The 144,179-nt window shown below is 42.8% G+C and overlaps 1 protein-coding gene across 1 annotated transcript; it reads right to left on the reverse strand.

The window, feature by feature from the left end:
• Positions 1-14,926: 14,926 nt before the first annotated feature.
• LOC126456589 (uncharacterized) lies at positions 14,927-99,899 on the reverse strand. The gene is made up of 3 exons (XM_050092334.1): positions 99,771-99,899; positions 99,111-99,325; positions 14,927-15,221 (listed from the first exon to the last, which is right to left on the reverse strand). The coding sequence occupies exons 1-3, from the start codon at positions 99,897-99,899 to the stop codon at positions 14,927-14,929; spliced, it is 639 nt and encodes a 212-aa protein (XP_049948291.1).
• Positions 99,900-144,179: the final 44,280 nt, after the last annotated feature.

Here is a 144,179-nt window from a genome sequence, read left to right on the forward strand (position 1 = left end):
ATGAGCAATACTCAAGAATCGGACGAACAAGCGTTTTGTAAGCTACTTCTTTCGTCGATGAGTCACATTTTCTTAGAATTCTTCCTATGAATCTCAACCTGGCGCCTGCTTTTCCCACTATTTGTTTTATGTGATCATTCCACTTCAGATCGCTCCGGATAGTAACTCCTAAGTATTTTACGGTCGTTACCGCTTCCAATGATTTACCACCTATGGCATAATCGTACTGGAATGGATTTCTGCCCCTATGTATGCGCATTATATTACATTTATCTACGTTTAGGGAAAGCTGCCAGCTGTCGCACCATGCATTAATCCTCTGCAGGTCCTCCTGGAGTACGTACGAGTCTTCTGATGTTGCTACTTTCTTGTAGACAACCGTGTCATCTGCAAATAGCCTCACGGAGCTACCGATGTTGTCAACTAAGTCATTTATGTATATTGTAAACAATAAAGGTCCTATCACGCTTCCCTTCGCAAGGTTGTGACCATTCCCTTTCTATCATTCTTTCCTTTACATAATACGGTAACCTACTAATTAGGACTCGTATTAGATGACTTTCAATAATTGGTTCTTCAATTAATTTAGCACGGTTTAAAAGCCATTCGAAATAATTCCTATAACCTTCCCACAGTTTAGAATAAGGAGGAGGGTCTAACAACTCTAAAGTTAAGTGTTGTTGTTTTCCTCTTGACCAATAATTTCGTTTAAATTGCTTATCAAAATCATTCCAGTCCCTAAATTCAGTTCTATGCAGTACTGCCCATTCCGCAGCTTCTGCTTCTAAATGTCCTATTACAAACTGAATCCGTTTTTCATTTCTCCATTTTGGAGATAATGAAGTTTCAAAAGCTTTTATAAAGATTATAGGGTGAAGTTCGCCTCCTGGTTTGAATACAGGAAATCGACTTGCTACATTTGAATTTGTCGTTACATCATCCCAACATTCTGCGAGAGACATAGCTGGATTTTGTTTAGATTGCAGAGATGGAGTTACGTCGGATTTGCATGCCGTGATTTCTTTATTTATATTGTTGTCATCCGAGCTAGCAAACACGATGCGACTGTTGTCTCTGATTACGTTATTACTTCTACTACTTGTAAAGTTTTCATTATTATCTGAGTCAGATAACCGTTTAGTAATTTCCTGTATTCGCACTTCTGTACTGGATACACGGTTAGCTAATATCGATTCTTCACTGTGTTCACGATGTGAACGCCCTGTACCTTCGTCAATATTATTATCTTTCGAAGTCTTAAGGTTACTGCATATTTCAGAAATTAAAAATTTCATGTTTTCTATTTCAGTATGATCTTTTTCTCCTCGATGAGTTAATGTCTCTAATTCTACACTATCTATTGAAGAAATCTCTACAGGTTTGGTAGAAACCTCTTTAATAGATTCTAATAATTCTCTACGAATAGTTTCTGTTTGCATAGAAAATTGATCTCGTAACTTACCGTTATTTTTCTCTGTTTCATTTACAACTAAGACATTGACATTATCTAGTCTCTTGGTCAAGTCAGCAATATCATTTTGCATGCGAGCATTTTCTTCACGCGATTCCTGGATATGTTCTTCTAACCTTTTACAATTATCAGCAATCTTATTACTAAGTCCTACTAGTTTTTCTTGCCTTTCAACTTTAGAAGCCTCTATTTTATCACTTAATTCTTGACTGGTTTCATATTGATGTTCCTGTAACCTGTCTAGATTTTGTTAGCTCCCCTTTAAGTTCCTCTTTTAATTTAGCCATAGATTCTTCGTTAGATTGTTTTAATTCCTGTTTTAGTTCCTCTTTTACTCTAGCAGTAGATTCTTTGTTAGATTGTTTTTATTCCTGTTTTAGTTCCTCTTTTAATCTAGCAGTAGATTCTTCGTTAGATTGTTTTAATTCAGCTAAAAAATCCCCGTTAGATTTTTTTAATTTAGCGATCGCCCTAAAAAGGGATCTCATGCTCCTATCGGACACAGATTGCTCTTCGTCTGACATTCCACTTCCCGACGTTATTGTAAGATGTTAACTAGTTACACATGCAGACTTGTAATCAACAATCCTATTAAAAGCACACTCCCTACGTACAACACTCCACTTCCAACTTAAAACAGACTCACCGGACACTAATATTGTATTCTGTAGTTCTCAGTGATCAGTGTGCTGCTATGGGTTGCAGAAGTAACAGCCGTCGATGCAGCCGCTGAGATGCTGCGACCCCGCTTCCGCAACCGGCAGGACGCTGAGTCGAACACCGGAGACGTCACTGGCTGCAACCACGCCCGGCGGCACCGTAGACAGGCGAAGCCCTCCGCAACGCCTCTAATACCAGCCGGAGGAACGCCTCCCAGCTGACGTACTGAGCCTGTTAGTTTAGGGAGAAAAAGGTTGTCGGGGTTTGCAGCGTTCAGGTGCTGCCCAACAGATGCGCCTTCTCGTGGAATAACTGCGTGACCGTACTGCTTGGCTGCGCTCTGTCAGATGCCCACACCTGCGGAGTCGCCCGCTCGCTGGTGAAGGCTCCACGAAGACTCGCGTTGACTTCCGAAGGACTCTTGACGTTTTAATTGTTTCGTACCTGTGTGCCTTAGTTGCACACAAGTCCTGTTTATAAGGTCGCCACGGTGTAGTGTAACGACTTTAACAAATAAAAAAATATAAATAAAATATAATAATAATATAGAATAATAATAATATATAATAATAATTATTGTTATTGTTTGGATAGATAATTGAGAGATTAAAATTTACGCCGTTAATTCATCGAGCTTCGCACGTCCGAGGATGTACGGAACGTAGCCAGGGCTCATTATATATTTTTTGTAGACAAAGTCTGATATCTGAGCAATGGGAAGACTAAAACTACTGAAACAGAGAAAAGCATACGATTAAATAAAACATATATTCATTTTAACATATACGTTACGATATAAATAACACTTATGTAAAATTCTAAGTAAATAATGGCAGATAATTCACAAATGAGAACGACTTATTAATTCTGCGCCTCTTTTCTGCAAATAAATATCAATATGGCTAACTGTGGAGCCGCACAAAATATTACGTCCTTTCTAGGACAACGAATGACATAAGAGTGTTGATGCCTACTGGTTGTGACAAGAGAGCGGTGTTAATTCCTTTATTTTGCATTCTCTTGTCTTAAAAAACCGATACATATAATCTAAGTTAACTAAATTAAATATTGTCTGTGCTCGAGTGCAAATGGTTCCTTAAACGACGTACGTTTTGTATAAATGATTTTCTTTTGACGCATGACCATGTGCAGACTTCGTCACCTACGTCAGTTGCAAAACACTTCAAAATTATTTAAATTCTTTTTAAAGTTGTCCCTGAATAGTTCTTGAACGAAACTGTAATTAAAACATCATCATTTGAATCGTACGCGCGGAATTACGTCACTCAGTCCAATTGGTTTGCGCAAACTTTTTTCAATTTAGATGTCGTTTGTTTCTTCTCAGAAATTATACTAATGCAAGTTATCTTCTTTAATAAATACTAAAACCACACTGAATAAACTTTTAAGACTCAAACTCGCGATGAACGTTGTCAAAAACTAATAATATTGTCAAATAAATCAGTAATACTTCTTCCTTAATATAATTCTTCATAAATAAATTCTCGGAACACGTATTTAAACTTTTGTAGTATACACTAGCTTATTATCTTCATATATACTACATATAGACGTGAACATGAGCGTTGACAAGATAGGACTGAACACTTACAACATGATTAAACTTTCTATGATGTCATTCTTGTAGAAACATTACAAATTCTTATTTTTTCAGTTTTTAGAAGCACGACGCAACAACTCGGTTTCAGCATCTTCTGTTGCTCTTTGGCTGTCGACCCGCGACGTATAGTGGCCAGCAATTTTCTCTCTGGTCCCGGCAGTGAAGATGCTGTCTCCGTCCGTTGCGCCGCCCTGTCCGTACATGAAACATAAAAATAAATACAAAACTTTAGATAATTCACAAACATTACAAATATTACAAAATACATAAACAAAACACTAAATTAAACTTATATTCACCTGCAAACTGGGCTGACACTGGAGGATGGGTGACGCTTCAATTTCGCGTCCCACTACACGGTCTGATGAACTGCTTCAATAATGTCGAAAATTTCTTCGACACATAAGTAGTATTTCACCGGCTCTTGTCTTGTCGCTAACTTCCTTGTCCCACTAATATTACTAACCTTGAATCGATTTAATCTACTGTACTGCTTCTGTGTCTTTTTATCAGCTGATTGTGCTCCTTCAATTTCGTCCAATAATTTATCGTAAGATTCTTTTGTCATACCACTGTAGTGTTTTTCTCTTTGGTCGTGTTCTTCAATCTGTAACATCCTTCTCACAAATTGTTCTTTCCATCGCCTTTCTTGATTTAGATCTGCCATGATAAATACGTTCAAGCTGATCTGCATGTGCTTAACCCCTCGACCGTGTTGTTTGTTGTGGCGAGAAGCGCCCAGTGGCGGGCTATTGTTGGGCGCTGCAGCGCTGCCCAGGCGGGGAGTTTTGGCACCTAGAACTGTTGCCGCGCGTGTAATTCTTTCCGCGCCTTAGTGTAGCCGCGCGTATTTGACACGCTTATGTGCGATTGTTGTGGGGGCAAGTCATTATCTAACAACTGAATACCTAACAATTCGAAGGTTTTCACAGTATTAGCGCTGTTGCAGAATTAAAAATTATTTATTATTAATTTTTATGTAATGAGGAAGGGTTTTAGTGGTAGATCTAAAGGAAACAGTTTCTTGATGAATATTTATTAGAAATGACACTTTGTATGGTATAGTTCAAAGCATGGTATTGCACACAATCCAACATCGCACTCTTCACAATACACACACGTTTCGCTTCTTATGTTTTTCCCGTTATCATCCAGTTTGCAGCAACACTCGAAATTTTCGTGTCGGCGCCTTCTTGTTTTCACTATCTGAAATGTGTTTGGGTGTATGATCAATATTCCAATAAATATTGCGTTGCACAATAGAAAAATGCTGTTTTTTATTTCTATCAACACATAGTTGCTCTTAATTTTAATATTTGCCCCTAAATAAATTGAGGGAAAACTAGTTTTGTCTAGTTTAGTTAGATCGCGTTCTTACTTGTTGAACCTCGTTGACTGATAACCTTAGTTACAACTAGAATTCACTGCTGGTGAAAAGCGAAAGTCAGTAAAAACTAGTTTTAACTAGTAAGAAGGCGTTCTAACTAAAAACGTGTTTTGACTGTAATAACAAATTTTCCACCTGTAAAAATCACTGTACACCTGGAAAGCTGTAGGAATTTAAAACTATGATTAGACATTAAATTTTAAGTTTAATTAAAACTGTAAATGCAGAGTGTGTTATAAATAAATGACCTTAGTAAATTCAAACCCTTTTTGCAGAGAACCAAAGGGAGTTACGTATGTGTGTTGAAGGTAAAAAAGAAACAACTTCAATTGATTTACTTACATCACTATCAAACTGCAGCATTGCGCGTATGTGGGTGAGCTAATGGGCCGACTAGATTTGGTACAAGGTAACGTGAATTTGTCTGTGAAACTGTGCAGCCCCAGTGCCCATAGAACATTGCTGCCGGGTGGGCCACTGCAGCTGCTTCAGGCGAGTCAGGTGCATCAGGAAAAGACTGGATGTGGGTGACTCCCAGCAGGGGGAATTTTGGCGACGTACGGTCGAGTAGGAGGACAGACAACACTCCAAGAAATGGCGGAGTGTCAGACAATCTAAAAGATAGCTAAATTACAGCTCTCTGAACTTAGACAATAAATCACAGTTAAACAATAAAACGAATCTGAATACATTTGCGAGCTCAGAAAAAAGAGGCACTTCCAGAGGCACAACACTATTTCGATATCTTTAAAATTACGGAAATTAAGATATCCAGTGAATAAACATTTTCACAATGATCCTCTGAATTAATAATTTTTAAACGATTCATGCTACTTCAGCGTGCGATACCTCAGATGATAGCACTGCGCTATAGCTACCATCTGTATAGACTTTATTTCTTGATTTATTACGATTTTTATATCTTTCCATTATGTAAATTTTTATGAGAACATTGTATTGTCCACAATTACACAGCAAATGAATACTGCATGAATACCTCACATTTTGTCGTACTTGTGCAATTATTCAATGAACAGTTTACTATTCTGCCAAAAATTTTCTTCAAGTGTTGATTGCAAGTGCTATTAAAAAACTGTGCTAATTTAACAGTGGCCAGTGCATGTGTTAGCGGACACTACAACTGAAGACAGAAAAAAGACACTTCTTTTAAAGAGGCATAAATAATTGTTTTAACCATATTTAAGGACAGTCTGTTGTCATTTATTGTGAGCATACTGAAACGTCCCCTTTGAAAAATTATGAATGACTGTGATGGTAAACTTCTACGTTATTTGATTTTCAAATAGTTGAGCAAAACTGAATGTACTCAAGACAGTTCTCTCTTTACTTATTCTGATCATCACTAAACTGACACACAATATTTTAGCGCAGTGCAATCTGACTTTCAACAATCCCTACAAAAGAATGGCCCTGACTAACAATAACCTATACCTCTCATGGATCACTTACCTCACAAAAATCTTCTTACTCGAACTACTGAAATATAGCGAGCGCCAATACTGCCATGTAAGTAAAAGATTCCAACTACTGAAGGCACTAACTGCTGATAGGCATAGGTAGCAAATGAAAGATTTTGATAGAGAACAAACAATGTATTTACCTTAATAATGTTCAAAAGTCATGACATCCATCTTTACAAATTTCCTTTTTCTGGCGGACATATGTCCAGATGGTCCGCTTATAACAACCTCCCAAAACTCTAGCATATCCCTCTCCACATCCACCACTGCTGGCACGCTACGCGCTGTTCACATCCAACTGCCCAACACTACAAAAGCGAATATTTCAACAATGAGTCCAACCAGCCACAGACTGCACACAGCACTATCAGTGATTTTCAGACAGAGCACTACGTGGCGTTACCAACGTAAAAACCTAAACAGCCTACTTACAATACTTGCACAAGAAATGCTGGCTTATTTATTTATGATCCAAATATTACTTATATTTAATGTAAATGATCTGAGTGTAACCAAATATTTATGACACTTACTTATTTAAATGTTATTGTAATATGTTAGTTTAGGACAAGAAGCGGTCAGAGCTGAGTCAAATGATGTGTAGGATTTAAGAACAATGTGTTTTTGGTGGAGAGAGCCTTCAGCCAATCAAAAAGCAGACAGTAGCTGAACACTACGAGAGTTAAGTGGAGACTGGGACTTTTCAAGTGAAGAGGTCAAAGGAGCGGTTCAGGACGCTTTACCATTTGTGCTGGAAGAAGACAGATCTGCCTGTGGTAACGAGCATGATTCGGACGTATATGTGATAGCTTCTAGGTAGTGAACGGCCTCTATGAGAGGACACTTTTCTGTTAGATCTTGAAGGAAACTTGGATGTTCGTTCTAGAAGAAGGTAGACCTTCCTGCGGTATCGCGTGGTTTTTGGTGGAGTAAGTGACAGATTCTGAGTAGTGGACGGTCGCTAACATATATTAATTTCACAATGGACTTTACATTTCAAGAGTTTACAGTCTAACTTGCTCCGCTTGTATTACAGAACTGAGTATAGACAGAGTATGAGTTGAAACTTCCTGGCAGATTAAAACTGTGTGCCGGACCGAGACTCGAACTCGGGACCATTGCCTTTCGCGGGCAAGTGCTCTGCCATCTGAGCTACCCAAGCACGACTCACGCCCCGCCAGTACCTCGTCTCCTACTTTCCTAACTTCACAGAAGCTCTCCTGCGAACCTTGCAGAACTAGGACTCCTGGAAGAAAGAATTTTGCGGACACATGGCTTAGCCACAGCCTGGGGGATATTTCCACAATGTTCTCATTCTGGAGAGTATGAGTTACTATTCTTTGAGTCGCATGTGTCAATTTATGAATCGTCATGTTGAACTCTGAACTGTTCTGATCTGATGAATATTTCACGTATTTGGATTACGAAATGGCCTGTTTTCATGTACCTACGATTACAATTTAATTTGAGAAATTTGCTACCATTCTCATAATGCACTCAACGAAACTTCACTGCATTTGATAACAGTATTTTCTGTCTGTATTTTAACTTAATATTGTAGGATAACTTCCCGTTTATTTGAGATGTTTTTTCTTGAATAAACATTATTCAACATAATTTTGTGTCGTATACATCTATTACAGATGTTAGAATAGAACCATTGTTATTAAATTATTCATTTAACTTTTATTTGATAGTTCTGTGCATGTTATTAACTCGCAATTCTAACCGACTGCAGGATGACAACTACAGGTTATTATTTGCAGCGAATTAGCTATGGGGCATGAGAGCAGACGTGCGGGGTTCGACCCTTTGACTGCATCGAGATATCGTTTAACTAAACAGAGCCATGCATAGCCCAACTATTTATGGTACGAGCAATATCAAGCAAGGTCGCGCCCGCTTTCCTCGTGTGGACAGCTGATTAGAAGAGCACCTACTCAGCATTAACCACTGGATAATGTGGCAAAACAAGACATTTCTTTCACAGACACCATCTGTGTTACGACACTTCTTATGTCAAGCTATCAGATATGTCTTTATCTATACACATAAATGAAAACAAGCTTGAAGTATTCTAGACGAGCAACAAAACAGATAAATTTCTAAGATTGTAGCCTTTATATTTAAATATAGGAACAAGCATCACAAAGAAACTATTGATACATAGTTCTTACGTAAACTAAGTCCCTTTAGAAAGAAGAAAAAATTATCGTTGTAAGGTGTTGACTAATTGTGTCTTGCTGATATTAATTTTGAGATATTATGAAATTTTATAAGATTGTGACTGTGGTGTCACCGCCAGACACCACACTTGCTAGGTGGTAGCTTAAATCGGCCGCGGTCCATTTAGTACATGTCGGACCCGCGTGTCGCCACTGTGTGATCGCAGACCGAGCGCCACCACAAGGCAGGTCTCGAGATACGGAATAGCACTCGCCCCAGTTGTACGACGACTTTGCTAGCGACTACACTGACGAAGCCTTTCTCTCATTTGCCGAGAGACAGTTAGAATAGCCTTCAGCTAAGTCCATGGCTACGACCTAGCAAGGCGCCATTAGCCTTACATAGCAAGTGATAGTTTGATAGTTATCGTATGAAATGTCTCATCCGGAATGCTGTATTCACAACAAGGATAAATAAAAGTTAAGTATTCGAGGAGCTGCATACTTTTCTTATTAGCATTCAATACTTATCCTGTTCCAGAATTCACGCCCGTCTGCGTTAGATAGCTTCCTTTTCGGCCTCCTCTATCTACAAGGTGTTGGCACATTTACCAACACATCAGTGACAATTTTTATTAATACGAAATTCCTATTATTTATGTATGTAACGATCTGGAAATATAATGTCAATTTTTTTCAAACAGCCGCCTTAAACCATTTATACAGGAAATAATTAGCTTCAAAAGCTAAACACTTGTCAGCAAATGTCACTTGTTGTGAGATCTGAAAACGTGATTTTTTTTTGTAAGAACGAGTAATGTCTAAAATAAATGATCTAATTGTAGAAATTTTGAGACATTTTACATCAGGTTTCCACGTTTATTCAGGCGTGTGACCTGCTCCCAAATTCATCTTTCTAATGAATGAGATCCTGATTTTTGACAGTAAATAAGGTTATATATAACTGGCTACTGAAATACGAACATTAATAAATTTTCTTTTCTGCAAAACGTACGGTCTTTCACCGTTTTTCGAAAACACTAGGTTACACTGGTAGCACATATTTTAGTGCATATAAGACATGAACCCAAGATAGCGCCTGCTGTGGGATCTAAATAGTTACCATCATTTGCTGTCTGGTGAGAAAACTGAGAACTCCTTGAAAACGGGAAGAAAACAGTCCAAGGCATTTCACGGGACAGAGACTAAACAAAAGAACTTAGCAACTGTTCCATCACTTCCAGTTGCGTGTTTTCTGTCACGCCTGGACTCAACAAGACATAAAATAAAATGGGCGTCTCATGGGTGGCATTGTGCTCTTCTCTGCAATTATATTACATTTTGGAAAGAACATTTCTGTCGAGATGGAAACCACAGTCGCTGATTGGTTTTAAAATAATTTAATTATACTGTACAATCACATCCGTTTCAAAATAAATCTAGTTTAAAGTATTAATAGAGGATACCTAGGTTACGTCAAAATAAAAATGCAATAAAATACATATAATAACACTGTGATGTAAATATTCCCTACTGTTCTTGCAAGATAACGCATAGAGAGAATTGTAGGGGCAGAGCACCTCCAACTTGTCGCAACATAATAAATAACTTTCCAGTCAATTTACCATCCAGGTTAACAGTCAACCCAATTGTGTACGGATGCCCTAATGAGTGATGTTACTTGGTTTTGATACAACACTCGTGGTACCTCGAATTTCCATGATTCCCCTCATAAGCATTTCCTCTAAAAATATTGGTCGGAATTGACAACAAATTTCCTACAGAACTGTGGGATAGCTTTGTTTATCCCATCTGCAAATTTTCGGGCCGGTTTCGCAGTTTTCTGTGCATCATCAAGCGACACTGTTTGAGGTTATGCTGCCATCCACTGCTTCCCTTGATATCACTGTAATCTATGTCGCATGTTATCTGATGTGGATGATGTGGTATGCCACTATCATGCGCATCCTGTAAATTGTATCGACCATCCTTGAAACCGCGCAAACACTAATTTTTGTAACAAGTGTGCATTGTCCTCCATTGAATATACGTAGTTTATCTTATGTTCTACACGGTCCTACTGAAGCGGACTTATTGAAAATCTGTTCAAAACTGTTATTTTACTGAGCTGCGGATGATCTTGAATGTAGATAATTAAGATTAGTACCCGCTCCTTGGGCCACGACAGTCCTTTACCAAGTTTCACTGCAGACGGGATTTGTGGCTCCCTGTCCGACAAGAATGATAAACAACAAGACTCTACACCTATTTCAGTATCACTTTCATTTGCTAAGCATCTATCACCTTTGTACTCATCCTGAATATTGTCCTCATAGGCGATCGTGTACGGACCACTCGTTCCACTGACTCATCTTACAGAAACGCTAGTATTTTATCTACTTCTTTCTGACTTTGCAAAATTCCTTGGGTTCCTTTATGACAAAATGTCAACTTCGGCGACTGTGTTTATAGATATGATGCAATGTTTGCTTTGTTTATCGTTGCCACTGCTCTGTTTGTATCAACATCGCTAGTACTGTACACTACTGTGAGTTACTTATTGACTAAGTAGTTCAACTACCATTGGGTACCTGCAGTCCCGTCCCTTGCTGCCATTTGCAGCCAATATTGTGGTTGCACGGTAGACAATATATGGAGCGTCGAATGCCGTAAACATCATTGGCCTTTTGCGACCGCGCACTCAACTGGTTCCTTGTCACTGTCAATAGTAAATGAATAGTTAGTGATTAGTCCACCAAACCATTTGCTTTTATGTACAGAACCACCCTCATGCATACCACACAACATGATTTCCGCAGTGACGGGACTGAACCACAGCCTATTTTATATAGTGTGACGTCACTTTATTTTATGTGCTTTAATTTTAATTTTGACCTAAGCTGCGTAACTTATCTTTTCAATTCTTAAACTTGATTTATTTTGTAGATCTGCGAATTGTCGATGTCGAACAAAACCGGCAATTTCGTTACAAGTAAATACGATTGTACCAATCTTTGTATTCCCAGGTCCATCTAGCACCATGGAATTTATTACATGATGTCTTAATATATGTCCTACGATCTTGTCCAGCTTTATCCATTTTCTCCTTTACTCGACGATTCTGCGTAGCATCTCCGCATACCTTATCAATCCACCTAATTCTCAACATCCTTCTTTAGAAGCACATCGCAAACGCTTCAATGCTTTGCGTTTCCTCGCCGTGCATCATTCACTTCCCTACAACGCTGTCCTCCATATTTGGACTCTCAGATATTTCTTCCTGAAGGTCAATGTTTGGTATTAGTGGACTTCAGATCAGCCTCTCTGGTGCCTTTACCTTTACTAAAGCGAAACTGATCGTTATCTGAAACATCCTCACTTTCTTTTCCATTCCTCGGTAGGTTATTCTTGTAAGCAGGTTGGATGTATAAGTAGCTAAGCCGATTGTGCCTTGGATGTGTGAGTGGTTAAGCTGATTGTGCTATAGTTATCCTGTTTGTTTGCAATTGGGATATTCGAAATTGTGTGGAAGATATTTTCCGAAAGTCTGATTGCACGTGTCGGTCTCATAGATACTACAGCCTAACTTGAGTAGTGGCGTAGTTGCTGCTTCCCCTAATGGCCTTATAAGTTACAAAGGAATGTAATCTATCCCATCTGCCTTAATTGACTGAGGTCTTTCAAAGCTCTGTGAAACTCTGACTGTAACAGTGGATCACATATGCCTTGCAGCTCAACTGACAATTCTTGTGTTTCGTCAGCAGACAGTTTTGCTCCCCGTAGAGGCCTTCATCGTATTCTCTCCACCTATCCGCTCTCACCTTTACAATTAACAATTCGTCTAGCACTCTTAATGGTGACACTTTTCCTTTCAATTTCACTAAAGGTTGTTTTGGTTTTCGTATATACTGAATCTGTTCTTCCGACGATCATTTATTTTACAATTTCTTCACATTTCTCCTCCAAGCATTTCTTTTCGGCTTCTCTACATCTCCTGATTAAACTGCCGAAAAATATCAACACTAAAAATTAATTAACGTAGAGAATGAAACTTTTTATAGGTAATATATTTAAGTGGTTGGCATTGCAAAATCACAGGTTAATGTAAGCACGTGATAAGCCATTGCAAATGTGAAATGCTGGTACATTAATTAGAGGTGTAACAACCAGAATGTTGAGTGCAAGCACGCAAACGTGCAGGCACTGTGGTGTGCAGGTGCCGGATGTCAGTTTGTGGGATGGAGCTCCATGCATGTTGCACTCGGTCGGTCAGTACAGGGACGGTTAATGGCGTTTGTAGATGACGCAGGAGTTGTCGTCTGATGATGCCCCATATGTGCTCGATTGGAGACAGATCTGGTGGACGAGTTGGCCGAGGCAACATGTCAGCACTCTGTAGAGCATACTGGGTTACAACAGCGCTTGTGGGCTAGTGTCATCCTGTTGGAACCTCCTGGAATACTTTCTATGAATGGCAGCACTACAGATCGAACCACGAGTCTGACGTAGGAATTTGCGATGAGGGTGCACCTGTTGTCATATGAGATCGCCCCCCTGATCTCAGGTGTAGGTTAAGTGTATTGTATCTAGCAGCCAGACAAGTTGGTTGCAGGCCCTCAACTGGCGTTTTCGTAACCAACACTCGCCCATAAGTGGCACCGAGGCAGAATCAGCTTTCTTCAGAAAACTCAACAGACCTCCACACTGCCCTCCAATGAGCTCTCAGTGGCATCACTGAAGTCACAAAGCGATATAGTTTGGGATCAGGGGAAAGCACTCTACGAGGCCTCTGTCTGGGGGAGGGGGGGGGGGGGATGGCTGTCCTTGAAGTAACCGGTTTATAACAGTTCATAGCACCACTGAGATGCCAACTGCTGCTCAAATTGCTGCGGCAGTTGCAGTAAGATACGCCACAGCCATACGACCAACACGTTGGTCTTCCCTCTAAGTAGCACCACGTGGCCGTTTGGAGCCCGGGATTCTTGCGACCACCGCTGCCAGCAGTCAAGTACAATTGCTACATTCCTGCCAAGTCTTTCTACATTGCCACAGAAGGAACATTCAGCTTCTCGTAGCCCTATTACAGGATCTCGTTCAAACTCAGTGAGGTGTTTATAATGGCGTCTTTGCCGCCTTAATGCCATTCTTGACTAACATCAATTCGCCATGTCCTCCCCGATAGCTGAGTGCTCGGCACGGTAGCACAACGTGTTTGGTCAGAGGGTTAGCTGCCCTCTGTAATTAAAAAAACTGAGTTAATCGAGCAACAACGAACATAAACGGGTGTCTCGCGACGTCAGTACCGAGCAAATACAACGAACGAAAACGAAGAAAATGAGATCTTTTTTAAAAAAAAAAAAAAAAAAAAAAAAAAAGAGCCGGCACGGTAGCTCAGCGTGTTCGGTCAGAGGGTTTAGCTACCCTCTGTTCAAAATGGTTCGGATGCCTCTGAGCAATGTGGGACTTAACTTCTGAGGTCATGAGTCCCCTAGAACTTAGAACTACTTAAACCTAACTAACCTATGGACATCACACACACCCATGACCGAGGCAGGATTCGAACCTGCGACCGTAGCGTACCCTCTGTAACAAACAAACTGAGTGAACGAATCAACGATTAACCTTAACAGGCGTCATCGGACGTCCGCTACGAACAAATTCAACGAACAATCTAGAACAAAAAAAAAAAAAGAGTGGTCATCGTGACGGATTGCCGTCCTACGGGCCCGGGTTCGATTCCCGGCTTGGTCGGGGATTTTCTCCACTCAGGGACTGGATGTTGTGTTGTCTTCACCATCATTTCATCCCCATCCGGCGCACAGGTTGCCTAATGTGACGTCGAATGTAATAAGACCTGCACCAAGGCGGCCGGACCTGCCCCGCAAGGGGCCTCCTGGCCAATGACGCCAAACGCTCATTTCCATTTCAAATTCCCCATGTCCAGTCTCAAAGAAAAGTAACTCTCTAAACCGTTACATAGTGTACTTAAATCAAGCCTGATTTGCGTCCTGATTTGCCACTCTTACGCGACTAGCACGAAATTTGAAAAGACATCACCTTCTAGACGTAGAAACACGCCTACCAACTCCTCCTTGGTGTTGCAACATTTTTTCCTGAGCGACCTGCATTCCTGCCTTTTCCTCAATGATTCTGTATTCTACGAGGCACTCCAAACCGTCTGGTAGTACACGGATTCTGGTCAGCACGTAACTGAGAGCTGGCGGCCTCATCTATCGACCGAGGTGGTGGCGGCCAGAGGCGGCCAAGACGCGCGCGCGGCGCTCCAAAGGAAATCAATCGGGCCAGCCGCCTGTGCCGCCGCCGCCGCTCCGCCTCCGGTGGCCTCATTAGGGGAAGGCGCGCGGCCACCGCCTCCGCCTCCGCCACCGCCCCCGCCTCGTCGCCTCCCGGGCCGCGCCGTGCGTTATTACCGGCCCTGCCCAGGCGGGCTATTAATCTCCGTCACGTTGGCAACGCCAGCCGGTGGCTGCCTGCCGACATCCTTGCCGGGCCTCCCTCATCTTGCCGTCCCCCGCCCCCTGCCCTCTGCTGCTCCTCTTCCGCCTCCTCACACCTCATCTCCTTCCTGTCTGGATAATCAGACGAGACGACAGCGAAAGTGAGGAACAATAAATAATTGCAGACCCTTCGAACACTGTATTAAATTCGATAGTTTTCAAAATTTTTCTACTCCGTATCTTATGCAATTGTAAATCCTTCTTTATCTTTCTGTTTTTCAAATATGGTTCAAATGGCTCTGAGCATTATGGGACTTAACTTCTGAGGTCATCAGTCCCCTAGAACTTAGAACTACTTAAACCTAACTAATCTAAGGACATCACACACATCCATGCCCGAGGCAGGATTCGAACCTGCGACCGTACCGGTCAGGCGGTTCCAGACTGAAGCGCCTAGAACCGCTCGGCCACAGCGGCCGGCTTCTTTTTTCCTAGCACTTATCCCGTATAGTGCAGATCTCCTGAATGGAAGGAACAGTCTACTGAATACAGAACATGGGCTGAGAGTAAATCGAGGAAAGACAAAAACAGCGAGAAATTAATCTCATGGATCTGATGGATATCAAAAGCGGTATAGTACTGACGAAAAGGGCGTTCCTGGCCAAGAAATGTCTACTAGTATCAAACAAAGACCTTAATTTGAGGAAGAAATTCATGAGAATGTACGTATGGAGCACAGCATTGTATGGTAGTGAATTACGGAGTGTAGGAACACCGGAACAGAAGAGAATCGATGCATTGTGGTGCTACAGACGAATGTTGAAAATTAGGTTGTGTTGTTGTGGTCTTCAGTCCTGAGACTGGTTTGATTCAGCTCTCCATGCTACTCTATCCTGTGCAAGCTTCTTCATCTCCCAGTACCTACTGCAACATACATCCTTCTGAATCTGTTTAGTGTATTCATCTCTTGGTCTCCCTCTACGATTTTTACCCTCAACGCTGCCCTCCAATACTAAATTGGTGATCCCTTGATGCCTCAGAATATGTCCTACCAACCTATCCCTTCTTCTACTCAAGTTGTGCCACAAACTTCTCTTCTCTCCAATCCTATTCAATACTTCCTCATTAGTTATGTGATCTACCCATCTAATCTTCAGCATTCTTCTGTAGCACCACATTTCGAAAGCTTCTATTCTCTTCTTGTCCAAACTATTTATCGTCCATGTTTCACTTCCATACATGGCTACACTCCATACAAATACTTTCAGAAACGACTTCCTGACACTTAAATCTATACTCGATGTTAACAAATTTCTCTTCCTCAGAAATGCTTTGCTTGTCATTGCCAGTCTACATTTTATATCCTCTCTACTTCGACCATCATCAGTTATTTTGCTCCCCAAATAGCAATAGGTAGAGAGTGACAAAGTAAGAAATGAGGAGGTTCCGCGCAGAATCGGAGAGGAAAATACATGGAAGACGCTGAGAAGAAGAAGTGACAGGATGCTAGAAACATCTGTTAGGACATCAGGCAATAACTTCCATGGTACAAGAGGGAGCTGTAGATGTTAAAAACTGCAGAGGAGGAAAGAGGTTGGGATAAATACAGCAAATAATTGAGGACGTAGGTTTCAAATGGTACTCTGAGAGAAAAAGTTTGGCACAGGAAAGAAATTCGTGACGGACCACATGAAACTAGTCAGCAAGACGACGAAAAAAAAAAAAAAAAGCGGTGTTCACTTTTCCCGGATTTTGTATTTTTTTCGGGTTTAATTTTGTTGCCGATGGCACTCCTGTACCATAGGAGGGAAAATACGTACACTATCTATCTGTGAATCGTGTTAACTTTGTTCCGTGCGTCGCAACATTTCAAACATTTGCATACCGTATCCGGTGAGGAGGGACTTGCTTAAAGGATGTACAATGGGACTCCTTAATTGTCCATCTACATTACGACAATATAACCACTGTTAGTATTTGCCATTTTTTTTGCTGGACGCCAACACTGTCTACGGTTATGTATTCCTACTAATTCAAACAATTTCCCACAGTGATTTGTATTCCTGGCAAATAAATCTGACGATTCGTGGGTACTAAAGCGAAACCGGTAGCTGCAAAGAAAGCACCTACATAGAGTTACGCGGCTTGCGGAAACAACTCGCCATTTTTACTTGTTATACTTTTTCATGGTGATTTAAATGTTTATTGAGTGTTGAGTGTTTTTATTGTTATTAATAATTTCTCTGAGCTGTGGCAGCCCTCCCCAGAATGTTGTTTGTAGCAGTTGTTTTTGTTTTAGAGCGGTGCTTTCACACCTTTTAACCACCAATTTTTTATATTATAAATTGTGTGTCGTTCATATTAGATTTTTATGTACTGTGTCGACAAGCAGCAGTAGTAAGTAGCAACAAACTTCATCAACTTCTTCTATTAGCTTATTTAATTGCATCTAGTTTCGGTGATTGCAGAGGGGCCTGAAGATGGTCGTTTGTCTCATCAAACCGGACTGCAATTATGTAACATTAATACATAGCTAGTGGTGTTATTCAACCAAGGGAATGTAATCGATTTAAATCAGGCGAAGCTCACGAAAGCAGATTACAAAGTAGTACGTTAAGAGAAGTAGCTGAACTTTGCTATTTGGGCACAAAGATACAATCCAGACTGCCTATATTACGAAATGCATTTCGGAAAAATATTGGAATCTGTTAATATCTGACGTACACTTAAATGTTAGAAAGTCTTTTCTGAAGGTATTTGTCTGGTGGTGTAACCTTGTACAGACTATAAAACGCACAGAAAATCAGAGACTAGAAGATTTTGAAATTTGGTCCTACAGAAGAATGCTGAAGCCGTCACATGTAGGTCGGGTAACTAATGAAGATGTTCTAAAAAGAACTGTGACAAATAAAATTTATGGAATAACTACACGAAAAGAAGGAACTGGATTATAGGATATACCCTGAGACAATATGTAGTCATCAATTTTTATAATGGAGGACAGTGTGGAGAGTGAAAACTGTAGTGGCAGACCAAGACTTGACTATAGTAAGCAAGTTCAAATGGATGAATGTTGCAGTTGTTAGACACACCTGAAGAGGCTTGCACAGGATAGACGGGCATGGATAGCTGTATCCTATGTCTTCGGGCTGAAGACTACCATAACAACAACAGTTAAAACAAACCCTAGTTGGTCCGTCCCTCTCCCTCACTCATCTGTGCTGTTCCAGTTACGTCATTTTACCAAAAACTACATCCTTAAATAGTGTGACAATTTTGAAATAATCTTGATTCCTTATTGGATATTAAATAGTTCTCACCTGTCGCTGTGGTATAGTGAACAACTTTATATTTAATACAGAATCTTATTTATATGTTACATCATTAATATCGTAATTAGTCATTTAATTTCTTAGTCGTGTATTGTCAGATAAATAAGTGCTAAGAGCCATTACTGCTCGATTGCATTATTGGTGTTAGGTCATCGTAAAGAGTAAGCAATGTAAAATACCTACAACCCACCGCCCAGAGAGATTTACTGTTCAAATTCCGAACGTGTTGATTCCAACGTCATGTAGCGTACAAAGTAATTCCTTGATGATGTAACAAATATTCAGGGATGATGGATAAATGTATCATTTTGAGGTAAGGGATCCGGAAACGACGGAGTGGAAAGACATAAGCGAAAATCTATTCAAGTTCTGTGTTTACCTAGCACAGTGCTCAAACTAAGGGGTCCAACTTCCGAATCATGATCGTGACTTACAGAATTCCCATTGAATACTCAATACCTGAGCCGCGCGCGGCTCGTGTTCATGCTGTTTATTGCTTGGCATCTTGTCATTGCGGCTATGACATCTCGCTTCTTGTTCGATTTACTGACGCCACTAAGTTTCTGTCTTGCCTATCCGTGAGTGGCAGCAGCAGCGCTTAGCGATACGAGTGTTGTGGTTCTATCTTTGGAGCGACCGCTAGTATTTCCGGGTCGCGTTGTGTGGAGTGGGCAGTTGCGAAAGGGACATCAGGTCGGTTTGGGACGCAGCAGCGAGTAGGTCCGTGCAGCGCCGGGGCAAGCTGGGGCCACTGGCGGCGTGCTGCCACTGCCGGATCGAGGCGGGGTAGCTGCGAGAGCGACGACTTCGTTGCTCACCGTATCCTGGACGTTAAGTTGAGTGAAGAGATAACCGCTAATGCAACCTCGAGTATTCTGAGATCTCGCCTTTGGTCGGCGGGTTGTTGCTCCCAGGGCCGCTGAGCCTGGTGGCAACGAGTGCCGTCTTTGTCTATTTATTATTCATGATGATTGAATTTAGTATTATTCTTATTAGTGAACTGCAACCAGCGGCATTTTCTGCCTTGTGGCCGCTAACGCCCCAGTTACCTGCCCTGGAGGTTAGAGTACTTTTCCGGGAGTGTACCTTTCGTCACCGTGTTGATGCTGTCCGACACGGCGTGTAGTTCGACAGCCTCTTGTATTGTACTGTGCATATTTTTTCTCTGTCTCTTTTTTTTGAGGGGGAGGGCTACCTTGGTTCTAATGTTTCCTTCGGCCTTGGGTGTTTTCTGAAGACGTAATGCTATCTGTCTCTTCGCCCTTGCCTAAAAATATTCCATCGTTGTACCGGTGATCGGACGTTAGATGGATTGGTTAGTCGGTCGGTCGGCGCTTAAGCTGCCCCTAGTTTGAGTTGCCATCCTGTTACGTGAGTAAAACTCTTGGCTGCCTGTATAACCTTACCTTATGCTGGAGTTACCTTCCCAGGCCGACCCTTGGAACACTTGCTGTGAACCGCTTGTCCTGATTCCTTAGATTGTGATGTTTGTTTTAAGGATATTTGTAATTTTCTAATTATTGTTTGTGGCCTGTGGAAGCATGCTGGGCCCATAACCCAGAGCTCTGTGGATCGTAACCACGCTCTGCTACCAGTTCAGAGCTGGTTTCTCAACTGGTGGCAGAATGTGGTTACGATTGTGAAATTCCCATCTCAGTTACTCTCGGTACAATTGTAGTTCTGTCAGTGTTACTGAATATTTTTTTAGGTATTTTGTTGTGCAGCCGGGAGTAACTGATTACGGCCCCATCCAAAATCGTAGCCTTATCCTGCCCCATCCTGAGAAACCAGCTCTCAATACTCTCAATAATTTCCCCTTTTTTACGGACTAGTATCGCCGTATTTAGCTTAATGTCAGAGAAGCCGAAAGTCCTACGGTAAAGTAATAATGCATTCCATTTACGTTCACAAGTTTCACGAGCTGCTACATTACCATAGTTATTCAAAATGGCGTTCCCCAGGATCACTGCAGGCATGGCATCGTCGGAAAAAATTCTGTCTTACCAGTTTTAGCATACCCAGTGTCGTCTGAACAGTGTCGCAGGCGGCAAGGATTCATGCCAGGAGATCGACTGGACTTGTCGACGGTAGTACTTCAACTTGTAAACACAGACTGACGTCCACTACAGTACGGACATTGTACACCAGGATTACTCACGCCAGTACACAGTACGCCATCTGCACCTACAACTAAGCGCTCGTCGGTACTGCCTACCCGACATTCTTAACAACAACAGTAACGTTACACGTACTGTATTCCACTGCCAGATGTATCAGAACGATTTTCGCTTATAAACATTCGACATGATCGTTTCCGGACCAGGGTTGCTTATCTGAAATTGGTAAATTTACCCTTCTCCATCACCCATGGAAGTTTGTAACATCATCATAGACTCACCCTGTACGTTGTTAAATTAAAGCTTACCAACAATTCTCCGCATTTTCTACTAGTGAATGGAGCAGGGAAGAGGAGAACATGACAGTGATACCAGATGAAGAGGGTTTGTCGTTAAGAACGCAACAATTCAACGCTCAATAACATACGCATTTACTGATGAAATTAATTTACATATCACTGCAGTACATGCTACCTGTGTTTATGTTTTAAATTAGATACTACTCAGATGATCTCCACGACTCTGCAGGCGCAGTCTTGTTCATTCGATGTCATTTTGCGCACACATGGAATTGCAAATCGCCATGTCATCATTGCGAGGCACCACCCTGCTAGGAAACGTCTTTCGTAACATATATCGTTTACGACACACGAAAAACTAGACGCACCACGAAGAAATTACCTGAATCCGGGAAACAGGTACAAGTGATGCACATGCGAAGTCAAACAAATGATTAGAATTTCAGAAAAATTTATTCAGGAGAAAGGGCTTCACAAACTGAGCATGTCAATAACGCGCTGATTCATACCTGGCCCTTTTGGTTTGGCATTGATTGATAGAGTTACTCGAGGTTCTGCTGAGGGATATCGCGTAAAAGTCTGTCCAATTAGTGCGTTAGGTCGTGAAAATCCTAATCGGGCAGGAGGGCCCTGCTCATAACGCTCCAAACGTTCTCAGTTGGGGTGAGATGTGGCGATCTTTGTGGCCAAGGTAAGGTTTGACGACCATACTGGCAGGAAATGGAAACTCGCCATGTGCTGGTGGGCATTATCTTGTTGAAATGTAAGCCAGGGTGGTTTGCCACGTAGGGCAACGAAACGTGGCTAGTATATCGTCGACGTACTGCTATGCTATACGGGTGGCACAGATGACAACCAAAGGGGGCCTTCTACGAAATGAAATGGCCCCTCAGACCACCAGTCCTGGCTGTCGGTCCATATGGCAGTCAGACAATCAGCCTGGTGACCCAGCGTTGTCCGGGACATCTCCAGCTGCGGAACTCATCACTGAAGTCAATTCTGCGCCATTCAATTAGATCCCAAACCGAAGACGTATCTGGAGATACCCCCAGGTGCGGTACGGACCTGTCGTTCACCATACTGATCGACAGCCAGGAGTGATGGTCTGCGTGCAACTTCCTTTCATAGCAGAAGCCTTTTTTGTTGTCATCCGCAGCACCCTTACAGTACATTGGTACCTTGACGATATTGTGCGTCTCGTTTTTTTGTCCTTCAGTACGAGCCATCCTTAGCTTACATTTCAGCAAGATAATGACCACCCACACACGGCGAGAGTTTCTGCAGCTTGTCTTCGTGCCTGTCACGCCCAATTTTGGTCAGCAAGGTCGCCAGATGTCTCCTTAGTTAAGAACGTTTTGAGCAGTATGAACAAGGCCCTCCAAACATCTCCAGATCCTGACGATCTGTTAGCACCACTTGGTCAGAATTTGGCACGATATCCCTCAGGGGGACATCCAAGCCGAATAACTGTTTGCATAAGTGCTTTATGTGAGACAGTGCTTTATCGCCTTGCTCAATTTATGAAGCTATTTGTCTTGTATAAATCGTCAGATTTTTCTGAAATTACAATCATTTATTTGTCTGAACATGCGCATCACATCTACCGCTTTCCGTCTCATTCAGATAATTCCTTCGTGATGCACCCTGTTGTTTTGGCTTAGAGTGTACATTTTTCAATCGATGTGGTACACGTTGCGGCATCTTATTGAAAGCAAACCTCTTCAGTATTCACAGGATCCAGTTCACACCACAAGAACTCGTAACATATTGCGACAGCGTACGCGGTCCAGCACCATTTTCGAAGTAGGGCCCAATTAGCCCCTCAGCCGAAATGCTACACCCCACAGTCACTCTCGTGAATGTAATGGCTGCTTCATAAGTACTATCGGGTTTCCTGTGTCCAAAATCCTGCATTTCTGTTTGTTAATGAAGCCATTCAACAGAAAGTGCGCTTCATCAGTCAACATTATTCACTTGATTGAGTTTTTGTCCACTTTTTAATCATAAGCAGCCATTTGGTTGCTGTTTTCGTTTTCTTGTGACAATTGGGTTTTATGGACTAAAGATGCAGATCTTCTTTCAGAATTCGTTGCATGGTGGTTCTGGGAATACCTTCCGATGTGAACGTCGGCAAATAGCTTTAACCGAACTTACAGAAACATTATCACTCACGCGACGCAATGTTTTCCACAGAGCAACTAACGCGAGTCAGCCCGAGAGTTTAGTGCGCACAACCGAAACGATTTTGGCAAATATAGCAATCATTCTCGTCGAAGTCGACTTATTCGGATAGTATGTTGACTAAACATTCCACGGAATTCGTGTACAGCCACTGCACAAAGGTCACTACATTTGTAATACGTTTTAACTATGAGAACACGCTGATTCGTCGTGAAGTGCTCCGTTACTAACTACAAAGAAAATAGATGAAAATCGTGCAGCTTTCACTACTGCAATGTGGCCAACTGACTCGAACAAAAATACCAGGAATTTCATAATTTACTTTCTGTATGTGACCCTTTACCATCCAACTCATTGTGAACTGGTTCTGGATTGTTGATGTGATGTATTTTGAATTGTCATATAATTTGTTTTGGGGATTGTAGATAATTTTCAAAGGACAAATTAAAACAATTATCTGCATTAGTTACTGTTATTCTCTTCCTCGACGCGTTCCGAGGTATTGGATCAGTGGAATACATTAGAAATTCTTGTCATAGATCTGGCCAGCTGTGGCTGTCTTAATGTTGACCTGTTTAAGTATTTTTTGTTGCGTTGTGTGACTTTCATCGATACAAATGTGTATTTATAACGACCCACAGTGTTCGTCTTGCTGTTGTATCTTCGAAATGAAGATTAAAGACAAGTGGCTACAGTCAGGAAACCTAAACAAGATGGTGCGAAAAATTGATGAGGTGGAAGAACATGTTTGTTTTGTATGATCAACTGTTGCAGTATTCTAATCTCGGTCCAAAATTATCGACATAACGTGTATATGAAACGTCCTGGCAGATTGAAACTGTGCGTCGGATTGGGATTCGAAACTGCAGACTTTATCTTCTGCGAACAAGTGCTCTATCGACTGAGCCATCCAAACACTACATCACTCAGTAGAGCAGCTGCCCGTGAAAAGCAAAGGTCTGAGATTCGAGTCCCGATACGGCGCATTATTTTAATGTGCCAGGAAGTTTCAAATCAGAACAAACTCCTCAGCGGAGTGAAAATTCATCCTGGCAACAATCCCCTAGGCTGTGGATAAACCATGTCTCCCTAATATCCTTTCTTCCAGGGGTGCCAGTTCCACAAGGCATGGAGAAGAAGTTCTGCGCAGTTTGGAAGGAAAAATAAGATATAACAGCGGAGGTAAAGCTGCGAGAGCACGTTGTGGTTCACTCTTGGATGCTCAGTCGGTCCCAGTTGCTATTTTTGGTCCGCTACACGTTTTCAGTCTGCCAGGAAATTTCAAATCAGGTCGTACTGTACTACGAGGTGAACATTCCTTTTAGGAATCTATAGATGGTTCGTTTCACAGCATACCAGAAAACATGAATATATTCTTCAAATAGTGGCATGGTCTTAGGCCATTTAAAATACAAAATTATGAAATAAAGGCATATGAGGCGTGATAAAAAATACGGTGAATGAAATTGTTTTAACAGCAACTACTGACGCCAAAACCATATAAAGTCGTTTTGCCGATAGTCTGATCTCTTGAGACAGGCAGTGTCAAGTTGGAACACGTTCTGAATTGTCAGTCAGCTAGAGTGAGGTTGCATTTAGCGCGTCCATCGCGCGTGATGTATTTCTGACAACATTAAGATCTGTTCCAAGTAGTTAAAAAGTGTTAAAGAAACTCATAAAATGTTGAAATTGGTGTACAGTAATAATTCTATAACTCTGAAGACTGTTTAGAAGTGGTATGAGCGACTTAAAAGCGGAAATGAGTCGGTAGAAGAAGACTAAGATTTAGGACGTCCATTAACTTCAAAAACAGAGAAAACTTGTAAAAAGTTGCAAATATTGTTCTTTCAAACAGGTGATTAGCCATTCGAGAGCGTACCGAAGAATTCAGCATCTCGTGCGGTTTCGTCCAAGCATTTTAACCGATAATTTGCCAATGAGACGACCGAGTGGAAAATTTGTTCCCCAGCTTTTGAGGGATGAACTGAACGAAAATGTGTGTCAGTTTTCACGCAGCTGAAGTATCGTTTTCATTCAGATGCAGACTTCCTGTCCAAAACTGTAACTGGAGATGAAACATGGGTCTATGAGTATCACCCTCAGTCGAAAATTCAGAGTTTCCAATGAGAAATCAGTGAATCTCCTAGCCCTAAAAAGGCTATTCAAAATTCAAGTCATGCTTATTGTTTTTTTTTCGATATTGAGGGCACAGTGCGATTAGAGAACGCTCCAAGGGGAACAACTGTAAACGCTGAATTTTTCAAAAGCATACTGGAACATTTGCCAAACGATGTGCGAAGAAAGAGACAAGAAAATGGTCAATGGCTTCCTTCTTACTCACACGACTTAGCACCATGCGACCTCAGAATCTACCCAGAAGTTAAAATTGGGGTTAAAGAAACACGTTTTGATACTAAGTGGGCCACGACAGAGCATCTGGACACCCTTCCAAATGAAGCTTTTCGGAAATGCTTCCTGTCGTTGATTCAACACTGGGATAAGCCTGTTGCTAGCGAATGACAATACTTTGAAGGAGATTAAATCAGATTCCATGTAAGCTTATTATGTTGTTTCTAATAAAATTATACTCTGTATTTTTTATCGCACCTCGTAAAAATCTATTTCGTTGTGTAATAACAACAATAATTATGGTAACACGAAGAACTGATGTATTACAAGTGTCATTTGGAAGTGTTACTGTCATTTTACGCGTGAATGCGTTGAGCAGGAGAGATGTGAACATAGGTACTAGAGGCGTACGACACGTTCATTCATCAAGGCAGCAGAGTGGGAAAGTGCGTGCGGGGGACGAGAATTGAGGCTGTTCCGACGTAGCCGGGCCGTACTCTACAACCCACCCCCTCCAGTCCTTGTCGCCGGCGTCCGCCGTGAGTTCCGCGACTATTTCCATTCTGCCCTCGTGTCGGAATTATGCCCCCCAATTCCCGCGGCGTGGCGAAATCGCGGAGCCGGCTACACTACCATTACGGGCCATCACGCCGAAAAATATGGAGCTGCACGACCACATTTAAAACGGGGGCTGAGCTGCAGGACATTTGACTTTCAGAACACGACGATTCCCTGGCCGGAGGAATATGGCTTATGGTCCGCGCGGCTTATAGAAGTGAGGTGGAGGAGGGGCTGGTGGGGGGGGGGGGGGGGGGCGTAATATTCCCCACGACCCTAAGGCGGAGTGGGGCTGGCTGGCTGCCGGCGTGCTTTACGAGGCGGTAGCGCGGGATTGCATAACACCCGGGGGCATATTTCCAAGGCGTCCCCTGCAGGCCGCGGACGGGACGCCGTGGCCACGGCGCCCGCCGGGCTCTGTCGGCGGTGGCGTCGTCGCCGCTACCACCGCGGGACTCGTAAACCGCCGCCGCCCTCCGTCTGCACTGATTAAGCCACCTGCTCCGGCCTCATACGCTCCTGAGGGGGAAAAAAAGATATCCGTTCTTGTGACAAGCTGCTACTTCTCCTCGCGTGGTGACGACTAGGAAGACGATGACAAAGTCGTTAGACCCGGAAAGCAAGTTTAGACTGTGGAGTGATGGAGAAAGGCATCCGCTGCCTGCTTTTCAAATGAAAGAACCACTGCGGTTTTTGCCCTAGGTGATTTTGGGAAAGCGCAGAAAACACAAATCAGCGTGATGGGACAGGATATCCGCTTTGGTCCCCCCGAAAGCGAGTTCAGTGTCTCAACAGTTCACTTGATAAGATGAAACGCTATACAACATGTCGGAGACAGCAACTTATAAATTGTGAAGGAACATCCAGAAACGTACGAGATTTCCAATTTATTGCTAGCTTTAAACTTGTTGTTCATATCAACATAAGACGGTGTGTTTTTAGCATTTTTTGAACTTGACGTGATCCACTTGATTAAAAATTTGTTATTTCAATATAGCAATAATTACTGCATAATATTAAAGTACTATTACACTACTACTAATAAGGATTAAGTAATGGTAAAAAATTATGTCTGTCATTAGTAATATTAATTGAGAGAATATATGAACGACTATTAACTCAAAGTTAAGGGGAGATTTATGTCAAATTAGATGAAATTTGACATTTTCTGTTTAGCATTTTTTCTGTTTTCTATTACATAATGTACGTTAGACTCTCCTTAACATTTTGGTGTACCATACTCAAACAACAGATACATAATTTTAAGACATTCAAATAGTATTTTTAAATTTGACATCCGAAAACAATTTTTGGCACCTCGTATACACTCCCAGAATTGAACAATCATATATTGGGAACCACACAGCCTAGAAGGCAGTGAATTTCCTTGTTTTGATACCAATGTTAGATCTCAGCATCTGTCATTACAAATCAACAAATCAGCCCTTTTTGTTAGTTTGTACGAAAACAGTATGATAGCCAGTGATTTGATATAGTGCTGTTTTATACGCATATAAAAAGCGTAAAAGTATGTTTAAGAAATGCAAATTTGCGGATAACAAACGTGTTTTATCCGAATTTGTGTCTGAAGTTACAGAAAACACATATGTAAACAGTGAAAGAAGTGTAAATAACGTGTCTGAAGTGATCAAGCACCCTAGTACTTGATGTAAGTATAGGCGAAATGAATTTTCTGGTAACTCTTTGCATTAATAGTGGCAATCAAATCTATACTCAAATATCTTAAAAACCCAAGCTTACTAAAGAAATGTTTTCGTTGAAAGACCCAGAATGTGAATGAATCCTTGAATAATGTTTTGTGGTTCTCTGATGAGACCTGTAACAGTTTCCAACCTGGCAATACTGATACTCATGTGTAGAGGCAATGAGGACAACGTTTACACCCCAACTGTACTGTAGATCGCCACCTTTATCAAGGTTCGGCCATAGAACACCTCTTGTGTTAATAAATGGGAATATGACTGGTGTGAAGTATCGGGACGATATCCTTGCACACTCTGGCGAACATATTGGGGTGGGGTTCACGGTGATGGGCAGCAGTGCACGCTCGCACCGTGACAATCTTGCAAACACCTTCGTGTTGGGGCATACAAACAGTCGGATGGAATGGGTTCCATATTCTCCAGCTGTCATCTGCATTGAAAATGTATGGACAATGCCAAAATGAGCTGTTGGCTATCGGCCTATCCCAGGACATAGAGGCCACACTGGTGAAATGGAGCAGTACGCCACAGGCTTATCTGGAAAATTTGGTAATGAGTATGCCTAACAGCATTCAAAAGTTTCTCCAGTTACGAGGGTGGTCAATTGGTTCATGAGCCATGCTGCGGCTCGCGCTGGTGCTGTTTGTAGGTTTCCGTCCTGTATTGGAGGCCAGATCGTATCGTTTAGTTGAAATGGTTGCGGTTGTTTGTCTTCTTCTCGTGTTAACTGACGCCACTTCGTTTCGCAAGCGTTGTCTGTCCGCTAGTGGCAGCAGCGGCGGTTATGTAGTAACTGTGGCCCTATCTTTGGGGGGACGTCGTTTTTCTTCCTGGTCGTGTCAGTGTGCAGTTCGGCTGGGAACTCAGGAGGAGCGAGGTCCGCGCACTGCAAGAACACGCCACGACCGCTGGCGGCGCTCATGGACTGCTGGATCGAAGGCCGCACGAGGGTGCACGACCTCGTCGTAAACTGGATCCTGCAAGCTTTAAGTTGAGTGCTTTTGGATTCAAGTAGAGAAACCTCCACCACTGTGATATCTCTCCATTCTCCAGTTACTTGGGTTCGTGTTGCTGCTCGTAGTGTTGCCGAGGCGAAGAGCAGCGAGTGGAGTGCATGGGGAAGGCAGATCTGATTAGATTTCCTGGACTTCTAATTACTACTTATTGCGTTCAGTTTGTTACTATTTGTTAAGTTCAACCAGCGGTGTTTTTCCTGCCTCGTGGCCGCTAACGCCCCAGTTACCTGCCATGGGGTCAGTGTATGTAACGGCAGTGACCGTTTTCTCGTCATGCCGCTGCTGTCCGGTGAGGCGTGTAGTTTTGACAGCTTTCTTCATTGTAGGTTGGTTGGCGATTCTTCCTCTCTGGTGATAGGGATTCCTTTCTCGCTCTGGGCGCTCTATCTCATCGTTCGCTAAAGTTTTTTTGCCGGACCTACTCAGAGGTCGATTCCTGGTGCACTGTCTGTGACTGGCCCTTGTGTTCTATTATTGTATTTGCTGTTTTAATGTATGTTTTTAAATTTTTTATATAACTGCCATTCTTGGCGTTACTGCAGTTTTAAATGGTTGTGCTACTAAGTTTATCATCATTTTATCTCACCCGTTTGGCGATCAGTTGCCTGTCTTTTTAAATTAACCTTTGCTATTGCATTGCTGTTTTACAGTATGTTTGTTAAAAATTTTTATGATTGCGGTTCTTGGTGTTAAAGGCCTTCAGTCGTGCCTGGTTACTTGCCTTAAAATTCCAATTGGGATCACATTGGCTTGTTTTTAAAACATTATTTGCTGTGTCTGTATTTTATGTTCATTTGGTAAATTGTAACGCACTGAAAGCACTTTTAATTACACAGTTGTTTATTCCTTCATTAACAACGTGTGATATCTTATTTATTGCTAAGTCTTGAATTACTGTTTGAAAGTAAATGTGTGTAATTGCAAAAGGGAACCAATAGTAACTGATTACGGCCCCGTCCTTAATCGTAACCGAATCCTGCCTTCCATGACTTCCACGTTTCAGTTCATAAACAAGGTGTTATGCAAGATGAGACTGAGAAGAAACTGTAGTGAAATCCTCTGTAAGTTTTTCTTTATTTAAGTTTATCAAATGGAACAGGGTCATCTTCTTTATTGTCGTATTGTTCTGACTGTATCTGTCACAAAAAACTAGTTTTGTTTCCTATAATGTCCAGTATTGACAATAAAGGAATATGCAATATTTAGCTTGACCACTGTATTTGTCGAAAGACATTTGTAAATCACGAAAAAGAAGAGAGTCAAATGGCGTTGTTGTCTGGAAGTCCCGAGCGATAGGTTCAAGTGCACAGTTTGAAATGAGCAGAATGAACTCCTCCGTAACGACGTGTCAGAACTTCGTCTCAAGTGTATCATAGGATATGTAACGGATGTGTGTTTAGTGTGACTGTGTATTTGCCTTGTGTGGCGATGAGAGAAGGAAGAGGCTGAAACCTTTTGGTGACTCATGGACTATCTCCCATTTGGGAGGACGGTGTTTCTAATGGATCGATATGGGGAAAGACATTATAGCGGTAAAATGCTACTGTGTTTGGACGTTCCTGCCAGATTCTCGCCATTGAAGTTGATCTATTAGTTGGTATATTACCGTGGGCTGCTCAACGTGTCTGCAAGTGGTGTTTTCCAATCGCAGACGTGTAATATGGCGTAAGGCCGGTGGTCGTAAAAATACGCGGATCGCAGACGAATATCACACCTTGTCAGTGACTGTCAGGTACAAAACCGAGAGAACTTGGTGTTATCCTTGAATGCATCCCATCTCCGCCAGTTTCCGAACAAGAACACAGCGTCACGATAGTTTTGGACCTTCTGGCAACAATAAACATGTTGTGTTCTCCGAGAAACAAAATGATCTAAACCCGCCGTCGCGACCAAGAGGTTACCACCTACGACAGAGTCACAGCACTGAGGCATGAAACAACTACATAGTCCACATCGTCACACTTACCGACATGCGTCAAAATCACTGCCTACGCGGCTGTACTTGGTTAGATGTTGTTAACTCGACATGGGAGAAAGAAAAAAACAAACAAAAAAAGCTTATTATGCCACAGAGACGAAGCTACAGTTCGACGCAGGTCCGACCACTTGGTGTTTTCTGTCTAAAAAGTGGCTCTCCACTGTTACCACTAACTTTTCTGGACCGCAGTGATCTCCTACGAAACACTTTATGAATGTGAAAACTTTTCATAATATAATGTCCTAACTCGATTGTTCCACTGTCGGTATTCAACTGCTTAGTGCAACTGTTTCCCCTACCTCCTGATTCTGACAATATGTAACTTTATGATGGACTAATTTTTCCTTTACGTGCTGCACTGCCTTAGACTGTTCTACCTGGTTGTAGCTGACGGTCTGTCCATCCCGGTAAACTGCGCTGTATTTTTCCCCTGCTAGTATTCTTAACACAGCCCGCCAAACTGCCCATCGCCTTCTCACCTACGGCAGGACAGCGGCTTCTTGAGAATGCTGCCAACCTCATTATTACGCTCAATCAACATTCAAATATCTCGTGTTCCCTAGCTCAGATACTGATGCACTTTTCACCACTTTCATTCACAACAATATATGTAGGTTTCCATCTGCTTCCTTATCTTAACTGTTATTGTAATACGAAAACTTAGTAATTCTGAAATGAGCATGCGCAGTGACACAAGTGTCACGTCTCAGGGAAACACTTAATTCTCCGATAATGTTGAACCTAAGTTCCTGTTAAATGTTAATGATACCCTGAATGAGTGAACCCAACTCACAGTACGAAAAGTATCCCCAAAACATCGCAGGACAACCTCTGCGCAGAACTACAGCTACTGTCTAGTTTCTGTGTTGTTTGGTCCACTGAAGATATGTAATTGTAAGCAATGGAACTGCGAAGAGAACAGCTTGCAGTGGACATTTGGAGTCGATTGACTGGGGAAAGGCCATTGCTCACATCATACCACGTAGTTCCCACATGGGCGGATGTGAGAAGGCCTTTTCCGAGACACTCGACTCCAAACGTCCATTGCATGCAGTACCCTTGGCAATGGCGGAAGTTCCGACTGCGGCGATGGGCAGTTTGGAGGGCTGTGTTAAGAATACTAGCAGGGGAAAAATACAGCGCAGTTTACCGGGATGGACAGACCGTCAGCTACAACCAGGTAGAACAGTCTAAGGCAGTGCAGCACGTAAAGGAAAAATTAGTCCATCATAAAATTACATATTGTCAGAATCAGGAGGTAGGGGAAACAGTTACACTAAGCAGTTGAATACCGACAGTGGAACAATCGAGTTAGGCCATTATATTATGAAAAGTTTTCATATTCATAAAGTGTTTCGTAGGAGATCACTGCAGTCCAGAAAAGTTAGTGGTAACGGTGGAGAGCCACTTTTTAAACAGAAAATACCAAGTGGTCGGACCTGCGTCGAACTGTAGCTTCGTCTCTGTGGCATAATAAGCTTTTTTAGTTTTTTTTTCTTTCTCCCATGTCGAGTTAACAACATCTAATCAAGTACAGTCGCGTAGGCAGTGATTTTGACGCATATCGGTAAGTGTGACGATGTGGACTATGTAGTTGTTTCATGCCTCAGAGCTGTGACTGTGGGACGTGGTAACCTATTGGTCGTGATGGCGGGTATAGATCGTTTTGTGTCTCGGAGAACACAACATGTTAATTATTACCAGCAGGTCCAAACCTATCGTGACGCTGTGGCTCCCAGATCATAAATATCATGCCACACAATACAGCAGTGTTATGGCAGCTTAGAACTGTAAATTCATACAAGAGTAATTGTTTCGTTTGTGGCGGTAGTGCTATGTTGGTGCGAAATAGTTGAGGGAAGTAGTTTCGATTGCTGAGCTTCGTGAATTCTGATAAACGCAGTTGTAGCTTTGCGTAATTGCAGTAACAAATGCACACCAACCAAACTGGAGGGCGCTGGGCCCTAAAAATATAATAATATTTAACCAGATTGTTTTTTCAGTTGCTGGCGTATGAACCTTACCCAAAGTGTCCTTTTCGATGTTACCTAACGATTTCCCTGCTGAGTAGTTGCTCTCTAACCAGCGGTCCACACGAGCAAATTCGTTGCGGCGTTACCTGATGTTGCTCGCACCTTAGCTAAATGGGCTGTGCACGGCTCTGCTTAAAAGAAGTAGTTCGATGTAGTGATGGGGTCGAGCTTCGCACGTCTATTTTCATGCCCAGCAGCTGACTCGCTGCAAATAATAATCTATAGCTGTGATCCTGCAGTCAGTCTATGCAGTGGCTAGAATTTCGAATTAATAAATACACAGAAATAGAAAATAAAAGATAAATGAATAACTTAATAAAACGGGTTCTACTCTAACATCTATAATTGATCCAGACGACAGAGAATTATGCTGAATAATGTTCATTCAAGAACGTACATCTCAACTAAACCTTCAATGTACAATTAAAATACAAGCAGAAAATAACCTTATTACATGCTGTAAAGCTGTGTTGAGAGCATTATGTGAATGGTAGCTGAATCCCCAACCTAGTCAACGAAGATACGCGAAAACTAAGTCCATTTCGTGGTCGCAATACAAGAAGTATTCACCAGGCCAAAGTAGTTCAGAGTTCAACATGGTGATTTACAAATTAATACAAGAGAGACAACGAGTAGAAACCCATTCTCAGTCAATTCTTAGTTCCTTAATGCAATCAGAAAAAGAGTGTTATAGCGGCCACTCACCGCCCAGAATCAGTCGCCTATGTGACTGAATCACGCATGTTAGCTAAGGTAGTACTGTCTTCTTCCACTACAAATGTAAGAGTTTCTTCTTCAACATCTAACCGAAAAGTGTCTAGGCTCCCTCCGTCGAGGGCACTATTCGAAATAATTCTGTCTCCACTTTATTCCAACGGTGTTCCGCCATTACCCGCTTTTCCATTGCCTGAAGGCCATCCCACCAAAAATACATCGTTCTTAATTTCTACAGACATGGCTTGACTCAACTTGAACACTTCTTGGACTTAAGTAATATATTACAACAATATTTAAATAAAGAAATGTTATAAGCATTCTCGCACTCAGACCATGCGCAATAAATGCAAACAAACGTCTGTTCATAAATAGATAGGTCCGTATTCTTGCACAAGTGCGCTCGCAGTAAATGACAACAGATTGTAGTTAAATATTGTTTAAACAATTCTATAGGCCTGCTTGACAGAAGAGTCTTTTAGCCTTTTTTTCAAAGGTGCCGTCATCTACCACATGTGATTGACCACTTTTTAAATTACTATGATTTTGTATTAGCAACTGCAGTCAATAGTTAAATAAATATCTGAGAAAAGTAAAGCATTCATTCAATAAATACACAAGTATGACGAGATATGACGTACGAGGGCTGTTCGGAAAGTAAGGTCCGAACGATCGCGAATTGAAAACGACAGTGAAAAATCAGTAAATTTTTATTCGCAACAGTTAGCCACACCTCATAGCTATCTCTCTAAATAGTCGACGTTCCGACTCAGACATTTGTAGTGGCGTTGTACGAGGGTCACTCCAAAAGAAATGCACACTATTTTTGTAAAAATATAGTTTTCATTCTACATGTGTGAAAGTTTTACAGTGTGTAGATACATCCTCCCCGCTTGTTTTCAGACTTAGTTCAACCTGTTCCCGTGAGTGGAGCCGTCACAGCATGTCTTCAAGATGGCTGGTACACTTGACGTTCGTCAGAAGCAACGTGCTGTCATAGAATTCCTGTGCTGTGAAAACGAGACAGTGGAAAACATCTACATGAGGTTGAAAAAGGTGTATGGAGATGCTGCTGTCGATCGCAGATGTAGACAGTTAGTCGGTGGGCAAGCAGGTTACGTGATGAGAGCGGGCACGGCGATATTGAGGATTATCCTCGCAGCGGCAGGCTTCGTACTGCACACACTCCAGACAATGTGCAGAGAGTTAACGAATTGGTGACTGCTGACAGACGCTTCACAGTGAACGAATTGTCAGGCTGCGTTGGGTTAGGGGAAGGAAGAGTTTGTAAATGCTGGAAATGTTGGCGCAAGAAAAACGATATGCGGCGGACTTTTGGAACCGTACGAGAATGGTGGAGATGAATTTCTTGGAAGAGTTGTGACAGGTGATGAAACATGGCTCCATCACTTTTCACCAGAGACGAAGAGGCAATCAATGGAGTGGCATCATACAAATTCACCCAAGAAAAGAAATTCAAAGCTACACCTTCTGCTGGAAAAGTTATGGCTACGGTGTTTTTCGATTCCGAAGGACTCTTGCTTGTGGACATCATGCCAAGTGGCACCACCATAAATTCTGATGCATATGTGCCGACAATGAAGAAACTTCAAGCTCGACTGAGTCATGTTCGACCACATCGGTAAAAGCAGGATGTTTTGCTGTTGCACGACAATACACGGCCACATGTCAGTCAAAACACCATGGAAGCGATCACAAAACTCGGATGTACAACACTGAAACTCCCGCCTCACAGTCCTGACCTGGCTCCGTGTGACTAACATCTCTTTGGGAAACTGAAAGACTCTCTTTGTGGAACAAGGTTTGAAGATGATGACTCCCTTGTGCACGCTACCAAACAGTGGCTCCAACAGGTTGGTCCAGAATTTTACCTTGCGGGTATACAGGCGCTGGTTCCAAGATGGCGTAAGACAATTGAGAGGGATGGAAATTACGTGGAGAAATGAAAATATTGTTCCTAAAGGATGTATCTACACACTGTAAAACTTTCAAACATGTAGAATAAAAGATGGATTTTAAAAAAAATAGTGTGCATTTCTTTTGTAATGACCCTCGTACAAACTTTCCAGTACCCTCGTCACAGAAAGCAGCCGACTGTGCTTTCCTCCAATTCTCTACACTGGTCTGCCTTTCGTTGTTTGTGCCAAAATGTTGTCTTAGTAGCCAGTAGTTCATGCGAGCAGAGATGAACAACGCAGTGAGCCAATTAAGGGCTGCAGGAGCTTCTTCACTGCCGCTGCAGAATGCGGCTGAAAATTGTCTTGAAGAAAGAAATTCATGGCATTTGTGTTATGTGGGCTGTATAGCTCCAGGCGAAATCTCTCACCAGATCCACATGCATGGCGGGGGACACTGTTGTATTAAGCATTTCTGCGTGATCACTTTGCTCTCTGAACTGAAAAGAGCGACATGGAGCTATCGACTGGCACACTAAAGACACTGCCCAACACATTTGTGCAAAGTTCCATCGGATTTTTACAGTGGTTTCCATTTCGCGCCTAATCGGACTTACCTTCCGAATACGCCTGATATTTATACTACATCATTTGCTGTGTTATTGTGGGGATTACGATGTTCTGACATCACTCGTACATCATGGCGACATCAGAGACGAGTGATATTAGTGCGCCTTCGAGAGCTTCTTTTGTGCCTGATCCCTCTCCACAGGACGAGGCGGGACAGGGAGAGGAGGACTTTTCAGTAATGCAGAGGCATTCCAAAATTACGTTGCTCCTGGAACAAAGCATCAAAAACGGGAAAATAAGCCAGGCAGCAATCTTACAGATAAAAAACGAATTGGCTGCATGGGCAATTGCTCATGCTAAATTGGAAGGAAGAGTAGAGGTGCTAGAGAAAGAAAACACCCGGATGAGACAACAGCAACAACAACCAAGCAAGACCTGGGCGGCGGTGGCTGCACAAGCCCCCACCAGACAAAATAATGCAAAAGACGCAATAGACAGGGTGACAAAGAAAATGAAGACGGCAGTATTAAACTAAGATTTAAGACGGGTCCTCGGGACCGTGATGTCGTACATCACGTCGCCGAGGTCTCCGCAACAATGTGGAGAAAATAACAGTACTGGGCAGACTATACGTGGGATTCCACGCCATAAATACTAAAGATTACATCGTGGTACCTCGTTGCCATAAATGCGGCGACTTGGACCACATCCTGAGGCACTGCACCAGGGGGTCGGCCTGCTCAAAATGCGGTGATAACGGACACACCCGGAAAGACTGTAAGGCCACAGGTGTCTGCATCCCGTGCAAGAGTCGTGGTAAGAAGTCCTGTGGAGCCACAGGACGAAATTGCCCTACCTACAGGATGCTCGAACAAAGACTTATATCTCGAATCGACTATGGCTGAAAACGGCATACCATGCAGGATGCCAAAGCATAAATCCCCGAGCGAAAGGAGGAGGGATGCTATGAGAGCAAGTAGATTCAGGAATTTCCTGAAGTCGCTTATCAGTGCCGACGTACCAACAGTCGACAAATCCATACAAACTGAGTCCCCCACCAGGGACATTGGCATTCAAACTGAGCTCCCCTCAGAGGTTATAGCACCCTCCTCCCAATGCCGGGACACGCTGCCGATTAAAAATCTACAACGGCAAGAGCATCCTGTGGTAGTGACAGATATAGCTGCAAAACCCGTCCAGGAAAGCACGATAACGACCTCCACCGCCAACTCCAACACCAAAGATAGCCCGGTGGTTAGGTTGCCTCCCGTGGACCCGGTGAGGGTGTACCCAAACCTTGAGTACACCATGCAATTAGCTAGACTAGAGCAGCCGACTACCCTGACCACTGCCTTACGTCATGTGGTCCGAGTAGGACATGAGTACGGACGAAGGGTAACCTTCTCGGTGATGGAGGCTGTGGACAGAATACAATTAAAGTCGGTGAACCTCCCCACTGACTTCGGAGCACTGCGGGACCTACTCAAAAAAGTGTTTGAAAGACGAGGAGAGAAATTTGACCTGGATGACATTTATCATCAATCAGTGATAGCACACGGACGACTAGCATATGACTGGAATAAAACCTGGCCACATGACCATATACATACCTACTTTCCATGACGACCAGAATAAAAATCGGACAACTCAACACTCATAACAGTCGACTAGTGATGCAGGAGCTCCGAAAGGAAGTGGTGGAAAAGAGACTGGACATACTCTGTTTACAGGAGCCGTACTCTCTGGCTGGAAAAGTTGCGTTCACTGCCGCAACATGGCAAACTGTTAGCAGTGGGGACATCAGCAGAGCGGCCATCCTGATAACTAACGCTGCACTGCGTGCAACACCCTTGTCACAGTTCTCCAACAGTCACTGCAACGTCGTGGAGATACAATCTCCTGCTGGGATTGTTATCATTATTAACATGTACTTTCAGTACGGTGATAGAATCGAACACCACATAGCTCATCTAGTGAGTGTGGTGACGGCGTTGCGGGGGCGCAAAATCATTATAACTGCTGACATTAACGCCAAATCCCCCCTATGGTACAGTGGCACAAGGGATGAAAATGGTGCAAAAGCAGAAGAAATGATAATGGCTCTTCAAGTAGTGGTGGCAAAGAGACCAGGCAATCCCCCAACCTACGTAGCTGGAGGAGGACAGGGCACCAACATTGACGTGACTTTGCTCACGCCAAACGCAGTGAACATACTCCAAGAGTGGAGAGTGGAAGACAATGCCACCACTAGCGACCACAATCTAATCACCTTTATTGTTGGAGACAGAGAGTGCCGCTGGGCCATGGGGTGGGAGAAAAACAGATTGGGAACGCCTAGCCAGAGAGTGCGACATTCCTCCATTACCAGAAGGAGACGAACGACAGGACTTCAACGTGGACGACAGAGCCGAAGGGCTGGTACATGCAATAACAAGGGCAATTAAGGCGGCCGTACCAATCAGGAGGAGAGCCGTGGCGGCCACACCGGCACCATGTTCAGCCGAACTACAAGAACTACGACAGTCTGTCAGGAGACTGAGGAAGCACTACCAGCGCAGTGTCGTCTGGTGGGAAAAGCAAAGATGGCTGCAGTTATAGCGGGAGGCAAAAGACAACTTCCAAAAAGTATTACAAAAGGCCAGAATAACTAGTTGGGAAAATTTTGTAACCAATCAGCTGGCCCTTGATCCTTGGGGCGTCCCATATAGATTGGTAAGGGAGAAGATCCGCTCCCCAACAATGATATCATCGCTCAGGCACGGGGACGGGATGACGGAATCCTGGCAGGAAACTGCTGAGGTCCTCCTCCGGTCGCTGTTGCCTGACGATGATAGAAATGACGACACCGAAGAGCAGCGCCAACTACGAGATGAAGACCTTCATAGGTATGCAAATGACGTGGCGGTCCTCCCCTTCTCTGAGGAGGAAGTTGCTGCTCATATCAAGACTTTAAAGAAAGGAAAAGCCCCCGGGCCAGACGGCATTGTAGCGGAGGTGGTGCAGTTCTTAGCCCCACAGCTAGTTGCACCACTTACACATATTTTCAACGCATGCCTCAGGCAAGGCAAATTTCCAAAAATATGGAAAGCTGCAAACGTGGTGATTATCAAGAAAGGCCCCGAGAAGGACCCTGCAGAGGCCAAATCCTACAGGCCCATCTGCCTTCTGGACGGCTTTGGCAAAATTCTGGAAAAGTTATTAGCGGATAGACCGACTGCTCACCGCATGCTGCACGGGATGAGCGACAGGCAATTCGGTTTTAGGTCGGGGCGATCGGCATCTGATGCAATCGCCCTGGCGGCCGAGGTCTGTGGCTCAGCCCCGTGCAAGTATGTTGTTGGCATCATGGTGGCTATCAGTGGCGCCTTTGACAACCTGTGGTGGCCTTCGCTCTTCTCCTGCCTTCGGGAGAAGGAGTGCCCAGGGCTGCTATATGGGTGCTTGAGGAGCTACTGTGAAGATCGGGAGGTACAGCTATCATCCCCTAGCGGATATGTCCGGAAAACTATCACCAAGGGTTGCCCCCAGGGCTCCGTGTTGGGTCCCCTATTTTGGGACATTCACATGGAGCCTCTTCTGGACAGCCTGCAACAGAGCGAAGATGTGCTAGAGGTGATAGCCTACGCTGACGACCTCCTCCTGCTGGTCGGCGGCCGAAGTCGCTAGGACATAGAACCGAAAATAGAGAGAGCAATAAACAAATTACAATTATGGTGCCGAAAGACCAAAATGACTATCTCACCATCCAAGTCGACCTACCTACTACTTAAAGGACAGTTAATAAGAAACCCGACTGTGAGAATTGACGGTACGCCCGTTCTTCGGAGACGAGAAACACGCTACTTGGGAATTATCATCGATGAAAGGTGGAATTTTGCAGAGCACATAGAAACCGTAACCCAGAAAGCACTACAATTACTAAACAATCTAATTTCCATAGGACATAAGAGATTCCACCTCCCGCCTCATTTAATCAAACTCTACCATAACAGCATACTGACGTCAATAGTGGGTTACGGCTCGGGAGTCTGGGCTCACAGGCTCACGAGGGTGGTGCCTGCTGTGACGGTGAGAAGAGTACAAAGGAACATGATATTAAGGTCCGTGGGAGCATGCAGAACATCTCCAGGGGGAGCCCTGTTAATCATAATGGGGCTCTGTCCCCTAGATATAAAGATTAGGGAACAGGCTGCGTGGTACTGGGCCAAAAAGGGTGTTATCACCAAGGTAGAGGAAATTATGGGGGCACCAGTCAGGGAAAAAGGGGAGATTAGGGAAAGAGGGGTAGATCTGTGGCAGGAAATTTGGGAGTTGGATGAAACTGGTAGAAGAACCTTTCAGTTCCTACCAGATGTAAAGGACAGACTGAAAATGAAGTACTTCGAGCCAACTCGGGGATTGTTCCACTTTCTCACCGGTCATGGCCCCTATCCGACTTATCTTTGTCGGTTTGGGAAAAGGGCGACGCCTGCGTGCGACTGTGGCGCACCGGAGGGTACTCCCGACCATGTGGTTTACGAGTGCCCCCTTTTCGATGATGTAGCCGGGACATTGAGACGACAACTACCAAGCACAAACACCTATGACCTTTTAAGACGGGAAGAGACATTTCAGACACGGAATACGTTAGCAAACGAGGTATCACGAAAAGTATTGACAACTTTTCTGAGAGACCTTCATGCTTAAATAAGTAGACAACACCGAACGTGACCACTGCCCCAATCCCGTACCGCCTGTTCGTGGATAGGTCGACTTTACAGTTGGAATCCGCCACGACCGGGACCAGGGGGACTGGGGAGATCCCGAATGAAGAAAACGCACCGATTATGACATAGAATAAGAATTAGATTTAGTTAATTAGAATAGGATAGTAAGTTAGGAACCTGCAGCGATAAATTAACCCTTGCCTGCCCTGTGCCAGGGGCTTGCTCATAGGGATTAGCTCTATGATCAAGGCATCTAAGTAGGTTTATATTATCAAAACTGGCACACTTGTAACGCTGCAGGCAGTTAGTATTAATCAATCGTAGTAACTAGAAATTATGCTAGCTAGTAAACTAGAAATAGTCTGCCTAGTAGAGATCGTAGAACTGCCTGTAGTTATGAAAAATATTGAAGCTGCTATTGTAAATTAGAAATATAGGACCCACTAACCACTAAGGTGGTGGGTCATTATTGTATAATTATTATGATATGAAATAAAGAATTAAAAAAAAACATTTACATAATGAAAAAGATCTAGCAAACGTAGTAAGTCAATAAATAAAATAGATGCAGAGACATAGCTTTGAGGGATGATAGCTATAGTGCAGTGTTATCATCTGAGACATCATTTGTTAAAATCGTATAAAGCATTTAAAATCTGCCGATTCTAATGTTCTTTGTGAAAATATTTAGCCGCTGTGGCATATCAACATCTGCAGATTTAAAGATACCGGTACTGAAAATGTTGTTGCGTCATTGGATCGCCCCATTTTTCTGAGATTACAGATGCATTCAGATTTGCTTTGTTGTGTAACTGATCTGTTGTTGAATTTCTAGGCGCTGTAAGAACCCATGTTTCAGTTGCCTGGCACTCCACACTCTGGTGTTTTCCACGATGTGCTACGCGAGTGATCACTGTTCGGCTCCTCCTTTTGGGATTTTCCCATTCCTGGCCACACTGCTCATCTGGCCAGTTGCTTAGCTGGACCAGCAACGGCATGCCCTCGGCCCTGTGGCCGTACTGATTCACAAACAAATTGACAACATCTAGTACAAATTCTAGGCACCCGGTTAGCTCGCCTACATACCTGTAACGTTACATGTTTTATTAGAAAAATTCGTCATCGGAGTTGATACGATGAAGTACAGCAGATTAACAACTGCACTACAGCTCAGGGGAAATGAAGTTTAGGTCGAGTATTTGTGGATGGATCTCGAGGAAACAGTATCATCAGATATGGAACTTACTCACACACACCTGTTAGGCTGCCGCTTCCTGGTACAGGCAGATGGTTCCATAGTATTTTGCTAGTTAGAGTTTGGCATTTATTTTCTCTATATGTAAACCAATGCATTTTGTCTTGAGTAGCTCCAAAAGAAGCTTAATCCAATTAATTTCTAACACTAGACGATTGACCTAGTAGATAGTGTCGGAAGTTCCATGCGGCTTTTCGTGGATGATGCTGTAGTATACAGAGACGTTGCGGCATTAGAAAATTGTAGCGAAATGCAGCAAGATTTGCAGCGGATAGGCACTTGGTGCAGGGAGTGGCAACTGACCCTTAACATAGACAAATGTAATGTTTTGCGAATACATAGAAAGAAGGATCCTTTATTGTATGATTATATGATAGCGGAACAAACACTGGTAGCAGTTACCTCTGTAAAATATCTGGGAGTATGCGTGCGGAACGACTTGAAGTAGGGTACCAGGTTGAGATTCATTGGGATAGTCCTTAGAAAATGTAGTCCATCAACAAAGGAGGTGGCTTACAAAACACTCGTTCGACCTATACTTGAGTATTGCTCATCAGTGTGGGATCTGTACCAGATCGGGTTGACGGAGGAGATAGAGAAGATCTAAAGAAGAGCGGCGCGTTTCGTCACAGGGTTATTTGGTAAGCGTGATAGCGTTACGGACTCAAGTGTCAGACTCTGCAAAAGAGGCGCTCTGCATCGCGGTGTAGCTTGCTGTCCAGGGTTCGAGAGGGTGCGTTTCTAGATGAGGTATCGAATATATTGCTTCCCCCTACTTATACCTCCAGAGGAGATCACGAATGTAAAATCAGGGAGATTCGAGCGCGCACGGAGGCTTCCCGGCAGACGTTCTTCCCGCGAACCATACGCGACTGGAACAGAAAAAGAGGTAATGACAGTGGCACGTAAAGTGCCCTCCGCCACACACCGTTGGGTGGCTTTCTGAGTATGAATGTAGATAAATGTAGATGTAGATGTACTTAGACGATTACTTTTAGATGTTAGGATGGCCATGCTCTGTTCAAAGTGCTACGTACGTACTGTCCTTGTTTGATAAACACTCATAGACTCTAGTTTTAACTGTACTTCGTCCTGCCGATGGACTACGATTCGCAGTAATTAGGTGTGCATCTGAATATGGTCTGTGAAAAAGGTCGAAACTGGTTATCCTAATATTAATGAAAGTGACCCGTCTTTCTCCAACATATTAAAAGTGATCACGGGACCCTCATACGTCATCTCTTCAATTATGTCTCAAGTACAAAAATGGTTCAAATGGCTTTGAGCACTACGAGACTTAACTTCTGAGGTCATCAGTCCCCTAGAACTTAGAACTACTTAAACTTAAGTAACCTAAGGACACTTTTTTTTTTTTTCACTTGCCGCCCTGATTTTACGACCCACCACCTAAGTGCTTAAGGTGGGTTTATTTTGACCACTTGGCCGCTACGACCGGTGTGCGGACACTGATGTAGTTGATGAAACTCACACCAGTTCCCGCATCCGGTCGCACCGTTGCCCGTGTCCCGCCACGTGGAGGCGGGTCTGTGCTTTTTTTTTTTTTTTTTTCTTATTTCTTTCTTTACTTTGGCAGCTTTCCCAAAACCGATTTAACAAAATTTTTACAAAAATTAATTTTGAATTGGAAGAAGGAAATACAAGGAATAGTTTAGTCTGAAGAGGAGAAAAGACGATAGGAAAGGAAGAGATGATAGTCCCACCACCGTAGGGGACTGAGGATGAGCGCCTTGGGATTTATCTTCAAGCCTCTGATCCTCAGTCCCCTAGCCTTAGCCTAGGAAGTTCTATTCTATTCTATTTATGGCGTTTGATATCTCTATTTATGTTCTATCTGGTTACTTGTATACAGGTTTAGAGTGCCGTGGTAGCTGATGGCAATTGCGACGGTGCGCCGACACTGTTTATGTCTAATTTTATACATTAATCTATTGTCAGTTTTAGGTCTACTTATGTAAGTCTATTGCATGTCAGTTGTTTTATATTGAGACTTAGTTTAGTTCTTCCACACTATGGTGTCTGTCTGGGTGCTGCATATAGGTTTATTGTCTGTGTGGTCTTCTGTTCCTGTACTCTTTGTGGCATTCGTCAGAAATTTTGTCTGTTAATGCGTTCAGTATGTCCCAATGTTCAGGTGTTCTGATCGCATCGTATATGTGTTCCTCTGTCTGTAAGTGTTGTATCCCAGGTGTGTTCCTGTGCTGTCTGTATTTCCCGCAGAATAGGATTGTGTGTTCGGGGGTTCCCATACCTCCACACGTACACGTTGATGTGTCTCTAAGACTCACGCGATTTAAGTGCGTGGGATAAGGTCCGTGGCCAGTCAAGAAATGCACCATGCCGCGGCTAGGATCGGCATGTTTCATTCTTAATCTTTCCGTTATGTTCGGAAAAAATGTATAGACTCTCCGTCCCTTATCACTTGTGCCCCATTCCTGTTGCCATGTGTCGATTTTCCATTTTTTGAGGTCCCGCTTATTGTTCAGCGGGGAACCAGTCAATATGTTGACCTGGTCCAGTCTACCCATCTTTAACCAGTACAGAGCGGCCCGATATTTGATTGTGATATCTATCGGGAAGATTCCTAGCACGACACACAGTGCTTCAACTGATGTAGTGCCGAAGGCTCCCGATAGTCGCAGAAGGACGCTTCTCTGCCCTCGCCTAACCGCTGTTCTGTTTGTGGCGAGGTTGAGTCTGTGCGCCCATGTACTGGCCGCAAAGCTTAGCACTGATTCGAAGAGTGCGCAGTGGTAAGTTCGTGTGACTGACAGAGGAAGTCTGTATTGTCCTGAATTAATCCTTGCCAGTTTATGTAGTAATTTTTCTGCCTTGTTTGTTGTTATTCTGATATGTTCATGGAAGTTCAGCTTCTCATCTATGTATACGCCCAAGTAGCGGGTTACCGTCATTCTCTTTATGTTGTTGTTCTCTATTTTAATAGATGGATTGCGTCTGAGTTGCCCTTTGAGCAGTGTGTATGTTGTTTTGTTGCCCGCTATCTTGAGCTTGTTTGTGTTGCACCATTGTGTTATTGTTTGCAGTGTGCCACTCGCCTTCTCCTCTAGCTGGGCTCTGGTATTTGCTGAGATAACCACCAGTAGGTCATCTGCATAGGCGACAGCACCGTCTGTCCTCATATCCTCCTCCAGCAGTTGCAGGAGAAGTTCAAAAATTATGTCCCAGAAGATGGGTCCACAGATCGATCCCTGCGGACACCCCTTGGTAATTTTCCTTATTACCTTCCGGTTGCCCACGCGCCATTCCACTATTCTGTCTCTGCAGTAGTCTAAAAGACTGTTGTATAGGGCTGCGGGTACTTCCATCTGGCGTAACCTCAGAAACAGTGCTGGCCACCACAGGTTGTCAAATGCTCCTGCGATGTCTATCATGATTGCCAAAGAGTATGTTTTATCTGTGTTTTGTGTAATTTCTAAAGCTCTGTTTATTGCATCATCGATGCTTTTCCCTTTCGGAAATCCAAACTGGTGGGGATTCATTCCAAGTAGGGTTCTGTGAGCCTGCAAGCGGTCACACAGTAGCCTCTCTTGGATTTTTGCCATGGTGTTTATGAGGCATATTGGTCTGTAGGATTTCGGATCTGATTGGTCTCTGTCTGATGATTTTCGTATGATGACTGCATTTGAGGTTTTCCAGACTGTCGGTACACGGCCTAGCCTTAAGGCGTCGTTTAGTAGTTCTGTTAAGTATGGGGTGATCTGTGGTGCTAGCCTCTTAAGCACTTCTGCATGGATCCTGTCGGGTCCAGGTGCTTTTTTATTCTTTAGCTCTCTTATCGCTACCGTAACTTCCTCGTGCGCAAAGGGACAGGTGACGGCGTCGGTGTTATACTGTTAATGAAGTTCTTGTCTGAGTGTGATCTGTTCCTGTGGCATCTTCCGGGAGGAGTTTGTTCAGCAGATATTGTGCTGTGTTTCTCCATCCCACTGTCATTGTGCCGTCATCCTGCCGTAGCGTGCTTAATGCCAATGGGGTCTTTATTTTTTCTGTCAGTATCTTGTATTGTTCCCCCCAGATATTCTGTTGTGTGTGTGTGGTCAAGTAGCTCTCCCAATGTTGTTTCCTGGTCTGAAATAATGTCTTTTTGAAGAGTTCTTTGGCTTCCCTATATGCAGCTAGTCTTAGTAGTTTGTCTCTTTGTATCCATGTCCTCTGGTATAGTTTTCGTTTCCTTGTCATGTCACGTTTGAGTCTGGTTAATTCGTCTGACCATGGTGTTTCCCGTTGTTTGCTGTGTGTGTGCGTAGGTATTGCTGTTTCTTGTGCTGTTTGGATGATTTGTGTCAGTTTGTGTGCTCTGTAGTCCACGCTTCCCTGTATGTTATATATATTCTCATTTTGAACAATTTGTTGTAGTCTGTCCCAATTCGCTCTTTTAAAGTTGAAGTGTGTTGTATTGTGTGTGGTGCGATAATTGTTTGTTGTGAGACTTATTTCAATTATGTTGTGATCACTTGTGGTCAGAGAGTCATGTATGGTCCATCTTTGCAGTCGTCCTAATGTTCTGTCATTCGCCAGAGTAATATCGATTTTGGTGGCAGATCCGCCTGCACCTCTGTATGTAGGTGTAGGTCCGTCTTCATTTATAATATGTAGTTATGTCTCCTGTATGACGTCGTTGACTTTCCGTCCTCTGTCGTCCGTTCTGTCCGAGTGCCATAGTGTGGATTTAGCGTTGATATCTGCACATATAATTAGGTTCTTAGTTCTAGAGTACTCAGCAATGTCTTGTATCATATGTAGGTATGGCTCTATGTCGTCACTGTACTGTGCGTATAGTGATGAGACCACCCATGTGTCTCGACCCTTAGTTATTTCTGCCGTGGCCAGATGACTGTTACATAGCTGCGTAATCTTAGTGATATTTAAAGTTTTGTTGAGGACAACTATGGCAGCCTTGTAGTTTCGTCTGTCTGAGATTGTGACAGCGTCCCAGGGTAGGTTAGTTAAGTTTCCCTGGGTTGTCACATAAGGTTCTTGCAGGCAGAGAATATCCGCCTGCAAGTCCAGAGATACTCGCGGCAGTTCTGCACTAACGAGTGTGCTTCTATTAGCATTAAGTTGTATTATTTTCATGGGTGCTTCACATGAAGGTAGAATTTGTGTCCTGTTTGCGAGTAGTCAAAGTCAGTTCTGCCATGTGCCCTCACTTGGTCCTTGTACACTTGGTGTGGGTTATATGTTTCCCCCCTCCGACTACACGCTAATATGACTAATTTTTCTAGCTCTGCTGGGTCTGTAGGTATGTTTGCGGTCTTTAAAGTCATTCTGTCAGATTGTTCAGTGGTCGGGAAGCATACATAGCTGCCTAGTGGGTGAAGTAGTCTGGTTAGTAGTCTTTGTGCTGTGATGAAAGTATCCTTATATTCTAGCCTACTTAGTCTTAAGTTTAGTTCTACATTGTTGTAGTCAGCATGCCATGGTGTTTGGCCGACTTTTCCCTTCTGCTCTTTTTCTACATATGGGATGATTCCGCTATATTTATCTCGAAGTGCAGATGTCACCGGTGTGGTGTCTTGTTCCGTCTTCAATGGTGGTGAGGCTGATGAACTGCTACCTGCGGCTCTTCTTCTTTCACCTTTACTTTTTCTTATGTTTACACTACCTATTGCACTGTCGTCACCTTTCAACCTAAGGACATCACACACATCACCGAGCGGGGTGGCGCAGTGGTTAGACACTGGACTCGCATTCGGGAGGACGACGGTTCAATCCCGCGTCCGGCCATCCTGATTTAGGTTTTCCGTGATTTCCCTAAATCACTCCAGGCAAATGCTGGGATGGTTCCTCTGAAAGGGCACGGCCGACTTCCTTCCCAATCCTTACCTAATCCGATGAGACCGATGACCACGCTGTCTGGTCTCCTTCCCCAAACCAACCAACCATCACACACATCCATGCCCGAGGCAGGATTCGAACCTGCTACCGTAGCGGTCATGTGGTTCCGGACTAGAACCGCTCGACCACAACGGCCGGCGATGAAGGGATTGAAGAAGTGTACGGGAGATAAAAGAAATTATTCAGATAGTTAAGGGAGACGAAACCTTAATTGTAATGCGGAACTGGACATTGATAGTAAAAGAAAAAAGAAGAAAAGGAAAAGTAGTAGGTGAATATGGACTGGGAAAAAGGAATGAAAGAGGAAGTCGTCTGGTAGAATTTTGCACAGAGCATAATTTAATCATAGCTAACACTTGGTTTAAGAATCATGAGAGAAGTTTGTATACGTGGAAGACGCCTGGAAACATCGAAAGGTTTCAGACTGACTATATAACAATAAGATAGAGATTAAATTGTAAGACATTTACAGGGGCAGACGTGGACTCTGACCACATTGCACGGATTATGAACTGTAGATTAAAGCTGAAGAAATTGCAAAAAGTCAGGAAATTAAGGAGATGTGATCTGGAGAAGCTGAAAGAACGAATGGTCGTTGAAATTTTCAGAGGAAACATTAGGCAACAGATGGACAAAACAGGGGAAAGGAACGCAGCAGAAGACGAATTAGTAGCTTTAAGAGACGACACAGTGAAAGCAGCAGAGGATCAAATACGTAAAAAGACCAGGTTGTGTACGTGGAAGAGGCCTAGAGACATTGGAAGGTTTCAGATTGATTATACAGGGTGAACACAAAGTCTTGCCCTGATTATAACAGTTCATTACAGAATAACCGTTTAACATAATAATTTACATTTGATGCCGTTACATAGGTTAGTGTTACTAGTACTTTTTATTCATTTTAAAGACCACTTACGTTAGTTAGTTGGTTGGTTGGTTGTTTTTGGGGAAGGAGACCAGACAGCGTGTTCATCGGTCTCATCGGATTAGGGAAGGATGGGGAAGGAAGTAGGCCGTGCCCTTTCAGAGGAACCATCCCGGCATTTGCCTGGAGTGATTTAGGGAAATCACGGAAAACCTAAATCAGGATGGCCGGACGCGGGATTGAACCGTCGTCCTCCCGAATGCGAGTCCAGTGTCTAACCACTGCGCCACCTCGCTCGGTTGCTTACGTTAGTTAACCTCAACGTGTGCTCCCTTGGTAGCTCGGAGAATGTCCAGACTGTAGCGCCTAGAACCGCTCGGCCACACCAGCCGGCTCCTCAAGCACAAAATAGCGCAACGTTTAACCCGCCAAATCACACGATGTTAGTGTTGTAGAAAATATGTGAGACTGTAATTGCGTATTCAGCTTAGCAGTCAATATCTGCTCGTTTTGTTGTGATATTCGATTTAACATCAGTGAGTGGCTCAGGCTGAACGCAGCGTAAGAGAAAAAAGTTTTAGACTTGTTGTGTGCGTAGTTCCGCGTAGTCAGCGCGTACACAACTTTCCCACTAGAGCGCGCCCTGCTAAGCACAACAGCGCAGGCGCGGCGCTCGTCCGTCTCCGCACTACGAGATGGCGCTGTCTTACAGACGGACCAAATTTTGCTTCCGCCGATCCGCGTATTAATATGTAACGCAGCCAATGAGATTGCTGCTAATGTAGGATCTTTTCTCCTCGCGGATCACACTCGCGCAGTGATACCTGAACGCGTGAGGTATTATAACGATTGGTCAGTCTGCATTTGTCTGCACCAGTCTGCATTAGTCTGTAGTCAAGTTTCAGTCTGCGCCTAATAAGATTATCATACTCCTGCACATAGCCATGAAGATAAATGTATAGACACTTTGTCAAGTATCAGAGATGTGTGAGAATACGATTAACGTACCTAGACCAAAGTAACTTCAGATTGTCAATTGTAAATAGCATCCAGAACCAAGTTAAGTTATTTTTATGCTTGTTATTATTTTAATAAATGTGTGTGAAAATTAATCAAGTTCTGTTTAAAGTTGGTCACCGTCAATCTGCTACTCTAAGCGTGCAAGTGGCATTTCTATCGTCTGACCTAATGGCCCCTCGTGGTCTCGCGGTAGCGTTCTCGCTTCCTGAGCACGGGGTCCCGGGTTCGATTCCCGGCGGGGTCAGGAATTTTTCCTGGGTGTTATTGTGTCGTCTTCATCATTATCATTCATCCCCATTACGGTCGGAGGAAGGCAATGGCAAACCACCTCCACTAGGACCTTGCCTAGTAAGGCGGCGCGGTTCTCCCGCGTCGCTCCCCTACGCTCTGTAAAGAAGTATGGGACTCATCATCATCATCATCATCGACCTAATGGCAGAAGATAAACACGCCACGATAAGACAACGAGACATATTGCTGACACTCGCCTACTTCGCTAGAGCGGCAAGTCAAATAATCTGATGGTGTGTGTACCGAAGGTCTTACAGTACGCACACCACAAGACTCCTCTCTTGGACGGACTGAAGCCGTTGTCAAGGCTAGAGATGCCGTTTGTGCCATTAGTATATCTCGTGAGGCTCGTATTTTCTTTGTGGCTTACGTCAGAATTTGTTTCCATGCATATACCCTAATTACATACTTATGAGAAATGAACTAATCGCCTTAGTTTGTATTCAGATGATATAAATTTATAGCGCTGACAAATCTCCATTCCTCTTTCAGTTATCACTCGTAGTAGAAAAAGTAACTGCTTGTTTTCGTGTATCATTTTAAAGCCGCGATTAAACAAGGATTAGAGGAACTGAAATCGCAACACGGTGAAAAATACGCAGTTCCCTCTCGGAGCTCGCCAGTTGCTTCCAACAGGCTACTTACCGGCCTCCCCAACCAACCAGCCTTTCACTGGCAATTTTACAGGGGCCATAAAAAAGAGGCACGGCACAAGTGTAATGTCGCGAGGGGCCGCGCCGCGCCGCGGCGAGAGCGTTCGCGGAAAGGCGGGATTGTGGATGGCGGGGAGGCCGTTCGGGGCACAAAAGCGGCAGTTTAGTAAAGCAAATCTGCAGAGGCGCCCGCGCCATGTCAGACAGCGGCAGGGAGGGGAGGGGGAAGGGGGAGCGAGCATATGGCGCCACCCCTCCCCCTTCCTCTCCCACCCGCCAGTCTCCGTGTCCCACGGGTGTGTGCTCGATCGCCACGCACACCGCGTCTTCAAACGAGTCGCCGGCGAACAGAGTAAGAGATAAAAATATGTGTCATAGGGGATATTTTATGAACGTATAATTCCAGTTTAAGTATCAAATACACTACTGGCCATTAAAATTGCTACACCACGAAGATGACGTTCTACAGACGCGAAATTTAACCGACAGGAAGAAGATGCTGTGATATGCAAATGATTAGCTTTTCAGAGCATTCACACAAGGTTGGCGCCGGTGGCGACACCTACAACGTGCTGACACGAGGAAAGTTTCCAACCGATTTCTCATACACAAACAACAGTTGACCGGCGTTCCCTGGTGAAACGTTGTTGTGATGCCTCGTGTATGGGCCGGTCGATGTGGCCGAGCGGTTCTAGGCGCTTCAGTTTGGAACCGCACGACCGCTACGGTCGCAGTTTCGAATCCTGCCTCGGGCTTGGATGTGTGTGATATCCTTAGGTGAGCTAGGATTAAGTAGTTCTTAGTTTAGGGGACTGATGACCCCAGATGTTAAGTCCCGTAGCGCTCAGATCCATTTGAACCATTTGAACTTCGTGTAAGGAGGAGAAATGTGTACCATCACGTTTCCGACTTTGATAAAGGTCGGATTGTGGCCTATCGCTATTGCGGGTTATCGTATCGCGACATTGCTGCTCGCATTGGTATAGATCCAATGACTGTTAGAAGAATACGGAATCGGTGGGTTCAGGAGGGTAATACGGAACGCCGTGCTGGATCCCAACGGCCTCGTATCACTAGCAGTCGAGATTACAGGCATCTTATCCTCATGGCTGTAACGGATCTTGCAGCCACCCTTGAGTCAACAGATGGGGACGTTTGCAAGACAACAACCATCTGCACGAACAGTTCGACGACGTTTGCAGCAACATGGACTATCAGCTCGGAAACAATGGCTGCGGTTATCCTTGACGCTGCATCACAGACAGGAGCGCCTGCGATGGTGTACTCGACGACGAACCTGGGTGCACGAATGGCACAACGTCATTTTTTCGGATGAATCCAGGTTCTGTTTATAGCATCATGATGGTCGCATCCGTGTTTGGCGACATCGCGATGAACGCACATTGGAAGCGTGCATTTGTTATCACCATACTGGCGTATCACCAGGCGTGATGGTATGGGGTGCCATTGGTTACACGTCTCGGTCACCTCTTATTCGCATTGACAGCACTTTGAACAGTGGACGTTACATTTCAGATGTGTTACGACCCGTGGCTCTACCCTTCATTCGATCCCTGCGAAACCCTACATTTCAGCGGGATAATGCACGACCGCATGTTGCAGGTCTTGTACTGGCCTTTCTGGATACAGAAAATGTTCGACTGCTGCCCTGGCCAGCACATTCTCCAGATCTATCACCAACTGAAAACGTCTGGTCAACGGTGGCCGAGCAACTGGCTCGTCACAATACGCCAGTCACTACTCTTGATGAACTGTGGTATCGTGTTGAAGCTGCATGGGCAGCTGTACCTGTACACGCCATCCAAGCTGTGTTTGACTCAATGCCCCGGCGTATCAAGGCCGTTATTACTGCCAGAGGTCGTTGTTCTGGGTACTGATTTCTCAGGATCTATGCACCAAATTTGCGTGAAAATGTAATCACATGTCAGTTCCAGAATAATATATTTGTCCAATGAATACCCGTTTATCATCTGCATTTCTTCTTGGTGTAGCAATTTTAATGGCCAGTAGTGTAGCTTCAAAGATAACTGAGGACCACTTAGATGACGATCATTTTGGATTTAGGAAAGGTAAAGGCGCCAGAGAGGCAGTCCTGGTGGTGCACTTGGTAAGGAGATGAGATAGTTGCCTAGAATTTGCCGATACAGGAAAGCGTTCGCCAATGCAAAATGGTACAAAATGTTCGAAATTCTGATAAAAACAGGAAGAAGTGGCAGGGTAAATGGGTAATATGCAGTATATACAACAACCAAGAGGGAACAAGAAGACTGGAGGATGAAGAACGAAGTGCTCGAATTAAAAAGCGGGTAAGAAGGGATGAAGTCTCCCGCCCTCCCCTTCAATCTATACTCCAAAGAATTTATGATGAAAATAAAATGATTCAAGAGCGTGATTAAAATTCACTATGAAAGGATATAGCTGATGATGTGGCTGTCCTCCGTGAAAATTGACAAAAATTAGTGAACATTTTGAATGGAATGAACAGTCTAATGAGTCCAGAATATCGACTGAGAGTAAATAGAAGAAAGACGAAAGTAATGAAAAGTAGCAGAAATGATAAGTGTTAAACTTAACAAACAAATTTGGGACCACGAAGTAAACCAAAAGAAGAAATTCTGCTACACTGGAAGCAAAATTACGTTTGATACACAAAGCAAAGAGCAAGTAAAAAAAAGTATAGCACAGGCGAAGAGAGTATTCCGGGCCAACAGAAGTCTACTGGCCTCAAACATCGGTCTTAATCTGAGGAAGAAATTTCTGACATTGCACGTTTGGAGCACAGCACTGTATATGGCTCTGAGCACTATGCGACTTAACTTCTGAGGTCATCAGTCGCCTAGAACTTAGAACTACTTAAATCTAACTAACCTAAGGACATCACACACATCCATGCCCGAGGCAGGATTCGAACCTGCGACCGTAGCGGTCGCTCGGCTCCAGACTGTAGCGCCTAGAACCGCACGGCCACTCCGGCCGGCCAGCACTGTATACTAGTGAAACATAGCCTGTGAGAATACAGGAAAAGAGGAGACTCGAAGCGTTTGAAATGTGGTGCTGTAGAAGGATGTTGAGAATTAGGTGGACTGATAAGGCATGAGGAGTTCTCCTCACAGTCGGCGAAGAAAGAAACATATAGTAAACACTGACAAAAAGAAGGGGCGTAATATGATTCGACATGTGCTTAAGACATCAGGAATAAATTCCATGGTAATGCTGGGAGTAGTAGAGAATAAAAACTGTAGGGGAAGGCTGAAATTTGAACACATCCAACAAATAATCGAGACACACTGAGATGGAGGAATTCATGGCGGACAACATCAAACCAATCAGTAGTCTGATGACAAAAGAAACCAATCAAGAAGCAGCTACGTGTACGCAGATCAGTCACGAATAGTACAATACGAAGACAGCTATATTTTAAAGCCACTATTAGCTTAGGCATAAACGACTGATCGAAGCTATAGTCTAGACTTCGTAGTTCACCCTGCGTACGAATCGAGTCTTGGGCAGTCAGATAATTATGTGTGGGCAAAGGACAATTGACAGATTTCCTTGTCAATTACAAAGACTTGAAAACTACAGTACACCTGCTGTTCAGGTGATCTTCCACAGGCCGATGCCTAGTGTCACAAGACCTCGAGATAATAATGTACGGCAAGTTCTCGCCTCTGTCCATCCCTCACCCAACCCCACCCTGCACCCCCACCTGACACCAGTATACTCACCGTGGGCCAGGGAAGAGCTGGCAGTCGACTGGCCACAATGTACTGACATAGGTGTGTGTGTGTGTGTGTGTGTGTGTGTGTGTGTGTGTGTGTGTGTGTGTATGTGTGTGTGTGCATGTTTCTCCTACAGCTTGAGAAAGGAATTCTATTCCGAAAGCTAGCAAAGCAAAGGTCTGTATGTTTTGTTTGTGTATCTGTCGGCGACGCAGCGTTTCTGCATTTCGGTATGATCTTAAGATAACGAGACAATATATGAAACAATGTGATGAGAAAAGTAAAAGACAAGAAACGAACCACAGTTTCGAAAGAAAGTTCATAGTTACTTTTGGTTTTGCGTCCATGCCTGAGCGTGGTTGTCTGCATAGCTGACGCAGCAGGTTCGATGTCTAGCATAATCAAGAATTAGTTCTTTTTAGGAATACTGAAATGGAGTCCTTTTGGCAATGTGTGAACAAATGTGAAAGAAGAGTGATTCCTGTTTCTAACAAAGGAAACATTTATTCCAATCTAAGTGGTGGTTTATTTCTTAAGCATATTTTATTTCTTCTTCTAGGCTGTCGGTTTGACTTTCGGTGTATTGTGACGTTCAGGGTTTTACAGGCACATTCCAGCGTGCTGTGAGCGGGACAGTTGTTGTTCTTGTGGTCTTCAGTCCCGAGACTGGTTTGATGCAGCTCTCCATGCCGCTCTATCCTGTGCAAGCTTCTTCATCTCCCAGTACCTACTGCAACCTACATCCTTCTGAATCTGCTTGGTGTATTCATCTCTTGGTCTCCCTCTACGATTTTTACCCTCCACGCTGCCCTCCAATGCTAAATTGGTGATCCCTTGATGCCTCAGAACATGTCCTACCAACCGAGCCCTTCTTCTAGTCAAGTTGTGCCACAAACTTCTCTTCTCCCCAGTGCTATTCAATACTTCCTCATCAGTTATGTGATCTATCCATCTAATCTTCAGCATTCTTCTGTAGCACCACATTTCGAAAGCTTCTATTCTCTTCTTGTCCAAACTATTTATCGTCCATGTTTCACTTCCATACATGGCTACAGTCCATACAAATACTTTCAGGAACGACTTCCTGACACTTAAATCTGTACTCGATGTTAACAAATTTCTTTTCTTCAGAAATGCTTTCCTTGCCATTGCCAGTCTACATTTTATATCCTCTCTACTTCGTCCATCATCAGTTATTTTGCCCCCCAAATAGCAAAACTCCTTTATTACTTTAAGTGTCTCATTTCCTAATCTAATTCCCTCAGCATCACCCGACTTAATTCGACTACATTCCAGATGAGGGTTCGGAATTTTGTATTTTTTTCATACGTTTCTTTATGTACCCTGAAGGTAGAAAGGCTTTTTGAAATCCGATCCTCTGAAGAGTCCAGATCCTTTCAGTCAGGTGCCTGGCGAGTTGGTGGTGATTCAGAGGGAGTATCGAATGACACTATTTGGGAGCGAGTTCCCTAATATTTGTCTTACAAACAAGAAAATCTGTTGTATTCATGAAAACAAGGCTGATGGCCAACATCAAAAATAGTAGGAAGCAAATCTCCTACTACAGAAAATTTTTTGTTCCATTGAGTAGCTGCCTTGCACGCTAGCAAGGGAATTGATCACAGGATGTTATATCCAAAACAAGTAGTATGGTCAACACAAAACGAAACAAGTAATAAACATTTATTAAAAGAATTTATACAAAATTCTCAACTTTTAGTGATTGATTATGAGTAGCGCTGTAGTTAAAGTCCTACACGCTACTCTTACCTGACACATTGCCAAAGGACTATCTAATCTAAAGAAGGTAGTTCTAGACTGCTGCATCTGAAGGTGTATAAGTCTAGCACGCTTAGTCTAGGAGTTGCTGGCAAGGTAGCTCAACGTGTTCGGTCAGAGGGGTTGTTGCCCTCTGCAAGAAGAAGAAAAAAAAAGAAAAACCCTGAGTGAAGGAATCAACGATGAACTTGAAAGGCTAACATGTGAAGTCCACCCAGATCAAATACGAATCATTGACTAGTAATCGAAACGTCCTCGATCCCGTCTTCGAACCCCACCACTGCTCAAATTTTAAATAAAGGCGGAGGTGCGGAGAGAAGTTCAGGGCACTCTCTTGCCCTTGGGATGGGAAACTGCCCCTCAAAGACGGAAGAATCAGCACTGATCAACGACATGAGGATGCAGAAGACAATGGAAAACAATTAATGAAATATAAATAATGTCTATCCACAGGACATTGTGGCCTGTAACTGACACGTGGCAAAAGACTAGTCCTCCATTCGGATCTCCGGGAGGGGACTGACAAGGGGGAGGTGACTATGAGAACAAGATCGAATAACCAGCAAAGCGATAACATTCGACGAGTCTGGGGTGGAATCTCAGAAATTTGGACGTTGTAGAAAGGCTAGAAAACCTGAAAAGGGATATGCAAAGACCAAATCTAGATATAGTGGGGGTCTGCGAAGTGAACTGGAAAGGATGAGAGTTCGGTAATATCGACATCAGCAGGAAATAGTATAGCGGGAGTATGATTCATTATGAATAAGAAGGCGAGACAGAGAATGTGTTACTGTGAACAGTTCAGTGGTAGGGTTTTTCTCATCAGAATCCACAGCAAGATAACCTCGACAACAACAGTTCAGGCCTACATGCCGACGACGCAAGAAAGAGGTGAAGAGACAGAGATAGTGTATGGGGATATTGAATCGATAATTCAGTACGTAAAGGAAGATGAAAACCTTTTATAGTCGGGGGGACTGCAATGCGGGTGTAGGGGAAGGAGTGGAAGGAAAGGTTATGCAGGAGTATGGATTTGGTACACGGAGTGAGAGAGGAGAAAGACTAATTGTGTTCTGCAGTAAATATCAGTTAGTAATAGCGAATACTCTGTTCAAGAATAACAAAAAGAGGAGGTATACTTGCAAAAGACCTGAGATACAGGGAAATTTCTATTGGATTACAGCTTGGTCAGGCAGAGATTCTGAAATCAGATATTGGATTGTAAGGGGTAACCAGGAGCGGGTATAGACTCAAATCACGATTTAGTAACGTTGAAGAGTAGGTAGAAGTTTAAGAGACTTGGCAGGAAGAAGCAATGTGCAAAGAAGATGAACATGGAAAAACTAAGGAATAAAGAGATACATTTAAAGTTTCTGAGGGTGTAGATACTGCGATAATGAATAACTCAGTGAGAATTTCAGTTGAAGAGGAATGGCCATATTTAAAAACGGCAGCGTCTCAAGTTGGAAAGAAAAATATAGGTACAAGGAAGGTAACTGCGAGGAACCATGGGTAACGGAAGAATTACTACAGTTGATCGATGAAAGAATGAGGTACAAAGCTGTTCAGTAAAATTCAGGAATAAAGAGATGCAAGACACTTAGGAATCAAATTAACAGGAAGTGCAGGGAAGCTAAGGCGAAGTAGCTACATGACCAATGTAAAGAAATAATTGATTGTCGGAAGGACTAACTCAGCAAATAAAAAAGTCCAAACAACCTTCGGAGAAATTAAAAGCAAAGGCGTAACACCAAGAGTGCAATGGAATTTCAAGTGTTAAATGTATAGAAGAGAGCGGATAGGTGGAAAGAGTACATTAAATGCCTCTATGTGCGCGAGGATATGATAGAAGAAGAATCAGGAGTCGACAGTGAAAAGATAGGGGCTCCAGTGTTAGAGCCAAAATTTAAAAGAGCTGTGAAGGACTTCAGATCAGATAAGGCAGAAGGAATAGATAACATTCCATTGAAATTTCTGAAATCACTCGGAGAAGTGGCAAGAAAAAGAATATTCACGTTGACGTGTAGAATGTTTCAGGCTGGCTATATACCATCAGACTTTTATGAAAACATCACGGCACAATTCAGAAGATAGCAAGAATCAGCAAGTGCGAGAATTATCGCACAATCGAGTTATTAGCTCATGCATCCACGTTGCCGACAAGAACAATATACAGAAGGATGGAAAAGAAAATTGAAGATCTGTTAGATGACGATCGGTTTGGCTTTAGGAAAGATAAAGACACCAGAGAAGCTGTTCTGACGTTGCAGTTGATAACGGAAGGAAGACTGAAGAAAAATCAAGACACGTTCATGGGATTTGTCGAACTGGAAAAAGCGTTCGACAATGTAAAATGGTGCAAGATGTTTGAAATTCGAAGAAAAGCTATCGGGAAAGACAGGTAATCTATAATATGTACACGAACCATGAGGGAACAACAGGGCTGGGAGACCAAGACGAAGTGCTCGGATTAAAAAGGGTGTGAGACATAGATGTGGTCTTTCGACCCTACTGTTCAATCTACACCTCGGAGAAACAATGACGGAAATAAAAGAAAGATTCAAGTGCAGGATTAAAATTCAGGATGGAAGGATAGCAATGATAAGATTCGCTGATGACAGTGCTATCCTCAGTAAAAGTGAGGAAGAATTACAGGATCTGTCGAACAGAATGAATAGTCCACAGGGTAGGTTGCAACTGTAACTCGTAAATGAAAAAATTGGCACAGGTGTGGAATTTGTGACGGTCGACATTTACTTTCCGACGATCACGCGTTAATAGAGGCTATCTATAACCGCAGCAACTGATGCTCTGCCTTGGCTGGCGACAACTCAAGGCTGGAACTGTCGGCAACCTTAACTGATCAACCGCAGCTGCCAGAATGTGTGCAATGCGTCTCGACATATAATCGTCTGGCCGAGTGATGTCCATTTTGCGTAAGAGGAAAGTAGTTTCTGGTATTAGGGCCCTCTGTTGTAGCTGACCTTACTGCAGGCGATCGGAGCTCACTATTTGAAAATCTTGTGGCGGAAGCATAAACAGGTTCCAGTTTACCAGTGCCATTTGTGTGGCTACTGATCGGAACTTTGAGGCACCTGGCTTAAGAGTGCCTACATCATGGCGCTCTTGGGTGATATTACTGCGCACCAGATGACTACGAACACAGAACCTTCATAAACCTTGGATTGGGGGTATTTTTTTTCCTGGAGTAAAAATCTATGTGAAATCATGGTGCGTATTTGAATGTTCATCCACATGTGTATGAGACTGAAGTGTATGCTTTGCCCGACATGAGCAGTCTACGTAGCGTGTCCGAGTTCCATTAGGACTACTTGTGTGAAATTTCAGACTGCAATGTTATCTTACGGCGAGTTGCGACCTAACTACCCTTGGAGTTTCAAAAACAGCTGTGTAGAGAGTCAAAACGCTAACATGGCTGCAGCAGGCATCCTAGCCACGAATGTAACAGTGCGTGTCTGACACTCATCGGAAACTGGCTGCGCAGCAGTGAGGCAACATCAGTCTTTGAGTCTTCCAGTATTCGCGGGCGAGAACTCGTGGAATCCGACCCCTATACCGAGAGGCAGGTTCCTAGTCGTTGCCCCCCCCCCCCTCCCCCGCCATCCCACCCAGCCCACAAAGCGAAGACTGTGCATGCGTTTTTCGACCCGTGGAATTCTCCGGATTTAGCCCCAGTCGAATTCTGGTTGTTCCCTAGTTTGAAGTTGACATTGAAAGGACGCAATTATGACACAGTTAAGGGCATCCAAGGAAATTGTACTGCAGTACTAAAAGCAACTCCAAAAAAGGACTACAGTGCCTGTTTCAAAACAGTTTTGAAAGGATTTCGTCTGTGTTTTGATTCATGGGCAGACTATTCTGAATAACTGCAGTGATTTTATGAACATAATCTTGACTTATTTTTCATTGCTACATTCCTAACGAAACCGGGACACATTGCGTATCTACCCCTTTAAGTGGAGTTTCGATTTTTTTGCCTACTTTTCACTCTTTTTAACAGAGGCTGTTTGAAGTCGGACTCATTCTGCGGCACACATAATTCAATTAATTCCAGGCGATATTGTAATTCAGCAGAAGAGATTCTCACGTGGAATATCTAAGGGTGGGTTCCGACATCTGGTTTGCATTAGAACGAGGGGAAACTTCCCAGAAACGTTTGTAGGGATGGCTGACTGAAGCTATTTTTAATTTATTTTTTGGCAAATACACTCTTGCTCATAAATTAAGGATAACTGCAGATCGTGGTGCCATACAGCGTGGCACTACACAAAACTGGCTCTAATAGCATAGGCACATAGGGAACACACACGACACACATCTGTAAATCCATGGTATTGGTGATAAGTTGAGAAAACCGTCCCGAAACACATGTGCTACAAAACGCCACTGTTTCCTACGCATGTACCCCGACATCAATATGAGATATGATGACCATGCACACGTACACAGGCCGCACAACGGGTTGGCTCACTCTGTTTCAGGTGGTCGAGCAGCTGCTGGGGTATAGCCTCCCATTCTTGCACCTGTGTCTGTCGGAGCTCCTGAAGTGTCCTAGGGGTTTGAAGAGGTGCTCGATGGGGTTTAGTTTTGGAGAACAGGCAGGCCACTCCATTCGCCTGATAGCTTAAGTTTCAAGGTACTCCTCCACGATGGCAGCTCGGTGGGGCCGTGCGTTACCATCCAACAGGAGGATGGTGGGACCCACTGCACCCCTGAAAAGGCGAACATACTAGAGCAAAATGACGTCCCGATACACCTGACCTGTTAAAGTTCCTCTGTCAAAGACATGCAGGGGTATACGGGCACCAATCATAATCCCACCCCACACCATCAAACCACGACCTCCATACAGGTCCCTTTGAAGGATATTAAGGGGTAGGTATCTGGTTCCTGATTCACGCCAGACGAAAACCCGGCGAAAATCACTGTTCAAACTATACCTGGACTCGTCCGTGAACATAACTTGGGACCACTGTTCCAATGACCACGTACTGTGTTCTTGACACCAGGCTTTACGGGCTCTCCTGTGACCAGGGGTCAGTGGAATGCACCTTGCAGGTTTCTGGGCGAATAAACCATGTCTGTTCAGTCGTCTGTAGACTGTGTGTCTGGAGACAACTGCTCCAGTGGCTGCGGTAAAGTCCCGAGCAAGGCCACCTGCAGTACTCCGTGGTCGTCTACGGGCACTGATAGGGAGATATCGGTCTTCTTGTGGTGTTGTACACTGTGGATTTCCGTACTATAGCGCCTGGTCACGTTTACTGTTTGCTGGAATCGTTGCCATAATCTTGAGATCACACTTTGTGGCACACGGAGGGCCCGTGCTACGACCTGCTGTGTTTGACCAGCCTCCAGTCGCTCTAGTATTCTACCCCTCATAACGTCATCAATATGTGTTCTTTGAGCCATTTTCAACACACAATCACCATTAGCACGTCTGAAAACTTCTGCACACTTACTCGCTGCACCGTACTCTGACATGCACCAACACACCTCTGCGTATGTGGACTGCTGCCAGCGCCACCGTGCGACGACCGCAGGTCAGATGCACCGCATGGTCATACCCCGAGGTGATTTAAACCAGCAAACCGCCCACCAGAGCGTTGTTTCACCATGTATCAGCATTATCTTTAATTTATGAGCATGAGTGTATATCGCTAACATACCAGGGGGGGGGGGGGAGGGGGGGTTAACAGAAATATGGAAATACCAAAAGCACAACACATTACCACGCCTATTATGGTGTAGAAAAACCGCTGGCTTTCGAAAAGGTTTCCAGTCGTCTCAGAATGGATAACAGACAGACCCAGTATGGTTCTTCAAGGGAACCTTATACAGTTGTTCCCGAAAAAAGTGACAAGTTCAGATAATGATGATGGATGTGTACAGTGCTCACGCACCCTTTTCTCAAAAGAAGACCACGAAAGCTCAATAGTATTGAGATCTGGTGACTGTAGTGGCTAGGAGAGAGGCGGTAATTCATGCTCCTGCTCACGGAAGTCAGACTCCAGGTCACGTGGGACTTACAGCTGAAGCGACATGTTGCAGTAGTTTACCTGAGAGCCTAAGGACTCAGAATTTTTGGAAAGACTGCCGGTTTTGTCGAGCAGTTTACAAGTATGTTGCTAGCTAGTCACGATAGTTAGATATAACGGAATTACGATTTTTAACTTGCAGTTATTACTGCTTCGACGCTTCTGGACCAGAGACACCATTATGCCGTCTGCCATGCGCCATCATTAGACAATCTCTCTTGCTCACCCGGAATTTCATGTCTGATATCCACACTCATCTACGTTCTATGATTTCTCCTGTTGCTTCTTATTCTATTTGACCGACCGCTGTCTGATAATTCCATCATCAGCGTTTCTCTACAGTAACAATACTTCCGCCACTCATTTCAGCGCTTTATGTTTTATTAAATACGTTAGCTCTCTTCTACATGCTTGCAGGGCCTCTACGAAGTGACATTCCTGTTTAACTGAGTCCATATTGAACTCTGTTTAACAAGAAAATGTTGTGCTGTCTCTTCCTGTCTTTAATTACAATAATGCTTGGTCACTGTCCTAGTGATTGCGAGGAGAAGGCGAATTAATTATACAGTGGGAAAGAAATAGATGAAAACAAGGATCATGACAGAGAACTGTAATAGTAGGGATGATCGTTTTAACGCCAGCCGCGTTCTCGCAAATGGCCTAAGAAGCCGAAACACACTTTACGAGAAATAACAAACTCATCTTGTGGTCGAAGCTCACTTTTTATCAGCGTTTGCTTTCAAATACACTCTAAGACAAAAGAGAAAAAACGACGTACCACGAAGGAATTATGTGAATGGTACGGAAATCAGTAGGAGCTATACACATGTACAGACAAACAAATGATTACAATTTCAGAAAAATTGGATGGTTTATTTAAGAGAAGCAGCTTAGAAAATTTAGGAAGTCAATATGGCACTGGTCCAATTCTGGCCATTATGCAAGCAGTTATTCGGTTTGCCACTGGTTGTCAGAGTTGTTGGATGTCGTCCTGAGGGATATCGTGCCAAATTCTGTCCAAGTGGCGTGTCATATCGGCAGAAGTCCGAGCTGGTTGGAGGGCTCTACCCATAATTATCCAAACGTTCTCAATTGGGGAGACATCCTGGGACTTTGTTGACCGAGATAGGTTTTGGCAAGCACACAGAGAAGCAGTAGAAACTCTCGCCGCGTGCGGGCAGGTATTGTCTTGATGAACTGTATGCCGAAGATGGCTTGCCGTGAAGGGTTTCAGAATGTGGCGTCTAATATCATCGACTTACCACTGTGCTCTAAGGACGCCACAGATGACAACCAACGGGTTCCTGCTTTGAAATTAAATGATACCCCAGACATCACTCACGGATGACGGGCCATATGAAACTTCACAGTCAGGTAGGTATCTCACCGCTGTCCAGAACGCCTCCAGATTCGTCTTCGTCTGCCATCGGGTCGCAATACCGAGTGGGACTCATCACTAAAGACAGTTCTGCTCCAGTCAATGAGATTCCAAGCCGAAGACGTGTCTGCAGAAGTCCTGGACAGTGATGGGCTGCCAACCAGCTTGTCACCCGCCATACTGCCCGAAAACAAAGAGTGATGTTCATTTCATTTCATAGCAGAACCCTTTTGGTTGTCATCCGCATCACCCTTACAGCGCGGCGGTACGTCAACGATGTTCTATGTCCCAATTTGTTGCCCTTCATGGTAAGCTATCCTGATCTTGCGTTTCAGCAGCATAAAGTCCGCCCACACATGGCGATCGTTTTACCGCTTGTCTTCGTGCTTGCCAAACCCCACGTCCCAATTTGTTGCCCTTCATGGCAAGCTACCCTGATCTTGCGTTTCAGCAGCATAAAGTCCGCCCACACATGGCGATCGTTTCTACCGCTTGTCTTCGTGCTTGCCAAACCCCACGTCCCGATTTGTTGCCCTTCATGGCAAGCTACCCTGATCTTGCGTTTCAGCAGCATAAAGTATGCCCACACATGGCGATCGTTTCTACCGCTTGTCTTTGTGCTTGCCAAACACCACGTCCCAATTTGTTGCCCTTCATGGCAAGCTACCCTGATCTTGCGTTTCTGCAGCATAAAGTCCGCCCACACATGGCGATCGTTTCTACCGCTTGTCTTCGTGCTTGCCAAACCCCACATCCCAATCTGTTGCCCTTCATGGCAAGCTACCCTGATCTTGCGTTTCAGCAGCATAAAGTCCGCGCACACATGACGGTCGTTTTTACCGCTTGTCTTCGTGCTTGCCAAACCCACCATGTCCAGCAAGGTCGTTGGGTCTCTCCCCAGTTGAGAACGTTTGGCGCATTGTGGGCAGGGCCTTCCAACCAACTTGGGATTCTCACGATCTGAGGCGCCAATTGACGTAGTCTGGCACGATATCCATCAGGAGGATATCCAACAACTCTGTGCATGACAAACCAAATAACTGCTTGCATAAGAGTCATAGATGGACCAACGCGTTACTGAGTTGCTCAATTTGTGAAGCTGTTTCTCTTGAATAAATTATCCAATTTTCCTGGAACTGTAATCATTTGTTGGTCTGTAAATGTACGTCACGTCTAACGATTTCCTTCCTATTCGGATAGTTCCTGCATGGCGTTTCGTTTTTTTCTTGTTTATTTTCCCTTAGAGTGTATATGCAAATTTTAATCATTAGTATTATAACACTACCACAAGTATATTGGTGGCAAGGCTAAGTTACTTCCCTTCACCTTCTACAAGCCAGTAAATACTTACTGTGTTGCTAGAATATTAGGGAGCGTGCGCGCGTCAATACGCAACAGCATTTTATTGCAGTAAGCTACTTTGAAGTATCGGCTCTTAGCTTTGGAGTCGTTGGCGGTGGCAATATACAGCTGCTGGTATCTTTAGCGTGACTCACTCGCACCTGTCGCTAGCTTAGCCGTGGGAAGCGCAACCTGTGTTAGTTCGAGCGACAGAATGTTCAAGACCCTAAGAATCTAAATAAACAGCATTAAATATTATTCAATTTGGTTAAAAGTCAATATATAGCCCTTTTTTATTAAAAGGAAGGTTGTATTAAAATATACTTTCAGATTCACCGAAAAACAGACACTTATAGGATTGAAGTCGGTTACGATTCATAGCAGTTTGTCTTTTAGTATCATTTGGAATTATTACTGAAGTTCACTAAATGGCAGAACAATTTATTTAGATTTTTTATAAATAAAAACGTTTACTACTTTTGATATTCGTAACATAGAATTCAGAAAGGATTAATATTTATTTAATAACTATTTTATTTGTTGTGTGAATAAATGAGAGTGAGTGAGAGAGTCTATGTGGGACGTACATAAAGATTCAAAATTATCTGTTTTTAAAAATTAAGTAACTATGTCATGGGAAAGTGTGAAGCAAGCAGTTGCAATGACAGCTGTAATTTCCCTACCTTGCTGATGACGTATGTCCAAGGGTACTTGCTTTTGTAAAAAGGCAGCCAAAATAGCCATTTGCAGAGTAATGATTTTCTAAAGTAATTTCAAGAATAGCTTTCTTTTCGTTTGGTTTTGTTAAAGATTTTATTAAGATTTGCATGATGAAGTGACGTAAATTCATCTGTGAATATTGATTGACGTAGGACAGTTTTGGCGCGAGAAAGAACTCAAAGGTTTGTTTTGATTGGCTGGTCGGTTTGGACAACAAACCAGAATTAAGTATTTCCCACTCTCTACCAAGTAGTTATAGGCCCTGAATGGAACGGCAGCGAGACAGTCGTGGGCTAGCTATCCGACGTACAAGTCGCGTTGGAATTGTCCGTCTACGTTCTGAGTAAAACGAAGAAGTTAATGGTATTTCGCGTCCGGATGGTATTGCCGTGAATGCAGTTGCATTTACGGACAGTGAAACACGTATGTAACGCAGCAGCGATGGCGAGGCATTGTAGCATCTGTGACCAGAGAGTATGCGCTTGACCGCGCGAGTGTTGCGAGCGGTTCTCAGTCAGTAGTAGTCTTTGCGAGTTAGTTGTCGCTATGCAGAGTAGCAGTCAGTCAGTCGTTGCGAGTCTGTAGCTCTGTCTAGTTGAGAGCAGTACTCAGTCTGTAGTCGTCATGCAGAGCGGTCGGTCAGTAGTAGCAGCCCAGTGCGGTTGTGTGATGTAGGCGGTCGGCAACAATGGTCAAGATGAGGAATAAGGTATACTGTTAATTAATATAATCATTAGATAATGAAAAATTTTATTTATTGTAATTATTCTCCAACAAGTCTCCCAATAATAATTTTTTATTTCAAAAGCATTTTCTCAAAAGTTTAATTTTTTTTTGAACTAAAGATCTCGTTGCACTTCCCATTTCATTCCACTTCTTTTTGAAGAAAAATTCCACTAAAATCACAAAAAAAGAGAATATTATTATTTGCAATGCAGTTCCTCCAAGCGGTGCGCAACAACAAGAGCAGATATGTGACATCCATTTATTCTGAGGTAAGACTTTAATTCTGATTGTTTTTCACAGGGCCAAAGACCGATATTTCGGTTTAATTGAATTTTCTTGTCACTGAATGGACTTTAATTTTTTGAAGGATTTATAATTGAGTCAGATTGCGAATTTCACATTTGTTGCCATTGTCAGTACATTTCATTGTGGGCAGGTTACGCATAGAGCCATGTCCATCAACATTTCTAATTAGTATCGTCCTTTTCTTTTAAAACTTTTGTGGGGAGGTTACGCTTGGCCCCCATTTCTATTAAGTATTGGTATATCTTCTTTCTTTAAAAAATTGCGGTGGGGAGGTTACACTTGGCGACACCCAGTCCAGGATCGTATTTCGTTGAGAGTCTTTTGAGCGACAGTCAGATATCTGCTCTTGTTTGCTTAGATATAATTAGGATTTAGCGCTACGCTTTTAATAATATTGTGACTTTCTCTCTACAGGTCAACGGCAATTTGTTGCTTTGTTGTATTTGTGTGTTATTTTTGCATTGTGCTTATTTATTTTCTGAAAAATTGTGACTATTGTAAAAATGCCGCGAAAGACTGTGAATAGTGTATCGCGAGGTATTTTGAATGAAATTACCGACTCAAACAGCGTGACCGATAGTAATTATGACACGCAGTGTGATGATGACAATCCTGCGTTCACTAACAATCAGTGCAATACAACCACTAATGATGACTTTTGTCTTAATGATGAACAAACGAACTCGGTTATGTCCTCTGTTGATATGACGACAATCGATGACGCGGGACGCTCTATTGTAATGAGCGCTGCCGAGCTTAACACACCCGATTTAGAAAATCTAAGTAATGTACAGACAAATTTTTCGAATGAAAATGGTCAGCGTAGTGAGAGTATGACGGATCCATTTAATTCCGGAACAGTGTCTGATAGTGCACATCCGACTGATAAACCTTTTTGTAAATTACAGAATGACCAAATGGTCACACAAAACGCGACAATTATAGATACACCATCAAACAGTACTGAGAATAGAGTAGGTAATGTCACCTTGGAGCAACTTATGGCAATATTGATAGAACAGAACAAACAGCAAAGTGAGAAAACTAACAACAATCTCAAACAACTTAATGAACAAGTCAAACAACAGAGTGTAGATAACAAACAATTTAAAGAGAATTTCAAACAGCTTAGTGAACAAATTAGAGACGTTGCCGCGCAGTGCCATGACACTAAGGAACAGTTGCGCGTGGAAATTGAGGCTTGTTCACAAAAAAATAGCGAAGAAATTAAGTCGGTTGCGCAAGAATTAAGGGAAATGCAAACAGCCGCAACAGAAACACTCAGAGACGAAATTAGCGGAGTCGCTAAACAATGCTCTGAAAAAGCTACACAATTACGGGACGAGTTTAAAGCAATGACGGTAGAACTTTCGCGCTCAGTGGACGCAAAGATAGACGCGAAATTCGAACAGCAGAACACTCAGATTAACGAGCGCTTTAATCAGCACATTCAGAACAGTGATACGCGTTTCCGCAGATTTATTCAGGATCAAAACAAAGTAAAACGACAAGTCATGGAAACAATCACTGTACAAAGACAAGAGGACAAACGTAAAATATTCGCGAAAGCGAAGACGTATGTAGACAATAATATTACTACAGTGTCCGACAAAATTAATACCATAGAACAATTGAACGCGGAATTACGGGATGAAATTTCGGACCTTAAATCAAAAACAGATACACACACTGTAAATATTCAAACAGTGACAGATAGATTCGAACAGTTAGATCTAACACAGGATTGTGATGTTATCAAAGCTGATGTTAAAAAACTGAGCGAAACTGCGCGCAAGTTGCAAAAACAGATTAATGCGTCTGATTCTAAAACCGATGATCAGGTTAAGATATTGACTGAAAAATGTGATGAATTGGCCAGTCGTATTGATGTTATCGAAAATGCTAATGACAATAAATCAGACGATACTGCACCGGTTTCATTTATCCAAACACCTGAATTTCAAAATTTACAGCTGACAATTAATGAAATCGATTCATCTAACAACACGTTACGTCGGAAGTTATCAAATTTACAACAAGAAGTAACAGAAATGAAAAACACTTCTGTTAATAATACACAACAGACGCCACTTTATGAACATGTGTCAGACTCACGCAGCGCGTATAATTTGGGTAATCTGCAGAGAGTACGGGACTTAGATTCCGATCAACCGCAGTTCAATAGATTCTCTTACGATCCTGAACCTGTTCCATTACACAGAGATGATAACTTCGACTATAAACATTTTCTGTCAGTAAGAAAGTTCAAAATATTTAAAAACGATAGAACGCAGATTCACCCACTGGATTGGATTCAACAGTTTAGCTTTGCTCTTCCACCGACTTGGCCTGTAACACATAAACTTGAATTTATTTGCAGTTTTCTGGAAGGCGAACCGGCAACTCGTATGAGACCGATCGCGAGGCAATGCTATTCAGTAGAGGAATTTCAGAATGCTTTTCTGTCAGCGTACTGGTCGAAGACGACACAGCGCGGAATTAAAGATCAGTTAATTAGTTTGCCGAATTACGAGAACTCCAATTTTCCCAGTGTGACGCAATTTTTTGAGCACATGGTACAACAAAACCAGTACCTAAGTGAACCGTACAATGAATCCGCACTTATACAACTATGCATCTCTAAATTACGACGGTCATTACGAGTGTCACTTCTAACGGGCCAGCAAAAAGAAAACATTTCAGCATTCAGAGATCTTTTACAGCTCTTGGAAGTACAGCAATCCGATTATTCTTTTGTAAACAAAAACTTTTCGAGTAACAACCAAGGTCAACAACAGTACTGCAATTATGATCAGGGACGTAATTCCAATCGGAAAGATAACAGACGTTTTAGGAACGACAACTACCAAAACTTTAATAACAGGCAAAATTCTAATTATCAATACCGTCAAAATTTTCAGCAACAGGAACAACACTTTAGTAACAATAGAGGTGTTTCACAACAACAACATCAAAACCAGCCGGTTAACATACCTACCCAACAATGGAATATACAAGGTCAACCAGGCTTTAATGTTTCGCCGCGTGGACGTATAGCCCCTGGTCCAACAAATAGTAACGTACGTCAGCAAGGAAACAACTACGTACAAAGAAGACAATATTTCAATTCCTATCGTAATGCACCGTATAGGAATGACTATTACGACAGACGTAAAACTAATGAGGACAATTTTCAGCGAACATCTAACAACAGTCGGTCATACCAACAGCAAAATCATACGCAAGAACATATTCTCATGAATGAACCCGACAGTAGGTACCATCCAGAGCGTAACACGCCTGTAAGAAGTAATAGGACAGTTCAAATAGTCGAAATGCCACAGAATCCTCCTAATAATAATAACACGTCAGATAGAATCTGACTAAATACTGCACAGGACGCATCTTCTAATAACACAAGCACTACCTTTGACACGCAATATGTTGTTCACGAAAATGTAATTACTTTTGACGACATCAGAGACACTCTTTTACAGGAAAGACCTGTTATTCAGAAAACCATTTCACATCCTGTTATCGAAATTAAAATTGGTTCATCAAAATTCTCAGCAGTAATTGATTCCGGCTCACCTATATCAGTAATAAATGAGGAGACTTTTAATGAGTGCAACAAAGAGAATACCTATCCGACATTACCTTTAGGCAAAACAAAAGTGAAGGGAGCAGTATCGAGTAAAGGAGTAGACGTTAAATTACAGACGCATTTATCATTTTGTATTGGAGGTCATACTTTTCACTCTAATTTTTGGATTGTGCCTTTATTAACAACAGACGTTATTTTAGGTACGAATTTTCTGGTACAACACGACGCAGTTATTGATTTTCAGAATTCTTATTTAATGTTAAAGGATGAAAATGTACAACTTGCTTTAGAATTTCAGCACTCACTATCTGCGGAAGAGCAAACAATTAACCGCACAGAGGTCATTTCCGCAACACGTAACATAGACTGTAATCCCACATTGTTCACGGATACGTACGTACATAACTATAATACTCCAGACGAAGCTGACTACGACGTTATGCAGTTAATTTCTGATAAGGTTAAAGAGAGCAGTGCAACTACAGACGACGAACGAACGCAATTACACAAAATTCTTTTACAGCAAGCTCCAGTTTTTGACAACATTCCTGGTACTATGTCCGGCTTTATGTATGAATTTCAAGTCAAACCGCACGACACATTTAAAGCAAAGCATTATCCCATTCCATATATTCACAGAGAACAAGTTAAAAAAGAATTGCAGGATATGCTCGACCAAGGAATTATAGAACCAGCAGTTAGTCCGTACATAAACCCACTACATATTGTTAAGAAAAAAGATGGCTCACTTCGCCTTGTACTTGATTCACGTCACATTAATGACATTATTATTAATGAAACAGACCGACCACAGACATTAGAGGAACTTTTACAGAAATTTCATGGTACAGCTATTTATTCTACATTAGATTTGAAATCGGGATTTTGGCAAATTCAACTTCATCCGAATTGTAGAAAATATACAGCTTTTCTCTGTTTCGGCGACTGTTATCAATTTTGCAAACTACCGTTCGGCTTAACTATTTCTTCTGCAGCTTTTATTCGCGGTTTGAACACAATACTTCCGACAGAACTTAAAGACAGAATTACGACGTATGTAGACGATATTCTTATCGCAGAAGCTAACTGGTGTGAACACAATATGATTCTTGAACAACTGTTACAAACTTTTCATGCACAAGGACTCACAGTTAACCTCAGTAAATCGCACTTTGGCAAAACTTCTATAAAATTTCTTGGACACGTAATTTCAGCAGAAGGCATTGCACCTGATCCGGAAAAACTTCAAGCTCTACGTGACATTACTGTTCCTACAACAAAAAAGCAATTACGCAGTTTTTTGGGCTTAATTAACTTTTTTCGTAAATTTATTCACCATTCTGCTTTAGACACGCCTAGACTATGCCAATTAACGGGTAAAAACACTATTTGGTCTTGGGATAAGCAAGCACACTCTGAATTCATGAACCTGAAACATGCTTTGTTGAATGCTCCACTATTATCGCACCCAGATCTTACTAGAAATTTTTCCATTGCCACCGACAGTTCTAACACCGCTTTAGGCGTACACATTTTCCAGGAAATTGAAGAAGATGGTTCAACAGTAATTAAAAACATCGCATTTGCAAGTCGCATTTTGTCACCTGCTGAGCGAAATTATTCCGTTACAGAATTAGAAACATTATGTGTTGTATGGGCTTTCACGAGATTTAGGCACTTTCTTTACGGCAGACATACCACCGTCTACACAGACCATAGAGCGATACAATTTTTACTTTCAGCTAAATTCACTCACGACAGGTTAAGCAGATGGAAACTATATTTACAGGAATTTAATTTTACAATAGTTCACATTCCCGGTACGCAAAATGTTATAGCAGACGCACTATCGCGTTCTCTCAGTAACAATCAGCAAGACGTAGCAACCAACTTCTGCAAAGCAAATTTCAGTGTCATGTACATTCAGCAGGTTGCATTTGAAAATTTTATTTCATCGTCATTACAGGACATAGCACAAGAACAAAATAAGGACAAGGTGTGGAAAGAAATTAAACACCTTTGGCAAGATAGGAAAAATGTTACGATTAGGAACCACTACACTGTACGCAATGACATTCTGTTTCGCCGCTCTCATCCTGACAGCAACAATTGGTTATTATGCATTCCTGACGAACTGGTTAACAAATTAATTTGGTACACTCATTTAAGTTACGCACATTACGGAGCACGAAAATGTTTTCTTATACTGAGACAGAACTGTTATTTTACCAACATGGAGAAACGTATACGACGAGTTTTAGCGTCTTGTAAAATTTGCCAGAAAGCTAAATCAGACACCACTTCACATATTCCTCCTTTATATCCCATTATACCTGTGAAATTAAGACACATGGCCGCAGTAGATATTTTTGGTCCGATTCCGAGAACTAACAGAGGTTTTTGCTACATTTTTGTCGCTGTTGAGCTCACTTCAAAATTTGTTACTTTCACTCCGTTACGCAAAGCTACTGCTAAAACTGTTTCGAAAGCATTTGTAAAACATTTTCTATCTCATGTAGGGCATGTAATGAAAGTAATTTCTGACAATGGATCTCAATTTCGTAGTAGCGTATGGACACGCATGTTACGAGCCAGAAACATTTCTCCGATTTATATATCCAAGTACCACGCTTCTTCGAACCCTTGTGAAAGATTAATGAAGGAAATTGGTAAGCTGTGCCGAATATACTGCCACAAAAGACATATTGATTGGGATACACACATACTCTCATTCCAAGATGTAATTAATTCCATTCCAAATGAATCCACTATGCTATCTCCGACTGTTATACTGAAAAACGTTGAACCACCGAACAAAATTAAAGAATTAATAGAATTCCCCAAAAATCGTCGCCTACGACACCACGAAATAATTGACATTGCGCTGAACAACATCAAACGTGCCGCAGAGCGCCGGAGAAGACAGCAAAAACAGGTTTGTACACGCCGCGACTTTCACGTTGGACAGAAGATATTAGTACGTACACACTATTTATCCAGCAAATTAAAAGGTAAGTGCAGTAAATTTGAACTTCTATACGCAGGTCCGTATCGGATTCGCAGTATCCCTCACCCCAATGTTGTACACGTCGAAACTTTGAGAACCAGAAAATCGAAAGGCAATCACCATATCTCAAACATTAAACCGTTTATTGAGTGAAACCACTGTATGATTCAACACACTATGATGCCATTTACTAATGCAATTAATTCACCTGACTAATTATTGATGATTATCGTATTTTTTTTCTTGGCAAGTGCCCGGCAAGGTAAGGTTAGCAGGTCGCTCTTCTTGTCGTTACACATCAGACCATGCATATTTTTCCAGATGAATTTACACATTTACGACTATTTCTGCAATTATATTTATGTGACTACTTATTGATGATTATCGTATTTTTTTTTCTTGGCAAGTGCCCGGCAAGGTAAGGTTAGCAGGTCGCTTTTCTTGTCGTCACACATCAGACCATGCATATTTTTCCAGATGAATTTACACATTTACGACTATTTCTGCAATTATATTTATGTGACTAATTATTGATGATTATCGTATTTTTTTTTCTTGGCAAGTGCCCGGCAAGGTAAGGTTAGCAGGTCGCTCTTCTTGTCGTTACACATCAGACCGTGCATATTTTTCCAGATGAATTTACACATTTACGACTATTTCTGCAATTATATTTATGTGACTACTTATTGATGATTATCGTATTTTTTTTCTTGGCAAGTGCCCGGCAAGGTAAGGTTAGCAGATCGCTTTTCTTGTCGTTACACATCAGACCGTGCACATTTTCCATTTTTTTGTGTATATGACTGTACTCCAGTTTTGTTTGTATGCACTATGAAATAGTTAAGATATAACACACACCAGTCGACTTTGACATTTTTTTTTTGCCTTATGACATCTCAACATCGTGACTGTTTCACATTTTTTTTGCTACTGCATTGTATTATTCTGTGTACATTTTTTCGCATCCGAACACTGTCAATGTCTTGGACATATTACGTTTTCTGTCATGTTATGCTGTATGGTTAATTGTGTCACCATAAACCAGTCATTATTTAGTGGGTATAGGATTTAAATGCAAGACATTAATCTTTGTTCATCAATTTCAGAAAGGAATGATGATTCTAAGAAATAAATTTAACATAAATGGGAATTTCACCTACGGAATAAACGAAAGGAGATGCAATAACTTTATGAGGAAGAGTAAAGGGATCAGGATTAACAAGCATTAACAAGACTATACTATACTCATCACAGAATAGCAGTCTTAACTAATTTTTTCTTTCAGAATACAAGGTGATTGATGCAGGCTGTCAGAGAGAACTACACATCTTATTTTTAGTGATGAAATATGCTAGAGATAAGGAATAGTTAGGTAATGAGTAATGAAGTGATTTTTTGCAGATGATAGTGAATACTGATGAATAATGATGAAGGAAATGGTATTATGAATAATGAAGTTTTTCTTTACAGGTGATGATAATGGTGAAGTTATGATGATATGGATAATGAAGTTTTTTTCTTTATGCTACGTAGTTATTTAAGTATTTGTTGCGGTTTGCTTTGACAGCAGGTGTTACATTGCATAGTAGGATGACGGAAAGTTTTGGAAAGGACAGCTATGGAACACATTTTATACACATTTCACTACTTGTTAATTCGAAGTTCACTACTTTTCAGCATAGTGTGCGTTTCTTCTTTCAGGTCAATAATCCGTTTTTGTATTTTTTCCAGGAGAAGTTTTTCATGACACTTACTAAACCTGTTACTTATTATACCTGTTCTAGTACTTGCATTTTATATTTTTTACCCATTTGTGTTTATCATTTATAAATGTGATCACATGTACTGCCTTGTTACATAATCTTGCTACAGCTGACTCATGACGAATGACGTTACCTATCCTCATTTGCAGCAATAGGTCAAAAGCAAAAAGTATTATGCCTCAGCAATTAATTATCGATCCCAACGCAATGCATTGCTACCAAAAAAAATGTATTACCAGTCCCACATAATGTCACTAGTTTATGATAATTCTGAATAATACTGATCAACTCTGAATAGCATGTCACTCGAGTAATGACCTCTTAATGAGACTATATTCAAAATAATGCTTTGTCACTAGCTAATAACTGCCACTGTTTATTGTAATGCCTGTGATTACTAATGATTTGACTGTAATTAACTGATTTTTAATAATGACTTTGTAATGATCTGAATAATACTGAATGATGAACTATGTTTTATTCTATTCAATACTTGATGGCCACTGAGTGCCAATAATTAATGTCAATCAACGAAATTGTTATTAATTATGCCATTAATTAACTCTTGTTTTCAATGTTGATACTTTGTAATTTTAATAATGCTTTGTAATTAATTAAGGCTACAAATGATTAATTAATTAACTGTAATTAGACAAATGATTAATTAACGACAAATGATTAATTAACTGTAATTAGACAAATGATTAATTAACGACAAATGATTAATTAACTGTAATTATACAAATGATTAATTAACTGTAATTAGACAAATGATTAATTAAAGACAAATGATTAATTAACTGTAATTAGGAGAAGGTTAATGATTCTTGATTATTCTCTGTAACTGAAAAGAATGCGATTATTTCATAATGCTTTGTAACCAGGAAAAGAAGGCTACTGATTCTATGTAAAACAATTAATGAACATTTTTCTGTAATACTACATACTTGGTACAGAAATGTTCAATAACTGGGCTATGAATGCCACGAACTATCAATGAAGACTGTAATTGTCAATATTATGTGACTTGATGTCCTTCACCTCATAAGCTGACTACCCTGAATTGCTGCAATGTCCATTTGTCCTGTTTATCCCAGTGATCATGGAGCACTATATTTGGTTTTGCACTAATTCTACGTTGGTGTGCCTTGTAAGAGTGTGGTGTTGACACGACATGCTGTCCACCACCATGAGCGATGAAGACATTATTATGGTCCCACTGTTTGGTGTACCTAATGTACTGCCAAAATGAAAACATGGAACATTACTACGACAGTTCAGTGTCTTGGGTACACTGATAAATTCTGATGGGAAAAGAACTTCAAGTTGTGTCACTTGGTGTTGTACTACTGTGGAAAGATATGGACTTTCAGAGCAGCTGTGTGCAATCTAAAGTGCTACAACCATGATGCAATCCTTCCCTTTCCTATCCTGATTCTTGTCACATAAAGAAAAAATTTTTTTTTAACATCATTTATGTTCATAGGTTATACATTTTTCGGTTCGCTAAACTCCAGTGTGAGTACACTTATGTCACTGGTCGACATGATGTTTGCCATTATGTTTATTTGTTGTGAAAATACTAAAGACATTTTTCAGTGCATGTGCACTTTGGACATGAATTTTTTTTTTTGCCATTATGTTTATTTGTTGTGAAAATGCTAAAGACATTTTTCAGTGCATGTACACTTGTCAACATAATATTTTTTGCCAGTCTGTTTATTTGTTCTGAATATGCTAAAGAATTTTTTCAGTGCCTGTGCACTTTGTTATCTGTCAAATAATTTGTATATACTTTTCTGATTTGCTACTATGTTTTGTACTCACATTTTGTCTTTGTCTGATATATTTTGTACTTAGTGCGTGTGCACAACATTTACTTTATGTACTACATCTAATTATTCTTGCCAGTCTGTTTATTTGTGCTGCATATGCTAAAGAATTTTTTCAGTGCCTGTGCACTTTATCTGTCAAAAAGTTTGTATATACTTTTTTCTGATTTGCTACTATGTTTAGTATTCACATTTTGTCCTTGTCTGATATATTTTGTACTTAGTGCGTGTGCACAACATTTAAATATTCTGTAAGTTGTGGGATTTTGTTAATTAAAGAAAAATTTTGCCGCGCTTGGCAAGTCCAAATGACTCACCATCGCTGCCAAATTTTTGCCCCCCGAGTGGAGGGTTATGAAACACGTATGTAACGCAGCAGCGATGGCGAGGCATTGTAGCATCTGTGACCAGAGAGTATGCGCTTGACCGCGCGAGTGTTGCGAGCGGTTCTCAGTCAGTAGTAGTCTTTGCGAGTTAGTTGTCGCTATGCAGAGTAGCAGTCAGTCAGTCGTTGCGAGTCTGTAGCTCTGTCTAGTTGAGAGCAGTACTCAGTCTGTAGTCGTCATGCAGAGCGGTCGGTCAGTAGTAGCAGCCCAGTGCGGTTGTGTGATGTAGGCGGTCGGCAACAATGGTCAAGATGAGGAATAAGGTATACTGTTAATTAATATAATCATTAGATAATGAAAAATTTTATTTATTGTAATTATTCTCCAACAAGTCTCCCAATAATAATTTTTTATTTCAAAAGCATTTTCTCAAAAGTTTAATTTTTTTTTGAACTAAAGATCTCGTTGCACTTCCCATTTCATTCCACTTCTTTTTGAAGAAAAATTCCACTAAAATCACAAAAAAAGAGAATATTATTATTTGCAATGCAGTTCCTCCAAGCGGTGCGCAACAACAAGAGCAGATATGTGACATCCATTTATTCTGAGGTAAGACTTTAATTCTGATTGTTTTTCACAGGGCCAAAGACCGATATTTCGGTTTAATTGAATTTTCTTGTCACTGAATGGACTTTAATTTTTTGAAGGATTTATAATTGAGTCAGATTGCGAATTTCACATTTGTTGCCATTGTCAGTACATTTCATTGTGGGCAGGTTACGCATAGAGCCATGTCCATCAACATTTCTAATTAGTATCGTCCTTTTCTTTTAAAACTTTTGTGGGGAGGTTACGCTTGGCCCCCATTTCTATTAAGTATTGGTATATCTTCTTTCTTTAAAAAATTGCGGTGGGGAGGTTACAACAGTTTGTGGAAATTTGAGCTTTGCGAAGTGTTTAGTTGGAAAGATAAAAGCGTGGCATGTTTCATATTCATCTATGGAATAGTTGGCGAGCAGTTTCTTTATTATAAATCCACTGAAAAAAAATACCGAATGTGAAACTCATATAGTGTAGCAGAGCATTGACTGTAGATCACAAAATAATTCGGGTCGGACTTAAGTACATTTCTGGCTGTCTTGCGTGTATACTGGGTTGTATGAACTGTGAGCTGAGGACATTGATATTAGTCGTTTAAATAAATATGGGCTGATGGCTAATTCTTTAATTTTGAACCTAAAGAAATAAAGAACTTGTTGCGGAATTTTGACATTTTTCTAAAAGAATGAAGCAATCGCCCTCCACCCGAAAATCGTTATAAGATATTCCAGGATAGATACCAGAGTTTAGGCGGACTTTGCAAACGTAAACATTGACGATGTTTTTCTTCCATGCTGCAAAAACATTGTCTGAACAGTATCTACGTATGCAAAGAATCGGGCTGGTAACCAGACCCCGTACTGAGGTAGGAGTGGAACTTTTTGTTGTGCACAGTACGAAGAAAGACAGTGGTCAGACAATCAAGCAACCCAACGCCACTTTTAACCCGCCTCGCCGCAAGCGGAATGTGAAGAATTCAATTGATAACAGTTAATGGTGGATCAAAGATTGTATGATTTCTTATTCAAATTGTTATTCCTTCGACACCTGTTCAAACTACGATTTCGTAACAGCCCGTGTGTCACAATGCAAAACTGACTGCTTCACGCTGCAACTTTTGATGGTAGGAAAACGCGGAGCGAATAGTTAGACTCCACATATTGAAACATCCCCTTTGAACAATTTATACAGGACTGTGCTTAAACTGATACACAATATTTTTTTTTAGCGCAACGCAATCTGACTTTCAAAAATCCCTACAAAAGAATGGCCCTGACTAACATTAAACTATACCTTTCACAAATCACTTACCTCACAAAAATCTTCGCTGCTCAAGCTACTGCAATACAGAGAGCGCCACTACTGCCAGCTAAATAAAAGATTCAAACTACTGAAGGCACTAACTACTGATAGGGATAGTTAGCAAATGAAAGATATTAATAGAGAACAAACAATGTATTTACCTTGATATCATCATATATAAATATAGCAGTTCATGACAAATTACAAATCTCCGCCATCTCTCTCCCCACATCCACCACTGCTGGCGGCTCACCTCCAACCGCGCAACGCTACGCGCTGTTCACAGCCAGCTGCCTAACACTACAATGGCGAGTATTACAACAATGCAAAGCAGCCACAGACTGCACACAGCACAGCCAGTGATTTTCATACAGAGGTGGCGTTACCAAGAAAAAAACCTAAACAGCCTACTTACACAGCCCCCATGCTCCCCACAAAAAATTTTACAAATTGGATTGGGCAGTGGCCAATACAGATAACTGACACACAATATTTTGTTAGCGCAACGCAATCTGACTTTCAAAATTCCCTACAAAAGAATGGCCCTGACTAACATTAAACTATACCTTTCACAAATCACTTACCTCACAAAAATCTTCGCTGCTCAAGCTACTGCAATACAGAGAGCGCCACTACTGCCAGCTAAATAAAAGATTCAAACTACTGAAGGCACTAACTACTGATAGGGATAGTTAGCAAATGAAAGATATTAATAGAGAACAAACAATGTATTTACCTTGATATCATCATATATAAATATAGCAGTTCATGACAAATTACAAATCTCCGCCATCTCTCTCCCCACATCCACCACTGCTGGCGGCTCACCTCCAACCGCGCAACGCTACGCGCTGTTCACAGCCAGCTGCCTAACACTACAATGGCGAGTATTACAACAATGCAAAGCAGCCACAGACTGCACACAGCACAGCCAGTGATTTTCATACAGAGGTGGCGTTACCAATAAAAAAACCTAAACAGCCTACTTACAATATTATCGATAGCATGCAGGCGCGTAAGTCTGAGCATACAGTAACCATTATGGAAGAACGTATATTGCGGAGAGTTGGCTTAGCCACAGCCCTGGGGATGTTTCAAGAATGAAATTTTCACTTGGCAGCGGATTGTAGGCAGGTATGAAACTTTCTGGCAAATTAAAACTGTGTGCCGGTCAAGTAGTCGAAATCGAGATTTTTGCCCGTCGAGTGCAAGTGCTCTACCCACTGAGTCACCCTAGCGCACATCAACGCACACTCCGCTGCAGGGTGAAAATTTCACTCTTGAAACATCCCCCAGCTGTGGTTAAGACATGTCTCCGCAGTATCCTTTCTTCCAGGAGTGCGAGTCATGCAAGTTTGGCAGGAGAGCTTCGGTGAAGTAATTTCTCATTTAATCCAGGATCTTGTGCCATTCTCAAATTTACTGAAGTTAGAGGAGATTCTCTTCTGCCTTCCTGGCGCTAATGCAAGGGTGTTTACTAACTTGAATAATATATGGACTATCGACAAAACACTGGTTGCAGTAGAAACTGGGAAACTAATGTTAGTGACAAGCTTGAATTTTTTGTTATGCTGTTGAAGAATACAGACATGATGGAGACAGTTCACAGCACTGATATACATATAGTCGGTCTGCGCGTACATATTCATATTAGAAGGTACTAATAAAGTATATATTAAGTTTTTTTGTAACTGATTAAAGCGATGTTTTGTTTTTATTATACTCAATTAAGATCGTTCATTGTTTTCTTTTTGTTTTTTGTAATATCAAAATTTGTGATGTGGCATGAATGAGGGTGCAGAAAACGTGGTAACCCTACTAAACGCGTCTGCATCGAACGAGTGCGACCGATCAGCAACCGACATATGACGCCAGTTGGGCGTATAGTACAACAACAATAAAAATGATTCAAATTGCTCTGAGCACTATGGGACTTAACTTCTAAGGTCATCAGTCCCCTAGAACTTAGAACTACTTAAACCTAACCTAAGGACATCACACACACCCATGCCCGAGGCAGGATTCGAACCTGCGACCGTAGCGGTCGCGCGGTTCCACGCTGTAGCGCCTAGAACCGCTCGGCCACCCCGGCCGACCAACAACAACAACTCACCGACCATTGTCAACGGGCAAAGATTGATTTTAACCGAACGAGACGACTTATTCAGCTGTAGCTGCATTAACATGAGCTCAGTCTACGGTAAAGATTAACAATAATCTTTAAAAATGTCAAAAATAGCAGATATTGCGACGAGTGAGGATGCATGGACCTCACAGCATGTTCTGAGCAAACGGATACTTGTCTCGATGTCCCAGGGCGCCGACTGTCGCCCCGGTGCGTGGCGAGCATGTGGAGAATTATCCTCGGCTCCTCACCCTCCGCGTTTCCTCTCGCCTCGTCTCAGCTAACGCAATTTCAGACAAGCCCTGCTGTGTTTGACTTTTGCGCCGCCCGCCAAATCTGCGTGCATGTTTGCTTAAACGATTCTAGCCTCGTGCTACGCATTCTTGAACATTGTTGGAACGAACTCTAAGCAGCCTGGTAAACAAAAGAGAGGAATTGTTTCGTGTTTTAAACGACTAGTAAACACCATACGTCCCGTCAATCATTGTACGTTTATTTGGGTAAAGAATTCCACGTCATTCAACTAAATTTCGTAATGTTTATGAACAAAAGTTGGCAGTCGTGGGGGCAGGCTGGAATCACTGTGAAAAACTGGCTTTATTCACTGTATGTGTGTGTCTGTGTGTATGTGCGTGTGTGTGTGTGTGGGGGGGGGGGGGGGGGGAGAGGAAGCAGTGGCTCTATCTGCTCATGTACCTCAATGGGAACAACCTCCGACCGACTCACAGGTGTTGTTCTTCAATCGGGGACCCGATTAAATGAAATCAATTGCACAAATTCAAAAGTTTCAGCGAAGAGCTTCACGATTAGTTTCAATAGTTTAATCACATATGTACAAGAACCCAAGGTGAACAGTAAGAATGGAAGACTGCATGAGAAGTGTTCGTATTAAGGAGGCAGTTACTCTATCTACTGTTCAACCTGTTCATCGGACTGAAGAGTTGGAAGGAGAAATAATATTGGATGTTCAAGAATTTGGTCATTCAGTATTTTAAAGACCTATAACACTTATCTTGTAGGAGTCCAAGCCGGTATCAAAAGATCAGTCACTAGGTTTACAAGCCAGAGTCTAATGAACGGGAGACTTACCTGGCCAAACCGCAATTAAAATTTGTTGTATATTTCTTTTGCTCCAGTTGCTTTTCTTATTAAGGACGCTGCAGTGATGTTTCGCCATAAGGACGTGTACCTTAACTTCTTCGAAGAGACTTAGTAACATACCTTTTTTCTTCTCTGTTTCTTTATGCTAAATTGTAAGGCTATGTAGTGATGACGTTAACAGAAAGTTTGCGATTTCTCAAATGAGTTATAAATGTGTTTTATTATCTTCGTCTAACTCTTAGTTCCCGACAGCAATAAGTTTCGCTGTGACCTGTTGGTGAAGATTGGAGAGAAATATTGCACAACGCGAAAAGGAGGACGAATCAGTGATCAAATAATCGAGAGTGTCTGAATCATGAAGTTCTGCAACACCTGCTTTCACTGAATATATTCAGTGACAGAAGGAAGGAAGGAAGGAAGATTAGGCTTTAAAATCCCTTCGACGACGAAATCATTATAGACTGAACATATGTTCGTGCTGGAGAAGGAAAAAGAATAATATCTTTCGAAGGTACCACCCAGAATTCGCATTAACAGTTTTAGAAAAATTGGTCGGTCGAGGATTTGGAGAGCGTTTCAGCCGAGTACAACACCTTATCACCGCACCACCTCACTTGGCGTGGATTCAAATATCTGCTGACTGGTTTGATGCGGTCCTCGAGGAATTCCTCTCTTGTGCCAACCTCTCATATCAGAAAAGCACTTACATCCAACGTTAACTGTTTGATATACTCAAATCTCAGTCTTACCTTAAGAGTTTTTATCCTCTACTGGTCCCTGCTATCTCACCACAAACCCTATCATCCTGTCTCTTCTTGCTGTCACTGTTATCCGCTCTTTTCTATCCTCGTCGACGTTGTGGAGATCAAGCAGCAATACATCTTAAACACTTCTATTCCCTTCTTCTCCCACCGTCCGTGATTCTCTTACATACAATGCTGTGCTCCAAATGTACGTTATCAGAAATTTCTTTACCAAATTAAGGTCAATGCTCGACACTAGTCCGGTTTTCATGTCCTCCTTGCATTGTCCGCCACATTATGTTGCTTCCAAGGGAGCAGAGTTCCTTCACTTTGTCTACTTCGTTGTCCCCAAGTATGATGTTAAGTTTATCACTAATCTCATTTCTGGTGCTCTTCATTACCTTCGCCTTCCTTCGTTTTACTCTCAATTCATAGTCCGTACTCGGTAGACCGTTCACTACACTCAACTTGTTCTGTAATTTTCCTCGCTTTCACTAAAGCCAGCGTTGTCATAAGTCAATCTTATTGTTTTATGAATGCATGGTGTCTGTTACTTCGAAAGAACAGTCAACAAACAGATTCCGGAGCTGTGAAATGCTTTATGTAAATAGAAGGGGGATCACTGTTGTCAGCTGCATCAGGACTTAAGCCGAATCAGTAGCGCCAATCAAAAATGTGTACTGGGGTGGGATTCGAACAAGGGATCTCCTGTTACAAGGCAGGTGTGGTAACCACTGCGCCATCCGGGACAAAATTGATAAGTCTGGCTGGGTTATGAATCCACTTTTTTCAGTGCCAATGCACAAAAGACTACCTGTGGCTATCACAATGAATTTTAATCCGATTCCCGAGCTAATATTTTGTTTTTCGTCATTTCTTCTTCAATGTACAGTTGGTCAAAAAGGCTACATCTCTGTCTTACAGAGTTTTTATTCCGATTACTTTTTTCTTGGGCTTGCATTCTTATTGTTCCTTCTTGGTTTTTATACATACTGTACGTAACCCGACTTTCCCTATAGCTTAGATCTATTTTCTGAGAATTTCGGACATCTTACACCGTTTTACGTTATCGATAGCTTTTTCTAGACCGACAAATCCGATGAAAGTGACTTGACTTTTTATAAGCCATAATTCCATTATCAATCCCAATGTCAGAACAGCTTATCTGGTGCTCTTATCTTTCCAAAAGGCAAACTGATCGTCGCCTAAGACATCCTCAATTTTCTTTTCCATTCTTTTGTATATTATTTTGTCAGCAACTTGACTGCGTGACTTGTTTAGATGATTGTGCGGTAACTGTCGCACTTAACTGCTCTCACTATCTTCGTAATTGTATGAGTAATATTTTTCGGAAAATTTAGAGCTATGTCTCCAATCTTATAGATTCTACACAACAACTAGAACAGTCATTTGATTCTCCAAGGATTTTAGGAATTACCAAGGTATGTCATCCATCAACTCTCTCGTCTACATTTAACGGCGACATTACTCCTGTGCTCTTAATGTTGAGATCTTTCCTTTTAACTTAATCAAAGGTTATTTCGACTTTTCTTCCCACGACTTTTTCTTCACATTTTTTGTGTAGCCATTTCGCCATAGGTTCCCTGCACCTCCCATTCGTTACATCCGGCCGCGAGGAGCAGCCGTGCGGTCTTTGGCGCCTTGCCACGGTTCGCGCGGCTGCCCCCCCGTCGGAGGTTCGAGTCCCCCTTGGGCATGGGTGTCTGTGTTGTCCTTAGCGTAAGTCAGATTAAGTAGTGTGTAAGCCTAGGGACCGATGGCTTCAGCAGCTTGGTCCCATAGAACTTACCACACATTTCCAATTTTCGTTACATCCGTAAGAGACTTACTTTGCTGTAATTCTGTTTTCTCACGAGTATTTTGTACACTACTTGACCAAGTAGTAGAGGCAGCCGGTCTATTAATCTGACAACGCCCGGGAGGGCGGTGTACTGAGACCATCCCCCTCCATACCGCAACCAATGACACAACTGGGTGAGGGTGACACGGCGGTCTGTCGGACAAAATTGATTCGTCTGTGATCAGAACGGCGATGCTTGCTAGCTTGTTTTACACACCGCATTATTCATTCAATGTCTTTACATACTTCTTGTATCTCTTCATCTTCGCCGGTCGGAGTAGCCGTGCGGTTCTGGGCGCTACAGTCTGGAACCGAGCGACCGCTACGGTCGCAGGTTAGAATCCTGACTCGGGCATGGATGTGTGTGATGTCCTTAGGTTAATTAGGTTTAATTAGTTCTAAGTTCTAGGCGACTGATGACCTCAGAAGTTAAGTCGCATGGTGCTCAGAACCATTTGAACCATTTTTTTCTTCATCTTCTGTTTGTGACGACGACATGTACACGACGACATGTACATCTGAACTACTGGTATTGCCGTTGGTATTCCGTAGATTCTGATGAGAATAATCCTATCACTGACCTGGTCTCATTTCGTAATACAGAGGTAGGGGAGAAAGGAGCAAGTTGACCAGCGGGATGAGATTAATCATTTGATGTAGGTTTGTACATCTAGGTACCACCACCATACTCATACCTCGAACGCTACACAAAGTGCGACACTGAAAACTTGAAGAGTGAAACCGCGGCGGATATTTAAGTGTGCGTTAAGTAATTGTCAGGTAGTTGTTGAACTACGTTATTTATTTAATTGTTTAGACAAGCTTGCTTTTTTAATTTTACTATCGCCGAATTAGAAAAATACTTCAGGCTCATCTGTAACACAAACGGTGAAAAGCTGAAAACCGGATACCGAAAATTTCAAAAAATCTGTAGATAAACACTAAGGGAAAAAAACGAAGCACCACGAAGGAATTATCTGATTGGGACGGGGATCGGTTAATGTGATGTACATGTACAGACAAATAAGTGATAACAATTTCAGAAAAATTGGATGGTTTATTCAAGGGAAAGAACGTCACAAATTGAGCAACTCAGTAACGCATTGGTCCACCTCTACCCCTACGCAAGCTGTTATTCAGCTTGGCACTGATTGACAGCGTTTGCTGGACGTACATCTGGGGGCGTGCCAAATTCTATGCCACTGGCGTGTTAGATGGTCAAACCGCGATCTGGTTGGCGCTCTCTGTGCGTAATGCTTCGAAAGTTCTCCGGCTACCTTGTTGGCCAAGGTACGCTTTTGGCAAGCAGTAGCAGCTATTGCCATACGCGGACTGGCATTATTTTGGTGAAATATAAGCCCAGGAAGGCTTACCATGAAGGATAACAAAAGGAGGCGTAGAATATCGTCGAATTATCACTGTACCGTAATGCTGCCGAAGATGGCAACCAAAAGGGTTTTATTAGGAAAAGAAGTGACACCCCATATAACCACTCACGGTCGTTAGGCTGTATGGAGGGTTGGCATCCCACCACCGTCCAGGGCGTTTCCCGAGACGTCTTCGGCCTGGTGCCTGATTGACCGTAGTAGAATTGACTTCAATGATGGCTCCCGCTTCGATCTGGGCCCCTACGACCAGTCAAACCTTCAGTCTGGAATCGCGCTGCTGCTACGGTCGCAGGTTCGAATCCTGCCTAAGGCATGGATGTGTGTGATGTCCTTATGTTAGTCAGGCTTAAGTATTTCTAAGTCTAGGAGACTGATGACCTGAGATGTTAAGTCCCATAATGCTTAGAGCCATTTGAACCATCTGAACCAGCCAAACCGTATCTGGAGACACTCCTGACAGCGATGGGATATCTACCTCTCCCTAGACACGTCTTCGCCGGTCATCGGGGCTCAATTCGAAATACGTCTTATGAACGAAGACAGTTCTACTCCAATCTGTCGATGAGATTCCAGTCAGCAGTCGGATACCAACTTCACTGTCGCCCGCCATACGGCCCGACAACCAGAGTGCTGGTTTGGGGTGCTATTTATTTTCATAACAGGACCACTTTGGTTGTCATCCATGGCACACTCATACACAGCGGTACGTCGACGATATACTACGCATTTGTTGTCTTTCATGGCAACCCTTTCTGGGCTTCTATTTCCCAAGACAATGCCTCCCACAAAGGGCGAAGGCTTCTACTGGTTGTTTTCGTGCTTGCCAAACCCTACCTTGGCCAGCAAGGTCACCGTATGTCTCCGCAATTGAGACCGTTTGGAGCATTACGGACAGGGGCCTCCAACCAGCTTGGGATTTCGGCGATCTAATGCGGCAGTGGGACAGAATTTGGCACGATATCCCCCAGGCAGTACAGTTGAAGAGGAATGGACATCTCTAAAAAGGTCCATCACAGAAGTTGGGAAGGAAAACACAGGTACAAAAAAGGTAACTACGGAGAAATCATGGGTAACAGAAGATATACTTCAGTTGATCGATGAATGGAGGAAGCATAAAAATGTTCCGGGAAACTTGGGAGTACAGAAATTCAAGTCGGTGAGGAATGAAATACCATGGAAGTGCAGGGAAGGCAAGACGAAATGGCTGCATGAAAAATATGATGAAATACACTCCTGGAAATGGAAAAAAGAACACATTGACACCGGTGTGTCAGACCCACCATACTTGCTCCGGACACTGCGAGAGGGCTGTACAAGCAATGATCACACGCACGGCACAGCGGACACACCAGGAACCGCGGTGTTGGCCGTCGAATGGCGCTAGCTGCGCAGCATTTGTGCACCGCCGCCGTCAGTGTCAGCCAGTTTGCCGTGGCATACGGAGCTCCATCGCAGTCTTTAACACTGGTAGCATGCCGCGACAACGTGGACGTGAACCGTATGTGCAGTTGACGGACTTTGAGCGAGGGCGTATAGTGGGCATGCGGGAGGCCGGGTGGACGTACCGCCGAATTGCTCAACACGTGGGGCGTGAGGTCTCCACAGTACATCGATGTTGTCGCCAGTGGTCGGCGGAAGGTGCACGTGCCCGTCGACCTGGGACCGGACCGCAGCGACGCACGGATGCACGCCAAGACCGTAGGATCCTACGCAGTGCCATAGGGGACCGCACCGCCACTTCCAAGCAAATTAGGGACACTGTTGCTCCTGGGGTATCGGCGAGGACCATTCGCAACCGTCTCCATGAAGCTGGGCTATGGTCCCGCACACCGTTAGGCCGTCTTCCGCTCACGCCCCAACATCGTGCAGCCCGCCTCCAGTGGTGTCGCGACAGGCGTGAATGGAGGGGCGAATGGAGACGTGTCGTCTTCAGCGATGAGAGTCGCTTCTGCCTTGGTGCCAATGATGGTCGTATGCGTGTTTGGCGCCGTGCAGGTGAGCGCCACAATCAGGACTGCATACGACCGAGGCACACAGGGCCAACACCCGGCATCATGGTGTGGGGAGCGATCTCCTACACTGGCCGTACACCACTGGTGATCGTCGAGGGGACACTGAATAGTGCACGGTACATCCAAACCGTCATCGAACCCATCGTTCTACCATTCCTAGACCGGCAAGGGAACTTGCTGTTCCAACAGGACAATGCACGTCCGCATGTATCCCGTGCCACCCACCGTGCTCTAGAAGGTGTAAGTCAACTACCCTGGCCAGCAAGATCTCCGGATCTGTCCCCCATTGAGCATGTTTGGGACTGGATGAAACGTCGTCTCACGCGGTCTGCACGTCCAGCACGAACGCTGGTCCAACTGAGGCGCCAGGTGGAAATGGCATGGCAAGCCGTTCCACAGGACTACATCCAGCATCTCTACGATCGTCTCCATGGGAGAATAGCAGCCTGCATTGCTGCGAAAGGTGGATATACACTGTACTAGTGCCGACATTGTGCATGCTCTGTTGGCTGTGTCTATGTGCCTGTGGTTCTGTCAGTGTGATCATGTGATGTGTATCTGACCCCAGGAATGTGTCAATAAAGTTTCCCCTTCCTGGGACAATGAATTCACGGTGTTCTTATTTCAATTTCCAGGAGTGTAGAAAAAGAAATGATTGTCGGAAGGACAGACTCGGCGTACAGGAAAGTCAAAACAACCTTCGGTGACAAAAGCAAGGGTTGTAACATTAAGAGTGCAAAGGAAATTCCGCTTTTATTTGCAGAGGAGAGAGCGCATAGGTGGAAAGAATACATTGAAAGCCTCTATGAGGGGGAAGATTTGTCTGATGTGATATAAAAAGAAATGGAATCGATTTAGAAGATGTAGGGGATCCAGTAGTAGAATCAGAATTTAAAAGAGCTTTGGAGGACTGAAGATCAAATAAGACAGAAGGGATAGATAACATTCCATCACAATTTCTGAAAACACTGGGGAAAGTAGCAACAAAACGACTATTCACGTTGGTGTGTAGCATGTATACGCCTGGCGACAACCAACTGACTTTCGGAAAAATATCATCCACACAATTCCGAAGACTGCAAGAGCTGACAAGTACGAGAATTAGCGCACAATCAATTTAACAGCTTATAAATCTAAGTTTCTTACAAGCACATTATACAGGAGAATGGAAAAGAAAACTGAGGGTGTGATAGACGACTATCAGTTTGGGTTTAGAAAAGGTAAAGGTACGAGAGGCAATTCTGATCCTGCGGTTGATAATGAAAACAAGACAAAAGAAAAATCAAAACACGTTCATAGGATTTGTCGGCCTGCAGAAAGCGTTCGATAATGTAAAATGGTACAAAATGTTCGAAATTCTGAGAAAAATAGGGGTCGCTATAGGGAGAGACAGGTAATATACAATATGTACAAGAGCCGAGAGGGAATAATATGAACGGACGACCAAGAACGAAGTGCTCGGATTAAAAGAAGTGTAAGACATCGAAGAAGCAATGATGGAAATAAATTAAAATTCAAGGTGAAAGAATATCAATGATACGATTTGCTGATGACATTGCTATCCTGAGTGAAAGTGAAGAAGATTTACATGATATGCTGAATGGAATGAGCAGTTTAATGAGTACAGAATATTGACTGAGAGTAAGTCGGAGAAAGACGAAAGTAATGAGAAGCAGCGGAAATTAGAACAGCGAGAGACTTAACATCAGGATTGTTGGTCACGAATTAGATGAAGTTAAGAAAATCCACTCCCTAGGCAGCAAAATAACCAATGAGGGACAGAACAAGGACGACATCAAAAGGAGACTAGCACTGGCAAAAAGGGCATTCCTGGCCGAGAGAACTCCGCTATTATCAGACATAGGCCTTGATTTGAGGAAAAAACTTCTGAGAACCTACGTTTGGAGCACAGCACTGTATGGTAGTGAAACATGGACTGTGGGAAAACCGGAACAGAATGTTAAAAATTAGATAGAGACTGACGAGGTAAGGAATGAGGAGGTTCTGCATAGAATCGGAGAGGAAGGAAATGTGTGGGAAACACTTACAAGAAGAAGGGACAGGATGATAGGACATCTGTTAGAACATCAGGGAATGACTTCCATGGTACCAGAGGGAGCTGTAGTGGGCAAAAACTGTAGAGAAAGGCAGAGTTCGGAATATATCCAGCAAATAGTTGAGGACGTAGGTTTCAAGTGCTACTCACAGATGAACAGCCTGGCACGGGGGAGGAATTCGTGGCTGGCCACATCAAACTAGTGAGAAGACTGATGACCCAAAAAAAAAAAAAAAAAAAAAAAAAAAACCCCAATAACTTTGTCAGTCAATGCCAGGTTGAATAACTGCTTGCATAAGGGGCAGAGGTGGACCAATTACTGAGTTACTGAATTTGTGACGCTCGTTCCTTTGAATAAATCATACAATTTTTGTGAAATTTTAAATATTTGTTTGTCTGTACATATATATCACATGCCAGTCGGATAATTCCTTCTTGGTGCGTCATTTTTCTTTGTCGTAGATTGTATTCAGTTATCCTTCGTTGAAGATGAATAAAGAGAACACATGCTCACTATTCATTCATGTAATATTCTTGTTCGTACTCCTCCAAAAATTCAAATAGTTTCAATATAGCCGACTAGGCCGAACTGATGGGGATACGTTAACTATTTCATCAACTACTGAGCACAGCGTGTCTCAAAGCAGTTACAATCAGTTAAGCTGTTAATTTGTTCAAACAATGTGAGACCTACCCTTATTATACACATGTGTTTAATGAGCGTGATTATTCTGCGCCGAAAAATCACAGGTTGTGTTTTTGCTGAAACTGAAAATTCTCCTGCTCAGGCTGCAGCGCATAAAGACCAAATCGCAGATATTCCAAATGAATGTTTTCATGGGCTTAACATGGAAGAAACTGAAGAACCATAAGCTCCAACAAATGCTTATCCCATTAGGACCAAACGGTGCCAAAGTATTTTAGATTTTAAACCACTGCCTCACCTGTAACAAATATGGCAAGTCACAGTACACTAACTACACGTGTTTCAACAAGATCACCCATAAAAACTGGTGCTGGACTGTAATAAAGCACACAAAGTGGGATAACAGTATTTAAAACAACCGAGAATAACTTCTGAAGAATGTATAATGCTGTGAGTCATCATGTGATGAATCTACATAGATCTTCCATGAGAAGACTTGATAGAGTGTCACATATGCTACACATCGTGGTATGGGAAGTGCTCGACCTCTTCAGGGGGAAAATTTGTTAATGAGAAACAATGATCTAAAATTATATTAATCATCACAACAGTAATCCATTAAGGAGAAATTTAAACCTGAGTGTAAAAAAATCACGGAGGGCTGAAAATTTGTTTCATAACATATCTTGACACGCTGAATTTAATGGATAAGTCCAATTATTTTCTAATGCAAAATTTTTTCAAACTTTTGGATTCTTGAGTTTTGAAAAATCATTATTTTTTTCCAAACCCATACGTGGAGCTGTTGATTATCACTGAAATTTGAGCTAAAAATGTTTAAGACTGGATGAGAAGTTACATTTTTTCGGACATTTTGAATTTTTCAAGAAAACTGAAGTATTGTGGCCTTTTTAACGATATAGATGCACGAAAAGTCTAGATAATGTTCAAAAATTCTGTTTTTATAATACGTTACAAGAGTTTAGCGTTAAATAGAATTACTACGTCATTGCACAATGTTTGGCCCAGGATGAAGGAAAAATAAATAAAGACGACTTGGTACGTTTGAGTATTGTACTCTTTATTTTCAGTTCACAAATTGCATCACATGCGCACTGTATATGTGTGATAAAGACATAGTTACATCAAAACAACCATCATCTCCGAATATAGCTTCTTCTCTTTGATGTTAGGCAAAATCAGTTTGTCGACAAGTTTCTTTGTATTTTTTCAAACTTTTCACTTCAGCTTGCTGATGCTTGTGCTGTTCGATAAGTATATTTAAGTCCTAATTTTGTCTTATATTCACTAACCCTGGTAGAAGCAGCTACTTTTACTCTCATTGGAGAAACGTACGTCTCGTTGGGACGCCTTTTTGTATTAGAATCATGAGATCCAGACTCCCAGGGCACTAGATACAAGCTCTGGTGCCCCGAGTATATAAGAAGGGTAAAAGAACGGACCCGTAAAATTGCAGGCCTATATCCCTAACTTATGTCTGGTGCAGAATCCTTGAACATATTCTCAGTTCAAATACAATAAATTTTCTTGATACTGAGAAGCTTAAGTCCACGAATCAGCATGGTTTTAGAAAGAATCGCAGGTGCGAAACCCAGCATGCCATTTTCTCACATGATATAATGCGAACTATGGATGAAGGCCAACAGACAGTTTCCACATTTCTATATTTCCGGAAAGTATTTGATACGGTGCCCCATTGCAGGCTGCTAACGTAGGCCCGAGCATATGGAATAAGTTCACAGACTTGTGAGGGGCTCCAAGACTTATTAAATAATAGAACCCAGTATGTTGTCCTCGGCGCGAGTGTTCATCAGAGACAAGGTGTCGTCAGGGTGCCCCACCGAAGTGTGATATTACCACTGTTGTTCTCTACATACATAAATGATTTGGCTGGTAGGGTGGGCACAATCTGCGGTTGTTTCCTGATGATGCCACGTAGTGCGGTAAGGTGTCAAAGTTGGGTGGCTGTAGGAAGATACAAGATGACTTAGACAAAATTCCCAGCTGGTGCGATCAATGGCAGCTGGCCCTAGATGTGGAGAAATATAAGGTAATGCGGATGACTAGAAAGATCAAACCTGTAATGTTCGGATGCAGTATTATAATTTACCCTATTTTTCTCCCATTTAAAAAAAAAATTACGTTTGCACAAAATAAAAATACGAGCCACGGACTACCAATTCCTTCTGTGAAAACCGCCCATCAATAGCACTTTCCAATTCCGCAATATTTTAGGTTCAAAGTTTAGGTGCTTCAGGGCGTTCATTTTAACTGGAGACATTCAACTATCTCGAAAACTACACGTCAGACCAAAAAAATATTATAACTGAAATTTGTTTGTCTCAGTGGGGGACAACCAACGATATCACACTCGATCTGTCACCTCACCCCGTGGGTGGGTGGCGGGAGAAACTTTGAAATGATCAATGGGAACCCCAGTTTTTCGTTGAAGGTTACGATTCTACGGCAGAATCTATATACGTTTTGTCTGAAGCATTTTCTTCGTTTTGCCAAAGATGGCGCTGTAATCAGAGGAACAGAAACGGGTAAACAATCGTAATTTACGACATGCTTCTCAATGGCCATTGAGTATCCAGCGGCACGTGCGAGCCCATCTCCATGCTGCGAAGGTAGGACAGGCCACTATTTTATAACTTCCAATTGGAAACCCCATTCGCAACATTGTATTCCTCCGACATACCGAACGGGGGTCTACACGACGCTCCACCGTAGCCATGTACCGAACTATCGGCTCTAAACATTACAATACTGGCGTTGAATTTATCGACTGCACATCATTTGGAGAACAGACGTGCATGTGGCCGATGAATGTTGCAAACACAGAAGCAAAAGTTGAAATGATACTGGTTTATGGAGAACGCAGGAGAAATGTTGAGGCTGCTGTTGCCGTGTATGCCGAGCATTTTCCAGAGACAGTTCGCTCTCGTTCGTTCTTTCACAAGTTTGTGAACGACTTTACGTATGAAGACAGCGCACAGACCGGCAAAAGGAAAGAAAGGAAACGTTTTACAGTAGAAGGTAATGTAATAGCTGTACTAGCAGCAGTGCACTACAACCCACGGATAAGCGCCCGACATTTACACCGCGATTTCTTTACGTTCGTAGACAGTATTGTAGACTTAGAGAAAGCTTTTGACAATGTTGACTGGAATACTCTCTTTCAAATTCTAAAGGTGGCAGCAGTAAAATACAGGGAGCGAAAGGCTATTTACAATTTGTACAGGAACCAGATGGCAGTCATAAGAGTCGAGGGATATGAAAGGGAAGCAGTGGTTGGGAAGGGAGTTGGACAGGGTTGTAGCCTCTCCCCGATGTTATTCAATCTGTATATTGAGCAAGCAGTAAAGGAAACAAAAGAAAAATTTGGAGTAGGTATTAAAATCCATGGGGAAGAAATAAAAACTTTGAGGTTCGCCGATGACATTGTAATTCTGTCAGAGACAGCAAAGGACTTGGAAGAGCAGTTGAATGGAATGGACAGTGTCTTGAGAGGAGTATATAAGATGAACATCAACAAAAGCAAAACGAGGATAATGGAATGTAGTCGAATTAAGTCGGGTGATGCTGAGGGAATTAGATTAGGAAATGAGACACTTAAAGTAGTAAGGGAGTTTTGCTATTTGGGGAGCAAAATAACTGATGATGGTCGAAGTAGAGAGGATATAAAATGTAGACTGGCAATGGCAAGGAAATCGTTTCTGAAGAAGAGAAATTTGTTAACATCGGGTATAGATTTAAGTGTCAGGAAGTCGTTTCTGAAAGTATTTGTATGGAGTGTAGCCATGTATGGAAGTGGAACATGGATGATAAATACTCGTAGTTTGGACAAGAAGAGAATGTAAGCTTTTGAAATGTGATGCTACAGAAGAATGCTGAAGATTAGATGGGTAGATCACATAACTAATGAGGAAGTATTGAATAGGATTGGGGAGAAGAGAAGTTTGTGGCACAACTTGACCAGAAGAAGGGATCGGTTGTTAGGACATGTTCTGAGGCATCAGGGGATCACCAATTTAGTATTGGAGGGCAGCGTGGAGGGTAAAAATCGTAGAGGGAGACCAAGAGATGAATACACCAAGCAGATTCAGAAGGATGTAGGTTGCAGTAGGTACTGGGAGATGAAGAAGCTTGCACAGGATACAGTAGGATGGACAGCTGCATCAAACCAGTCTCAGGACTGAACACCACCACCACAACAACAACAACATTGTCACAATACTGCATCGGCATAAATATCATCCAGACCATGTGTCACTGCATCAAGAACCTCTTGGTCCTTAATTCCATAACCTGGTCGTCTTTTTAGAACTGGCACACCAACAAATGCAAACGACCACAACGTTCTTTCCCGATGTACAGTTTCCCGATGAGTCTACATTCACAAACAATGATAGCATTAACTGGCATAACATTCATTACTGGCATGTAGACAATCCCCCTGGTTGCAGCAAGCTGACCTTCAACGTCTTTGGTCGGTCAACGTATGGTGTGGCATCATGCGGAATAAACTCATTGGACCGTATTTTATCGACGGGAAGTTGAATGGACCCAAATATCGAATATTTTTGGAACAGGAACTACCGATACTACTACAGGATGTTGCCCTGGACGTTCGACAACATATGTGGTTTCACCATGACGATTGTCCAGCGCATTACGCAATTGAAGGATGGGAGGCGTTACACCACGTTTACACTGGTCGGTTGATCGGCAGGGGTGACTTTATTAATTGGCCCGCTTGGTCGCCGGATTTGACGACGCCGAGTTTCTTTTTATGGGGGTATTTAAAAGATAAGGTGCATCAGTAAGACCCAACAGGACGTGAACGCATGGTCGACCACATGAGAAACGCCCGTGCTGACATTCCCGCAGATATGCTTCTGTCCTGTGTACGGTCATTTGATAAGCGGACCACCAAATGTACTGAAGTTGGCGGTACTACGTTTGAACATTTAACCTAATTGGACAAGTAGAGTAGATTTCACCTCGAGCCACGGCCGTAGTGGCGCGTCGAGTAGTCCCCTGTTCAGTGTCGGAGGAATACAACGTTGTGAACGGGCTTTCCAATAAAAAGTTATTAAGTACTGTACTATCCAACCCTTGCAGCATGGAGGTGGGCTCCCTCGTGCCACTGGGCGTTCAAGAGCCGCTGAGTAGTATGTCGTAAATTAAGATTGTGTGTCCATTTCTATTCCTCTAGTTACAGCGCCTTCTGTGGCGAAACGAAGAAGATGCTTCAGACAAACCGTATATAGATTTTGCTGTAGAATCGTAATCTGTACTAAATAACGGGGGTTCCCATTTAAGATTTCAGATTTGCTCGCGCCACCCTCGTACGGAGCGGGGTGGCGGGTCGAAAGTGATATCATGGGATGTGCCATACTGAGACAAAGAAATTGGAGTTGTAGCTTTTTAATCCGACGTGTATTTCTCCATATATCTTAATGTTTTCAGTCAAAATGAACATCATATGGGATGTCCCAACTAAACGCCGACAAAATTTAGGATCAAGTTTCTTACATTAAAAGAAGGAAGAAACGTCTAGTAAGCGAGGCCCCAAAGCCTGTACTTTTAAGAGATGTGAGCACTTGTTCAGTAGAAGAGATGTGTTTCAGATTAGCGAAGATGAACAAGTGCACTTACTTCTTATGTAGTGCTTCAATCGCCAGCAGACCAGCCGTTACGGGAAGTGTATTAATTTTCGCCCGAACAGGGAGTTGAACCATTGACTCTTAGGTTGAAAACCTAACGCTCGACCGACTCAGCTATCCGAAGTACGCGTTTTAGACCTCATGTTTACTAGAGATTTTTTTCTTGTTTTGGTTAATACATGAAGATTGGAAGAGATCTGTTTCATGTTATCGAAGACTACTGATTCCTCTTAACGTACAAAATTTTAGAATTTTAGAGAAGACGTTCACTAGACGCGATTTGCTTATTTCTCTTAAGGAACCTGTCCGTATGCTTATGGCCATTAAAATTGCTACACCGTGAAGGTGACGTACGCGAAATTTAACCGATTGGAAGACGATGCTGTGATATGCAAACGATTAGCTTCTCAGAGCATTCACACAAGGTTGGATCCGGTGGCGATACCTACAAAGTGCTGACATGAGGAAAGTTTCCAACCTATCTCTCATAAACAAACAGCAGTTGACCGGCGTTGCCTGGTGAAACGTTGTTGTGATGCCTCGTGTAAGGAGGAGAAATGCGTACCATCACGTTTCGGACTTTGATAACGGGCAGATTGTAGCCTATCGCGATTGAGGTTTATCGTATCGCGACATTGCTGCTCGCGTTGGTCGAGATCCAATGACTGTTAGCAGGATAAGGAATCGGTGGGTTCAGGTGGAAAGCCGTGCTGGATCCCAACGGCCTCGTATCACTAGCAGTCGAGATGACAGGCATCTTATCCGCATGGCTGTAACGGATCGCGCAGCCACGTCTCGATCTCTTGAGTCAACAGATGGGGACGTTTACAAGACAACAACCATCTGCACGAACAGTTCGACGACGTTTGCAGCAGCAGGGACTATCAGCTAGGAGACCATGGATGCCGTTACCCTTGACGCTGCATGACAGACAGGAGCGCCTGCGATGGTGTACTCAAAGACGAACCTGGGTGCACGAATGGCAAAACGTCATTTTTTTTCGTATTAATCCGGGTTCTGTTTACGGCATCATGATGGTCGCATCCGTGTTTGGCGACATCGCGATGAACGCACATTGGAAGCGTGCATTCGTCATCGCCATACTGGCGTATCACCCGGCATGATGGTATGGGGGTGCCATTGGTTAGACGTCTCGGTCACCTCTTGTTCGCAATGACGGCACTTTGAACAGTAGACTTTACATTTCAGATGTGTTACGACCAGTGGCTCTACCCTTCATTTGATCCCTGCGAAACCCTACATTTCAGCAGGATAATGCACGAACGCATGTTGCAGGTCCTGTACGGGCCTTTCTGGATACAGAAAATGTTCGACTGCTGCCCTGGCTAGCACATTCTCCAGATCTCTTCCCAATTGAAAACGTCTGGTCAATGGTGGCCGAGCAACTGGCTCGTCAAAATACGCCAGTCACTACTCTTGATGAACTGTGGTATCATGTTGGAGCTGCATGGGCAGCTGTACCTGTGCACACCATCCAAGTTCTGTTTGACTGAATGCCCACGGGTATAAAGGCCGTTATTACGGCAAGAGGTGGTTGTTCTGGGTACTGATTTCTCAGGATCTATGCACCCAAATTGCGTGAAAATGTAATCACATGTCAGTTCTAGTATAATATATTTGTCCAATGAATACCCGATTATCATCTGCATTTCTTCTTGGTGTAGCAATTTTGAGTGAGAGAGCAAAAAAACCTCTTTTATATTAACTAATTGATTTATTAACTGTTTAATTGGTGAAGAAATGTGTGTAATAATGTATCTTATCACACACTAAATGCAGTAGAGAGAGAGATAGAGAGAGAGAGAGAGGAAGAAAAGGGAGAAGGTCCCAAGATTGAGCCCTGTGGAACACCAGTAGTAGCTTGATCCCGGTCAAAAGATTCACCAGGAAAGCTGCATGTTCTTTCTAATGTGCTAGAATGACCATTTGCATCCTACCAGTTAAATAATGAGTGAACAACTTACTCATTGTTCCATCACTGCTGTAAACATCGCGTTTCTCGAAATGGAGATGTGGTTTGCACAGTCAGGTGCCGTGGACTGATGACATAAGTAACACACTTAAAGAGGAAAATCACGTCATTCGCTAATGAATGAACTGAAGCCAGGTGTACGAAGGGTCGGTATTTTATTGAAGTTCAAGAAGGGAGGGGCAGGCAGGGTGGTCTAAATATTGGAAGCGGTGCCGGGGTTGGCAAGGAGCGCTGGTGGACGGCAGGTCGTGCCGACAGATGCACGATGGAGGAGGGTGTGGGGAGGGGGGGGGGGGGGCGGCGGGCCCGCCGCACACAATGGGCGCCGCGCCGGGTGGGTGCGGCCGCGGCGTCGGCGTCGGCGTCGGTGGCGTTGCGGAAATATGAGAGCCCGGCGGGTCCCCCAGGGAACTCTCTGCGCGAAACGACGGCACCGGCAGCGGCAGCGGCGGCGGCGGCGGCGTCCTTTGGGGACGGGAGGCCGGGACGGCGCCCCCGTCCCTGGACTGGCACTCCGTGTATGGTGACATCTTTCCGCCAAGTATAAGCAAAGAACATTAAACATTCATACGCGCCGCGCGCGCTGAGGCGCACACACACACACACACACACACACGCACACAGCCACACCCTGTCTTTTCTTTCTGCGAAACATCTCGTGCAGAGCTTTTCTTTCTTTTGCCCCTTCTCTCTCTCTTCTGCCCATCCCCCCTCTCTCTACCTTCCTCTCTCTCTCTCTCTCTCTCTCTCTCTCTCTCTCTCTCTCACTCACTCTCTCGTGCCTCGGCACTCCTGCTCCCCCTCTGCCCCGGCCTGTCCTTTCGAGATTTGTAAAGAAGACGAGGACCGGTGCGGCAGGGCAGCGGCCTCATTGTGCGCGCGCCGCCGTTAATATTTCAGTACCATTACGTCGCCCCGCAGGATATTGTGATGTAAGGTTTATTTTGCTTGTTGGATGGCCCGGCGCGTATTTACCCCGGCGACTGCGACCAGCGCCGCGCTCTGCAGCGCGAGCGGTGTGTAGCTGCGTATAATGGCGACCCGCACATTTCCTTGCCGGAGGGCCTCGCTCTTACCGTCTGCCAACGCTCGCTGCACCGCCATGTTCCCCAGTTAAAGTGCCTGTTCTTCGTCGGTGTTGCATCTACTCCTTGTATTTAACACTCAGGAATCTGTACTGTAAACAACTAGGAAGGTAGAACATTACACAGGTGAATAAAGTTGTACGAATTAAGTTCCATGTCTAGATAGAAATGATGTGGACTTAACAATAACACGCAGTCCCGAATTTTTCATCCATTTTCAGTAATATGTTCTCTCACCAATACTTTACATCCTATACTTAGCCAATGTCTCAGTTTGCCACCATGCACTTGTCCCAATAAGCTGACGATACTGCCCTCCTTGCAGTCCACTCTACCTTCCATTCATTCCAGAGATCACACCAACTTCATGTCCTGTTGTAACAATTGCTACCTTTCGAGCCGGCCGTTATGGCCGAGCGGTTCTAGGCGCTTCAGCCCGGAACCACGCTGCTGCTACGGTCGCAGTGCGGCGTCGCGGTTCCTTCCGTCCCTTTACGACGTACCTGCACCTACCTATGAACATTGTCTCAGCAGACCATCAGTATGGAAGCCGAGCGAAACCTACTGTACTTCGGCGTGAACCAGACTGCAATTGGTTCAAATGGCTCTGAGCGCTATGGGACTTAACTTCTGAGGTCATCAGTCCCCTAGAACTTAGAACTACTTAAACCTAACTAACCTAAGGGCAGCACACACATCCATGCCCGTGGCAGGATTCGAACCTGCGACCGTAGCGGTCGCGCGGTTCCAGACTGTAGCGCCTAGAACCACTCGGCCACCACGGCCGGCAGACTGCAATTAAAGCAACTAATCTACGTTTCGGGAGAAAGTTTTCACACGGAATGAAAGGTTTGAAATTTTGTCCTTAATTAATATATTCTGAAACTAAGGTGAACAAGTATCACTGCCAAGCCCTCGCTAGTCTTAACAGAGTCACTCACAATCCCTTTCTCTCACGTTAGCAAGTTTATGGTGTTTCATTTCCCGAAAACGTAATAGCTACAAAAATACGGATTGTTTTTGATTGAGAATGCTCGACAAATATTAAGTCTGTCGGTATCTCATGCTGTCACAGTTTTTAGCCACCGACCTGCTCAATACGCCACGCGGAATTTATGTCTTTTCTCGTCGCAAAATTCACTTAAAAATACCGAAATTTCTACCCACCCATCGGAATAATTATGCCGTCACTTTACAACACTTTTGATGTATGAAACACTGCTAGAACCGGCAACTTATCATTTCCATCGGAACTACTACTACACACGTCCGAACTGTTCCATGGCTAGGCTCCGACTCCTCTCTAGAATACTGTAAGTCTTCTCTACCAGCAGAGAAAGGCGCCCGAAGAATATTACTTTACCATTGGTCAGTTTACTCAACAGCCAATAGCAAAACAACATTCTCGCGCGTCAGTCCGCGCTTTTCATCAATAACCAATCGCAAAATAGTAAACCTAACGACTGCACTTTTTACCTACGTAATTATCTATTATGCTGAAGTTTTGTTTATGCATAAAGTTATTTACTATTCTTATTTATACCTGAATTAACTTTCCCAATACCATAAACTTACTTTACAAATCTATTCTACAAAAATCCCCTTTGTCCACATCCATACTTCTTCGAAATGTTCCCACACTAAATCCCACTACATAACTCGTTAAACAATTATCTTCATATTAACCTTAAACCACACTCACGCATCATTCATACCGCTAAAACACATTTATAACGTTTTACATACACAAAAAGACATAATAACACTTAATGAAAATACTAGAACAGGTTATGAAAAACATTCTATTACTTTAGAGCACTCTAGTGAGCACAATCGAAACTAAACCACAGTCCCCTATCCAATACTGTCCTCTAGCGGCTGATACATAAACTACGTCCGCGTCCAGTCTCGCGTCACCATCTGTCACTATCCAGCTCTGAGACACATCTCCCACTTAACCGACTCCAAGGCAGGATCGGTATAGGCCGCTACGCCTCTGCAGGTTCGAATCCTGCCTCGGGCGTGGATGTGTGTGATGTTCTTAGGTTAGTTAGGTTTAAGTAGTTCTAAGTCTAGGGGACTGATGACCTCAAACGTTAAGTCCCATAGTGATTAGGACCATTCGAATCCTTTTTTGAGCTACCTTTCGATCAATCCTGAACAACAACGCAGTAATTACAGGAAAAACCACCCAAACATTTAGTCTCGCACACCATTAGATGATCGTCCAATTAAAAAAATAATTAAAAAACTGAAATATCATAGATTAACTATAGACCAAAGGTAACTGGGAACCCTCATCTACTAACCTTCCAAAATAAAGCCCACAATAGACTAAACTACCAACGAGAAGAACACGGCAAGTGCCATAAACCTGTCTCCCAGAAACTTCGCTCGGTGGAAGAGGGATCAAAATAAGCAAAGATATGTCTTGGTTTATCCCTAGATACTCGCCCGTTTCTGAGAAAACGATGGTCAGAATTTTCGAGGTCCTTTACCTGCCTTTTGCCAACGGCCTTGCCGCAGTGGTAATACCGCTTCCCGTCAGATCACCGAAGTTAAGCACTGTCGGGCTGGGTTAGCACTTGGATGGGTGACCATCCGGTCTGCCGAGCTTTGTTGGCAAGCGGGGTGCACTCAGCCCTTGTGAGGCAAACTGAGGAGCTACTCGGTTGAGAAATAGCGGTCCCGGTCTCGGAAACTGACATACGGCCGGGAGAGCGGTGTGTTGACCACATGCCCCTCCATATCCGCATCCAATGACGCCTGTGGGCTGATGATGACACGGCGGCCGGTCGGTACCTTTGGGCCTTCATGGCCTGTTCGGGAGGACTTCAGTTACCTGCCTTTTATGGAGTAAATAATTTAATCGCAGCTAGTGGCTAACGTCGCAATTTCACACTTTTGCGTCTCGTGTTCGAAACCAGACTATATGTTTTCAACATATATTGAAATAATGTTGTCCTTATCTGTCTGCTAATTGTATGTTTGTGATTGGATTAACTAAAAACAATAAATAAATGAGAAATTTATCTGAAATTGTTTCGGTGAAATCCCAGTAGTGTATCTTGATTCATAATGAGTTGCAATCAACAGGTGAAGTGGTCCCATATGCGAGGTTTGCCGAGAAAGTACTGCCAACGCGTGAAATCTTCTTCAATATAAACATTTCTTTCGTGAATGAAACTTGTACGAAGAAATGTTACTGTGCCAAACTTACATTCGCGCAATGTTCGTTGTGTTTGGAATGTTTCTATGATCGCTATCATCCAATGCATAAAATCTTCCTGAAGAATAAACATAAGAATACAATATAAGAATTGATGTAAAAATGAAATATAAGAATATGAGAATTTAAAAATTTTGTAGCCTTTGGAAATACCATTCACCCATGTATTACATAATAGATGTATGAAACTTAATCTAAAACTCAGTTGTAATTTTACAAGTAATATGTATCCCATAATTTGATGAGAAAGATTCGTGTAATAACCTCCTACGGACATGGGTAGATAAATGATAAAACAATAATGAAATAAATAAAAACAATAATCGGGTTTCGGACGCGCGCCACAAAACTGACAAGCCGCGACGCTAGCCACTGTGCTATCGTGTCTGCTGAAACCAGCGCGACTTAAAAGGCATGTAAAGTCCATCGAAAACTTTGACCATCGTTTTCTCAAAAACTGTCGAGTATCTACGGATTAGCAGAGAAAGGTGTTGGCTTATTGTTACACTTCTTTCACTGAGCGACGTTTCTGGGAAGACGAGTTATGGCACTTGCCGTGCTCTCCTTGTAAGTGCCCAGACATGATACTTAAATGTCATGAGTATCATCCATACATTTAGAACCTCAGCCGCCCCATTCTTACCTAAGCCAATATAGCATACAGTTTCAACCAAGTTTAATCACTCCCTCCAAATCCTGGAACGTCATACAATCCTCCCCGGTTTCCACACTCGTAACCTGCATCAGCCCATCAAGTTCCCACAACTCCTCAGATACCTATAACTCCTTCGCCTCCTTCGTATGTCCCGTAGACTTGGGTCTGAACTGCCTGTATAGACTCAGTCTTTAGAACCTTGGTCTGCCGTCGCACCTCTATCAACATCTACATCTACATCGATACTCTGCAAATCACATTTAAGTGACTGGCAGAGGGTTCGTCGAACCACCTTCACAATTCTCTATGATTCCAATTTCGTATAGCGCGCGGAAAGAATGAACACCTATATCTTTCCGTGCGAGCTCTGATTTCCCTTATTTTATCGCGGTGATCATTCCTTCCTATGTACGTCGGTGTCAACAAAATATTTTCGCATTCGGAGGAGAAAGTTGGTGATTGGAATTTCGTGAGAAGATTCCGTCGCAACGAAAAACGCCTTTCTTTTAATGATGTCCATCCCAAATTCTGTATCATTTCTGTGACACTCTATCCCATATTTCGCGATAATACAAAACGTGCTGCCTTTCTTTGAACTTTTTCGATGTACTCAGTCAGTCCTATCTGGTAAGGATCCCACACCGTGCAGCAGTATTCTAAAAGTAGACGGACAAGCGTAGTGTAGGCAGTCTCCTCAGTAGGTCTGTTACATTTTCTAAGTGTCCTGCCAATAAACCGCAGTCTTTGGTTAGCCTTCCCCACAAAATTTTCTGTGTGTTCCTTCCAATTTAAATTGTTCGTAATTGTAATACCTAGGTATTTAGTCGAATTTACGGCTTTTAGATTAGGCTGCTTTGTCGTGTAACCGAAGTTTAACGCGTTCCTTTTAGCACTCATGTGGATGACCTCACACTTTTCGTTATTTAAGGTCAACTGCCAATTTTCGCACCATTCCGATATTTCTTCTAAATCGTTTTGCAGTTTGTTTTGATCTTCTGATGACTTTATTAGTCGATAAACGACAGCGTCATCTGCAAACAACCGAAGACGGCTGCTCAGATTGAGTCCCAAATCGTTTATATAGATAAGGAACAGCAAAGGGCCTATAACACTACCTTGGGGAACGCCAGAAATCACTTCTGTTTTACTCGAAGACTTTCCGTCAGTTACAACGAACTGTGTCCTCTCTGACAGGAAATCACAAATCTAGTCGCATAACTAAAATCGCTCTGAGCACTATGGGACTTAACATCTGTGGTCATCAGTCCCCTAGAACTTAGAACTACTTAAACCTAACTAACCTAAGGACATCACACACATCCATGCCCGAGGCAGGATTCGAACCTGCGACCGTAGCGGTCGTGCGGTTCCAGACTGAAGCGCCTAGAACCGCTCGGCCACCAGCGGCCGGCAGTCGCATAACTGAGACGATATTCCATAAGCACGCAATTTCACTACGAGCCGCTTGTGTGGTACAGTGTCAAAAGCCTTCTGGAAATCCAGAAATACTGAATCGATCTGAAATCCCTTGTCAATAACACTCAGCAATTCATATGAATTAAGATGGATCAAATGGTTCAAATGGCTCTGAGCACTATGGGACTTAACATCTGTGGTCATCAGTCCCCTAGAACTTAGAACTACTTAAACCTAACTAACCTAAGGACATCACACACATCCATGCCCGAGGCAGGATTCGAACCTGCGACCGTAGCAGTCCTGGACTGAGCGCCTGAACCGCTAGACCACCGCACGAATTAAGAGCTAGTCGTGTTTCACAGGAACGATGTTTTCTAAACCCATGTTGACCGTGTGTCAATAGATCGTTTTTTTGGAGGTAATTCATTATGTTCGAGCACAATATATGTTCTAAAATCCTGCTGCATATCGACGTTAACGATATGAGCCTGTAATTTAGTGGATTATTCCTACTGCCTTTCTTGTATATTGGTGTAACGTGTGCAACTTTCCAGTCTTTGGGTACGAATCTTTTGTCGAGCGAACGGTTGTATATGATTGTTAAGTATGGAGCGAATGCATCAGCATACTCCGAAAGGAACCTAGTTGGTACAGAGTCTGAACCAGAAAACTTGCTTTTATTAAGTGATTTAAGTTGTTTCAATACTCAGAGGATATTTACTTCTACGTTACTCATGTTGGCAGCTGTTCTCGATTCGAATTCTGGGATATTTACTTCGTCTTCTTTTGTGAAGGCATTTCGGAAGGCTGTGTTTAGTAACTCTGCTTTGGCAGAACTGTCTTCGATGGTATCTCCATTGCTGTCGCGCAGAGAAGGCATTGATTGTTTCTTGCCGCTAACATACTTCACATACGACCAGAATCGCTTTGGATTTGTTGCCAGGTTTCGAGGCAAAGTTTCGTTGTGGAAACTACACTCCTGGAAATTGAAATAAGAACACCGTGAATTCATTGTCCCAGGAAGGGGAAACTTTATTGACACATTCCTGGGGTCTGATACATCACATGATTACACTGACAGAACCACAGGCACATAGACACAGGCAACAGAGCATGCACAATGTCGGCACTAGTACAGTGTATATCCACCTTTCGCAGCAATGCAGGCTGCTATTCTCCCATGGAGACGATCGTAGAGATGCTGGATGTAGTCCTGTGGAACGGCTTGCCATGCCATTTCCACCTGGCGCCTCAGTTGGACCAGCGTTCGTGCTGGACGTGCAGACCGCGTGAGACGACCCTTCATCCAGTCCCAAACATGCTCAATGGGGGACAGATCCGGAGATCTTGCTGGCCAGGGTAGTTGACTTACACCTTCTAGAGCACGTTGGGTGGCACGGGATACATGCGGACGTGTATTGTCCTGTTGGAACAGCAAGTTCCCTTGCCGGTCTAGGAATGGTAGAACGATGGGTTCGATGACGGTTTGGATGTACCGTGCACGATTCAGTGTCCCCTCGACGATCACCAGTGGTGTACGGCCAGTGTAGGAGATCGCTCCCCACACCATGATGCCGGGTGTTGGCCCTGTGTGCCTCGGTCGTATGCAGTCCTGATTGTGGCGCTCACCTGCACGGCGCCAAACACGCATACGACCATCATTGGCACCAAGGCAGAAGCGACTCTCATCGCTGAAGACGACACGTCTCCATTCGTCCCTCCATTCACGCCTGTCGCGACACCACTGGAGGCGGGCTGCACGATGTTGGGGCGTGAGCGGAAGACGGCCTAACGGTGTGCGGGACCGTAGCCCAGCTTCATGGAGACGGTTGCGAATGGTCCTCGCCGATACCCCAGGAGCAACAGTGTCCCTAATTTGCTGGGAAGTGGCGGTGCGGTCCCCTACGGCACTGCGTAGGATCCTACGGTCTTGGCGTGCATCCGTGCGTCGCTGCGGTCCGGTCCCAGGTCGACGGGCACGTGCACCTTCCGCCGACCACTGGCGACAACATCGATGTACTGTGGAGACCTCACGCCCCACGTGTTGAGCAATTCAGAGGTATGTCCACCCGGCCTCCCGCATGCCCACTATACGCCCTCGCACAAAGTCCGTCAACTGCACATACGGTTCACGTCCACGCTGTCGCGGCATGCTACCAGTGTTAAAGACTGCGATGGAGCTCCGTATGCCACGGCAAACTGGCTGACACTGACGGCGGCGGTGCACAAATGCTGCGCAGCTAGCGCCATTCGACGGCCAACACCGCGGTTCCTGGTGTGTCCGCTGTGCCGTGCGTGTGATCATTGCTTGTACAGCCCTCTCGCAGTGTCCGGAGCAAGTGTGGTGGGTCTGACACACCGGTGTCAATGTGTTCTTTTTTCCATTTCCAGGAGTGTAGTTTCTAGCTGCACTGCAGCATTGGTTAAAATAAAATTTTATAGATGTACTAATATAAATATTTTATGCCTACAGATCCAGTAAATAATAACTTTAAAATTATTTCAAAAAAACGTGGGAGCACAAAAAGACATTTCCCTTCACAGGAATTGCATACATAATTTTTGTCAATGACTGGGTAACTTATTTAGTAGTGTGCATTAAGGTGATGCATCACCCTAGTGTTAAGATGTGACATAGGTATTAGACATGACCATCTTTACTGTAATATTCTTTCTGCTTGAGCTTTGTCATATTTAGATATAAGTTATTGCATTTGCTGCTGCCATTTGCCAGTCATAGTCTTACTGAATTTCACTTTGCATTACTCTGTTAAGTGCCGGCCGTGGTGGTCTAGCGGTTCTAGGCGCGCAGTGCTGACAGCGAGAAACTTACTGGTTTGATCACATTTTGTACAAGTAACGTAGATTAATTAAAGAGGTTAAAAACGTGCTGATGTTTTGTGACAAGATGATGGTGATATGGTATAAATTTTTTTCATTATGAGGATGATGTTGCGGAGGCTCCTGATAAGTACAGACAAAGGTACGGCTGTGGGAATTACTGGAGTGAATGTCATATAGAACAGCATGTTGGATGTATATGTGTGAAGGAACACAGACAGAATGTTGGTGTTGATTGCAATGCCAGCTGGGCAAGGAAAGGGTTGCTTGGAGCCCTCGTCTGGGTGAGTGAGGTCGGTTATGGTTGAAACGAAAGGTAGATTTCAGATATCAGTTCTTGGAGGGGAAGGCAGTTGAAATATCTTGGGAAAAATCTTGGGAAACGACACGACGTGTTTGGAGATGAATGTGGTACCAGTCAGGCAGCAAAAGTCGACCGCGACAGACGCTGCAACAGATGAGTAACCGCATTTGTCGTTTACGAGTTCCTAACCCAGAGCGAATTTTATTATATTATCTGTGTGCTTTAAGAGTTTAGTTTCTTGAGTTTCTGCGTGTAAATTTAACATCTAATAGCCACAGTTCTCGCGTTTTCGTTTGCGTCAGAAAGTAAACCGATTTTATGAGATATTACAAGTTCCAAATCAGGGTCAAATTATTTAGTTTCACCTGAGTGCTTCGGTAGTTAGGTTTTTTAATATCTGCGTATTACTAGACACAGTTCTTGCGTTTTCGGCAGGTTCTACAGTACAATCGCGCAGCACGTGCTGATAGTCCGTTTATCTGCATAGTTTAGTTTTCCACGGTCTTTAGCATGGACAGGGACTGCGACTGTTGTGTGCGGATGCGAGCCGAGTTGGTGACACTTCGCTCTCAGCTTCAGACTGTGATGGCTTCGGTTACACAGCTTGAGTCTGCAGTGGATGGGCACCACTGCTGTGGGCCGGTCGTGGGGATCCAACGGACGTCCAGCACGTCAGAGTCCTCCGATCGGTCCTCACCGGTGACCAACCCAGTTACTGCTCGCACTGAGGCTGACCTCTCACTTGTCGTCGAGTGGGAGGTCGCCCTGGGGCGAAGCAGGTGGCAATAGACCTCCCAGGTGGGCACACATAAGGCCTCCCTGGTTTGTCTGACAAACAGGTTCCAGGTGCTGTCTGTGGCTGACACTGTCGCTGAGCCAGATGCTGTCGCCTTTCCTGTTTCAGAGGAAACCACTCAGCCTGCAAGATCCGGGCAATCGCAGGGGGTGGGATTATTGGTAGTTGGGAGCTCCAACGTTAGGCGCGTTATGGGGCCCTTAGGGACTTGGCTGACAAGAAGGGTAAGAAATCCAATGTGCACTCCGTGTGCATACCGTGTGGAGTCATTCCAGATGTGGAAAGGGTCCTCCCGGATGCCATGAAGAGCACAGGGTGCAGCCAACTGCAGGTGGTTGCTCACGTCGGTACCAATGATGTGTGTCACTCTTGATCAGAAGAGATTCTCTCTGGTTTCGAGCGGCTAACAGAAGTGGTAAAGGCTGCCAGTCTTGCTTGCACGATGAAAGCAGAGCTGACCATTTGCAGCATAATCGACAGGACCGATTGCGGACCTCTGGTACACATCCGAGTGAAGGGTCTCAATCAGAGGCTTAGACGGTTCTGCGACCGTGTAGGCTGCAGATTCCTCGACTTGCGCCAAAGGGTGGTTGGGTTTCGGGTTCCGTTGAATAGGTCAGTGGTCCATTATACTCAGGAGGCGGCTACACGAGTGGTAGGGGTTGTGTGGCGTGGATTGCGTGGTTTTTTAGGTTAGAGGGTCTCGGGAAAATTCAAGAAAGGCTTCAGTCACAAAGGGTGCAGGTTGAATACAGGAAAAACGTAGATACAGGAACCATTGGTATAACAGTTGTAAACTGTCGTAGCTGTGTTGGGAAAGTACCAGAGTTCGACGCGCTAATGCAAAGCACTGATGCTCAAATCGTTATAGGCACTGAAAGCTGGCTAAAGCCGGATATAAGCTCAGCCGAAATGTTTGCGAAGAACCGAATGGTGTTCCGAAAAGCTAAGTTCTGCAGAAGTCAATGTACTTACCTCATGATAAGCAAAAGTGAAATGCTTTGCGTATAGATATCTTAGTTATTACGCTTATTGCCATGATGAAGAAAGTACTGTGCTGTAACGTATTGTTGTGCTACGGAAAAGGCTGTCTCATTGTAGCTGTACCACAAAAGTTACTACTAAAACATGTTTTACTTTCCAGAATAATTCAGAAAAACTGTGCAGATATAAAACAGAAACACCGCAAAAGCAACATTGTAAATTGTCACTCAATAGTAGCGTCGTGATAAAATCGTGTAGCTGTCACATAAACTAACCACTGTGTCGTCTGGTATCTCACAGAAAGTACCTTAAATCCAGCATGTATTTTCAAGTAAACCAAAATGTTGCATTAAAATCTCATTAGCAGTACTGGTAAATGTTCTAAGTATGTGAGCCTTATAGTCGTTACGTAATTGTGCAACTAACAAGCAAGAATGTACACACACAATAACACTGTGACGTCTGTTCACTATAACAATGCATTCGTAATTTCTGTTTAAAAATGTTCCCTAGGTTCTAGACTGGATATTTAACTTCAAACATTGTTGCATGTTAACAGTTTCTTAAGTCTGACAAAGCATACTAGAAATGTGAAGTGAAAAGTTTTATACCAAAGACTAAGTTAAAAAGCAGATTATCTCTCAATAAATGGTTTTACATGTGAAATGTGGTGTAAACCTTTACTGTTCCTAGTACGCAGAGTTTCAACTTCAACGCAATTATCATGTGGTATACGTCGGATTCTGTAAGGTCCATTGTAAACTAGAAGGAATTTGTGACTCAAGTGTTTCTTCTCATGTGACAATGAATGAGCTTTAATGAGAACTATCTGACCAATATATAATTCCTTTGCATTTGATTTACCGTGTAGTTTTCTCCTTTTGTCTGCTGCAGAATTTATATTTTTAATAGCCAAATCAATTATGTCTTTGTGTCGAAGTTTACGTGTATTCGGAAAAGGTACAAGCTCTCTGATTCTGTTCGGTGGTTCTTCATTCTTCAGTACAAGAATAAGTGGTAAAGCAGTGGAGTCATGAGGCATTTCAATCAACACGTTTTGAAATAAGTGTAAATATCTGTCCCAGTGCTGATGCTTTCTGTGACAATAAAGTGTGCAAAGCTTATTGATTTCTTTCATAATCCGTTCAGACGGGTTACAATGTGGTGAGTACAATAAAATAAAAAGAGGTTTGATTTTATGGTTCCAAAGCATGCGTGACCAAACACCAGATCTGAATTGCGGTCCGTTATCTCTAATGACTTTACTAATGTGTCCAACTTCACGTAAGAAATTTTTAGCAAAGGCGTTGGATACAGACCGTCCAGTGGCTTTACATAACGGAGTGAAAGAAACAAATTTTGAAGTAAGTTCAACAGCGGCTAGAACGTACGAAAATCCATTCGATGTTCTGACAAGGGGTCCCAAGAGATCAACAGCAGCAAATTCTTTTAATTTAGAAGGAATGATAGGAAACAACGGAGCACGATGTGAGGTAGTAGATGGTTTCACCTTTTGACAAGGTTTACAAATAGACAAGACTCTTCGAATTCTCTTTTCCATATTATTAAAATAACAAGTCGTTCGAAGAATATGATAACATTTTCGTGGACCAATATGCGCATAGCTGAAATGAATGTACCAAATGAGCTTATTAACAAAATTGTCTGGAATGCAAAGTAACCATAGCTTGTCATCAACAGTGCAGCGTTTGAAGAGTATGTTATTTCTAACCAGATAATAATGCCGAATCTGAGTGTGCGGCTTTTCATGCCATTTACTTTGGATGTCTTTCCAACTCGGATCTTTATCTTGTTCATGAGCAATGTCCTTTAAAGATGTGGTGATGAAGTTTTCAAAGGCGACATTCTCAATGTAAAGAATACTGAAATTTTTCTCGAGGTTGCCTTCTGTGTTACTTTTCTCAAGCCCAGCCGGTGCGCATGACAGTGCGTCCGCAACAACGTTCTCCTTGCCGGGAATGTAGACTATTGTGAAGTAGAATTCTTGCAGAAACAATGTCCAACGTTTTAACCTTTCATGATTTAATTTTGAAGACATAAGAAATTGTAATGCACGATGATCACTATATACTTTTACGCGCTTACCAGAAAGATAGCATCAGAATTTGTTAAATGCCCAAACGATAGCTAAAGCTTCTAATTCAGTAATGGAATAATTTTTTTCAGATTTTGTTAGCACTTGGCTAGCAAAAGCAATGGTTTTCTGAACAGTAGTGTCTTTTTCTGTGGCTTCTTGAAATAAATGGGCACCAAGACCGACTTAAGAAGAATCCGTGCTAAGCCAGAAATCTTGTGACAGATCTGGATGAGCTAGTATGGCGCGTTAAGTAGCGATTCTTTCAAGGAATTGAATTCTAACTGTGCTTGTTCGTCCCAGTTCCAAATAGAATTTTTTCCAGTGAGGGAACAAAGTTTTGGTGTAACTAGAATTTGCATATTCAGAAAACGACGGTAAAAATTTACGAGACCTAGAAAACTGTGGACTTGTTTTTTTGTGGATGGAACTGGAATGGCTCTGATTGCTTCTAACTTTTCAGGATCCGGCTGAATGCCTTCAGAAGAAATAATATGTCCCAAAAACTTCACCTTTGTCCTACCGAATTCAGACTTTTCCAAGTTAACTGTAATTCCAGATTCTGCAAAAATATGTAACACGCTGTTGAGGATGCGAATGTGTTGTTGCCATGAGGCTTCTGCTACCAGAATATCGTCCACATATAAGGTGATGTGACGTTTTAAGAACCCAGGTAATATGGAATTTAGCCCGCGAATGAATGCTGCCGAAGAAATGTTCAAACCAAAAGGAAGTTTCCAAAACTGATAACAAACGCTGAAACAAAGGAAAGCTGTGTATTTTCTACATTCTGGATGAAGTTCGATCTGATAAAAGCTGGATCTGAGATAAATAGAAGACAACACTTTTGCACCATTAAAATTCTGAAGAAGTTCTTCCATCGTTTGCGGCCTGTCTGTTTCAGGAATGATGATAGTATTGATTTGTCTCGAATCTAAGACAAGCCTGATCGATCCGTTTTTCTTCTCAACAACATGTAATGGATTGTTGTATGAGCTTACTGCAGGCTCAATAATGCCCTCGTCAAGCATAGATTGTATTTCTGTTCTAACACGGTCCCTATAATGTGCTGGAATTACGTATGGTCTAACACAAAGTTTAGTATGCTCACGAACACGAAATTGGTATTGAAATCCCTTGATTGTTCCTATTTTGTGAGTAAAAACTGCGGAATGTGCTTGTAAAATCTCAAAAAGGTTCTGCCTATCAGTGTCATTACAATTCTCAATTGTTTGAATTTTATTCTGAATTAACTCATTAGTATCAAATATGCCGTCGATATCATCCCTGTCAGTACTTGCAGAGTGATTGTTAGTGTCAAGTTCCGTCGAAAATTCCGAACTGTTGTCTAACAGGAGGTAAATCCGATTAATTTCTTCGTCATGGTTTGAGAGCCAATCTTCAAATTTCAAAGCTATTGACTTACCTTCTTTCTCTACACTTATTTCAGCATCGTGAAAGTTTAAGATTGCTTTGTATTCATTCAAAAAGTCTACTCCCAATATAATTTCCGTCGACAATAATGGAACAATAAGAAAGTTCATAGAGAAGCTGTGGCTTTCACAAAAGAATTCAAAGTTGGTTTGTTCGCGTACATCTACACGTTTTCCAACGATTGCACCTTGTAATTTAACCTTACGTAACGGAAGTGTGGGGCAATCGTTCGATTTGTTGCATTTGCTAAAGGCTGTTTCGCTAATTACTGAAATGGGACTGCCAGAGTCAAGTACTGCCGTAAATTTTACGTCATTTACTGTAATGTGAATCACAGGATATGCAGTGTTGCTATGTTTTACGTCGTGTTCCTGGAGTAAGATGTCCCTAATGTCTTCCATTTTTACGTAATTACTAGCTACGGCAGCTGCGTCGTCAATTTCAGACGTACATTTTGTGGCTGCCAGCGGTATGAGTCATTGCCTATTGTCTCTTTGTTGGCGCATGTCGTTATTGGGATTTGGAGACCTAACTTCTACAAATTCACCTTATCGAGAGGGCCCCGCCCTGTTTGAATCCCGCCAGTTCTGATGCAATTTAGGTCTGTCGTTACCATCATATCGTCTGTCGTCATGTCGGTAGATTCCATAGTTTCTTTCTTGTCGGTCACGTGGTGGAGAATTTCTCCCCGAATCGTAACTGCGCGCTGGACCATTGCGTCTAAAGTTATTCTGTCTCCCTTGATAATAATTATTTTGGTTCCCATATTGTCTGTTTCTCTGATTGTCTCTGTGATAGTCACTACCACGGAGAGGTGATCTTTCCCTGTAATTATTACTACTCTGCCAACGGTTGTCATATGGGTGGTGTCTGTTTTGATAACGATTTGTGTTGTGAGAATAGCCTTGTCGTGTCCAGTTATTATTTCTTTCATCGCGGAATTGTGACGGATGTGACCTGTAATTGTTGTGTTCCTGTTTTCGCGTTCCGCGATTGTAAGTGTCAATTTCCAATTCTTGTAACAGTCCCTGAAAAGCTTCATTGTCGTCTTTGCAACGTCCTGCCAAAATAATATGTCGTAAATGTTCAGGCAATTTGATTAAACAAATGCGGATGAGTTCTGAGGGGCTGTATGGGTTTGACAGGTACTGATTCTTGTGCAACATGTCTTCAAAATATTTCACAAGACTGGAAAATTCAGATTGTTCGAAATGTTTCATCATTATGATGCTATGTTTTACTCGGTCTTGTGTAGCTTGAGACCAATATGCTGAGAGGAAGGCACTATAAAATTCTCCTTCACTGTGACAATCGTGAATGACCGATCGCATTCTTTCAGCTGGTTCATTCTCTTAAGTAGCCACACATAAATTCTAATCTGTGCTCTAATGACCAGTTGGGAGGAAAACAATGAGAGAATTGATGGAGCCACGCTTGTGGATGAATGTCGTTGCCAGAATTCTTAAATGTTTTGAATTTACGTGTAGTAATGAACAGCTTATACTCAAAATCATCATGTCGGCAAGTCGCATATCGGTCATTGTTACTTCGTTTCGGCGGTTCCATCTCAAAATTCCGTGTACTTTGCCAATTTATTTCATAATTTCCGAAGTGCCTCGTGTTATTATTTTGTGGCTGTTCCGTATTTCTATGTCCCTCTTCCTGTATTGGAGCGCGAGTGTCCACTGAAATATGTAATTCTTGTATTACCCGCATCAACTGATCTTGTACTTCCCGGATTTCTCTTTTGTACTGTGTATTGATTTGATTTTGATTTTGTCTGAATTTTCTAATTTGTTCATACTCTTCTGTGTTAGTGAAGGCTACAGGTCTTGTGTCATTCAGATCATCATCTACCTTTGTAGATAAGTTAGTGAATTGATCCGAAAGTTCAGCTAGTTTCTCCTGCAGTGAACACATTTCCCCAATGTGTTTTTCCGAACCAAGCTTCAGAGTGTGCATTTGTGTTGAAATCGAATCTACTGTGTCCTTTAAGTTTTCCTGAGTTTTTGCAAGTTGCGTAACCAAATCGGTAGATGCAACTGAGTCAATTGTAGCCCACAAGGTCTCATGATTTTAATGAACAATGGTTTGCAGTTCTTTTATGGCTGCTTCGTGATTCTGTAATGAATTTTCATGCCGCGAAAAAATAGGTTGAAAATGCTCACAAATTTTTGTTTTTACGTCATTACAGAGTTTTTGACATTTCGATTCAATGTTATGTAACTCAGTAGTTAAATCTTCACGTGTTTGTTCAAGTGTGGTGTCTAACTTCCGAAGATTTTGTTCCATTGTGTATAACTTTTGAAGCTTTTGCTGTGTTTGTCTCTGATTTTGTTCCATTGTGTCTAACTGTTGCTGTGTTTGTCTCTGGTGGTGTTCCATTGTGTCTTACTTTTGAAGCTTTTGTCCTATTTGTTGCATTAATTGTAATAACAATGCACTGGTGTCTGAAACATGTTCCTCAGTGCTATTCGGCAATGCATTTGAACCGGCAATATTTGCATTTTGAAAAGCGGAAAATGTGTCTTGACTTATCTGAGAAAACGGCGAGGACGCAAAACCTGAATCTACAGTATTTGAAAGATTGTATCCTGTCATATCGGATTCCTGAGGCAAGCTGTTGCTAACCGATCGATCGATAATGCTTCCCTGTTCACTAATTGTTTCGCTGCCTACACCATTATTTGCAGCCCGCTCCATTTCCCTAGGCACAATTACCAAATTACTACTTTGAACATTAGTTAATTCATTACTCGGCGGCGCTAACACACTGCTTTCGTCTTCACTGTCATTTCTCAGTTTACTTTGGAGCCTAGTATTACGTTTTTCACACGCCATTATTGTCACAATATTTCACACGACAACACAGAAAAACACAGTTTGAACAGCAAAACAAGAAAACACATTAAAATAACATTGAAAATAATATCTCGTTAATTGCATGCGCAGCTGCGAAATACTTGGTGCAAATCTACATGCATGCCACAACTGTTTTACTGTACAAGAATGAAAAACTACAACTACGAAGGAAATTCTCTCTACAATTATGCGCTAGTAATAAACAAAGGCTGCACTAATTGCACAAACTGCAAGAAAAAATCAGAAGATTCCAGTGAGGTATCCTCGGCTAATGGTCGACATATGAAACGTCCCCTTAGAACAATTATACATGACTGTGCTTAAACTGATACACAGTACTTTTAGCGCAACGCAATCTGACTTTCAAAAATCCCTACAAAAGAATGGCCCTGACTATCATTAACTTATGCGTTTCACAAATGACTTACCTCACAAAAATCTTCGTTACTCGAACTACTGCAATACAGCGAGCACCACTACTGGCAGCTAAATAAAAGATTCAAACTACGGAAGGCACTAACTACTGATAGGCATAGTTAGCAAATGAAAGATTATAATAGAGAACAAACAATGTATTTACCTTAATAGCCATAATATACATAGCAGTTCATGACATCTATTCTTACAAATGGACTGTTTCTGATGGACACACCTCCAGATTATCCATACTCAAAGTCCGCCATCTCACTTCCCCACATCCACCACTGCTGGCGGCTCACCTCCAACTGCGCAACGCTACGCGCTGTTCACATCCAGCTGCTCAACACTACAATGGCAGACTACAATGCAAGCTAGCCACAGACTGCACACAGCACAGCCAGTGATTATCATACAAAGCGCTACGTGGCGTTACCAATAAAAAACCTAAACAGCCTACTTACAAATGCTTCGCACGCTGACACTTGTTGATGGCCCAGCACTCAAATCTGCACCGGTCTGGTGAAGGGTTGCACTTCTGGCACGTTGAACAACTCTCTCCAGTTGCCGTTCGTCCCGTTCTTGTAGAATCTTTTTCCGGCGGCAGCGATGTGGGAGATTTGATGTTTTAGCGGGTTCCTGATATTTATGGTACATTCGTGAAATGGTCGTATGGAAAATTTCCCACTTCATCGCTACCTCGGCGAAGCTGTGTCCCATCGCTCGTGCGCCGACTATAACACCACGTTCAAACTCACTTAAATCTTGATAACCCGCTATTGTAACAGCAATAACCGATCTAACAGCTGCGCCAGACACTTGTTGTCTTATATAGGCGTTGTCGACCGCAGCCCCGTCTTGTTTGCTGAATCTTGAAGTGTTACATGATTAGACAGTGATTCTTTATGGTGTATGATACTTTGCGTTCTTTACTGAAGCGTAGGTATTTCAATGCAGAATGATATTATCAGTAGTTTAGATTTGCATTTATTCAGTGAATTCTTTCACTGTAATTTAATTATTTTACTTTTTTCATTAACGTTTATAGAAAGTGGTTTTAGTAGTTACCTGTGTAGTGTAGATCTTCTGTGTGTGAGAGATTTCTTTTTTGTTTGCTATTTTACAATGACTTTTTGCAAACTATTCTGAAGGTATTATCAGAGCACAATAAACAACAGGATAGAAAACTTGAAGAACGTGATAGAAGACTGGACAAAAAGTTAGGGGATATTGTCAGCAATTTGGAACAAAAAAATAAAAAAGTTTTAAGTGGAACTTTTGGCCGATCTGAATGAGAAAACTAAGCATGTTAAGCACGATGTACGTGAAGATTTCAACCCTGTAATAAATAATCAAAAGTCAAGTGTTGAAAGCACTGAAACTCTCGAAATTTCAGTTTGAAACTCAGAAACAATCTCTTGAAGCACAGTGCGCATCGCTTGAGGCTAAAAAAGACATAATTTGCTACCCAAGAACAGTTAATTACAGTTACGAAACAGATATACAAATTTTCTGCAAGCGTGACCGAACTGTATAGCAGTGCGTACAAAGATTCTGATGTTACACAGCGTGTTCCGTTAGCTCATTCGGAAGAATATCTTTCTCTTCACAGGGACAAATGACCATTAAACTACCGCAAAAGTCTGATGTAAAGAAACTTGATGACCGATTATGAATGATTGATCGGAAAATCAGACATGGGTCCAAAGATCGACGGCAATTGCGCAAGAATGCCCTTTGGAAGGTGAATTTTATCACGCATTCTTGTCTGCATCCTGGTGGAAGAAACACAATATACAGTGAAAAATAGTTTTATGTTAAAGAGTTTTCAACAATCAGATTTTCCCAGCCATGCGGACCATTTTCAGCATACGGCAAGTAGGAATCGTTTCTTGTCAATTCCAGACAGTTCCTGTGATTTAATAAGAATTTGTTTGACTAAATTACGACACGTTTGCGACACATTATTTATGCAGGACGTTGCGAGAATGACAGTGAGGCCTTTCAATATTTACTGCAAGAACTTGAAGCAGACAGTGAGGAATTTTATTCACGAAGTAGACACAGAGATGGTAACAGACAGAATTTTCAATCTCAACGTAACGGATCAGATGAAGAGTATTCTGCAAATCTCAATGACAGTTATGAACAGACTATTGAATTTTCTAGCAGCCATGATCACAAGTATTCAAAAAATTGCCATCCATGAGAACAGTCTAACTACCATGGCAATTGCAGATGCAAAAACAGCAATCGTGGTTTTAGGAACCAAATGAATTACGGTAATAATGGCTATCCGAGCAGGAATCAGTATAATGAAATAAATAACAGCAATTGGCAAACTTCAGCTCAGATCGCGAAACTGAGGTTACTGGTTTCAGATCACGTATCATTACAATTAGAGACGAAATGGTTCATGTGATCGTAACAATTACAATGAAAGAAATAATCAGGAGAGGCGTGATAGTAGAAAATATAGTCTGGAACGACTTACTGAAGTCATTGTGGGCGGATCACCTAATCCACGTGACAATGCTAGGTGTGATGGTCCATCACAAAAATGACGGTGCATGTGACTTGTCTCCAGCACAGGGTGTCTTTCTACACGTACTATAAATTTTATACTGTGTAAACCTGTTAATAATCGAAATGACAGAGAGATGTCAGATAAAACAGAACATACTCTTAGGGATACATGGACTGATGAGGGTCAAGTAACCAACTTGAAAAAAATTTGAGTTTTTGACTTGATAATTAATTATATGACTTGCCCAGATGATGACAGTGAAAATTATACAGATCTGCATCCGTATGAAGTAAGGGACACAAGTAATGACACGGTAGAGAGTACTGGTGACACTTTCTCAGGAAAAACATTTCATTATGTGAATTCAGAGGTGAGATGAATAAATTTTGTTCAGTTTGAGGATATTAGGGAAACTTTATTATAAGAGAAGGTAGGCACTTTTAATCCAACCTATAGTGTTAGTAAGTGGAGGAAAGGTTTCTTTATCAGCAGTACTGAACTCTGGTCGTCCTATTTCGGTTGTCGGTGAGACAGATTTCAGTAAACGTCAGTAATTAACTTTTTGTGTAACATTTCCATTGCAACAAAGCAAAATTAATGTTGTGATTACTCCAGAAACAATAAAGATTAAGAACCAGACACTTTTAGATTTCATTTGCCAAGGTCATCAGTTCTCTGAAAACTTGTTAATTGTGCTCCTTCTGACTGCACACATGATATTGGGTGTTAATTTCTTGACTGAATACTAGGCGATTATAGACTTTAACGATGCTCGGGCTAAAGTTGAGGTCGATGGTAACTTAGATTGCTTGCATTTTGAGGACTGATTTCAAAGGAGAAAGAAGGCATTGTCTGTTTGAAATTTTTATCTTCATCGAAATCATAACCTTTCTGTGAAACCTTTGCTGAAAATTCAAATATTTATCAGGAAATGGAGCAGTCATTACTATCTGTGAAACTATACCTCATAAAGCAGACAGCATAGAGGATTCTTCTGAAGTAGACAGGGGACAACCACTTGAAATTTTACAGTCACATTCTGAAGTCTTTGTCAAGCATACAACATTTACTGGATGAATTTAAAGTCAAGAGATATATGAAATTATTCGTCCCATCTTATTATATTCTGTTGGGATATAAGGAAAGAGTGAAGAATGAGATCCAGTTCACGCTAACATTAAGTGTCACTGAACCTGCTGTGAGTTCATACGATAGTTCACTACATGTTATTTGAAAAAGAGATACATCAGTACGATTGGTGTTAGATTCCTGGCAGATCAATACCATTATCTTACCTGAAACAGATCGTCCTCAGATTTTGGAGGAACTGCTACGGAAATTTTATGTTGTTATCTAATTTCGATTTGAGATACAGATTTTGGCAAGCAGAACTCCATTCTGCTTGCCAGGAACATACAGCTTTTCTTTGATTTTGTATCTGTTACCTTTTTTGAAAAATGTCCTTTCGAATTAGCTTTTCATCTTCTGACTTCAGTCATGGATTAAATTCTATTCTTCCTTATCACTTTGAAGGAAAGAATCACCACCTATTTTGATATATTTACTGTGGAAAATTTATCGTTGGAACATAATAGCCCTCTTAATTCACTGTTACAAATATTTGTTGAGTATGACATAACATTAAATTTGAAAAGTCAGTTCGCCAAATCTCAGATTAAGTTCTTTGGTCATATCATACCTAATGAAGGAATTCAACTTGATCTGGAACAGTTAGGAGCTTTTGGAAAGATGCCTGTACATACAACCAAACGTCAGCTCAAAAGGTTTTTAAGATTCGTTAATTTCTACCAGTGTTTCATTAACTTGAAAAGCTTGAATACTCCTGATTGTATCAGTCGACTGGCAAGAATGTCGTGTGGGGCAGGGTTGACGTAGCTCACGATGAATATGAAAATTTGGAGGATATACTTCTTGTTGCATCCATATTATATCACCCAGATCTGTCACATGATTGGTTTTTCTACTGTCAGCTTGTTTCGAGAGTCTGAGGGAAATGGTGTCATAGCACGAAGGACTATAGCATTTGCCAGTAGCATTTTATCTAAATTAGAACGTTCTTACTCTGTGACCAAACTAGGAGCTATGGCTGTGGTTTGGGCCTCTGATAAATTTTGCTTTCTTGAATGGCAGACATATGAATGTATATACTGATCAACTTGCTCTTCAATTTCTGATGACGGCTAAGTTAAACCGTGATCAGATAAAGCAATAGGCACTAATTTTGCAGAAGTTTCAGTATACTATTGTTTACATTCCAGGAGCAAAAAACATGGTAGCTGACATGTTGCCGCATTCATGTATTGGCCTTGTCAAAGCAACTGAAGAAGATTGTCAAGATTATAACTTTGGTATATTATAGGTCCAGAAAGTTGGATTTGAGAATTGCGTTTCATGAACATTTGCTGACATTGCTAAGGGACAAGATACGGATCCTAATATGGAGGGAAATCAAAGAGAAGTGGAATGACAGGGACAATGTAGCCATGAGACGATTTTATCTGATATGGAACAATATTCTTTTGAAATGTAGGAATCCGAATAGTGCATTGTGGGTGGTATGTATCCCTGATGACTTAGTAAACAAACATGTGGAACATACACCTTGGTTACGCCTACTTCAGGACCAGAAAATGTTTTCTAAATTATGTTGTAAGTAGGCTGTTTAGGTTTTTATGTTGGTAACGCCACGTAGAGCTCTATATGAAAATCACTGACTGTGCTGTGGTGAGTCTGTGGCTGGTTTTGCATTGTTGGGCAGTTAGATGTTAACAGCGTGTAGCGTTGCGCAGTTGGAGGTGAGCCGCCAGCAGTGGTGGATGTGGGGAGAGAGATGGCAGAGTTTTGAGAGCGGATGATCTGGACGTGTGTCCATCAGAGAGTAAATTTGTAAGACCGGATGTCATGAACTGATACATATATTATGACTTTGGAACACTATTAAGGTAAATACATTGTTTGTTCTCTATCAAAATTTTTCATTTGCTAAGTATACCTATCAGTAGTTAGTCCCTTCAGTAGCTAGAATCTTTTATTTAGCTGGCAGTAGTGGCGCTTGCTGTATTGCAGTAGTTCGAGTAACGAAGATTTTTGTGAGGTAAGTGATTCATGAAAGGTATAGGTTATTGTTAGTCAGGGCCATTCTTTTGTAGGGATTTATGAAAGTCAGATTGCGTTGTGCTAAAAATATTGTGTGTCAGTCCAGTGTTGATCAGAATAGGTAAAGAGCGAAATGTCTGAGTACGTTCAGTTCTGCTCAGGTGTTTGAAAATCAAATAATGTAAGAGATTTATCAGCACAGTAATTCATTAGTTTTTCTAAGGGGACGTTTCATATGTCGACCCTTAGCCGAGGATACCTCACTGGAATCTTCTGATTTTTTCTTGTAGTTTGTGTAATTAGTGTAGCTATTGTTTATTGCTAGCGCGTAATTATGTCAAAAGGCAAAACCTTCTGCTATATGACATTGTGCTCCACTGTTTCCCATAACTCCAACTAAATTAAGGCAAATCACAGTTGTTGATTTTTTATTTATTTTGACCTCTTCCCAGAACAAATAGAGATTTTTATTTTTTGTTTGTGGCAGTAGAACTTACGTTGAAATTTGTGTCGTTTACCCCACTACATAGAGCAAATTCTATGTCTGCAGCATTTGTTAAACACTTCTTGAAGGAAGTTGATCGCAGAGACAAAATAATATCTGATAATTGACCTTAGTTTTGATCTCAGGATTGCTTTTGTACATTACGCTGTAGGAAAATTAAATGTATATTTCTCTCCCTGTATCATGCTTCTTCAGACCCTTGTGAATGCCTAATAAAGGGGCTTGGGTAACGCTGCAGATCATATTGTCACTGTAAACACAATACCTTGAATAGACATCTCCATTTGTCTCAGAATGTATTGAATGAATTACCAAATGTTTCTACATCTTTGTCCCCACTTCTGGAGTTAAAAAAACAGCCTCCTGACCATGTCAGAGAAATTATTCCTTTACACAACGCCTACGTCATCATGAGGTGACTGATTTAGCTTTATATAGTATAAAGAGCGCCGTTGAAAATAGGAAGAAGTTACAACAACTTGTAATTACCAAATAGTTGTACAAAGGCCGAAAGGTGCTGGTGAAATCTCACCATTTTTCTCACAAGGGATAATTACATAATCATAAGTTATTTCTACTATAAAATGGACATTTAGAATTCTTTGCGTTGTTCACAAAAGTGCTGTGGAAGTGTGGAATCACTGAGGACATGTAGATCATGATGTGTTCACCATGTATTTAAAGACCAAGTTTTTAATGCGTCGAATACGTAGGAGATCAATTTATCTATGACACTTACACCAGCTGCCAACATATCCCATCTCGAACCGGGTGTTACTGTTCCATCTTTTAATTCACAATGGACTCAATTTCTTCTACTGTTCTATTTAGCTGATAAGTGTAAATAATTCTCTCCTACTATCCTAATGTATTTTGAAACTAATTGATACTCCATTTCCTCATTTCCCAACTGGTCATGATTGTAATTTTCTATGAATATTTTCTAAACGGTGAGTTTCGGTACTGATGTCACATTGATATTTTTGAGAATAATTACATGAGGCTAACAAACCTCAGCTGTTGACTGCTGATAATACAGAGGTGTTAATTGACAATTCGATCTGAATGTGCATATTGTGAGAAACTTGTCACAATATAAAGAATGATAGAGAATTAGGAAACAATAACATTTTGAAAAGAAGTATTGACATCAGAAGGTAGGAGATAATGTACCTATAATGCAGAAGTATTTGTGTGATGAAATAAGATGTTGATATTTTGTAATAGTAAAGATGTGCCTTACGCTGAGCAGTAATGAACAAATAATATATTGACTTGTGATACGTTTATTAAGGTGTAAAGATATTTTTCAGAAAACCAATTACAAGTAAAGTTTGTCTTAGTAATGACGATGCATGTGGTTTAGCTTTAACATTAAAAGATATGTTGTGTAGTAGTGGAAACAAGAATCAAAATACATTAACTGTGAACATTTTCTTTCAAAACTGTGCTCTGTATTTATGAGGAATTATTCAGTAGATGATAGACCTTATTTGTGGCTGACAACTAATCTCAGAATTTTCAGGAATTTCCAGCTTTTTAGTGAAAATATAATTTATATACCAGTCTTTTATCACCAGGAGCGACAACGGTTTTCTATTCTCAATGACACCAGTGGACTTCAGCAGGTGCTAATATGATGTAACCGCTAAGCGTTTCTCTAATAATATTAGATGCATTGACTAATATATGACGTTAATACCACACTGATAAGGTTTTCGATTCTAAGACAGTATGTACACAATAACCATCTATTTTTGGTGAACACTAAAGTTAATCTGAACGTTGTAATATATGGTATATGAGGAGTAAAGAAAGGTTTTGCCCCAGTAGTGATGATTTTTGTGGTTTAATTCTGACATTACAGTTACACTGTGCAGTAGTAGAAATGAGAAGCCAAATGCATTTACCAACACACATTTTCTTTCAGAACTGTGCTCTATGTTTATGAAGAATTATTGATTAGCCAGACAGGTACATGGATGTAACTAGAAAACTGGTTCGAAATCCTTTCATTTACGTCATGTACTTTTAGAGTACAGATGAATACTCAACATTGACAGTTGATGCCAAAATGATGATCAACTGCATACTTGTTTAAGCAATGTGGTTAAAATGACATCAGAATTTTACTGACAGATCTTCTATATGATTCTACATCTACATCTACATTTATTCTCCGCAAGCCACCCAACGGTGTGTGGCGGAGGGCACTTTACGTGCCACTGTCATTACCTCCCTTTCCTGTTCCAGTCGCGTATGGTTCGCGGGAAGAACGACTGTCTGAAAGCCTCCGTGCGCGCTCTAATCTCTAATTTTACAGTCGTGATCTCCTCGGGAGGTATAAGTAGGGGGAAGCAATATATTCGATACCTCATCCAGAAACGCACCCTCTCGAAACCTGGCGAGCAATCTACACCGCGATGCAGAGCGCCTCTCTTGCAGAGTCTGCCACTTGAGTTTATTAAACATCTCCGTAACGCTATCACGGTTACCAAATAACCCTGTGACGAAACGCGCCGCTCTTCTTTGGATCTTCTCTATCTCCTCCGTCAAACCGATCTGGTACGGATCCCACACTGATGAGCAATACTCAAGTATAGGTCGAACGAGTGTTTTGTAAGCCACCTCCTTTGTTGATGGACTACATTTTCTAAGCACTCTCCCAATGAATTTCAACCTGGTACCCGCCTTACCAACAATTAATTTTATGTGATCATTCCACTTCAAATCGTTCCGCACGCATACTCCCAGATATTTTACAGAAGTAACTGCTACCAGTGTTTATTCCGATATCATATAATCATACAATAAAGGATCCTTCTTTCTATGTATTCGCAATACATTACATTTGTCTATGTTAAGGGACAGTTTCCACTCCCTGCACCAAGTGCCTATCCGCTGCAGATCTTCCTGCATTTCGCTACAATTTTCTAATGCTGCAACTTCTCTGTATACTACAGCATCATCCGCGAAAAGCCGCGTGGAACTTCCGACGCTATCTACTAGGTCAATTATATATATTGTGAAAAGCAATGGTCCCGTAACACTCCCCTGTGGCACGCCAGAGGTTACTTTAACGCCTGTAGATGTCTCTCCATTGATAACAACATGCTGTGTTCTGTTTGCTAAAAACTCTTCAATCCAGCCACACAGCTGGTCTGATATTCCGTAGGCTCTTACTTTGTTTATCAGGCGACAGTGCGGAACTGTATCGAACGCCTTCCGGAAGTCAAGAAAAATAGCATCTACCTGGGAGCCTGTATCTAATATTTTCTGGGTCTCATGAACAAATAAAGCGAGTTGGGTCTCACACGATCGCTGTTCCCGGAATCCATGTTGATTCATACATAGTAGATTCTGGGTTTCCAAAAACGACATGATACTCGAGCAAAAAACATGTTCTAAAATTCTACAACAGATCGACGTCAGAGATATAGGTCTATAGTTTAGCGCATCTGCTCGACGACCCTTCTTGAAGACTGGGACTACCTGTGTTCTTTTCCAATCATTTGGAACCCTCCGTTCCTCTAGAGACTTGCGGTACACGGCTGTTAGAAGGGGCGCAAGTTCTTTCGCGTACTCTGTGTAGAATCGAATTGGTATCCCGTCAGGTCCAGTGGACTTTCCTCTATTGAGTGATTCCAGTTGCTTTTCTACTCCTTGGACACTTTCTTCGATGTCAGCCATTTTTTCGTTTGTGCGAGGATTTAGAGAAGGAACTGCAGTGCGGTCTTCCTCTGTGAAACAGCTTTGGAAAAAGGTGTTTAGTATTTCAGCTTTACGCGTGCCATCCTCTGTTTCAATGCCATCATCATCCCGGAGTGTCTGGATATGCTGTTTCGAGCCACTTACTGATTTAACGTAAGACCAGAACTTCCTAGGATTTTCTGTCAAGTCGGTACGTAGAATTTTACTTTCGAATTCACTGAACGCTTCTCGCATAGCCCTCCTTACGCTAACTTTGACATCGTTTAGCTTTCGCAGAAGTTTCCTAACTTTGTTGTTGTACCACGGTGGGTTTTTCCCGTCCCTCACAGTTTTACTCGGCACGTACTTGTCTAAAACGCATTTTACGATTGCCTTGAACTTTTTCCATAAACACTCAACATTGTCAGTGTCGGAACAGAAATTTTCGTTTTGATCTGTTAGGTAGTCTGAAATCTGCCTTCTATTACTCTTGCTAAACAGATAAACCTTCCTCCCTTTTTTATGTTCCTATTAACTTCCATATTCAGGGATGCTGCAACGGCCTATGATCACTGATGCCCTGTTCTGCACTTAAAGAGTCGAAAAGTTCGGGTCTGTTTGTTATCAGTAGGTCCAAGATGTTATCTCCACGAGTCGGTTCTCTGTTTAATTGCTGGAGGTAATTTTCGGATAGTGCACTCAGTATAATGTCACTCGATGCTCTGTCCCTACCACCCGTCCTAAACATCTGAGTGTCCCAGTCTATATCTGGTAAATTGAAATCTCCACCTAAGACTATAACATGCTGAGAAAATTGTTCTGCCACTAATGCTGCTGAGTCGGGAGGTCGGTAAAAGGGGCCAATTATTAACCTAGTTCGGTTGTTGAGTGTAACCTCCACCCATAATAATTCACAGGAACTATCCACTTCTACTTCACTACAGGATAAAATACTACTAACAGCGACGAACACTCCGCCACCGGTTGCATGCAATCTATCCTTTCTAAACATCGTCTGTACCTTTGTAAAAATTTCAGCAGAATTTATCTCTGGCTTAAGCCAGCTTTCTGTACCTATAACGATTTCAGCTTCGGTGCTTTCTATCAGCGCAGCTTCGACAGTTGACAATTACAATACCGATTGCTGCTTGGTCCCCGCATGTCCTGACTTTGCCCCGCACCCATTGAGGCTGTTGCCCTTTCTGTACTTGCCCAAGGCCATCTAACCTAAAAAACCGCCCAGCCCACGCCACACAACCCCTGCTACCCGTGTAGCCGCTTGTTGCGTGTAGTGGACTCCTGACCTATCCAGCGGAACCCGAAACCCCACCACCCTATGGCGCAAGTCGAGGAATCTGCAGCCCACACGGTCGCAGAACCGTCTCAGCCTCTGATTCAGACCCTCCACTCGGCTCTGTACCAAAGGTCCGCAGTCAGTCCTGTCGACGATGCTGCAGATGGTGAGATCTGCTTTCATCCCGCTAGCGAGTCTGGCAGTCTTCACCAAATCAGATAGCCGCCGGAAGCCAGAGAGGATTTCCTCCGATCCATAGCGACACACATCATTGGTGCCGACATGAGCGACCACCTGCAGATGGGTGCACCCTGTACCCTTCATGGCATCCGGAAGGACCCTTTCCACATCTGGAATGACTCCCCCCGGTATGCACACGGAGTGCACATTGGTTTTCTTCCCCTCTCTTGCTGCCATTTCCCTAAGGGGCCCCATTACGCGCCTGACGTTGGAGCTCCCAACTACCAGTAAGCCCACCCTCTGCGACCGCCCGGATCTTGCAGACTGAGGGGCAACCTCTGGAACAGGACAAGCAGCCATGTCAGGCTGAAGATCAGTATCAGCCTGAGACAGAGCCTGAAACCGGTTCGTCAGACAAACTGGAGAGGCCTTCCGTTCAGCCCTCCGGAATGTCTTTCGCCCCCTGCCACACCTTGAGACGACTTCCCACTCTACCACAGGTGAGGGATCAGCCTCAATGCGGGCAGTATCCCCGGCAACCACGGTCGTAGTCCGATCGGGGGATGCGTGGGACGAGCTGGCCATCCCCGACAAACCCCCATCCGGACCCCCACAGTGATGCCCATTGGCAACAGCCTCAAGCTGTATGACCGAAGCCAACACTGCCTGAAGCTGGGAGCGAAGGGATGCCAGTTCAGCCTGCATCCGAACACAGCAGTTGCAGTCCCTATCCATGCTAAAAACTGTTTTGCAAAGAACGTCTGTACTAATCTACAGAGAGCGCAAACAAATCGACAAAATTTAAACGGTTATTAAAATACAAGATTGCCTAGTAAATGCAGTAATGCTGCTACTTGCGCACTGCTGACACTGCTCGGCGGCGGAAGGAGACTACGCGAATTTACACTATTCAGGTACTAAAACGCGATGCTACAACTCTCAAATACTATAATTCATATGATATGAAGTTTATAAGCTAACATGTGCATGGAATTATGTTTTTCAAGACAATTCATTATGGTACTGAGATGGATGTAACTAGTTATCTAATTCCTTTGGAAATTTGTTTCATGTATTTGGACATGCATGGGAGATGACACTCAGCATAAAGCTTAATGGAAGTAATGAAACTGTGTGATTTATATAATTTTCTGTGGCACTATATTGGGTGTCATATCATGTCTCAGATTATGAAAGATAGACCAATGGAAACATTGTTCATTATGTCAATCCTACAGTAATAATTGTAACTCTTCAAACTCTGGGTTGTCAGTGGAGGATGTGATATGACACTTCCAACCTCCCCAAACATGGCTGGTAAACGTACTTTTCTTTGAGCTCTGTGGGTCGCCAGCAGAGAAATTAAAGCCAAAGCACTACGCTCGCTGACTCCCTGAGACTTACTTACAAACGTCTTCGTACTACCATGTTGGTGTAACTGTGATATGTCTGTGTGTGTGTGTGTGTGTGTGTGTGTGTGTGTGTGTGTGACAAAACAGTGCTGCGTGTGACACTTTGCTTTGATATTTTCCTCTCATTTCATGACACTATCTTATAGGTTTTCTCAAAATTTGAACAGACAATTATAAATACTTCGTTATGCTTGTACTATGCTTTAAAACGATGTGTAACTATGTTACTGTATTTGATGAGAGATGATTATTTCTCTATTTTAACAAAAAGTAAAACGATTTACTGTTGAAAACTTGACACACCTGTCTGTATGTATTTAATGCTACTAGTATTTGTTCTTGTCACACATATTTCGTATGTATTGTTACCCATCCCAGGAGTTTGTAAACACACATTATTTTAGTGTCTCCTTTTATTGTATTAGCAGAAACAAATCTGCAAATTCTTGTTTAATAGTGGATGCGTGATGAAAGATGGCTGTCCTATTTGCTGTGATAATTCTGAGTATGTCATGTGCCACAAATATGGATGAATTTTTAAATCTGATAAATGTTCTCATTCCTTGTAATATCGCTTTAACAGTGCCTTTATAATTATACACGTTGGAATTACGTTCGAGAGCAGAGACGTTGGTCAGAGAATTTAGTTTTACTTCGTCAGAATGTGCTAGTAGCAAGTGTGTGGTAATGTACTAGGTTTGAAATGAGTGGAAATTTACCTGCCCTGGAGTGGTGCCGCAGTGGTTAGCACACTGGACTCGCATTCGGGAGGACGACCATTAAAACCCGCGTCCGGCCGTCCTGATTAAGGTTTTTCGTGATTTCACTAAATCGCTTCAGGCAAATGGTGGGATGGTTCCTTTGAAAGTGCACGGCCGTCTTCCTTCCCCATCGTTCCCTAATCCGATGGGACCAATGACCTCGCTGTTTGGTCCCCTCCCCCAAATCAACCAACCTACCAGTGGAGGCAGCATTACTTAGAGCAATTTTTGTAACATGTTGTTTAAACATAGATATTAAGCAGAGGGATCGTGGTTTGTTACAGCTGCAATGATTTACTAAGCTGATTGTTATAACAGTGCTTATGGTTTACATTTCCTGTAATGTTTTTGTAATGAAGTGAATAAATGTAAAGGGGGTATTTTGCGTTTTAGTTCTTGTGTGAGAAGTGTCCAAGTTGTATTTTTGCTATGACTTAACGAAGCTCATATAAATGTCGATACTACTACTTCTTTGTCGGCGATATTAGTACCAGATTTTTCATTTGCATTCATGGGACTGCACTTCGCATTCCACATCGTGAGTTGTGTGCCGAGTAACAAGAGTATTGATGAAATCCCGTCTCGCGTTGCACATCACTAATACGGTGAGTGAAACTGAATTTTGCAATGCAGACGAGCAGTCTATTGCGCTTAGATAAGCGATAAATTTGAGTATCATTGTAGTTCATATCCACAGCCAGGCACAGTGATCGTTATGGTGCATTTCCGAGAATAATATAAGTTCAGAGGTGAAATATGAGAGAATAATACATATATACACTTGCATTTTATTTAGCTACCATTTATTGTGTAATTACGATAGCAGTTCTGATACAGAAATTTTTTTTTCCAGACTAACAAAGATCGCAACATTCAGGGCCAACTTTTAACACAAAGTCATTTTGTCACAGACTGCGTGCGTAAATTTTATTCGTGAGAGACTTGGTTCTCGCAGTCGTTTTAAATGATCGACAGTTCACTATGGATTTCACATCGCGTAGCGGTAGTGTCAGATATTTCCATATCAGATAATCCTCAAATACTGTATATGCAGTCAACATTTCTCAAGTACTCAGCCTTCCATTATTTACTGCCATATTTCACAATTATGTGTATTTTAAAGGGTACTTTCAGTCCCTTCCCTTTCAATAAATCAACCAATGCGTTACTGACTTTTTCAATTTTTGAAGTTCTTTCTCTTGAATAATTGCTTCGTTGTGCGTCGTTTCTTTTTTAATTTTTCTGTTTGTGTGTTTGTGATTCTAAAAACATTGTGGTTAATTGTGAAAGTTAAAATTCACCGAAGGTTACTATCTTCTCCTATTTAGAAGATATAGTATTGCGAATTCAAATGGATCGTTTAGAAATTCGGTGTACTATTACAGTATTTAGTAAATAAAATTTTACCTGCGTGCTGTGTCGTATATGATGTGGAGTACCCTTAACAGCTGAGGCTACCTTCAGGGGAGAATTTATGTAATTGAAAGGAAGCGTGAGAGCTAAAGCGCCGTCATCGCCTCGGATGGTCTTTGTGTACGGAGCCCCGCTGTTTTTTCATTTGCTCCGCACAAAGCACTCCTTGCAGTTCACAGCACGCCGCTTCGGACCAGCGGGCATCGACGCCTGTCCGAAAGAGGGCGACTGGCCGCGCACCTTTCTCATCGCAGAGTCATCCACCCCACATCAGACCAATCTGGACTGAGTACTCCTGCATTTGGACCAGAAGTAACACAGCTTTCATATACCAGCCGGTATTTATTTCGAAGAGCTGCACAGACCGTTAAGACAGTGGAATTCCTGTGCGACAAAAATATTCAAAGAATGTAAGGGTACCGCCCATTCTCACCTTAGATAGTGTCGTTTACAACCGCCGGTAATTGTCTTTGAGATGGGCCGTGGGTAACGTCAGTTTGGATATTGTCATCGCTGAACGAGGGTGTGGGTTTGGAGTGCAAGATGCACGCTTGCATTGGAGCGGGGAGTCGGTCAAGTGATTTCATGGAGTACAGTAGATGTTAACGAGAGACTCGGAACGAGTAGGAAGCATTTTCATGATGATTTAATCTTTGGTGGAAGTTCATTTTACGATGACTTCTAGTGTATAAAAATTCGATATACTTCACTGCACGCTTTCATTGGTCGTAAAGTGATTATTGATTATATGTAAAACATTTATTGCAAATTTTTGCGACCTCGAGTACAGTGGCTGCAAACTAAAAAGCACATGAAATTCGCTTTGAGAAGTCTAATTATCTGGTACCTTAACTGATGGACTACACTGGTAGAAAGGTAGCATTGTTACTCGAGAATGAACGTGTGTGACTTGGGTCAGACCAGGCTTAAATGGGTTTAAAAATAAACTGAAAGTACAGTGATATTCAGAGTTAAAAATGTTTCATATTTTCTTTTCATTAGTAATATATAAGCAGCACCAGTCTTGTCTCCGTATTTTCAACGGGTTCATGTGTTTTACCAAACACAGAGGTGTCATCTGGTGAAAAAAAAGAAAACCGCCATGCGACCAAGTATGTTTTGTTAATCGATTATTTTTGATTTTTGTTATTCCTTTTGCATTTATTTTTCAAAGATTTCAAAACCATTATTTATTTTTCACAGAATTTTAATCCCTAATTTATTTTCTAAGATACCTGAACTATTGTTTGCGGTTTGCTGTCGGTTCTGATGAAAACAATCCTATCACTGAACTGCTCGCAATAACTCAGTCTCTGCCCTACTTCGCTATTCATAACGAATTCTACTTAACAGGAATGCATTATTGCAGCTGTGGTTATCTACAATATAAAGCATGTTGGTACCTTATATTCGGCTGACAGAAAACCTTATCTCCTCTCCATAGCTTCCTCTCTCCCCCCCCCCCTCCCCCAATCCCTTTTTATCTTCCGACTGATCTAATGTTGCCTGCCACTATTTTCTCTCCTGTGACAGCCTCTTCATCTCAGAGCAGCACTGTCAACCCACATCCTCCATTATTTGGCGAGTGTACTTCAATTTCTGTCTTCCCATACAGTTTTTATCACCTACAGCTCCTGTAATTTTTCCTTGTCAGTATTTTCCACATATTCCTTTCTTCGCCAATTCGCCGGAGAACCTCCTTATTCCTTACCTTCTCAGTCCGTTTATTTTCGTAATTTTTCTGTAGTACTACATCTCAAATGCTTAGATTCTCTTCTGTTCTGGTTTTCCCACAGCCCACATTTCATAACCATACAACGCTGTGCTGCAAACGAATATTCTCAGAAATTTCTTCCTCAAATTAAGCCCTATGTTTGATATTAATGAGAGAGGATGAGTCACTCTCTCACTATTCTTCATGTTCAAGGCTACTCTATGTTAATTTTACATTGAAGACATTGTTTTTGTGAGGCGACAGAAAGTTATCAGCGTGAGCAGACATTGATGACAGCATGTACATTGATAATGAATTGATGGCAGCATGTACATTGTTAATGTGTATGGGATCTTTATGATGGCTCTCCTTCGATTAGTATTTTCTGGAGCTGAGAACAAGCAGACAGTTTTATCATTTAACAGTAAATCTTGCAGTGAACATTTGAGGCCTAGAAGCCATGTGCAGCCAACAGGATAAGCAACATCTCGAAGCACTTACTGGGGACAGAATGCTGGTCCCAAGAATTTCTCGCGTTGTACAGACAATTCGTCGATCTGAAGAGGCGACAAAACTGCATGCCTGAACCTACATGTTAAGCGCCTCTAGACAAAGCAGAGACAAGGGAATGACAGAAATCAAGGTCACCTGGCCAACGCATTTCGACAGTGTCGTAAACATCCTTTGTGAACAATGATGGTAGCCATAAAAACTGGCGAGTTTCCATGTTCACCATGGACGGGACGGTATGCAGAGAGCTGTGAGGTGGTGCCATCACTCTGCCTGCTGAGTTTTTTTGGAAGCCCCAGGACTTTGAAACAAAGTTAGAAGCAAAGCAACATTCGTGATGGCTGTGAAATGATCCATGTAGGGACACAAAAACATTTGTCTTCGTTCAGCGAAGGCCCCTGTCAGACACACTTAAACGTTTGGCCCGCCCAGATAATGATCTCCGTGATAAATATGTTGTACACCTTAGAGCTATAAAGAAACTCAAAACACAACCCCAGTAACCATAGGAAAAACAAGTCAAGAGCACAAAGTCTTCTTCTCTCTGCGAGGGAATTTGAGAGTCAGGGATTGGATGCATCTCCAGAAAAGAGAAGAATGACTAGAGCAGACGAGTCAGAGGGGAGCCCTGGAGCTCATGGAGTCTTGTGATTGCCACAAAACCATTGTTGTGGCAGTTGAAGGAGCGCTTTTGTGGAGTTTACGGAGGTTTTATGGAAAGTGAGGAGAGAAGAAACTAGGTCTTCCAATTCAGACTGGTCTGAAGTGGGTCTTCTCAGTCAGACTCAACTCTGGAAAGGGTTCTGGCCTTGATTTTTGTTATGGGAGGGTTGCACTTGGGACACTTATCCTGAGCCTGATTTCACATTAGCACTGGTCTTGACTGGGGAGCCTGTGGTAAGGACTTAGCTGTACCGACAGTTTAGACTTCAGTCATTTTGAAGAACTCACTGTGCCGAGGGCAATCTTATTCGTAACAAATCTGCTGCCTTGACGCTTGATCCCACCCCCTCTGGGTCCGGGGATTAGAATAGGCCCGAGGTATTCCTGCCTGTCGTAAGAGGTGACTAAAAGGGGTCTCACATGTTTCGGCCTTTATGTGATGGTCCCCTGTAGGGTTTGACATCCATTTTTCAAAATTTTCCCGAAGAGCGAGCCAATTGAGGAAGGGCGCCTTACATGGTGCATCATGTCCATTATGTGCTGAGACCTAGAGCATCCTTCGTCAACATGGACTTGCACTTCTGCTGTTGGGCGAGGTCACCCTCCTGGGTGCTTGGTTTTCCATCAACTGTGCAGTACACTGACGATGATAATGGACTCGTTTGCTTGGTTGCACCTGATATCCTGCTCAGTAGCTGGTCCATTGTGGTGGGGCCAGCATGTACCCTGTTGGTTGTAGCCCCCTGACCACACATGGATCATTCTGTTGATGTCTGAGCTGTTAACCCCCCACGTATGCCGAGGAGTAGATGCCATTCACCCTGGGGCATCGGAACTTCCGGTAATGGCCATCCTGCCAGGTAGCCTTTGTTGTGGCTGGGTGGCGCCTGTGGGGTAGATGACACTCGATGAAGCATAGTACATTATATCTTGCTAGTGCTCAAACAACAGCAGTCTCTGAGCAGTCACATGTTAAATTCAAGTCCCAGAAGTATGACCCCAAATCCTTCCCCTCCCTAGCATCACTGTGGGAAGAACATCAGGCTAAGGATGGCAGTGGATCTTATTCATCCTAGTACCTTGTGTGTTTGAGAGCTGGTGGGGAATCTTTCATGATGATGAAGCCTCAGTTTTTTGTTGAGCGTTGAGAGGACTAGTTTAGGGAGGTGGAGGGCTTGTCCAAACTGAGATCTGGGTCAGTCTTGATCAAAACAGCATCCTCTGCCCAGTCATGGGCGTTACGCGCTTGTGACAAGCTGGGGGATGTTTCTGTAACCATCACGCCCCATAAGAGCTTAATATGGTCAAGGGTACTGTATTTTACAGGGACCTTACTTTGCAGTCTGATGATGAGCTGTGCGCAAATTTAGAGCGCCAAGGTGTGTATTTCATCAAAGTGACCACCAGCGTCTGAGGGATAATCAGGTTGCCACCACCGGCCGAAGTGGCTGCAGTCTGGAACAGCAAGACCGCTAAGGTCGCAGGTTCGAATCCTGCCTCGGGCATGGATGTTTGTGATGTCCTTAGGTTAGTTAGGTTTAACTAGTTCTAAGTTCTAGGGGACTCATGAGCTCAGCAGTTGAGTCCCATAGTGCTCAGAGCCAGGTTGCCGCCGGTGCCTTCATCTTGGCCTTTGAGGGTGATACACTACCCAAGAAGAGCAAGGTGATGATCTACCATTGTGATGTAAAGCCCCATATCCCTCCACCAATGTGGTGCTTTAAATGCTGGAAGTTCAGCCATATGTCTTCCCGCTGTTCTTCCAGCGCCACATGCCGAGATTGTGGATGCCCATCACATCCCAATACTATATGTGCCCCACCTCCCATCTGCATCAACTGTGGAGAGCACTATTCACCTTGCTAGCCTGACTGCAGGATTCTCCAGAAAGAAAGGAAAATCATGGAGCACAAGACCCTGGACCGACTGACCTACACTGAAGCTAAGAGGAAATTTGAACACCTACATGCCGTATGTATGACACTGTCTTACACTGCTGCTACGACAGTTCTAGCCCCATCAGCTCCACCAACGCCAGTCACCTCTCAGAGCCTTAAGACTACACCTGCCCCCTTGATGGTGGGGGTGCGTCACTTCCCTCCCTGTTGCTCCTGCACCACCTACTTCAGGAGCAACATCCCCCAACCACCAGGGATATCAGTCCCCACTTCTTCGCTGGAGAAGCATAAGTCTTCTTCGACTCATGTCGCTAGGAAGGGGTCCCTTGGGTCACACCCTTCCCAGGTTTCTGCCAGTGGGGAAGATGACACCCACCAGTGGCTGAACAGCCCAAAGCAGCTCGTCCCAGGACTTCACGCTCATCCTCAGTCCCGGACTGAATCAGTGAAGTCCTCCCAGCCAGAGAAAACCAAGGAGCAGCGAGAGAAATCCAAAAATAAGATCCCCAAGACCAAGGGAATTACAGTGGCACCCCCATCACCGCTGCCTACAAGCTCTGCGTCTGTGCATGAGAGGGAGATTTTCTCGTCCGCTGAGAACCTAGATCTCACCGGACCCTCAAAAACAGTGGATGCAGCCTGCTCTGCCTCATTGAATGTTTCGTGCCTTCCCAGTATCACGATCACGTCATCCTCCAGTGGAATTGCAGCGGTTTTTTCCACCGCCGTGCTGAGCTATAGCAACTGTTAAGCATTACACCTGCTTTCGGCATTGCCCTCTAGGAAACCTGGTTCCTGGCAGTGCCAACCCCTGCCCTCCGTGGCTATAAGGGTTATTACAGGAACCATAGCGACTATAATCGAGTGTCATGTGGAATTTGCGTTTATGTTCTAAACTCAGTCTGTAGTTAAACCCCTCTTGAAGCTGTGGCTGTCAGAAAAGGACGACACAGGAAATAACTGTCTGCAATGTATATCTTCCTCCAGATGGTGCAGTACCCCTGAATATATTAGCTGCACTGATTGAGCAATTCCCTAAACATTTTCTACTTTGGGGAGATTTTGCTGCCCATAACCCCTTGTTGGCTGGCTGAGGCAGAGATTTCGAAACTTTATTGTCTCAGTTCGACTTCTGCCTCTTAAATACTGGGGCCACCACACATTTCAGTTTGTTTCATGGTAGTTACTCGGCCATTGATTTATCAATCTGCAGCGCAGGACTTCTCCCATCTATCCACTGGAGAGCACATGACGACCTGTGTGATAGTGACCACTTCCCCATCTTTCTGTCACTGCCCCGGCTTCAGGCCGATGGACGCCTGTCCAGATGGGCTTTAATTAAATAAGGCGGACTGGGAAACATTCACCTCTGTCACCGTTGAACCTCCCCCACATGGGATCATCGATGTGATGGTTGAGCAGGTGACTACAACAATCCTTTCTGCGGCAGAAAACACGATCCCTCGCTCTTTAGGGTGCCCCTAGCGAAAGGCAGTCCCTTGGTGGTCGCTGGAAGTCGCTTCGTACTTTCCGTGTCCAAGTTGGTGCCTCCCATAGTTCCCCCCCCCCCCCCCCCCCTCCCATATTCAGGAGAATGGGGTCCCGCAGGACTCTGTATTGAGTGTATCTCTAATTTTAGTGTCCATTAATTGACTAGCAGCAGCTGTACGGCCGACGGTCTCCTCTTCTCTGTATGCAGACGATTTCTGCATTTCGTACTGCTCCACCAGTACTGGTGTTGCTGAGTGGCGCCTACAGGGAGCCATCCACGAGGTGCAGTCATGGGCTCTATCCCACGGTTTCCAGTTTTCGGCCTCAAAGTCGTGTGTGATGGAATTCTGTCGGCGTCGTATCGTTCCCCCGGAACCAGGACTTTACCTTAATGGCGATACACTCACTGTAGTGGAGACATATCGTTTCTTAGGACGGGTTTCCGACGCCCGATTGACTTGGCTTCCTCGTCTTCGTCAGCTTAAACGGAAGTGTTTGCAGCACCTCAATGCCCTCCGCCGCCTGAGCAATACCAACTGGGGTGCAGATCGCTCTACGCTGGTGCAGCCCTACAGAGCCCTTTTTCAATCCCGCCTTGCCTATGTTAGTCATGTTTATGGTTCGGTGGCGCCCTCAGCGATGCGTTTAGTCGACCCAGTGCACCACTGTGGCGTTCGCCTAGTGAAAGGAGCTTTTAGAAAGGGTCCGGTGACCAGCGTTCTGGTGGAGGCCGGAGTCCCTCCCTTGCAGGTTAGGCGTGCACAACTTCTGGCCAGTTACGTTGCACACGTTCGTATTTCTCCTGCGTATCCGAATTACCGTCTCCTTTCCCACCCACGGTTCATCTCCCGCATCGGTTGCCCAGGTCAGGGCTTCCAATTGCAGTTCGTGTCCGATCCCTTCTTTCCGAACTGGAGTCCTTGCCTTTATCACCTATACTTGCAGTTCGTTCACCTATGCCTCCATGGTGTACTTGAGATCCATTCACGTACACCTCTATCGTGTACACCTAGGCCGCGGCTTCGCCTGGACCTTTCAGATGGCCGTAAGGACTCAGATAACCCCGCTGCCACTTTCTCTCGATACTTGACATGTACCGAGACGAAGAAGTGGTTTACACCGAGGGCTTGATGGCTGATAATCACGTCGGCTTCGTTTATGTCTATGGGGGACATACTGAACAGCATCCTTGCCCGATGGCTGCAGTGTTTTCACTGCCGAGCTGGTGGCTATATCTCGTACTCTTGAGCACACCCGTACATGCCCTCGGGAGTCGTTTCTTCTGTGTACTGACTGCTTGAGCAACCAACAAGATTCAAATGGTTCAAATGGCTCTGAGCACTATGCGACTTAACTTCTGAGGTCATCAGTCGCCTAGAACTTAGAACTAATTAAACCTAACTAACCTAAGGACATCACACACATCCATGCCCGAGGCAGGATTCGAACCTGCGACCGTAGCGGTCCCTCGGCTCCAGACTGCAGCGCCTAGAACCGCACGGCCACTCCGGCCGGCCAACCTACAAGCTATCGACCAGTGCTACCCTCATCATTCTTTGGTAGCGACCATCCAGGAGTCCATCTATGCCCTGGAACGGTCCAGTCGTTCAGTGGTGTTTGTCTGGACCCCAGGTTACGTCGGAATCCCAGGCAACGAACTTCGTGACGGCTGGCCAAACAGGCTACGCGGAAACTGCTTATGGAGATCGGCTTCTCTGCAACTGACCTGCATTCAGTACCCCGCCGCAAGATTTTGCGGCTTTGGGAGACGGAATGGCATAACCTCAGTATGCACAACAAACTACTTGCCATTAAGGAGACTATGAATGTGTAGAATACCTCCACGCGGGCCTCTAGCAGGGACTCTGTCGGCTGCGCATTGGCCACGCTTGGGTGATACAGCTACCTCCTGCGCCGTGATGACCCTCCTCAATGTCGGTGCGACGCCCAGCTGACAGTGGCCCATAACTTGGTGAGCTGCCCTGCGACGGACTCTTCAGTTAACGGACTCGTTTCCATTCATTTTAGCTGACAACACCTCATAGGCTAATTTAGTTTTACGTTTTATATGTGACAGTGGGTTTTACCATTCTATTAAAGTTTTCGACCACGTCCTTTATCCGTTTGTGTTCTCCATTCTAATGGTTTTAGGCTGGATGTTTTAATGCGTCGCAGAGTCTCTGGCTTTTCCTTTATATTCTCGTGGTCGGTCAGCCACGGTCATCTGCTCTCTTGTTTTTATCCCTTCTACCTGTTTCTAGCTTCTCTCTGTGGTTTGCCGGTGGCGGTGGCCATGCGGTTCTAGGTACTCCAGTCCGGAACCGCGTGACTGCTACGGTCGCAGGTTCGAATCTTGCCTCGGGCATGGATGTGTGTGATGTCCTTAGGTTAGTTAGGTTTAAGTAGTTCTACGTTCTAAGGGACTGATGACCTCAGATGTTGAGTCCCATAGTGCTCAGAGCCATTTGAACCATCTCTGTGGTTTTCTTTTCCTGTTTTGTCCATAGTAGTGTTGGTTGCCCTTCTGTCGTTATTCTGGTTCTTCCATTCTCCTGTTATGGTCCTGTACGTCTCCTTTCTTTTCTTCTTTCCCTTGTGTAATTATTTTACCATGAACAAGGAACCCATGAACTCGTAGTTTGGTCCCTTCCCCCCCCCCCCTTTTAAACCAACCAAACAACGTTTGACCTCCTTGTGCGCACTGCCATATAAGTGGGTCAAACTGGTCCACTGTATAACCGGCGAACGGGAGTATCACAACCTGGAATCTGACAAGATATCAGAGTAATTGCGATCCCTCTAACAGATCGCAAGCCGCGACTTTGCATATTTCATGCCCACGATAGCGCATTACAGGCTCCGCTCATCGCTGCTATGCAGACGCTTTTACCACGACTGCCACCTAAGACAGCACTACACATCGAGAGGTTGCTGCACCGGCTTGTTAGGGCAAACAGAATCAGAGTCTCGCCGCTTGTTCTCAACTGCACCGATGTAGTGTAACTTACATGTAGCATAAATCCATCATAGTCTTTACAGTATTAGATAATTTCGGTTTGAATTAGCCATGTTTTGAGCCAGAGTAAATAGTTCGATCAGACAAACCTTAGTCTTTGGCAATCAGCCGTCAGCCAGAGGAGTGTTACCTGTTTGCTGCGGACATTTCTGTTGCCATCAGTACACATTTTATTTATCATAATGTTTAACATGTATTTTTGTCCTACTTTTTAATCAATAACCTTGTGCTGTAACTTTTATAAAAGATCAATTCCGAGTTGACTTATTAATCACCCATCAACAGGTGACTAAGATAATGACAGGGCCATCATTTCATTAATATTATTTCAGCATTCAAGTTCATTTAGATTCTAATAAATGTGATAACCTCTAATGCAGGCTATCAACAACAAACACAATCAAAGGGCAAAATCATTTTAGCAGACACATGGGCCAGGTAATCAAATGGAAGGCTTACTAGTTAAAGTAACTGCTGTCAGGGCCTGAACTCATTGTCGCCTGTCGCCTTTCAAATCATACCGAAGTCTAGTGAAATCTTGCACTAGTAGACTTCTCTCGGCCATGAATGCCCTTTCTGCCAGTGCTAGTCTGCTTTTTATGTCCTTGTGCCATCATTCATGGTTTATTTTATTACAAGATAACAGAATTTTTCAGCTTTATTTAATTCGTGACCACAAGTTCTCTTAAGTTTCTGGTTGCTCCCGTTTTTGCTACTTATCACATTATTTTCGTATTTCTTCATTTATTCGAAAACCATATTCTGTACGCATAAGGCAGGTTAACTCCATTCAACAAATCCTGTAATTCTTCAAATGGTTCAAATGGCTCTGAGCACTATGGGACTTAATATCTGAGGTCAACAGTCCCCTAGAACTTAGAACTACTTAAACCTAACTAACCTAAGCACATCACACACATCCATGCCCGAGGCAGGATCCGAACCTGCGACCGAAGCGGTCGCGCGATTCCAGACTGAAGCGCCTAGAACCGCTCGGCCATAGCGGCCGGATGTAATTCTTCTTCTCTTTCACTGAGGATAGCAATGTCATCAGCGAATCTGACTAACGTTATGTTTTCACCTTGTATTTTAATCCCGTTCTTGAACCTTTTATTTTCGTCATTTTTTCTTCGATGTATAGACTAAACAGTGGATGCGAAAGATTGTGTCACTGTCTTACACCCTTTTTCATTCTAACACTTCGATCTTGGGTTTCCAGTCTTATTGCTCCGTCTTGGTTTTTGCACATATTGTATATTACCCATCTCCCATACTGCTTACCTCTCCTACAGCTTGCCCTTGTTTTTCTCAGAATTTCGAACATCTTGCAACATTGCCACTGTCGAAGGTTTTTTCCAGGTCAACAAATCCCGTGAACACTTCTTTATTTTTCTTCAGTCTTTTTTCCATTATCAAACGCAATGACAGAACTGCCAATCTGGTGCCTGTATCTTTCCTGAATCGATCGTCATCTAACGGATCCTCAATTTTCTTTTTCATTCAGAGTACTATTGTTGTCAGCAATCTGTGTGCATGAGCTATTACGGTAATTTTGCGATAATTCTCGCACTTGTCATCTCTTACAGTCTACAGAATTGTGTGGCTGATGGTTTTTCTGAAAGTTTCAAGGGATACCGGCAGTCCCATATATTCTGCACACCAACGTGAATAGTCGTTTCGTTGCCCTTCCCCCAGTGATTGTAGAAATAGCGTTGTACGGAATTGAACTCTCGCTTTAAATTTCAGCGAAGGTTGTTTCGATTTTTCTGTATGCCGAGACACTCCTTCCGACAATGATTTATTTTTCGATTTATTCACATTTTTCATGCAACCATTTCTCCTTAGCTTTCCTGCACTTCCTATTCTTTTCATTCCTAGGTGTCTACTTTAAGAACAGCAGTAGGAGATGATCTATTGTAAAACTGTGAAAGGCGGATGGAAGATGTCCTCATTTGGAGCCCGAGAGAGGGTGGAACCGTCTGCAAGGAAGCCTTTCAGACTGGTGGCATAAGGAAGTAAGCCTACTTGATTAAGCCTGTTGAGCACTGAAGGACAGAAATGGCCTGAACGCACAGGCACCTATTGCTCAGCTTGAAAGGCTGTACCACATTAGAGACCGATAATTTTACAAAAATATCTCGTGGAAGTTCTTTTTTTCTTTTTTTTTCTTTTTTTTCAGTTTTAGTAGCAGGCGTCTTATATTAGCCTTTGTCGTTAACATCCCGACTTCAGGACTTGAAGCAAAGTATTACAGAATCATCATGTTTTGTTGGATTTAGTTTCAGTTTCATATTAGAATGAGAGTAAAAGAGCAGTATCTAGCGTAACAACCATTGTTGGACTGTAAGCAAATACGCTAGTGTCCAAAAGTTAAGCATAATCACCCAATCAAGAAAATAAAAAGACTAAAGATGAGCAACCACCAACATCACCGTAGATTTTTACCAAAGAACTCGTCTTGTTCACTTTGTTTAGGAAAGGAGTACTGTGCATAGCGGCGTAACCGAAAGGTAAATGTAAACAGTGCTTGAGACCATTCATGATTGTGTCTTGTTTGTCCGTTCATAGTGAACAGAGTGTAGTCTCTTGGTGAAGCTGACAGCATAGTTTCACAAAGATGCCATTTCGACCCTGTTTTGCAGGGCAGAATGCTCATCAGGCTGGAAGTATACTGACCGAAGTATCAGTATCCTTGCCTGTGTGACAAGGTCTCCTTTCGAGGATTTGGTGACGGTTTCGTGACGCAGGAGAGGTTTGTCATAGGCCACTACAAGGTCCACCAAGAATAAACACCCCACGGCAGGGCCAATATCTGGCCGTAACTACCGACGAAATCGGAGTACACCTGCAAGAAGATGGGCTGCAGAGCTTGCAGCTCCCTCAGGAGTTGCTGTTTCCCGACAAAATTTCTCACAAGATCAGGGATATTTGTTTGACGTCTCACCGGTCGTTCACTCCAGCTCACAGACGCGACCGTGTATTGCGGAATAGGCAACATCAAAATTGGGCCATGAGTAAATGGAGTGATATATTCATCAAAGATGAATCCCACCTCACTTTGGAAAACGATTC

The sequence above is a fragment of the Schistocerca serialis genome, chromosome 2 (genome assembly GCF_023864345.2).
Source record: "Schistocerca serialis cubense isolate TAMUIC-IGC-003099 chromosome 2, iqSchSeri2.2, whole genome shotgun sequence".
Taxonomy (NCBI): Eukaryota; Metazoa; Arthropoda; class Insecta; order Orthoptera; family Acrididae; genus Schistocerca; species Schistocerca serialis.

Coding starts and splice junctions, on each gene's coding strand:
- LOC126456589 (XM_050092334.1), bottom strand. CDS start 99,899: ATGGCGGTGCAGCGAGCGTTGGCAGACGGTAAGAGCGAGGCCCTCCGG. Junction 99,326..99,770: donor CGCTGGTCGCAGTCGCCGGG/GTAAATACGCGC, acceptor CTTGGCGGAAAG/ATGTCACCATACACGGAGTG. Junction 15,222..99,110: donor CCCGGCGCGGCGCCCATTGT/GTGCGGCGGGCC, acceptor CCGCCTGGGCAG/GGCCGGTAATAACGCACGGC.